General features: G+C 43.5%; 1 protein-coding gene across 1 annotated transcript; it reads right to left on the reverse strand.

Annotated features, from left to right (window-relative positions):
- Positions 1-9,603: 9,603 nt before the first annotated feature.
- On the reverse strand, positions 9,604-81,428 carry LOC126088436 (neural-cadherin-like). The gene is made up of 3 exons (XM_049906579.1): positions 80,069-81,428; positions 13,137-13,443; positions 9,604-9,745 (listed from the first exon to the last, which is right to left on the reverse strand). The coding sequence occupies exons 1-3, from the start codon at positions 81,426-81,428 to the stop codon at positions 9,604-9,606; spliced, it is 1,809 nt and encodes a 602-aa protein (XP_049762536.1).
- Positions 81,429-144,179: the final 62,751 nt, after the last annotated feature.

Genomic DNA, 144,179 nt, shown 5'->3' on the forward strand with positions numbered 1-144,179 from the left:
TACAAAAAACGTTCCCCGTGAATTAGTCCATCCGTTAGTGGAAACCGTATCACAATCCTAACAGTATTTCCTAAGATTAGATTCCGCATCCGACAGAAAAATGTGAGGGGAAACTTTAATTTATAATATGAATTGATACTCGTATTCAGTCGCCTTGAAATTCACTATAGCTGAATAGTGCGCTCAAACTTGTAAGCCGTGAACTGGAGTTTTATTATGATTCAAAATGTCAGCTTTAATTAGTTTTAAGCGCACCTGCAACTTAAGGTAAGCGTCGTTCTATTTGTGTCTTTCCAGTGAGAGACTAGCAAGGTTATGCTGACAATGAAGAAAATTACAAATTGTGCATATCGGAATGCGACAAGCTCTACTTCAACTCCAAACTAGCTACAGAAAACCTTCACAATTACTACGGTCACAGGTTCGAATCCTGCCTCGGGCATGGATGTGTGTGGAGTCCTTGGGTTAGTTAGGTTTAAGTAGTTCTAAGTTCTAGGGGACTGATGACCTCAGATGTTAAGTCCCATAGTGGACAGAGCCATTTTGAACCTTCACAATTCTGATGCAGTCTTTCTGTAGCGGCAATGTTTCCTTAAATTATCCGAAGTAGCAAAATAACACAGTCTTGAACCACTGGTGTTATATTTGGGAGGACGTAGGTGCAACATTCTAGAGTTGAGTTTTCACGGTTCTTCCTGCATTTCCTTACGGACACGACGAGGTGATCCCTTGTGTCAGGCCACATCGTGTATCACTGCACCAGGGCCAGTGTAGTACTGACGCGGTGGATGTGAGGCGGCTGTGGGCAGCTGCACGCCTTACATACACAGGTGGCTGCTGTACGCTGGCTCGGCTTAGCTCAGATTAGCCTACGCGGCGCGCCAGGATGCGCCATCAGCTGCCTGTTGGAGCTATGCGGGCCTGCATCTTTGCGAGACAAATGCGAAACGAAAAATCCGGCGAATGCCGGGACGGTTAAGAAGAACGCGTACAGCAGCAACCTCCACTGTTATCCGAACTACACTGATGACGAGTTTGCAGCAAACACTACTACACAGGCGTAACTGTAAATTAAATGCCAACCTTAGAATCGTAACGGAGGTGTATCTAGAGTCTCTTTTAACGCTATTAAATGTGCTTGTTGCGTTCTTACAACAAACTTGTTCTATTGCATCGCTCTTCCACCAGAATTTTACAAAAGCTGCGTTAGTGGTGTTCGAGATAATCATCTGTTTTAGAGTGTCAGCTCCAACACAGATTGCACAATTTCACTACCAAGATCGTTCAGAATCCAGCAAAAAATACAAGATACGTCTGTAGACGATCCTTCACTTTTGTTTGCTTTTTACTACTTACTAAACAGCATTCGCTTCATTCATTTATATTTCTGATCGTACCGCTTGCTCTAATGGCGAGTGATGGGATAATATCATTGCAAGTTAAAGCATCTACGGTGCTACGTACAAGGAAAAGCAATTTCTTAATGAGAGAAAATATGTTCAACTAACCAGTTATATGAAAAATTAAGCATTTTTAGAACAACTGAGGGACTTGCTGGACGAATTTTTAGAATAAAACATTGCTGAGTCAGCTAACTGGATTAGCTTCATGGTTAAATAAAGTAATTGCCGTAACAGCACAAGATAATGAGTACAGCCAAACCCTAACGGTGACACTTACATCGACAACCCCTCCAGTTAAAAAATCATCGAGACTGGGTCAATAAAAAATATCAGAATCGTTCAGTTGCTTGTTTTAATGCTTCAGATATTCTACATAAACTCTGCCCACTTTAGTACAATGCACAGAAAGTTTATACAACCTTGCGAAACCGTGAGAATAAGTACTTTGGGAAGTTGTTCAACTCTGCGTCACATTCCCACCTTCTACCGTCTTGGTGAACCATCCGAGACCTATTTTGGGCTTTGTCGCTTTATGGTAGATTCATGTCGATAACATCAAGTCTCGTCCGCAGTGACAACTTTTGCAGCAAAGAACAATGTCCGCGTTTTTTCATTGCAATCAAGTTGCGGCAGGCGTCTGTATGTCGTTATTTTTGTTCGGGAGTCAAGATGTGCGCGATACATTTTGCACACACTTTTCTATTCTTCAAAACATTCTGGAGAACATCTCGAACACTTCATTTAGAGACGCTGTTCCTCTGGGATTTGTGACACAGCAACGTTGGCACACTATGGCCGCACGTCCTCGACACTGGCTGCTCACAACTGACTGCTTGAATTCACGTCTACTGTCTACAGTTGTTAGTTCAAGTTGTCATAGTAGTTACCACACTGACATCGCTTGTTCACCAGGAATAAAATTAGTCTAGGACCTTTTTGGACAGACGGTATCCATACTCCGCAAGCGACTGTACAGGCGTGGTGGATGGTGCTTCTTACGAGTGTTACGGATTTTCTATCCTGATCAACTCGCCTACTGAACGAGCGAAAATTATCTGGCTAGATGCTTTTCCAGGCGTTATAGTCTTAACCTGTCCCCGTACTGTCTACGCGAAGTATGCAATGGTGGCAGCAGAATGCTTGCGTAACCTTTCCCGAGTAAAGGCTCTCGAGAATTAAGTCGCCTTTCTTCCAAGTAATCCCATTTAGCGAATGACACTTTGACTCTGCATCGAAGTGTGTGTTGTTTTAAAACTTGAGTTGGACAGGGATCGAACCCGCAACCTTATCTTACCGAGCTATTGTAGTGGGACGTGAAATTGAAGCGTCCCCAATCCACCAGTGTCAGCCTACTTTGCAGGTGAATATAAGTTTAATTTACTGTTTTGTTTATGTATTTTTTGTAATATTTGTAATATATGTGAATTATATAAAGTTTTGTATTTATTTTTTATGTTTCATGTACGGAGAGGGCGGCGCAACGAACGGAGACAGCATCTTCGCTGCCGGGACCAGAGAGAAAATTGCTGGCCACTATGCGTCGCGAGTCGACAGCCAAAGAGCAACAGAAGATCCTGAAACCGAGTTGTTGCGTCGTGCTTCTAAAAATTAAAAAAATTGAGAATTTGTAATGTTTGTACAACAATGACGTCATGGAAAGTTTAATCATGTTGTAAATGTTTAGTCCTGTCTTGTCTAGGCTCAGGTTCACGTCTATATGTAGCAAGATAATAAACTAGTGGATGCTACAAAAGTTTAAATACGTGTTCCGAGAATTTATTTATGAAGAATTATGTGAATGAATTAATTATATATTTGACAAGATTATTAATTTTTGACAACGTTCATCGCGAGTTTGAATCTCGAAAGTTTATTCAATGTGGTTCTAATATTTATTAAATCAGATAACGTGCATTAATATAATTTCTGAGGAGAAAAAACGACATCTAAATTGAAAAAGTATGCGCAAACCAATTGGACTGAGTGACGTAATTCTGCGCATGATGTTTTACAGTTTCGTTCAAGAACCATTCTGAGACAATTTAAAAAGAGTATAAATAATTTTGAAGTGTGTTGTAACTGACGTAGGTGACGAAGTCTACACATGGTCATATGTCAAAAGAAAATCATTTATAAAAAACTTAGGTCGTTACACTACACTATCCAGGCACGATACTGCTCCCTTACTCGCTTCCATGAGTGCTAATCCACCAAGCTACGTAGGAGAGCTTTTGTGACGTTTGGAAGGTAGGAGATGAGGCACTGGCGGAAGGAAGGTTATGTGGACGGGTCTCGAGTCGTGCTGGAGTAAAAAATGGTTCAAATGGCTCTGAGCACTAGGGGACTCAACTGCTGAGGTCATTAGTCCCCTAGAACTTAGAACTAGTTAAACCTAACTAACCTAAGGACATCACAAACATCCATGCCCGAGGCAGGATTCGAACCTGCGACCGTAGCGGTCTTGCGGTTCCAGACTGAAGCGCCTAGAACTGCTCGGCCACAGCGGCCAGCAGTTGATTTTGTTAACGTAAAAAAAAAAAAAGCGCACGATGATGAGGGAATTATCGGAATGGCACGGAAATGTACAACTTCAGAAAAAGTGGATGATTTATTCGAGAGAAAGGAGTAGAAACTCTCGCCGAGGGCGGTGGGGGGGGGGGGGGGGGGGCAGGCTGGCTTGCCATGAAAAGCAAAGACAGTTATTTGTTGGAGCTTAAACATTCACGAGTTTTCGATCGAGTAATTGACGAGACAGGAGGCACTATGAAATTTATGTATGCTAACGGAAGTATAAGTGTCGTTGAGACAACTTTTTTTTAATTTATTCGCTGGCCTTTGACGTAAATCGTTTAGTGAGAGAAGTAAGTAATGATGGTATATAATATGGCATGTACAGCACAGGCACTGGAAGTGACATTAATACGACTTACGCTTCACTGTACACTTCGTACATTCATACATGCAAACAGTGCATATACCACATCTTCCAAAGCTGGTTACTTTTCGTCTGACTTATTACTCGATATTCGCGTCTTGCAGAAACAAGGCGATACCGATATAGTTCTGGACAGTTGCAGAAACAGGTGCGTCACAGATGTAAGTTGCGGAATTCCTGCTTTGATCAAGACCTCGAGAGACCTGCAGCGTTGCCTGTCGGATAGACTTCGCAGTAGAGAGATGGCTGATCTTCCACCGTTCAGGTAACGCGTGCTGCCCTACAGTTGCATACCATAAGAGCATTCAAACTCTCCTTTTTAAATTCCATGAGATTAAGTTCGAAGTCAATATGGTCGAGTAATTCCAGTTTATGAAGAGAGATGTACCGAAACAATTAGGCATGTTAAGACTGATTTACTGAAACACATTCCGTCATTGACAAATGTGTCCTGCTACCGTGCACTTGTTACCTACGATGGAGAGCCGAAAATGTACGCAACGTGCAGCTCCAGTAAGCGTGTGCGTGCCGTGTGCCCGGAGCTGCCGACGAGGGCGGCGGTCGAGCGGGCGAGAGGCGCTGTCAACACGCCGCTGACGCGTGAGTCCGCGGCAGGCGGGGCAGCGCACCCGCAGCCGTGACGACAAACAGCTGTCCGCAGGCAGAGAGCGGCGGTGCCTCACAAACTGAGAACTTCCAAGGTGAGGCAGCGACGTTGGGACCGCGAATTTACTTCTAACTTTGTAGACCACTGAAACAACATAATGTGCGAGTAGTAAGGTGCACTACCCCGGCAATTCCGGGAAAATCACGAGAGAAGTTTTACGCGTCTGTTACGTAACTGATGTACGCATAGGGAGCAGACATTATACACTCCTGGAAATTGAAATAAGAACACCGTGAATTCATTGTCCCAGGAAGGGGAAACTTTATTGACACATTCCTGGGGTCAGATACATCACATGATCACACTGACAGAACCACAGGCACATAGACACAGGCAACAGAGCATGCACAATGTCGGCACTAGTACAGTATATATCCACCTTTCGCAGCAATGCAGGCTGCTATTCTCCCATGGAGACGATCGTAGAGATGCTGGATGTAGTCCTGTGGAACGGCTTGCCATGCCATTTCCACCTGGCGCCTCAGTTGGACCAGCGTTCGTGCTGGACGTGCAGACCGCGTGGGACGACGCTTCATCCAGTCCCAAACATGCTCAATGGGGGACAGATCCGGAGATCTTGCTGGCCAGGGTAGTTGACTTACACCTTCTAGAGCACGTTGGGTGGCACGGGATACATGCGGACGTGCATTGTCCTGTTGGAACAGCAAGTTCCCTTGCCGGTCTAGGAATGGTAGAACGATGGGTTCGATGACGGTTTGGATGTACCGTGCACTATTCAGTGTCCCCTCGACGATCACCAGTGGTGTACGGCCAGTGTAGGAGATCGCTCCTCACACCATGATGCCGGGTGTTGGCCCTGTGTGCCTCGGTCGTATGCAGTCCTGATTGTGGCGCTCACCTGCACGGCGCCAAACACGCACACGACCATCATTGGCACCAAGGCAGAAGCGACTCTTATCGCTGAAGACGACACGTCTCCATTCGTCCCTCCATTCACGCCTGTCGCGACACCACTGGAAGCGGGCTGCACGATGTTGGGGCGTGAGCGGAAGACGGCCTAACGGTGTGCGGGACCGTAGCCCAGCTTCATGGAGACGGTTGCGAATGGTCCTCGCCGATACCCCAGGAGCAACAGTGTCCCTAATTTGCTGGGAAGTGGCGGTGCGGTCCCCTACGGCACTGCGTAGGATCCTACGGTCTTGGCGTGCATCCGTGCGTCGCTGCGGTTCGGTCCCAGGTCGACGGGCACGTGCACCTTCCGCCGACCACTGGCGACAACATCGATGTACTGTGGAGACCTCACGCCCCACGTGTTGAGCAATTCGGCGGTACGTCCACCCGGCCTCCCGCATGCCCACCATACGCCCTCGCTCAAAGTCCGTCAACTGCACATACGGTTCACGTCCACGCTGTCGCGGCATGCTACCAGTGTTAAAGACTGCGATGGAGCTCCGTATGCCACGGCAAACTGTCTGACACTGACGGCGGCGGTGCACAAATGCTGCGCAGCTAGCGCCATTCGACGGCCAACACCGCGGTTCCTGGTGTGTCCGCTGTGCCGTGCGTGTGATCATTGCTTGTACAGCCCTCTCGCAGTGTCCGGAGCAAGTATGGTGGGTCTGACACACCGGTGTCAATGTGTTCTTTTTTCCATTTCCAGGAGTGTAGTTCACGGTGATTAAGTGGTTGCTGGCACGGTAGCTCAGCGTGTTCGGTCAGAGTGTTAACTGCCCTCTGTAATAAAAGACTGAGGTAATGGATCAACGACGAACTTGAACAAATGTCATCGGACGTCCGCCCCGACCGAATAGAACCAACAATAAGAAACAAAATGAGATCAACAACAACAACTACAATAACAAAATGGGGTTTTCTTTCGAGCTCTTTAAGACGAAAGTGTATGAGGCGACGCTTCGGCTCCCGCTCAAACCTTCAGTTTTGTAGTACAAATGTAAATTCTGTGATATTCAAAAAATTTGCACCTACGCTATTCGTTCTCGCTCATTAGCAACGTCTCACCGCAACGTAAGTTAACTGCCAAATGAGGCCTGTCTCTGTGTCTGCCGCTCGAAGTATCGAGGTGCAAAGTAGTTCCGAGTACTTTACCAGATTATATGTATAATGGGTTTCGCAAATCACTATAGGCATACATTTTCAGGTAAACTCCACGTGTTTCTTCATTTACTTGTCGATTGTTTTAAATGAGTTTGTTTTAATAATTGAATTTAATTGAAAAAGTAAGTGGTCAAGTAACATGACATTCACTAAAACTTCTAAACTTCTAAACTTCTTGCAAATACACGTAGTTTTTTAATTATATTACCTCTCAAATGTCACATAAATTAAATAATACGACCAGTGAGGAAACAAAAATAGATTAAAGCTTAAATGTCAGAAGGAGTCGAACTGTCACCTGCCACACGTTCTTCTTACCAAGCGCAAACGGTAACAACATTTTTTTAAATCATCTTCCAGTGTACTTCTAGCACTCGGAGCGCCCCAATGGATAGGAGGATCCTCGAATAATGCACCTAAATAAATCGATAGTCGTGTTCTGTGCAAAGCATGGCGACGGAACGCCTCATGAGTAGTCGTCAGGGGCGCGGCTTGCAAAATGTAATACAGCACCAAGCCCTTCAGCCAGTTGGTGGCTTTCGTTCTGGTAGTGGGAAAGTAAACAGTATCTGGGCGTAGGAGTTCGTCCGGCTTGATAAACTCTGGCTATCGTCGCAACTGGAGCGCCAGCAAACGTTGTATAAAATCGCAGCAGCTGCCCGTCACAGGACATGTCAAGCGGTGCGCGTTCGAATCGACGACTGCACAGTGCGGACACAAAGGGTCGTCAGTAAGATGGATGGAATGGAGGTGCTAGCGTGTGGCTAATTTGCCGTTCACCACCGCATACCAAATGGAACGAGCATACGTGGCCAGGTATGGAGTGTGGACGGCTCGCCACACCCTGGTCCAGCGGATGGACGGGTGCTGTTCGACGTTGTTACAGGGTTGTCGTGCATGATAGATGCGGTAGTAGTCTTTCGTGCTCGGCGCCCTCGTCGCCTTTAGGACCTCGGTCAAATATCTCAGTTCGACTAGGAAATCTCGGATGTGGGCAGGAGACGGAGCTATGTGGCCCACGGCAACCGGTGGTCGAAGATCTCGGGGCCCGACGATCTGAAGCAGCATTCCCATCAAGCTGTTGTTGTCTGCGATCCATGTTGAGCCACATCGTCCGTGAGTATAATGCCCGCGTCCGGTTGTGAACATGAGTCAACCCTAGGCCCCCCCTCCAGTGGAGGCCTCGTTAAAGTAGTGTAGTGGACTTTGAATGTGTGACGTCCATTCACAAATTGCCCGTACACCGCCTGGGAACTGAGGGCCATGGTGACCATTAGGGGAAGAACGTCTGCAAAATAATTAAGTTTGGACGCTAAGTAAGTGCTGACGTGACGCGTTCAGAGAATCGTATCCATATTGCGCAATCTGCTATCATGGGGCAGCGCACGTGTCCTTTGTAGTAGCTGGCGATATGTGGCTTTCGCAGTTCGGCGAACTGTACTGGAGAACAACACTCCTAATGCGTTCAGTGAGGCAACATTTTGGAAGGGGTTCGCTGTCGGGCGTAGGAGGCCTCTCCCGGCATCCACGTACGTCGTCTTGCTCATGTTGACGATGCTGCCTGATACTGCGCCGTAGCGACACATCCACCGAAGTCTCGTGTGGATTTCGCCGCCAGAGCGCACCAAGAACACCACGTCGCCAGCGAAGGCACCATATCGGAAGGTCATGTCTCGAATGCAGATGCCTTCCAGTCGTTGGCGAAGGCCGTGCAGTGCAGGTTCGAGGGCCACCGCGGGGAAGACTCCAGATAAAGGACATCCCTGTCGCAGCGGCCGTCCTAGACTGATGTGTTCAGTCTGGTGGCCGTTGACGATCATCCGGGAGCGTGCCCCACGGATTAAACGCAAGATCACCCTTCCTGAGCCTGCGAGAGGCCCATTCGTTCCAGCAAGGCGCGAAGGAAACCGTGGTCGATACGATCAAAGGCGTGCTCAAAATCGACGGCGACAAGGGCGCCTCGGAGGAAGCAGGCCGCTACCAGCGCCGTGACGTCGCGTTAGGCGTCAAGTGTCTTGTGGATGTTGTCACCGCCTAAACATGTCTGGTCAGGACGGCTCATGCGTCCGACGGTGGCCTGAAGTGTGCGAAGGATACAGGCGAAACTTTTATAATCCGGGTTCAGGAGCGAAAGAGGAGGATATCGTGACAACGGTGAGAACTGAACGGTTTGGGAACCGATATCATGATGCCTCTGAGGAAATCCATGGGGACGGTAAAATCGTCGTGGAGGAGGTCTTGAAACATTTGAACCCACTGAGCGCCCATCAGGGGATAGTAGGCGCGGTAGAATTGGCTCTGTAAGCCGTCTGCGCCTGGTGAGTTGTTCAGGGCTTTAAATGGTTCAAATGGCTCTGAGCACTATGGGAGTTAACATCTGAGGTCATCAGTCCCCTAGAACTTAGAACTACTTAAACCTAACTAACCTAAGGCCATCACACACAGTCATGCCCGAGGCAGGATTCGAACTTGCGACCGTAGCAGCAGCGCGGTTCCGGACTGAAGCGCCTAGAACCGCTCGGTCACAGCGACCGGCCGCTGTTGTCGTCAGTGGTTGTGGGGGCCAGCAGGGCGTCGTCCTGGTCCACTACTCTGATGTCAGGCAAATTGCACAGTATGCCTTCGTACTCGCGAACAGTCTGTGGGTTTTCAGCATAAAACGTCCTGCGAGTCCACGCGTCCACCAGCTGCTGTCTCTACTGGTGTTATAAGGTGGCGCTGGCGGTGGCGTCTCTCTCTGATGACGTGAGATATGGCTGCCATTTCGGTGGGGATGGTATTCTGCGCCCTCGCCCAGACTCGGGCTGTGTCAAGCTTTTCCACAATGAGATGGAGCAGGTGAGCTTTGAGACGATAAACTGATGCCTGCCGTTTTCGTGATGGCGGCTGTGTCATTAGTTCCCTCACCGCTTCTAATAAAATTCCGACGTTGCCCGACACCAGCACGCTCTGTCATGGTCATATCCCACGTGTGTCAGTCGGACGGGTGGCTTGGCACGGTGAGGCCACCAATGTAAGGTGGAAGGATGTGCATGTAAACTCCGGAAGCAGCGGTCCCACATAGCAGCGATCTCACGCCGACATGCGTCCTCGTACAGGTAGGAAACGTTAAGCGTCCATGGACCACGGCTGCGGTGTTTGAGTTGTCGGGGCAGTGTGACCGAGCAGATGTATGCCAAATGGTCGGTGAAGGCTGTCGGCCATAGCTCCGCGTCCCTTGTCGCGGCTCGGCGACCTCAGGTGATGTATATCCGATCGAGGCGACTGGCAGAGTGGTTGGTGAAGTATGTATAGCGCAGTGGTCTCAGTGAAGGAGACGCCACGTGTCTTGTAGCGCCAGATCTTGCACGAGAACCCGTGGTGCCGGGCATGTGGAGTAGCGCGGTGTCTGGTCCGCTGGATCCAAGACGCTATTAAAATCGCCGCCTGTGACGTAGTGTGCTGTATTCCCTTTCAGAAGTGGAGCAATTTCGTCGGAATAAAGGGTGACCCTTTCACCACAGCGAGATGTCCAGGAGGGCATGCATACTTTGACAATACCGACTGCTCCCACCATGATGGCAACGCCTCGTACAGATGGCAGATACGTGACCTCCGAGGCCTCTACGCAGTCGCGAAATAAGATGATGGTTCAAATGGTTCAAATGGCTCTGAGCACTATGGGACTTAACTTCTGAGGTCATCAGTCCCCTAGAATTTAGAACTACTCAAACCTAACTAACCTAAGGACATCACACACAACCATGCCCAAGGCAGGTTCCAGACTGAAGCGCCTAGAACCGCTCGGCCACTTCGGCCGGCCGATGGTGGTTCCACCTGCACCGTCGCTTGATGTGATGCTGTAGGCTGTGTATCCATAAATGTTCAACTGCAGCTCTGGATGCACTTCTTGAAGGAGGATGATATCCAGATCCGCCGCCCAGAGCATATCATGGAACATGCACGAGTGTATGCCGCTTAGGTTGACTGAACCGACACGATAGGATTGGAACATCTTAATGTGGAGTATGTAGATCCAAATGGTGGCCTCTCGGGGCTACCCATCCTTGTGGCAGGTATGTTTAACGCAGCCCTTCTGCGGGTGTTAGGCTCTCCCCAAGCGGGGCACGGATCCTGTGTGGCAAAGGAGTGTCAAGGGTGTCTGGTGCGTTTTCTGGCTCCATTTCAGCAGCCCAGTCACCGAGCGGTGATGTAGTCGGTGATGGCGCGTCGTCATGGGCGTTGTGCTCCACCACCTGGTCTTTGTCCTGAGGGGCTCCAGTCATGGTGAAAGGTCTCTGTTGGATTCCTTTCATGTTTAATTTCTTAAATCTGTTGCCATTTATGGAATAAATTCCTCTTCTAAATGTACTGTGGCGTTTTTGACTATCTGGGAGGAGACTGAGCAGTGGAACGTGTTACTTTTACACATAAACAAGAACGATCTGTCACACTACTACACTTTAAAGCACAGTTTATATGTAATTCTTATATGTAATTCATGTCACACAGTCTCATACGGAACCTACATCCGCTTTCTTTTATATACTGTATATGATAAGATACTGTCATCCCCCTTCCCTTTTGTGTGAGAGGATGAATGAGCATATGTATTTCTAGTTGCATGCTTGAGGGTAGCAGACAAGGCTGTCTGCTAGAGAACAGTAGGACCAACGTCGGAACAGGTAGCTACGCTTCCTAAAAGCAAAGAGGTTTCTATCCTTAGTATGGTCCTGTCCGTCCGTTGTCATGTTGGTATAGGAAGCTGCCCCTCTGGCCACTTCCGTTGGTCTTTGTGAGCCACCCTCAGGAAGCACGCTCGGCAGTAGGGCAGTTGCAGTGTGGCCGTGGCGAGCGTCTGAAGTGGTAAGATCTCCGGCTAAGCGCGTGTCTGTTAAGTCCGTAGGACAATGGATTTCTTAAGTTCAGCCTAACTGAAAATTTAATCACCTTTATTTCGGGTTTAGGTCTAAAATATCCGATGTTATCTTAAATTGCAGCGCAATATAATTCTCTTGTGAAGTTCAGATTATTTTCCGGTAGTTGCTTTGTTACTACTTTGTGAGTAAAGTGGAACTACGTGTTGATCAGTAACTCTAACTAAGATCAATCTTAAATGCGAATGCTTGTGTGATTATAACGTCTCGTCTTGACTATATTTTCAATATAGCAACTTTTCTTTATGTTCAGCCCACGTGGGGTGTACTTTGCGAGACCACTACCACGTGCTTATATAACTGTTTGACCCATCATGTTAATAGTAAGACGTTAGTAACCAGTTCAAGGTTTTTCTTTTGTCAATTGCTTTTCGATCTAATTTATTTTAATTATCAAAATTATTGTGGAGTTGTACGCTTTGTGTAAACCAATTTGACCACGTGAAGCATGTGGTGTAATCATCAAAGTAGCCCTCAGCTATTCTTTTTGCGAAGATTTCACAAAGAGTTAATATGAATTTAGTATACCAGTGTGTGGTAATTACAAGACGGACAGGATTGTGGTATGAACGTAATTTCTTTGGGTAAAAACTGAATCTGTTGGTTGTGGTTAATTTCTTCTTGCTTATGTTTCAATGTTCTTCGTATGTTATTTTATGAATGCAGTGTTGTATGCAGTCTCCCAATCTTGGCTCCATATTTTATGTGTTCCGTAAGATTATAATCTCACATTTTTTCAATCGTAAATAAGGCACCAGCTCAGTTATAACTCACGTGTAATATGCTGAAATTTCAATGAACAATCTTAAAATAAATTTCCAAATATAAACTGATTTCTTTCTATATATATATATATATATATATATATATATATATATATATATATATATTACCGGTTTTGTATGACTATTAAAAGATTATCATTAATGTTAGTCTGCTTGGTAAACCTAGACCAAATATCTGATGAAACAGTTGCCCAGTAATCCACGGTTAACGTCCCCAGACAGATCACGGCTTTTAACCCACTTTCATTTTCAATTAGCACCGATTTCAGCATACCAAATTAAAGTTACAACATTACAATGGGACCGTCTGGGCTGGGCGAGGCCACCATCCTGTCCGTGGTGTCGGATACCCGCCATGGCGTGGTACTGGTAGATTCCATTAGCAACGACGCGTCAGAGACGGCGTCGGCAGTGAGCTCCCTGTCTCCGCCCTGTTGGTCGTCTTCTGTCGAGAGGCGGCGTTTCTTATGACGCTTCGGGTACCGTTGTTTCCGCGCCCGTGAGTCCACTCTCGTCAATGGGCTGGGGTCTGCGGCCGAGGTGGTGGTGGTGGTTGCGGGCGTTGTGTCTTTCAAGGGCGTCTCGTCGTGTGGCACCTCAGTCGCGGCGTCGTCGGCGGTTGAGCTCGCGGTCACGTGCGACTGCAGCGTGGGCGCGGCATCTGTGCACACCGGCCGCAGCGCTTCCACTCACGTAAGCGGTAATGCGGTTGGCACAACTGTCTGCACTGGTTCCGCAACTGGCATCTGGACAAGGCGGCGCTGGAGGCACTTGGATCGGACGTGGCCCTCCTGTCCACAGCCGTCATAAATAATGATGGCTCGGCAACCTCCGATGAACACGTACGACGGCACGTGTTTGCGGAGTTCTGTGCGTACCTGTCGGACGCCATTGAGAACGTGATAGGTTTCAAAGGTATTCCATTCTCTTCCATGTAGCTTAGGACCGTGCCACATAGGACTCGTCGAACGTCAGTTTCACCGTCGCCTGGCGGTAAGAGAACGCCATATCTAGTGAGAGCTCTAAATCACAATAACGGACACAGTACCCCGCGCAGCAGTAAACGAACACCTGCCCGCATCTCGTGGTCGTGCGGTAGCGTTCTCGCTTCCCACGCCCGGGTTCCCGGGTTCGATTCCCGGCGGGGTCAGGGATTTTCTCTGCCTCGTGATGGCTGGGTGTTGTGTGCTGTCCTTAGGTTAGTTAGGTTTAAGTAGTTCTAAGTTCTAGGGGACTGATGACCATAGATGTTAAGTCCCATAGTGCTCAGAGCCATTTTCAGTAAACGAACACACGTGCGGCGCGTCCGAGCTGTGTCACAGCTAAATGTCATCTGCTTGACCACCATGAATTCTGACATCAGCCACCTACCACAGATACATCCGTTACATAATAAATGCATAAAACATCTCTTACGATTTTCTCGGAGTTGTCAGACTAGTGCACCTTACTTCCTGCACGTTATGTTGTTTTAATGGGCAACTAAATGTGTATAAAGTTGGAAGTAAATCTGCGATTCCAGCGTAGTGGTGTCCCCTAGTTATAAATGAAAAGCTATAACAAGGGGACACCACTACGTGCTCCCGGCCAACAATGCCATACGATCATTTCATTTCATTTCATTTCAATGAAAAGCTGAGTCAGGACATATTGACTACAGGTAATGGAAAACAGTTGTGATACCCCTTTTTATAAATTAATTAGACAAAGGACCGCTTCACAGATGGAAAGAGGCAAAAAACCTTATGTAAAAGCAGTCTGTGAAGCAAATGATTCTACCCTTTTTAGGAAGGGATCTTGTTTCGGAAACTTTTCTTTGTAGTGTCTCCAGTGTAGACGGATTCTTTGAGAGGAGGTGCGGTATTTTGTCATTTTTTTGTCTTTTGTTTCGGTTCTTTTTTAGAAAAAGTCAGTATACTATCTACCCAGCCCGCCTGGCTAGCGGGGCGGTCTAACGCACTGCTTCCCGAGCGGGAAGGCGTGCCGGTCCCCGGCACGAATCCGCCCGGAGTAGTAGTGTCGCGGTCCGGCGTGCCGGCCAGCCTGTGGATGGTTTTTAAGGCGCTTTTCTATCTATGTCGGCGAACGCAGACTGGTTCCCCTTATTCTGCCGCAGTTACAGTACGTCGGCGATTGCTGTGTAAACACTGTCTCCACGTATGCGTGCACCATAATTGCTCTACCACGCAAACATCTGGGGCAACATTCGTCTGGTATGAGACGTTCCCAAGGGGGGTCTACTAAGGGCCGAACTGCACAATGACCTTGGTTCAGTGTGAGGCAGCGGTGGGGTGGGTGGACTGCTGTGGGCTGTTGAGGGGTTGTGAACCACGAAGCCCTCCATCGGTTCTAGGTCTCCGGTTTAATACACAATACACACAATACTATCTACCTAGTCATGACCCGTTTTTCTCTGTTTGAGCGGTAATGAGACGAGGCAGCGCAGAAGTCCTGATAATCTGATGCAACTGATCAGCCGTCATTCTAGAAGCCTATATGCAAATTTGAATGATCAATCATAGATCCTGCCTTCATTATCTTTTCGTGTTTACGAAGCCCGACTACTATTTGTTGCACCCATTTTTATGCACGTAATCAGTAGCGATTCAAACCTTTACTACCGATACATGGTCTGGCATCACCCCAATAATGACTGATCACGAAGACCTCATTTTCTTTCACAGAAACGTCTCATCTTCCTTATAATATATTTCTGCTCTCATCAGTTCAATTACACATTTTTAATAATTAACATACTACCGGGAGCAAGTAAATTTATTAAACACTAACAACTATGCAGTTCTGCTACCACATTCCATACTGGATGGCAGAAATGACATGGAAAACGCCAGTAATTAATGTGAAGATCGTGTTGCAACACCCTGTGAGAATAAGAGAATAGCTCTTCCAGCAGCTGAAGCTGGGGTTCTCAAAACTAAAGACAAATCACGCCGAATCAAGCCGAAAAACAAAGAACACACTCCCATGCCAGAAAGGAAAGAGGCATCGCCGATAATTCCACCAATCAGGGCAACTAAGGAACTGGGACCAACCGCTGTATCAGCCCAAACAAAATAATAAATATCGTAGAGGGCTAGGAAACTAACGGTGTCACTCCAAGAAGATGAAGAAAATAGAAAGAAAGAAATGAAAATTAAACCCTAGACACACTGGATTGGACCACTGAAATAGAAACCTAGGGGGAAAATCAGAGGTCGACGACCAATGTATCACAACCAATGCTGCAAACAGTAGAAATCAATAGTTTCAATGTTTTACAGAATGAATGGATCCCAGTTCTCTAGATACCAGGTTTCAACGATGTTTTAAATGTGGCTAGGTAAATTTATAAACTGTGTGGTCAATAAAATAGAATCCGACTCGACTGAGGAATACAAATATGATACAGGATTTGTATTCTATGAAGATCGTAAGACAAATTTTGACCCGTGCCGTATGTTCCATGGGAATGAAAAGGTTAACATAGTAATAAATTAAAGCAGGAGATAAATTCTGCTTCTAGAAATGTTGAACAAAGGTTAACACAACGAACTAACTACTTCAGTATGTGTCAACTGTGTAAAGAATAAACTATGTCCGCGGCAAATTTCACTTTTGCTTTCAGTCCTGTTTAAACTACTTTATATAGGTGATCTGACATCAATTAAATTCACGTCAGTTCAGCTGCATACATTGTGTCAAAAGAAGAGGCAATTTCTATATAGATATGACCTCAACTTCACTGAAAAGAAAGTACAAGATATGATCGCCAGCCGCAACTTCACTGAAAAAAAAGTACAAACTTAATTATGTATATCGACAGTTCATCGATTCGGGGAATCGAGAATCTCTATCATTTTTGCCTGTTGTCTACATTGATACCGGCAAGATGTCAGTCCAAGGGATTCCAAGATTTTCGAGAATGTTTCTAATTTCAGTAACATAAATTTAACGTTAAGTTGTATAGGAGGTAGGCTATCATTATTATAATAATCAGTAAAGAGTCGCAATGGTAAAAGCAAAACATCAGCAAAGAATGACTTTTATTGCTCATAAGACGCTCGGAATTTATCCATCATCAGATATCTAGGAGCGATTACTGCACGTAGATATGGCGTTTCAAATAGTATTTTTATTTATTTTTTTATTTTGAAAATAATTTTTTTGTAATAATTTTCCATTATATTTCTAAGAGTAGACTGTAAATGGTGCCTAACATTATAAAGTAAATATTATGTGCTTTTGGAACATAATGTTTTACGGTTTCCTACTTTTTTGAAATCAAAAATAAAATGGTCGTCCGGTTTTGAGCACTTTCCTCTACTCATAAATAGTGTTTTTCTTCGCTGTGTAATAAGAGTCAGCTGCGGGGTTTAGTGTCTACAATAATGATGGAGATGTTTGTCAGCTAATTCTTCAAAATCGAAGCTATAACATTTGTTTGTGGTTACATTAGTGAAACGATACTGTGAACACATATTGCTGAATACTGGCCCGTAGTTAGTCAGTCCTTTGGCCACCGCGCGACCTTAATCATGACCCTGTAACTAGGAAACATATTATGTACTCCAAATTAAACGCTAATATGTGATTTACAGACAATAAAAATAGATGTAACGTACTGTGGGCCACGTAGGAACTACCTGTTCATATCCTTTACTTGACATTCAGCGACTGTTGTTCACTTATTCACTACAATCACGAAAAATCTTCTTCAAAATATTTACGCAGAGCTCTGACTAGCGAGTCCTCTAGAGGCAGCAGAGATTTTTTCCACAGAGAACTGTTCTGTTTCGCTTAGCTAAATGAAGGGACTGAACTCACAACTATTTAATGCAACAGTCAAAGCTTATGCATAAGCGTGGGACGTTAGCGGGCTCAACTACACTTCCCCACAGCAATGGAATTTTAACATTTTTTGTTCCTCCGACTGCTAATTTTTAATCAATAATCTGTGTAGGTGATGATTTCTGCTGCACCAGAGACTAACGTGAAACATACTAACTTTCCATTTTTCTTTTCCACCGCTGATTCATGTTCTAGGAAATAATAATCGAAGTTAGACCACTGCTTAGCAACGGAACTGGAGTCGCAGTTCCACATAGTTTTACGCTCCCCGTAACCAATGTGAACTTTTACGTGTAAACTACTGTATTTAAACGAAATTACGTTGTTATCCATCAGTTTATATCAATCTTAATAGGTAACGACTGCTGTAAAACGAACACAGATAATATTTAATGCAAATTAAAATCTTACAGGAAGACAGTTAACACTCATTCCAAATAATGTGTTACCTGCTCCTGGGCAATTCAAGCGATTGTTGGTGCATTCCAGATTTGATTCAATGCGACGAAAGAGTGTGACGAAAATGACAACGCGAACGTAACCTTTCTTTTGTCCGTGCCACAGAAGACTGGGACACAAATACCACAATGTAGCACACACCAGGCGCATATTGGCTTAAATCACGTTTAACGAAATTAATCTTCAACATCTCCGGAACGGTTTCATTGATGCCCACATCAATGAGACACTTGACTAAAAAAATCATTTGACAACGAAGGCTAGGTTTCGAAGGCAAGTGTTGTGTCCCTACCTACCTCTTTTTCACACGCAAGTTCTCTCAGATGTTGGAGATTTGGAATTATGTCTGCCATTGTTGTGTGTTTCCTTGCACCAGAGCTTTTCATGGGAATGAGTAAGTTTAGCGAGTACGGTTTCATTGGTTGTGATACTGGATAGCTAGCGTCGCGGACACTAGACAAGTGGAAACTTCACCAATAATTTATGTAACCTATGCCTGGTTTTCCAAGTTTTTGTTCACAAAATCGAATGCGAGAACAAAATGCAGAAAAAACACTCACGTGATCTTACTGAGTTCAAGCGTCATTATAGGGCACCACTTCTTTCGTGGCAATTCTGTGGTCGTGCACATTACTGCAGTGAGCTGTTCAAATGGTTCAAACGGCTCTGAGCACTATGGGACTTAACATCCGTGGTCATCAGTCCCATAGAACTTAGAACTACTTAAATCTAATCAACCTAAGGACATCACACACATCCATGCCCGAGGCAGGATTCGAACCTGCGACCGTAGACTGAAGCGGCGTTCCTCCGCCACACACCGTCAGGTGGCTTGCGGAGTATGGATGTAGATGTAGATGTAGAAGCGCCTAGAACCGCAAGGCCACACCGGCCGGAAGTGAGCTGTTCATGAAGCCGTACACTCATCGAATCCGAAAGGCCCACAGCTCTTGCTCTGGTTGCTTCTTTCGGAGAGTATGTCAAACTATAGTTCAAGCAACAATAATATTGATCATTATGTAAATCTGCAGACTTTCGTGGCTGTTGTCATTGAAGATTCAGCTAACCGTGAACTCCACAACATCCTTAAGAGGATACAAGCAGATGGGTCGAAACGGCGACCGTATAGAAAGAACTTGAGGCGGCCTAACAAGCTAGAACATTTTAGTTTCAGTATTGATCATTCATGCTTAACGAACCGTGACAGTAAAATCTCCAACAACGAAAACTAAGCCAGTATAAGCGTTCATATCTATTGCCTTTCATTACTAGTTGGCTTCACTATCAAACATGAACTGAGTTTAACCAAGTTCTTAATGCCATCCCGGTTAGCCGTGCGGTCTTATGCACTGCTTTCCGGGCGGGAAGGCGTGCCGACCCCTGCACGAATCCGCCCGGCGGATTAGTGTCGAGGTCCGGTGTGCCGGCCAGTCCGTGGATGGTTTTTAAGGCGGTTTTCCCTCGGCCTCGGCGAAAGCGGGCTGGTTCCCCTTATTCCGCCCCAGTTGCACTATGTCGGCGATTGCTGCGCAAACACTATCTCCACGTACACCATAATTACTCTACCACGCAGACATTGGGGCTACACTCGTCTGGTGTGAGACGTTCCCCGGTGAGGTGGTGGGGGGGGGGGGGAGGGGGGGCTGGACCACACAATAACCCTAGGGTCGGTGTGAGGCGGCGGTGGGGTATGTGGACTGCTGTAGCCTGTTGTGGGGTTGTGAACCACTGAGGGCTACGGCGGGGACGAAGCCCCTCCGTCCTTTTTAGGTTCCCGGTTCTATACAATTCCAAACAAGGTCTTAATACTATCTAATTTACATATATATTGGATGTTCAGTTCTGTGACGATATCATTCTTTAGCAGATTTGTTGCATGCAGAAGTGCATTTAGACTTTGATGAAGACATGAATGGAAAACGAAGTGTTTTCTTCTATGTAGTTTCAATTTGTTTCTAGGTCTGATTCATCATGCTCTGAAACCAATAGTGAATGATGAAATTATTCGATATTTCATTTTCCTGTCTGCGTACATCTCATACAAGCGTCTTTTAGGTAAGTGTATTAACGTTTTTATGGGCATCCAAAGATGTATTGGAAAATAAGGAGCAACGAAAGATTCTTTTTGTAAATTGGAGTCTTGTCGCCAGAACTATTCCAGAAATGGCATTTAATCTCGTGGGAAATATGTGATAGTTACATGAGCATCACAGAGACTCGGCCTGGTAGTTTCTCGTACTGGTCACAGTCGACTACTGTTCACTATGAAGTCAGATGGCTTACCAGCTTAAGCTCTGTGGCTCTCCTATAACGTCTCTCTCTCTCTCTGTTTCTACATAACAATTTTGCCCATTAAGTGAACAGACAGGACCGACAAGAGGTGACAGTAATGGTGACGTGATGTGACCAAACGTAATATTCGCCTCCTTTGAGAACAACGACAAAAAAAAAGCTAGGTCGCCCCGTGTAGCTTCTTCTATTAGGTACATAAAACAAAAAAACCCCTAAACATCTAAGCCAATCATGCAGAGATATATTGGAAGGTCAGTTTACATTTAATACGAATAATGGTATGAAGTCTGCGTGAAATTAGTTCACTGGTTCCATTATCTGCGACAGACCTACTTTTGTTTCACAAATTCAGCAACTGAGCACAGAAATTCCTTTTAATGATGGATAGCTGTCCTTTTCGATTACAGTGCCCAGTGATACGTTTTATTGGACTCGTATTCGCGAGGAGAAGAGTTCAAACCGCCATCCGGCCATCCAGATACAGGTTGTCGGTATTTTCCACATATCGTTGTAGGTGGATGGTGGAGTGCAGACGACCCGGTCCCTCCCTGCAATCATCATCCTTCCGTCTCGAATGGTCTCGACATCGACGAGACGTTGGGCTCAAGACGTCGTTGCCCCACCTTCTTCGAGACATTTTTCCTCTTTGAAATGAAATCTCGAGATCGTAAATGAAAATACGATACGACAGGTTAAATAGTTGTCATAAAAGTCTTAATTGTAACAGAGCATCGCATATTGTCTCTCATTTATATCGTTTTAAAGATGAATCATGGTTCACTCTTCATTAAAAAAAAAGTGGCGTTTTCTTTATTTATAAACCTTCCAGACATTCGTTTAATCTAGGTTCCTGCAGTTTACCGTTTTCCAGATATACAGATAATGTAGCACTAGCTGTTCAAGCTGCTAATTCTGTACGAGGCGCCAACGGGGTCTACCTTCCGAACATACGTTACATACTTCACAAAGTCAAAAATTAGATAGCTGAAACCTTGTGGAGATCCCGCAGTTTAACGTGAGGCGTCTTAATATGGCATAAATTCACCAAATTGATGGAAGATAGTACGACTTATATTCAGCTGTATTATTTTAATAACTATCACAAGCTTGTTGGTCATTTTTAGCTGTTATAGAACTCGTCACCCATTTTAAGAAACGCTATGGTGTACTTCGAACTATTAATAAAATTATATCGTTTGGCGATAAAGGATGGCTAAAAGAATGACCACCGACAGCTGACGTCAATGGAACCCCTTCGTGCCGCGAAAAGACACTCCGCTCTTGTAGAGAGCCATGGCTCTTCGGAACGCATCTTGATGTGAATTAGACAACATCTGAACTACTGATATCACGGCTAACTTAACACAATGTCACACAGACATTTACATTCGTCTTATGAATGCATTCGCACGTCTGGGGCACTCCCTACCTCCTTTACTGTGCCATGGTCTGAAAAAGAGGCAGTCTGTAATCTGGTTTCATATTCATCAGAAGTTAATAAACTCCATTAGAAAATATAATTCGTTGCCCAAAATTAAATCCTTATGTCATGGTTTTGATTGCTTCGCATATTCTTATAAACGATCACTGTATGATTATATGAAACAGATGTGATCGAGCATTGTCGTATCTACCGTGGATGTTTATAGCTTTAGCGCAGTATTTCCGGCTCATACTGGACTGATATTGAGGTGGACGATGGTCCAAACCCGCTTCCAGCCACCCTGATTTAGGTTTTTTCGTGATTTCCCTAAATCGCTTCGGGCAAATGCCGGGATGGGTCCTTTGAAGGAAAACTGCCGACTTGCTTTCCCATCCTTCCCTAATTCGATGGAACCGATGACCTAGCCGATAGGCTACACTGATGCTCCTCAGCAACTTCCTGAACAGTTAAGGGCGATTTCCGCGAATCACAGCACGAACGCTATTCACATGGCCCTCATCTGTTGATGTGGAAGGAGGTCCAGACTTGGAGTCGTCACCGGCCGCTGTGGCCGAGCGGTTCTAGGCGCTTCAGTCCGGAACCAAGTGGCTGCTACGGTCGCAGGTTCGAATCCTGCCTCGGGCATGGATGTGTGTGATGTCCTTAGGTTAGTTAGGTTTAAGTAGTTCTAATTCTAGGTGACTGATATGACCTCAGTCCCTTAGTGCTAAGCGCTACTTTTTTTTTGACTCGTCATAGACCGACATTCTACCCTGTAGAAACATTTAAACCACTCAATGCACTGCGTACGACTCATACTTGGCGAATCATCTGAAATACCTCTGTGGAAGTTTAGTCAAGTTTTTAGAATTTCGCACACACACACACACACACACACACACACACACACACACACGTTGTTCTCAAAGGTCCTTCATTATACTAATCCGACGAGCAGGCTTTATTCGTAGTTCAGCTCTACCAAAAAAAGCAATGACAACATTTCAACGTTTAGGTACGCCTCCCCTAAAAGTGATTAGTGTATGACTTGTCATTCCGCGAGTGGCACATTGACAGTGCGACTGCTGACAATGAAAGCCGCAAAAGTTTAAACAGATGCTTAAAACAGCTGCGACCGGCGGACTAATTAACGACTCTCGGGCAGTTAATAGCATTTGTAGTGCGGGCGACTCCGATGTCATTTGGGAACCTGCAACTGAGTACCGCTGGAAAAACGAAAAGTGAACTTTTAATCTGAAACAATAACGCAACATGTTTGATTTTATTGCAGTGAAAATGTATCCACCAATTCCTGGCAATTCATTTACACCAATGTGTGATCAGTTCCAGAGGATTGCCAATTTCTATCAAATGTGTAATTACCAGTGCATTCAATTTTCATCAGAATCACAATTTCGCCTTCGCCCGGCAGCGACACAGATATAAGCACTAGCATGCGCTCACACACACACACACACACACACACACACACACACACGCACAAACAGAGAGAGAGAGAGAAAGGGGGAGGGGGGGAGACGAACACGCAGGAATAACGAGAGACTTGATGGAATCTAAAATGGAACGGGAGGAGTCGCTGCGATGGTGTGTATTTACGAATCAGTTATTGTTGGCCTAAGCCAGTTTCAACATAGATTTTTTCCTACTGATAAGCTGTTCCATGAGAAATGATTCGTCTAATTTACTGATATATACGCAGCAGGTCATTTAATTCGTCGTAATCATTCTCCTTCTCCCGATATATTTGTGCGTGTGTTCTTGTGATACTGATAGAATTGTGCTGTGTTTTTAAATAGGTGTTTCGGCGCAGGTAGGGATGGAATGACAGAAACTTGTCGAATATAAACATGAAATAATTAAATGTTACAACCTCGACGACTACGAATATCGCTAGTGTGAAAAAAAGTTGGCAATATTTTTTTTTCCTTTTTCAAATAAAAACTTATCATTATATCTGAGCCATTTTTTTATGTACCAAATGATTCATTTTTCCAGCCTTTAACTTCCAATTTGAGTATTCCTCTGAGAGAAAGAAAGTGAAAGATCTCTGATTACATTCTGTGAATAACTTCTGAAAGGAACGCATTTCACCGAGGCATTGCGATTTATGTCTTTACAAACGAATCTTATTCCAGAGAGTTGTCTATTTCGTAATTACTCGTTCGCCTGGAGTACCGAACTTCTGCTTTTCATGAAGGAAAAAATTAGTGGAAACAGGGATTAAAGGTGCATCGCCGAGAGTCAGTCAGTAATTTCAAGTAAAGAGGTATAGCTTTGTAGTGCAGAGAGAACCTGCACAAAGCGATGTAGTTCTTTTCGTGATCTGACGTTCCTTCCTCGGGCTGAAAATGACTGGCCTGATTATCGACTGATTAGCGCGGTTCTGGTGATCTCGAATCGAGAATTATTTTCACTACAAATTCTTTTCTACTTACACATCTCGTTAGTGATATGCGACATTCATTTCTGAGTCGTCGTTATCGCTGCTGTAATCTAATACGAATTGGAAGATTTACCGCATTCTCGAAGGGAATCGGAAACAAAAAGATTTTCCTTTTTTTGGAAGCTGGCTGGCCGGAGTGGCCGAACGGTTCTAGGCGCTTCAGTCTGGAACCGAGTGACCGCTACGGTCGCAGGTTCGAATCCTGCCTCAGGCATGGATGTGTGTGATGTCCTTAGGTTAGTTAGGTTTAAGTAGTTCTACGTTCTGTGGGACTGATGACCTCAGAAGTTAAGTCCCATAGTGCTCAGACACATTTTAACCATTTGAACCATTTTTTAAGCTTGGCGCACGGTATTTAGGTATTGCTTTCCCAATGTTTGGCTTGTTTCACGAAGCTGAAACAATAGGACATCATGTAGAAGAGAGAATAGTTTGCAGGATAAAAGGCCCCAAGGACAAGACTCTCCTGAGTGCTTCGTTTCTAGGGTAGATGATAGTTTCCCAACAGCGTCAAAATGTCTGAATATCGCTTGTTGCGGAATTTGGAGCAAATAAACTCATCGAAAAGAAAGTCCTTTAAATTAATAATGAAGTCATACAGCCACATGAGGCATTTTTACATTTACAAAAGTTGGAGACAGTGCCTGCATGAACAGTAAAAGAAACAAACAGAAGATCAAAACTGCCATGGACTGCTTCTAGTACTCAAAATAGTGTTTTCAAAACTGAGCTTCTGATACTGCTTCAGATGGAAAACAGTAGGCAACAACATTTAGATAACGGAATAATTTTTGACTGGCTTAGACAACGATTCAATCATTGCCTTACTTCAGTGCAAAAATTAAGTTCGAAGGGTGGTGATATGTAAGGTGTCAGGCAAATCCAACACCTTCCATGAAAACCCTGACATGATAAGCAAATCCAGTAGTATGTCACATATCTCCGAATAAATCGTGACATTAAATTAACCAAAGTAATACGAGTAACGAGTGAGCAAATGGAATACCACAGACTAACACAAGAATGCCTAAATGCATGTCATGCCTTCCCACCGTGAGACAGACGCATTTCCGAGGGGAGAAACGAGAACAGAAGCCGAGAGCAGAACTGTGTTAAGCTAGAAGGCCCCACGATAAGGGACGGGCACCCACGTCGCCAGCTAACCAATAGGATCACCCCCCCCCCCCCAGCACATGTTAAAAGCTAGAGCCCTCCAGAAGAACAATATAGATCTTACGATAACACTAAAAGGACCACACCAGCTGCAAGTTTTAGCGTGAGACTTTTTCGCGTCTCTGTTACGTTGCAAACATTAAAAACATTGCCCCACCACGAAAAGTATAACGTTTCTCATTGGATAGATAGAATTTTTGTAGGCAGAGCTTAAGGTTAACATTGAGACCCTGATTGGTCAGATGAAAACACAGCCAGATAGTTTTTTTTAAACCAACTTCGGTAAATTGTAGTAAGGAGAAGTTAGGAGAGAGTTGCTGCCGAGACGGCGAGGTGAGTGGAGCTGTGCTGCCCGCCGCCCCTGACGAACACCGACAAGGTAATGAACGCACGCAATGATGCGTAACAGCGCATAAAGCTTCACTCAGAACTGCAGAAGTCTCATCTGTTACACCCCCTTTTTGCGTAATACTAGTGTCGATCGTCAATTAAAGCTCATGGTGTTCACATTTGCCACTTGAAGTAAAAATCTGAACCGCGATGATTTTTCTGTTATATAATTATTGAGAAGCCACATCAGCCACTGTAATTTACGGCAAATTAGATAAGTAATTAAAGATAATTGAGGGTCACTGTAGACCATTTTGATAGTTTTCTCTTTTGTGAAACTTAATTTAAACCTAGATTATAGATGTGATATGGCATAGGTCATCCTTTGATCTATTGTAGAACTTGGAAACCCATTCAGGGAATATTCGTTCACATTTTTGTTGAACGCAGATGGTTTTTACCATCCTGTATTAAAACATTTCCTTTTATCAATAGTGCAATTTATTTTTTCGTAATAAAAATTTTTTTTTGAAAGGCATAAATAGTTGAAAACAGTAGCTGCAGCGATAGATAATAATAAAGTATTCAGTAAAAAGTGCGACATTCTAGCAGAGAGAATAGCATAATTAAGTTATGAATTTTAAAAATTGTTAGAATTAAGTTTTCTCCTCAATGCAAGCGCACAGGTGGCGGATACATCGTTGACAAGTTGGTTCTGACCCAACAAGTAAGTGAATGGATTGTCAGTCTTGGGTATAATAAGTGTCAAGTCGTGTGAACAAAAAGTTTATGAAACGCGTGAGATCGTATGAGCGCATGTTGACTCGAAGCAGGGCGCGTGAATTGCTTTTGAAACAGAAAATAAGGGATTCGAAAAGATTATCAATGGCAGATCGAGACCTTGACCGAATTGAGGTAGAGACCCAGCATGAAGACAGACAGAGAATAGAGGACAGTACAACAGACGATGCAGTATCGCGAGAAATAGGACATATAACGCACCATAACGAGGATAATGTACATGAAGGCATAGAAAACATAAGTCAGCATACGACAGAGGAGCAGGAAAGTAGAGAGACAGTCGATGAGGATTCTAACTTGCGTCTTGAATACGTAGAACCCATAGTACATGTAATCAGAGCTCCCTCACCACAGAGTACAAGGAATTCGAGCAGAAACTTGTCACAGCACAGTTCAATGCAATCGTTTGCGAACCAACACTTGGGCGAAAACACAGAGCGTAGGACGTCGGAAAAAAACGCAATAGGACCCACCAATCTGGCAGAATTATTACAACAAATTACGAAAACCATGACAAGGCAAAATAAAGACATAGCGAACCAAATTCAAATTCAGAATGCAGAAATCACGAGACAAATGCGTGAGATTAAAGAACAAAACAAAAAAATTCAGTTACACCTAAGTCATACTGAAGACGAGGCAAAACAATCACGAGAAGTGATAGGTAACTTAATAACAGGTCACAATCAATTGAGAACAGACATTGACATGGTACAAGTGGACGTACAAGCATTGCGTAATGACATTCAGGACGAGATCAAAACATTACGTAACAACACCCAGGGAGAAGTCAAGAAACTAGAGAAACAGATAAACGAAATTACTAGACAAGCAGCAGGTACAGCGCGTGAAATTGTTGAAAAAAGTGTGTTACACAAACGTATCACAAAAGCAGCGCCGAAAAGATATGATAACCGCATAGTCAAAATAGAAGCGCAAACGAAGCGACAATTTCAGAAATTGCGAACAGAGTTGTTACAAATCATTGAAGAGCGTAGTGAACAGGATCGAACAAGCATAGAGTCTGCAACCACATCCGTATCTGTAACAGCACCGGAAAAACAAGCAATTAACGAAGATACTACGCAATTGCGATTCCAGTCACAGGCAGAAAGTAACATACGTGAAATCAGACAGCCTGCACAGCAACAAACACGTTTCGAAATTCTTGATGAACAAACGTCATCACGAACACATGCGGAACCAAAAATGTATGTTTTAAGACAGTTTGGATCGTTCAATGAAGCAGCAAGTTTAGCCAGACAAGATACCGAACCAATACCTGACAATGGAAAGCCAGGTCGCGAAGAGTACAGTGCAATGCATTCAGCTACACGTTCACAACCGATGGAAGAAAATTATTGCGTACCACTCCAACGATACTACGCAAGGGTAGGCGAAAGTTACAGTGGACAATATCCAATGGATCTACCACAGCCGGATTGAACGACGGGAGAAATGATCAGAAACAAAAGTGGCGAAGAATCGCGAATTTCATATGGAACTATGACGAAGTACGACAACGGTCATTTCCTCACAGTCAGAAAATTTCAGCACTTTCGAGAAGGAAACTCAGTACATCCACGAACTTTTATTGATCAATTCCGAGTAGGATTACCATAACACTGGACGCTAGCACACAAATTAGACTTTATATGTGCACACATGTCAGGAACATTCGCAGAAACCATGCAGAATGTTGCGGCGACATGCCGATCGTACGAACATTTCAGAGAGAAGTTTCTCTCACGATATTGGTCTAGCGAAGCACAGAACAGAGTGAAGTACGAATTATTACAGAACCCATATTTTGAAAATTCAGGAGAGAAGAGTCCCGTGAAATTTTTCGAAGTAGTGGCAAACAAAAATCAATGCTTAGATGTACCATACAGTGACGGAGAGTTGATTAAATTATGCGCGATGAAGCTACCATTGAAATACCAGCAATCATTAGTAGGTCGCGGAGGCAATGACGTCGAAGCATTTAAAGTTATTCTAAGGGAACTAGAGTTCATATTTTCGGAAGATGACGCAAGAAAAAGACGAAGCGCACGTGAAAACGAAAGCAAAAAGCAGTGGAATCCACAAGACACAGTACGAAGAAACAATAATTACGAACCATGTGATAACTTCGCACCAAGAAACGACAATAGATTTCAACAAAGAACCGGTTTTGGCTTTAGAAGAGAATATGGCAATAACTATAATTCACCCAGGAACGGCAACAACTATTACAGAGGGAATAACGACAACCGGAACTGGTACTGGAGAACCAATAGACCGACAAATTATCAACAAAGAAACCACTATCAACAAGCTGAACAAGAAAAGAGAATACAGATAGAAGAGGTGGAGGTAAGACCACCAAACCCCGATAAACATTCGAATTGACAGCTAAGCGCCCATGCCAAAGAGAATGACGCACCGACGCAGGACAATTGCAGCACCTTGAACAGAGAAGTAAAAATCTTATCACGAGAAGAGAAGAAGGAAGAAACAAATTAGCAGGGACCAGATGAAAACGAAGTCAAGAAAATAACAATATCGTGTTGGGACGAAATTAATTGGGAGAATACTGACGAGGAAGATGAATTACCAGAGGCATGCACAACGAATGTAGGAGGAAAGGACGAAGTAATGAGTATTGCAGAGCTATTTGAGATGGAAACCAGGGAAAGCGAATTCAATGAGGATAATGCGCAGTCGACAAAAGTTGAAAATAAGTTACGAGTGGGCACACAACCCAACGTATATAATGAAGGAAGTTATGAAGCGATAATTAGAGCATTTAGATGCTATTATGTGGAAGTAGCGACGCAGAAGGAGAAGATAGACGAGGATGAGGAAAAAGTAGAGGATGTTGAAGAAAGCGTAAATGAAGGAAGAAATAGAGAAGAGGAAATAAAAGAGAGAGAAGTAGCAGTCGAAGCTTATCCTACAGAAAGTTCGAATTCACAAGGGAAATTCCTGAAAAGACTCATGTATGATTCAGTGGAGGATTCGTTGATGCAAGAAGAAGAAGAACAGAACCAACCCTTTCAAATTCAACCAATTGTGAAGGCCATGGTAAAGCATATCCCAGTCAATATTGTAATTGATAGCGGAAGTGAACTGACTGCGATCTCAGAAAATTTATTCATGCAGTGTAATGCCAATGAGGATTTGCCAGTTCTGAAAACACGTAAGATTAAAGTAAGAGGTCCTATTATATACAATGCTGCGGAAGTTACGACACAAACAAGGTTAACTCTTTCGTGTCAAGGTCAAAATATCGAAGCCAACTTCGTGATTATACCTAAACTAACTGTAGATTTGATTATAGGTGCAGATATTTTAAATGAGAGACGAGCGATAATAGATATGGGGAAAGGTAGCGTAACATTCGGGAATTCACACTTCTCTTTGAGCAAAAGCTAAAATTAGAAGAAATACCAGTTATAAACAAACAATTAAGAATGACGCGAGATAAAGAGGATGAAGAATTAGAGTGGTATGCACAAAAGGGGGAATCGCCTCAACTCATTTTAGAAGTCCATAAAGAAATCGACGAAAAATTGCAAGAAGTTCAAGGTATTTCGGAACACAGTAAAAGAGAATTAGAGGGTATTTTACGAGATAAAGCAGAGGTATTTTTACCTAAGACTGGCAGTATTAAACACTTTCAGTACAAGTTTGAAGTAAAACAGCACAAACCATTTAGAGTGCCACCCTATACAATCCCATTAAGCTACAGGAATAAAGTATTCCAGGAGATATCTAAAATGTTAGATGACGATATCATTGAACCAGCTACCTCCACATATAACAGCCCGCTCTATATTGTACAAAAACGAGATGGGAGCATCAGGTTAGTGCTTGATTCCAGACAGATCAACACAACCATAATCACTGAGACAGATCGCCCATAAAAATTAGAGAAATTGATACAAAACTTCCACGGTGCTAAGATATTTTCATCAATTGATTTACGGAGTAGTTTCTGGCAAATAGAATTGGCCCCAGAATGTAGAAAATTTACAGCATTTATCGCATTCGGTAGATGTTACCAGTTTAAACGATTGCCATTTGGTTTAAACATATCATCAGCAGCGTTTATTAGGGGATTTAATACTATACTCAGTCCTGAAATTTTACAAAAAAGTACTTGTTATGTTGATGATGTGATTATAGCAGAACCCTCTTGGGAACATCACAACGACACATTAAATCAGTTTTTACAGATCATGGAGCATGGGGTCACAGTAAATATAACAAAATCCAAATTTGGAAGGCGAGAGGTCAAATTTCTAGGACACATAATTTCCGAGAAAGGGGTAATACCCGACCCAGAAAAACTAACGGCAATCAAAGAATTCTGTACTCCATATAATAACAAAACTCTCAGAGGATTTCTAGGTCTCACCGCATTCTATAAAAAATTTATTTGGATCGATTCTCTCGCAACACCACGCCTATGTGCATTGACTGGAAAAAACACGCCATGGGTATGGGATCAACAAGCCAATGAAGAATTTTTAAAAGTGAAAAACGCACTAACAACAGCACCGATTTTAGCACATCCTGATCTAACACAAAATTTTTGTATGGCCACTTATAGCGCGAAAACAGGTTTAGGAGTTGTTTTATTCCACGAATACGAATAGGCAGGGCTAAGATCATATAGAACAATTGCATTTGCCAGTCAGGTACTCACAAAAAGCGAGAAAAACTATTCAGTCACGGAACTGGAAGCATTGGCCATTGTATGGGGCTTCCAACGTTTTCGATGCTTCCTATTCGGAAGAAAAACAAAAGTATACACTGACCACAAAGCATTAGAATTTCTGTTATCCGCCAAACTAACTCATGGGAGGTTAGCCAGATGGATGTCAATACTACAAGAATTTGACTTCACTATTACACACATACCAGGACCAGCGAATGTATTAGCAGATGCTTTACCACGATGTCCACAGGGTGCATCCAATAACATAGGTTTGGAAGCAGCAGAAGACCAATTTACAATGTACTATATGAAACAAGTACCTTTCGAAAACTACATTACGACAGCATTGAAAAACATAGGCAAAGAACAGGACAAGGATCCCGAAATATTAGGAATCAAATACAAGTGGAGAAGTAAGGATTTTCCAGACATTCGACAGCACTATCTCGTAAAAAACAATTTTTTTTAGACGAATTGTTGCAACGAATGAATGGTTAATTTATATCCCAGATGAACTAATTAATAAGTACATATGGTATACACATTTAAGTAATGTCCACTTTGGACAAAAGAAATGCTTTTTAAAAATAAAACAAACAAGCCATTTTCCTAATATGGAAAGACGAATTAGAACAGTATTAGTCAAATGCAAAACATGTATGAGGGCTGAACACGTCACTTTCCAAACCAAACCACCTATGTTTCCAATAATCCCTAAAAGATTAAAACAAATAGCTGCAACAGATTTGTGAGGCCCCTCCCACGCACAAAAAATGGATATATTTTCATTTTTGTCGTTTTGGAACTTACTTCTAAATATGTTACCTTGTCACCATTAAAACGGGCAACAGGTCTTACTATAAGTAAAGCATTTAGACAATATTTTCTCAGACAAGTAGGTCGACTGGATGAAATAATTTCGGATAATGGCCCACAATACAAATCAGTGCAATGGCAGAACACGTTAAAACAACACAAAATAAAACCCATCTACATATCTAAGTTCAAACCTAGCGGAAATCCAGCAGCATGATCTATGAAGGACATAGGCACTTTATGCCGATTATATGCAGGCAAAAGACACAACATTTGCAATATATATACCTTAAAGATTTTCAAGAAGTAATAAATGAAATGCCACATAGCACTACACTACTACCTCCAGTTACTGTACTTAAAAATATTGAACCCCCAAACACAACAAGAGAAAATGTTAGATTCCCTATTGTACCACGTAGACAGCACAAACAAGTCATAGCAACAGCACTCTCCAACATCAGAAAGGCAGCCATTAAAAGAAAAGAAAGAGAAGATAGAACAGCAATTAAAAGAACATTCTCAGTAGGCCAGAAAGTATTTGTAAAAACACACCATCTCTCCAGAAAACAGAAACACAAAATACTTTTACGCTGCATACAAAGGACCTGTCATAATTAGCCGAATTGCTCATGATAATGCTGTGGAACTAATGAACCCAAAAACAGGCAAAACCTTAGGACTTCACCATATGAGCCATATCAAAAAGTTTGAAGATTAATTTTATTAGTGGTAAATAATCAGCACAATATTTCAAGATTATGTTGCAGATAAGATTGTCAGGAAAAAGAACAATGAATAGAGAGGAAATGGTTCAAATGGCTCTGAGCACTATGGGACTTAACATCTATGGTCATCAGTCCCCTAGAGCTTAGAACTACTTAAACCTAACTATCCTAAGGACAGCACACAACACCCAGCCATCACGAGGCAGAGAAAATCCCTGACCCCGCCGGGAATCGAATCCGGGAACCCGGGCGTGGGAAGCGAGAACACTACCACATGACTACGAGATGCGGGCGACGAGAGAGGAAGGTGGGAAAAAGACAGTAGTTTCAATAAAAACAATAACAAAAATAACACCAATAGTACCATTGATTAAGGTGAAGGGATAAAGCATAAATAGTCTAACAGCATGAAATACTAAAATGCTATACACCACGACACTACACAAAAATAAAAAAACGAATTTGAGGATTCTTGTAGACGTTAAGACTCAAATTTTCTTAGAATTGCAACATGGAAAGGGCGCCGAAAATTGTAAAGCTTTTAAGAAGGCGTAAAACAATGTAGGTACTAGACATATGTTAGATGATTATAAGTAAAACTTTCTGTAAGAACCATTGTAAAAACTCTAGCAAGGACCAGATGCAACGACCCACAAGTTGCAACACGAGAAGTATCAAGAAAGGAAAGGACGTGATTAGCAAGACACGGTTCCTACAAGGCAGAAGCGTCGAGAGAAGGGAGAGGACAGTGAGACCAACAGAAGGCCCTTGTACCCGAAGTGGGCAGTAAATAAAGCTGAACCACACAGTGGCAGAACCCTGCAGAGACACGACAGGACACCGAACGCCAGAAGGGTCTCCAAGCGCCCCAACTCATCGGAGTGAGCAAAAAACGACCTGACGAGAAGACCGCTTGGGACTGATGACCTCAGAAGTTAAGTCCCATAGTGCTCAGACACATTTTAACCATTTGCACCATTTTTAAACTTGGCGCACGGTATTTAGGTATTGCTTTCCCAATGTTTGGCTTGTTTCACGAAGCTGAAACAATAGGACATCATGTAGAAGAGAGAATAGTTTGCAGGATAAAAGGCCCCAAGGACAAGACTCTCCTGAGTGCTTCGTTTCTAGGGTAGATGATTGTTTCCCAACAGCGTCAAAATGCCTGAATATCGCTTGTTGCGGAATTTGGAGCAAATAAACGCATCGAAAAGAAAGTCCTTTAAATTAATAATGAAGTCATACAGCCACATGAGGCATTTTTACATTTACAACAGTTGGAGACAGTGCCTGCATGAACAGTAAAAGAAACAAACAGAAGATCAAAACTGCCATGGACTGCTTCTAGTACTCAAAATAGTGTTTTCAAAACTGAGCTTCTGATACTGCCTCAGATGGAAAACAGTAGGCAACAAAATTTAGATAACGGAATAATTTTTGACTGGCTTAGACAACGATTCAATCATTCAGTGCAAAAATTAAGTTCGAAGGGTGGTGATATGTAAGGTGTCAGGCAAATCCAACACCTTCCATGAAAACCCTGACATGATAAGCAAATCCAGTAGTATGTCACATATCTCTGAATAAATCGTGACATTAAATTAACCAAAGTAATACGAGTAACGAGTGAGCAAATGGAATACCACAGACTAACACAAGAATGCCTAAATGCATGTCATGCCTTCCCACCGTGAGACAGACGCAGTTCCGAGGGGAGAAACGAGAACAGAAGCCGAGAGCAGAACTGTGTTAAGCTAGAAGGCCCCACGATAAGGGACGGGGACCCACGTCTCCAGCTAACCAATAGGACCACCCCCCCAGCACATGTTAAAAGCTAGAGCCCTCCAGAAGAACAATATAGATCTTACAATAACACTAAAAGGGCCACCCCAGCCGCAAGTTTTAGCGTGAGACTTTTTCGCGTCTCTGTTATGTCAGGACTACCCCCCAGCCCATGTTAAACGATACAGCCCTCCAGAAGAACAGTATAGATCTTACGATAACACTAAAAGGACCACACCAGCTGCAAGTTTTAGCGTGAGACTTTTTCGCGTCTCTGTTACGTTGCAAACATTAAAAACATTCCCCCACCACGAAAAGTATAACGTTTCTCATTGGATAGATAGAATTTTTGTAGGCAGAGCTTAAGGTTAACATTGAGACCCTGATTGGTCAGATGAAAACACAGCCAGATAGTTTTTTTAAACCAACTTCGGTAAATTGTAATAAGCAGAAGTTAGAAGAGAGTTGCTGCCGAGACGGCGAGGTGAGCGGAGCTGTGCTGCCCGCCGCCCCTGACGAACACCGACAAGGTAATGAACACACGCGATGATGCGTAACAGCGCATAAAGCTTCACTCAGAACTGCAGAAGTCTCATCTGTTACACCCCCTTTTTGCGTAATACTAGTGTCGATCGTCAATTAAAGCTCATGGTGTTCACATTTGCCACTTGAAGTAAAAATCTGAACCGCGATGATTTTTCTGTTATATAGTTATTGAGAAGCCACATCAGCCACTGTAATTTACGGCAAATTAGATAAGTAATTAAAGATAATTGAGGGTCACTGTAGACCATTTTGATAGTTTTCTCTTTTGTGAAACTTAATTTAAACCTAGATTATAGATGTGATATGGCGTAGGTCATCCTTTGATCTATTGTAGAACTTGGAAACCCATTCAGGGAATATTCGTTCACATTTTTGTTGAACGTAGTTGGTTTTTACCATCCTGTATTAAAACATTTCGTTTTATCAATAGTGCAATTTATAAACAATGTTTTGTGAGTAGAATAAAATTTCCAATGGTAAACTTAACTGCTTTTTCGACGTTATTTTACCAGCTAACTAAAAATAGGAAAGCCTTGAACCCCTTCCACTAAATTTAGTTAGTATTAAGATTCTTTTACAGGGAGTGCAGTGGAGCTGACGCTGAAATCATTAAGTATTTGGTTATATCATCGCTAGTCTCACTGAACTCTTCTGAACTCTACATGTCATGTGTGGTCTGGCGTCTCCTTACCAGCAACAGGTCCCAGGTTCAAACTAGTCAATTCCCTAAAAAACACGCTCAGAGCGTCGTTGCGCGAAAGTGGTAGGGAGACATAATATAGAACAAACAGACACCACGCAGAATGTTAGATATTATGCTAGACTTCGAACCTCAAAGATACAGCAGTTAATGGCATCTTGAACAGCTGAATCCACAACATATTAATCGTTTTTAAATGAGTAAAATACGAATTAGTCTATGTATTACATAATTAAACAAATATGTGTAATGCTTATTTTAACTTCGGTGTACCCCCGTGATGTCTACACGTACCGCCGTCGATAGGACTACTCTTTGTGGCGTGTGTGAACCCCGGCTGTATAACACTACCTTAGTTGAACTAATGATAGTCGTACACACTGGTTTCACTCGGAAGAATCAATGGGTAGCTAAATCAACTAAAAGCGAGAGAGTTGTTTCGGGTGATAGTATGAATACACTGTTCAGCTGACAGAAAAACTGCGGACTAGTTTCACTTGAAAAGAAAGACAGAGTAATTCAGTCAGTGTGCAAAACTACAATGTAATGTATCGCGTTTTGTCATTAGGTTGCCCCACGGACTGGTTCCACTCGAAAGAATGAAGGCATAATTCAACCTACCTGTAAAACTACCCGCCCGGATAGACGTGTGAGTTAGCATGTATACTCCGAGATTCGCGGAAGCACGCAGGTGCATGATCGAATCCCCACGGTGGATTAACGACGACCGCCGATGTGCTGGCAGGTCCGGACATGATTTTTAGGCGGTTCCCCACATCCCACTAAGTGAATACCAGGCTATTAACAGCGTTCCACCTCACTTGCACGATTCGCGAACATTTTGAAAACGTCTCACACTTTCACATCGGATAACACTAGACACATACAGATTAGCTGCATAAATTCCATCTCGGAGGGGAATGGGATGGAGACAGGAAGGGATCTGGAAACACAAGCGCCTCGTAGTTAAATTGTGTGCTTATGGAATATAGTCTCAGTTATATGAGTGGATTTGTGATTTCCTGTCGGAGAGGTCACAGTTCGTAGTTATTGACGGAAAGTCATCGAGTAAAACAGAAGTGATTTCTGACGTTCCCCAAGGTAGTGTTGGTTCAAATGGCTCTGAGCACTATGCGACTTAACTTCTGAGGTCATCAGTCGCCTAGAACTTAGAACTAATTAAACCTAACTAACCTAAGGAATCACACACATCCATGCCCGAGGAGTGTTATAGGCCCTTTGCTGTTCCTTATCTATATAAATGATTTGGGAGACAATCTGAGCAGCCGTCTTCTGTCGTTTATCGACTAGTAAAGTCATCAGAAGATCAAAACAAACTGCAAAACGATTTAGAAAAAATATATGAATGGTGCGAAAAGTGGAAGTTGACCCTAAATAACGAAACGTGTGAGGTCATCCACATGAGTGCTAAAAGGTACTCGTTAAACTTCGGTTTCAAGATAAATCAGTCTAACCTAAAAGCCGTAAATTCAACTAAATACCTAAGTATTACAATTACAAACAACTTAAATTGGAAGGAACACATAGAAAATGTTGTGGGGATGGCTAACCAAAGACTGTGTTTTATTGGCAGGATCTTAGAAAATGTAACAGACCTACTAAGGAGACACTACGCTTGTCCGGCCTCTTTTAGAATTCTACTGTGCGGAGTGGGATTCTTACCTGATAGGACTGACGGAGTACATCGAAAAAGTTCAAAGAAGGGCAGCACGTTTAGTAGTATCGCGAAATAGGGGAGAGAGTGTCACAGAAATGATATAGGATTTGGGCTGGACATCATTAAAAGAAAGGCGTTTTTCGCTGCGACGGAAACTTCTCACGAAATTCCAATCACCAACTTTCTCCTCCGAATGCGAAAATATTTTGTTGACACCGACCTGCATAGGAACGTACGATCACCACGATGAAATAAGGGAAATCAGAGCTCGTACGGAAAGATATAGGTGTTCATTATTCCCGCGAGCTGTACGAGATTGGAATAATAGAGAATTGTGAAGGTGGTTCGATGAATCCTCTGCCAGACACTTATATGTGATTTGCAGAGTATCCATGTAGATGTAGATGTAGACTTTATACTACTAGCACTACCGAATCGATAGTACCATCAATAGGAGATGTCAGACTCTTTCTGTATTTATAGATTTCGAGGAGGCTTTTGACACCGTAACTCACAAGTGACTTCAAATAAAATTGCACGCCTGTGGACTGTAGTGTCAGTTATATCCATGGGTTGGTGATTTGCTGTCAGAAAGGTCACAGTTTATAGTAACTGTCAGAAACACATCGAGCAAAACAGAAGTAATATCTGGTGTTCCCGAAGGAAGTCATATAGGCCATCTGCTGCTCCTGATCTACATAAACGACTTACGAGACAATCTGAACAGCACTGTTAGATGGATTGGTGATTTGCTGTCAGAAAGGTCACAGTTTATAGTAACTGTCAGAAACACATCGAGCAAAACAGAAGTAATATCTGGTGTTCCCGAAGGAAGTCATATAGGCCATCTGCTGCTCCTGATATACATAAACGACTTACGAGACAATCTGAGCAGCACTGTTAGATGCTGTCATTTACCGTCTTATAAAGTCATCAGATGATCAAAACAAATTGTAAAAGGATTTAGACTAAATATTTTGGTGCGAAAAGTGGCAGTTGACTCTAAATAAATGAACACCAATAGGAATCCGCTAAATTTCTGTTACAAGACACATTACAAAAATCTAAGGGCTGTAAACTGAACTAAATGCTTAGGGATTGCAATTACGAATAACTTAAGTTGAAACAATCGCATAGATTATGTTGTGGGTAATGCAAACCAAAGACTACTATTTATTGGCAGAACGCTGAGAAAATGCAACAGGTCTACTGGAGAGACTTGCCTACACTACGCTTGCGCGTCCTCCTCTGTAGTATTTCTGTGCGGTGAGGGAACCACATCAGGTAGGATCGACCGGCGAAGTCGAAAATATTCAAAGATGGGTAGCTCGTTTTTTACTGCCGTGAAATAGGGGAGAGAGCGCCACGGATATGGTGCGTAAGCAAGGTTGGCAATCATTAAAACAAAGATATTTTTCGTTGCGGCAGGATCTTCTCACGAAAATTCAAACATCAGCTTTCTCCTCAGAGTGTGAAAATATTCTGTTGGTGCCCACCTATATAGGAATGAATGTTCATCATAATAAAATAAGATAAATTAGAGCTCGCACGGAAACATGTAGGTGTTCGTTTTTCCCGCGCGCTATTCGGGAGTGGAGTGTTAGATAAATAGCTTGAAGGTGGTTCGATGAACCCTCTACCGGGCACTTAATTGTGAATTGCAGAGTAATCATGTAGATGCAAATGCAGATGTGATATACCGACCCTATGAAAATACGGGATAAGGCGAGGAAAAAGAAGAACAGAAGAACAACCGACAAGCAGAACTACAACAACAACAATCTACTGTTTCTATTCAGTTGTTCCCGTCACTATAGATACTGTGCAGTTCCTGTGTTGTTTGGCGCATTGAAAACCTGGAGTTTAAAGTGCCGCTGTGAGCAATGGCATTTTGCGAGGTACGCAACTCCAAGTGTCAGCTGCATATAGTTGCCTTCGCAGTGTTCGCTTGGAAACTGGATAAGATGAGCTTGCGTTCACAGACAGCAGCAGTTACTGTCAGATTAGAAACCGATTGTCATTGACAAGGCGTGACGCTGGGCCCCAGTTACTGACGGTTAGGATGTTTTTATGACCTCTGTTCACAAGCAATGTTACACGGCTTCGAGTGGTACACCATACCTTGTAGACCGTGGACAGTTCGCGTTGATACTCAAACAGATCGGGCAACTTCATTCACGGTGTGGTCATGAACACGTAGGGACACGATACCTCCTTTCCATCATACTGTCACGTCCCAGCGTCGAACCATTTCACTGCGCTGATTCCGCACAGCTGACGGGCCCGTGACGAAATTGTGACATCACGCTACTCGCCCTGTCCGCTATACTTCGCGAACGCTCGGTTCTGTGCAGGGCACACGGGAAATCAGTATGTCAATGAAAAAAGACTCACTAAAGGTCTTAATTTTGTTGTGTGTTATCGAGAGATCGCATACATTTAACCACGCAGTTAAGAATTATTATACTCTACTGAAATAGTTACTCGCCCCTCGCAGGAGACGGCAGCTGGGCTTGTCGTGTCACGTGATGTGACTTACGCGCCGCGGCCTGCCTTCCTCGTGGGCCTCGTCCTGCTATGATACGTCAGCGGTGGAGGGTCACGTGACCACATGGTACCAGTTCAACACTTGCTACAGACCTCCAAAGCGGGCGACTAATAAATTTGTCCGCTAAGTTTATGCCACTGTTTGGCCTCTCTATAAAATAGGCAATTCCACAGACTTCGACAACTAGCGACCAGTTTCACCCTTTATATAATTTTCCGAAATTTCTGTGAAGGTAATGTACTTGTGGGTTGACAAATGAACATGTAATAATTGGATCACAGTTTGGATTTCGAAGAAGCTGCCCCAGTGAGGTAAGTATTTATGTACATTCATTGAAGAAATGGTAAAATTTTTCTGTGATAAAATATTACTAGTTGGGATACTGTACGGCTTACAGAAAGTCTCTGATTGTATCGATCCTAGTCTCTCTCCATAAATACACTTTCAAGGACTGCGTGGATCGTAACATGCCAGGTTTAATTTCTCTTTAAAAGCAATACGCATAAAATTACATTAGACATTTTGAGTAATGCAAATAGATACGCCAGATCAAGTGACAAGGAGAAGTAACAATTGCTTCTCTGCAGGGTTCCAGCATGGAACTGTTATTGTTGTTATTCTGTGGTAAGGCTCTACAATTTTACTTGAATCAGAAAGCACAAGTAATCCTTTTATGCAGACGACACAAGCATTATCGTCAAGCTAAGTGACGAAGCATCAACAGAGTAAAAGTTGTTAACTGGTTTTTCAAAAGCGGTCTTGCTTCATACACGGAATAAAATTACTGGTCATCTAGCTCTGTATTGTGAAAAATACTTCACCCTCTATCAGTGCAGTGTGCCAAAGAAAACATTTAACAGGATTGATACAGTAGTTTTAAGTTCTAAGATGTGCATAATTGTGAAAACTTAAACTGGAAAACCATTGTAGAGCTACTTTTTCCATAAGGAAAACTGCCAACGTTGCAGATGCATACATGAAATGTTAACACAGTTTTTATTCAGCAACGTCCTACAGGAAATTATGTGAGATAACACCTCAATAAGGAAAAAAGTGTACGCTGCACAAAAGAAAGTCTTTGATAAAGTCTTTGCTATACGTTGGGGCAGTTGTTTCCTTTGAGAACTTACCACGAGAGTAAGTTTGATTTGACTTTGAATGTTTTTATTTTATAATCTGTCATTTTATAAGTATTAATAGAGAAAGAATATACAAATAATAAAGTAAAATTTGAAAGAGAAGACCTCTACACTAGCGCCAACTGTCGACTAGAACTTACATCTTTGCACAATTTTTTTGAGCTAAACAGTTAGCTGACGCCCCGGTGAGGCATAAGTTCTAATAGACACAGAACGTAGTTGTGCAAGTTCTACGTGTTTTGGTGAGTGTACTTACAAAAATAGTTGAAATTTTTTTTACCTTTTTAATATTTCGTCTTTTGCAGCATGTATTTATATAATAAATACCGGTCGCTTTTTGTGTTCCTGCAATCTTGACGGCAGATATCTGATGATGGAAGTTGCCTAAACGACCTAATGAATAAAGAAATTGTAACATGCGCTCTAGAGGGTTTTATTCAGAAAATAAGTTTGATGTTGGTGCACGAAATGCTGTGGATTCTCAGTGATCTTTTTGTCCTGTATATACTTACAGTGCATTGCCGGTGGTTCTCCGATACTGTAATCATTCTGTCCGTCTTTGATACATATTTCGCTTCTGTTTATAAGATGCCCCTAATGTGGGTTGGTGAATGATTTGAATGCTGAACATACTGCGAAATCTTACATAGAAGTTGTGTCCTTTGTTAAATGGACAACACTGCCATTTTGTTGTTTTATAAATGTTACATGTTATATTATATTGTTTGGTATGTCTTTAGGTAGTTTGACATGACTAAAAAGTCGAAATAGCAAATAAATTTGATAGTAGCACAGCTCGTGAAGGAAAATGTTTTCTCTTGACAAGAGAAAGCATTTGAATTTATGCATAGGATTCACACACGTATATCCGGAAGGCATCTGTTTACGCAATAACAGCTCCTACCTGCCACAGAAGAATTAAAGATTAGAAATAGTCAGTTTCAACGTGTAAACTAGAATATATTTTCCTTCTCAATTCTCACTTATCAGAGCAGACGAAAACTAAATCCCATTAAACTCTCGAGTATTATTCGACTGCAGATTCTCTTAACCACTGAATTCTCGTATTAGAAAAAAATGATCTACTAACTGAATAAAGTGTCAGTTTTTCTTTGCCGACGACGGTCACAGTAGGCGAGGGCTGGAGGGCAAAGTCTACATGGAGATGTGCCATGTGGGTGTGTTTTCGTTCTCTCGACGAGAATAAGGGCGGTGTTTGTAAAGGCGTAGGAGAAACAAGACGGATCGTTTCAAAGGGGAGGAGCACTGGGACGCAGCTGAGGCGAGATTGCATTATTCCGGCTGTATTCTCAGTGCTGCAATATTCCGGCTGTATTTTCAGTGCGTCCGTCCCTGGACTATATTCAGCTGTCCGACGAGTGGAGAATCAGGGGGACTGTTACTGCGGCAAACACCTTTCTGCAGTTGTTCTCAAACTGTGTGTGCCTAATAGCAAATTATGTGATTGCCTTTACATAGCGTAATTTATTACTGAGCTTCTGTTATTTTGCCGATAGCATCAAATTTCAGATAGGTACAGAAAAATGATATAGATTCAAAATAACTGTATGAAGAAAGGAGTTAGAGGGTAAAAGAAAAACAAAACGGTAAACATATTTCATGTAGACTGAAAGAGATACTTATTGACAAGTAACTTCGACAGTTAAATCAATTAAAAATGATCTTTCTTAAAGTTCGAGAAGAGGCTAGCGTCCTGTTCCTGCGTGATAACATCTACATCCATGTCTACATATTAAACTATTTTCTGCATGACAGCGTTAGGGAGATAACAGATAACATACCTGCGATCATTGAATGTAATACCCCAAATTAAATAAGCGGGTTTTTTCTGGCCCATTCTCATTTCTGTACCTGCTCAGTTTCATCCCACAGCTATCAATATTGCGAGGCGGAATAATGCAGATTATCTATGAGACTAATGATACGCATACAAGGTGGTCCATTGACCGTGACCGGGCCAAATATCTCAGGAAATAAGCATCAAACGAATAAACTACAAAGAACGAAAGTTCTCTAGCTTGAAGGGGGAAACCACATGGCGCTATGGTTGGCCTGCTAGATGGCGCTGCCATAGGTCAAACGGATATCAACTGCGTTTTGTTAAAAATAGGAACCCCCATTTTTTATTACATATTCGTGTAGTACGTAAAAAATATGCAAGTCACAAACGTATGGCTCACAATTTTAGATGAACAGTTTGGTAACAGATAGGTTTTCTAAATTGAAATACAGAACGTAGGTACGTTTGAACATTTTATTTCGGTTGTTCCAATGTGATATATGTACCTTTGTGAACTTATCATTTCTGAGAACGCATGCTGTTATAGCGTGATTACCTGTAAATACCACATTAATGCAATAAATGCTCAAAATGATGTCCGTCAACCTCAATGCATTTGGCAATACGTGTAACGACATTCCTCTCAACAGCGAGTACTTCGCCTTCCGTAATGTTCGCACAAGCAATGACAATGCGCTGACGCATGTTGTCAGGCGTTGTCGGTGGATCACGGTAGCAAATATCCTTCAACTTTCCCCACAGAAAGAAATCCGCGGACGTCAGATCCGGTGAACGTGCGGGCCATGGTACGGTGCTTCGACGACCAATCCACCTGTCATGCAATATGCTTTTCAATACCGCTTCAACCGCACGCGAGCTATGTGCCGGGCATCCGTCATGTTGGAAGTACATCGCCTTCTGTTATGCAGTGAAACATCTTGTAGTAACATCGGTAGAACATTACGTAGGAAATCAGCATACATTGCACCATTTACATTGCCATCGATATAATGGGGGCCAATTATCCTTCCTCCCATAATGCCGCACCATACATTAACCCGCCAAGATCGCTTATGTTCCACTTGTCGCAGCCATCGTGGATTTTCCGTTGCCCAATAGTGCATATTATAACTGTTTACGTTACCGCTGTAGGTGAATGACGCTTCGTCGCTATATAGAACGCGTGCAAAAAATCTGTCATCTGTCAACTGTACACGACGTTCAAAGTCGTCGCCATGCAATTGCTGGTGCATAGAAATTTGTTACGGCTTCAATCTATCTTGATGTAGCATTCTCAACACCGACGTTTTTGAGATTCCCGATTCTCGCGCAATTTGTCTGCTACTGATGTGCGGATTAGCCGCGACAGCAGCTAAAACACCTACTTAGGCATCATCATTTGTTGCAGGTCGTGGTTGACGTTTCACATGTGGCTGAACACTTCCTGTTTCCTTAAATAACGTAACTATCAGGCGAACGGTCCGGACACTTGGATGATGTCGTCTAGGATAAAATGGTTCAAATGGCTCTGAGCACTATGGGACTTAACATCTGTGCTCATCAGTCCCCTAGAACTTAGAACTACTTAAACCTAACTAACCTAAGGAGATCACACATATCCATGCCCGAGGCAGGATTCGAACCTGCGACCGTAGCGGTCATGCGGTTCCAGACTGAAGCGCCTAGAACCGCTCGGCCACAACGGCCGGCGTCCAGGATACCGAGCAGCGTACATAGCACACGCCCGTTGGGCATTTTGATCACAATAGCCGTACATCAACACGATATCGACCTTTTCCACAATTGGCAAACGGTTCATTATAACACGGGTAATGTATCACGAAGCAAATACCGTCCGCACTGGCAGAATGTTACGTGATACCACGCACTTATATGTTTGTGACTATTACAGCGCCATCTATCACAAAGCGAAAAACGTAGTCCAACTAAAACATTGATATTTCTTTACGTACTACACGAGTATGTAATAAAAAATGGGGGTTCTTATTTTTAAAAAACGCAGTTGATATCCGTTTGACCTATGGCAGCGCCATCTAGCGGGCCAACCATAGCGCCATCAGGTTTCCCCCTTTCAAGCTAGACAAGTTTCGTTGTTTGTTTGTTTTACTTTTTTTATGCTTATTTCGTGAGATATTGGTGACGATAACAGCCCACCATACTCCCCTTCTCCTCCACACTCGATAATGCAGTGGTGCTTGTTAAACGGCCGTAATCTCGGATGGTAAGAGCTGTGAGCTAGTAGGACAATGAAAAATATTTAACACAAACACGCTTAACATCAAAAATCTGTTAACACGAATAATATCGTGATAACAATCTGTAATTTTAGTAAATTAAATCGAATAGCGACTTAAAATCAATAGAGGTGCTGTAATTTATTTTTTGATATGCAATTGCAGAGAAATCGCCAACATTTCTATACCATTAAATTATCCTATAATATCACTGGATGAATTTGTTGCTGTCAATACTGATCGGCGTACAGAGCCAATTATGACAGATGAAAGGTTTAAGAGATCATTAAGATCATCGACGCAGACCACAACGGCTAATTGTACAATGAAATTAACATTGTAGTTCCTAACTCCATGACTTAAAAACTGTTGAACCTAATTAAAAGTGTGTAGAGCTATTTAGAGGCACACTCGAATGAGGAATGGGCGTATAGAGCCAATTATCAGGTTCCCCTCCATTCAGAGGTTGTTGCACGCAGCGACCGTTATTTTGATTTGTAAGAATAGAACCCCCCCATGAACCATGGACCTTGCCGTTGGTGGGGAGGCTTGCGTGCCTCAGCGATACAGATAGCCGTACCGTAGGTGCAACCACAACGGAGGGGTATCTGTTGAGAGGCCAGACAAACGTGGGGTTCCTGAAGAGGGGCAGCAGCCTTTTCAGTAGTTGCAGGGGCAACAGTCTGGATGATTGACTGACCTGGCCTTGCAACATTGACCAAAACGGCCTTGCTGTGCTAGTACGGCGAACGACTGAAAGCAAGGGGAAACTACGGCCGTAATTTTTCCCGAGGGCATGCAGCTTTACTGTATGGTTAAATGATGATGGCGTCCTCTTGGGTAAAATATTCCGGAGGTAAAATAGTCCCCCATTCGGATCTCCGGGCGGGGACTACTCAAGAGGATGTCGTTATCAGGAGAAAGAAAACTGGAGTTCTATGGATCGGAGCGTGGAATGTCAGATCCCTTAATCTGGTAGGTAGGTTAGAAAATTTAAAAAGGGAAATGGATAGGTTAAAGTTAGATATAGTGGGAATTAGTGAGGTTCGGTGCCAGGAGGAACAAGACTTTTGGTCAGGCGAATTCAGGGTTATAAATGCAAAATCAAATAGAGGTAATGCAGGAGTAGGTTTAATAATGAATAAAAAATAGGAGTGCGGGTAAGCTACTACAAACAGCATAGTGAACGCATTATTGTGGCCAAGATAGACACGAAGTCCACGCCTACCACAGTAGTACAAGTTTATATGCCAACTAGCTCTGCAGATGACGAAGAAATTGAAGAAATGTATAATGAGATAAAACAAATTATTCAGGTAGTGAAGGGAGACGAAAATTTAATAGTCATGGGTGACTGGAATTCGGTAGTAGGAAAAGGGAGAGAAGGAAACGTAGTAGGTGAATATGGATTGGGGCTAAGAAATGAAAGAGGAAGCCGCCTGGTAGAATTTTGCACAGAGCACAACTTAATCATAGCTAACACTTGGTTCAAGAACAATAAAAGAAGGTTGTATACATGGAAGAAGCCTGGAGATACTGACAGGTTTAAGATAGATTATATAATGGTAAGACAGAGATTTAGGAACCAGGTTTTAAATTGTAAGACATTTCCAGGGGCAGATGTGGACTCTGACCACAATCTATTGGTTATGAACTGTAGATTAAAACTGAGGAAACTGCAAATAGGTCGGAATTTGAGGAGATGGGACCTGGATAAATTGAAAGAACCAGAGGTTGTAAAGAGTTTCAAGGGGAGCATAAGGGAACAATTGACAGGAATGGTGGAAAGAAGTACAGTAAAAGAAGAATGGGTAGTTTTGAGGGATGAAGTAGTGACGGCAGCAGAGGATCAAGTAGGTAAAAAGACGAGGGCTAGTAGAAATCCTTGGGTAACAGGAGAAATATTGAATTTAATTGATGAAAGGAGAAAATAAAAAAATGCAGTAAATGAAGCAGGCAAAAAGGAATACAAACGTCTCAAAAGTGAGATTGACAGGAAGTGCAAAATGGCTAAGCAGGGATGGCTAGAGGACAAATGTAAGGATGTAGAGGCTTGTCTCACCAGGGGTAAGATAGATACTGCCTACAGGAAAATTAAAGAGACGTTTGGAGAAAAGAGAACCACTTGTATGAATATCAAGAGCTCAGATGGAAATCCAGTTCTAAGCAAAGAAGGGAAAGCAGAAAGGAGGAAGGAGTATATAGAGGCTCTATACAAGGGCGATGTACTTGAAGACAATATTATGGAAATGGAAGAGGATGTAGATGAAGATGAAATGGGAGATGTGATACTGCGTGAAGAGTTTGACAGAGCACTGAAAGACCTGAGTCGAAACAAGGCCCCGGGAGTAGACAACATTCCATTAGAATTACTGACAGCCTTGGGAGAGCCAGTACTGACAAAACTCTACCATCTGGTGAGCAAGATATATGAGACAGGCGAAATACCCTCAGACTTCAAGAAGAATATAATAATTCCAATCCCAAAGAAAGCAGGTGTTGACAGATGTGAGAATTAACGAACCATCAGTTTAATAAGTCACGGCTGCAAAATACTAACTCGAATTCTTTACAGACGAATGGAAAAACTAGTAGAAGGTGACCTCGGGGAAGATCAGTTTGGATTCCGTAGAAATATTGGAACACGTGAGGCAAGACTGACCCTACGACTTATCTTAGAAGAAAGATTAAGGAAAGGCAAACCTACGTTTCTAGCATTTGTAGACTTAGAGAAAGCTTTTGACGATGTTGACTGGAATACTCTCTTTCAAATTCTGAAGATGGCAGGGGTAAAATACAGGGAGCGAATGGCTATTTACAATTTATACAGAAACCAGATGGCAGTTATAAGAGTCGAGGGACATGAAAGGGAAGCAGTGATTGGGAAGGGAGTGAGACAGGGTTGTAGCCTCTTCCCGATGTTATTCAATCTGTATATTGAGCAAGCAGTGAAGGAAACAAAAGAAAAATTCGGAGTAGTTATTAAAATCCACGGAGAAGAAATAAAAACTTTGAGGTTTGCCGATGACATTGTAATTCTGTTAGAGACAGCAAAGGACTTGGAAGAGCAGTTGAACGGAATGGATAGTGTCCTGAAAGGAATATATAAGATGAACATCAACAAAAGCAAAACGAGGATAATGGAATGTAGTCTAATTAAGTCGGGTGATGCTGAGGGAATTAGATTAGGAAATGAGACACTTAAAGTAGTAAAGGAGTTTTGCTATTTGGGGAGCAAAATAACTGACGATGGTCGAAGTAGAGAGGATATAAAATGTAGACTGACAATGGCAAGGAATGCGTTTCTGAAGAAGAGAAATTTTTTAACATCGAGTATAGATTTAAGTGTCAGGAAGTCGTTTGTGAAAGTATTTGTATGGAGTGTAGCCATGTATGGAAGTGAAACATGGACGATAAATAGTTTGGACAAGAAGAGAATAGAAGCTTTTGAAATGTGGTGCTACAGAAGAATGCTGAAGATTAGATGGGTAGATCACATAACTAATGAGGAGGTATTGAAGAGGATTGGAGAGAAGAGAAATTTGTGGCACAACTTGACTAGAAGAAGGGATCGGTAGGTAGGACATGTCTGAGGCATCAAGGGATCACCAATTTAGTATTTGAGGGCAGCGTGGAGGGTAAAAGGCGTAGAGAGAGACCAAGAGATGAATACACTAAGCAGATTCAGAAGGATGTAGGTTGCAGTAGTTACTGGGAGATGAAGAAGCTTGCACAGGATAGAGTAGCATGGAGAGCTGCATCAAACCAGTCTCAGGACTGAAGACCACAACAACAACAACAAGTAATAGACTTCAGCTATCAGTCTTCCTTTGGAAATTTTATTGGCAAATCTAGATTTCGGCTAGCAACTAGCCATTCTCAATGCACTATCCTTTTTTGATCAATGCATGTAATGCCTGTTGGTCTCACTTTGTACACAGTTCATAGAATATTCTATGAACTGTAGAGTATTCTATGAACCGTGTACAAAGCCAGACCAACAGGCATTACATGCATTGACCAAAAAAGGATAGTGCATTGAGAATGGCTAGTTGCTAGCCGAAATCTAGATTTGCCAATAAAAATTCCAAAGGACCACTGATAGCTGAAATCTATTATCTACAGAGCCAATTATGACAGATGAAAAGTTGTGGAGATCATTAAGATCATCGACGTTGACCACGACGACTAATTTTACAATGAAATTAACATTGCAGTGCCTAACTCCATTACTTAAAACTGTGGAACATAATTAAAAGTGTTACGAGCTATTTAGAGGCACATTCGAATGACGAAATAAATCAAATGATGAGCGATGTGGAACAGTTTTTAGAATATTTTATGCTGGAAAAGACATTTTAAGTACAACGACAGCTCCCGCCCCCCCCCCCCCCCCAAAAAAGAAAAACAATGATATTGGTATCTACCTACAAGAGAATTTTATGAGGAAATCGAATTACCGCACTGTAATACAATTTGATGAGATCTAAAATACAGTACTCGTTTTCACCTGGATCGTTATACAAGAAATTCTTTTAATACAAAAAAGTGCTTCGATCCCTGTAGTTCTTGTTAAAAAATTTTCACTCTATATAACAAAAATACTCCGCTCGATGATATAACATGGTCGTCGGAAAGAGCATTACGAAGCTGAAAAGAAGACAAAGTTGTGGGTAACCACACAAAGTCAATCACCGTACAAGTCCCTATCTCAATGCAATGGCTTGCGCTAATAACCTTTTTGTCGACGGAACTGTAGCCCCCCCAATCTCTCCAACTGCGTTGGTTTGGGAAAGGAAAAGAACGCAGAAGAAAAAACGAAAATAATCTAGATAAATCCTGATATGAAACATACTGGCAGATTAAAACTGTGTGCTGGGCCGAGACTCGAACTCGGGACCTTTGCCTTTCGCGGGCAAGTGGATTTTGCTAGTTTCTGCACTGCTTAACATAAACGATCTGTGTGCGAAAGGCAAAGGTCCTGAGTTCGAGTGTCGGTCCGGCACACAGTTTTAATCTGCCAGGAAGTTTCATATCAGCGCAGATTCCGCTGCAGAGTGAAAATCTCATTCCAGATAAATCCAAATGCGTGATGGAATGGTCAACATCTCACCATATATTCATTATCAAAATCCATGGTATTAGTAAACCTCCAGTAACGTTCAACATCATAATGAGCTTTTCCACAGTTCTATATATTCATTATCAAAATCCATGGTATTAGTAAACCTCCAGTAACGTTCAACATCATAATGAGCTTTTTCACAGTTCTATCGAAGCAACGAGGACTATTATCCTCTGAATCTGACATAGTAGACTAGTCTCAGAAACATGTGGAAACTTACGGGAATCTAATATGATATTTCGAAAGATTTGCCAGCTCTCAGGCGATACCGAGGGTAGCCATACATTCTACTTATTTCGGACACGATGTGAGATAACGGGCCTTGCTAGTTTCTGCACTGCTTAACATAAACGATCTGTGTGCCCGCTGAGATAAATTTGTTCAAGTGCCAAGATGGGAAGCTGAGAGGGGACAGGGCTGAATAAGTAAGCCCGGCTTTCCGACTCCTCTCGAATCAATGCGCCACACTCCGACATTTCGGCGAGCTGCGAGAGCCGCGGCGCCCCTGGCGGCCCGCGGGCGAACTGCGCGAGCAGCGAATGGCGGAAACGGCGCCGGTCGCCGGCGGCGGCTCGGCCGCGTGCCCTCGGCGTTATCCGCGCGCTGGCAGCGCTCCATTCCCGGACAAAAGCGGACCCACGGCCGGCGTACATCACTGCGGCCCGCAATCACCGGAAACGCGCCGCTGGCGGGGGCTGCGGCGCAGACTGCGCACAAATCCCTGGCGAGGGGTCGCTACAGAGACTAAATAAATAAGAAGAAACACACGTTTAACTAACGGTACTGCCCGCGTCCGTAATAATGCTTACCATAACTACTGCGAACTGGTTCGTGATATGAACGGTGCGCCAAAAGTTTTTCTCACTGTTACACAATATGACTACGAATCACTTCGCTAACTGGTTCTACTTCTACGAAGGCCGTTCGAAAAGAAATGCAACACTTTTTTTTCTGAAAACGGGTTGGTTTTATTCAGGGTTCCAATACACCGTATTATTCCCCACTCTTTTGGTTAAAAATCCTATTTCCCAACATAAGATATGTGTAATGCCACTACGAGGGCAGTTTGAAAAGTTCGTGCAAAGTCCGAGAGATGGCACCAACAGCGCGTATCAGGTCACGTTAGCAGTATCTTTGGAAAGAACGCACACCAAGTTTTAGCCACATTGGTCTATTTCTTTGTGTTCGGCATTCGTGTGAATCAAGGAAGTAGAGTAGAATGAGATTTTCACTCTGCAGCGGAGTGTGCGCTGATATGAAACCTCCTGGCAGATTAAAACTGTGTGTCGGACCGAGACTCGAACTCGGGAACTTTGCCTTTCGCGGGCAAGTGCTCTACCATCTGATCTACCCAAGCACGACTCACGCTCCGTCCTCACAGCTTTACTTCTGCCAGGAAGTTTCATATCAGCACACACTCCGCTGCAGAGTGAAAATCTCATTCTGGAAACATCCGCCAGGCTCTGGCTAAGCCATGTCTCCGCAATATCCTTTCTTTCAGGAGTGTTAATTCTATGAATCAAGGAAGTCGAGTAGGCATTGAGTCAAACAGAGCTTGGATGGCGTGTACAAGTACAGCTGCCCATGCAGCTCCAACACGATACCACAGTTCTTCAAGAGTAGTGACTGGCGTATTGTGACGAGCCAGTTGCTCGGCCACCATTGACCAGACGTTTTCAATTGGTAAGAGATCTGGAGAATGTGCTGGCCAGGGCAGCAGTTGAACATTTTCCGTATCCAGAAAGGCCCGTACAGGACCTGCAACATGCGGTCGTGCATTAACCTGCTGAAATGTAGGGTTTCACAGGAATCGAATGAAGGGTAGAGCCACGGGTCGTAACACATCTGTAATGTAACGTCCATTGTTCAATGTGCCGTCAATGCGAACAAAAGGTGACCGAGACGTGTAACCAATGGCACCCCCTACCAACACGCCGGGTGATACGCCAGTATGGCGATGACGAATACACGCTTCCAATGTGTGTTCACCGCGATGGCGCCAAACACGGATGCGACCACCATGATGCTGTTCAAAATGGTTCAAATGGCTCTGAGCACTATGGGACTTAACATCTGAGGTCATCAGTCCCCTAGAACGTAGAACTACTGAAATCTAACTAACCTACGGACATCACACACATCCATGCCCGAGGCAGGATTCGAACCTGCGACCGTAGCGGTCGCGCGGTTCCGGACTGAAGCGCCTAGAACCGCTTGGCCACAACGGCCGGCCATGATGCTGTAAACAGAACTTGGATTCATCCGAAAAAATGACGTTATGCTATTCGTGCACCCAGGTTCGTCGTTGAGTACACCATCGCAGGCGCTCCTGTCTGTGGTGCAGCGTCAATGGTAACCGCAGCCATGGTCTCCGAGCTGATAGTCCATGCTGCTTCAAACTTCGTCGAACTGTTCGTGGAGATGGTTGTTGTCTTGCAAACGTCCCTATCTGTTGACTCAGGGATCGAGACTTGGCTGCACGATCGGTTACAGCCATGCGGATAAGATGCCTGTCATCTCGACTGCTAGTGATATGAGGCCGTTCGGATCCAGCACGGCGTTCCGTATTACCCTCCTGAACCCACCGATTACATATTCTGCTACCAGACGTTGGATCTCGACCAACGCCTGCAGCAATGACGCGATACGATAAACCGCAATCGCGATAGGCTACAATCCGACCTTTATCAAAGTCGGAAACGTGATGGTACGCATTTCTCCTCCTTACACGAGGCATCACAACAACGTTTCACCAGGCAAGGCCGGTCAACTGCTGTTTGTGCATGAGAAATCGGTTGGTAACTTCCCTCATGTCAGCACGTTGTAGGTGTCGGCACCGGCGCCAACCTTGTGTGAATGCTCTGAAAAGCTAACCATTTGCATATCACAGCATATTTTTCCTGTCGGTTAAATTTCGCGTCTGTAGGACGTCATCTTCGTGGTGTAGCAATTTTAATGGCCAATAGTTTACTTAAACCTAACTACCCTAAGGACATCACACACATCCATGCCCGAGGCCAGATTCGAACCTGCGACCGTAGCAGCAGCGCGGTTCCTAACTGAAGCGCCTAGAAGCGCGCGGCCACAGCGACCGGCTTTTGACTCCCAGAAGACTGTCGCCATGACTTTACCGCATCACAGTGAGGCTTTGAACTTTTTCTTCCGTGGAGAGGTGGTGTGGTGCCACTCCAAGGGTTTCCGTTTTTTCCGATTCGAAGTGAGAAATTTATGTTTTATCACCTGTGACGATGTTCGACAAGAAGTTGTCACGATCAGCATCGTAGCGCGCAAGCGATTCCGCACAGATGCTCCCTCACTGCCCTTTATGGTCTTGTTAGGCGGCGAGCAACTCAGCGGGCAGACTCCTTTGAACACCTGAACTGCAGACACGTCCAGTTGAGCAGCAAGGTTTTTCATTGTGATCCGTCGATCACCTCGAATGAGAGTGTCCACACGTTCCAACATTGCTAGCTGTGTGCGACCGGCCGGTGCGCGAGAGATAGAATAGGTTTGCTCGTCCTTGTTGCGACATCTCGCCCACCGATCTACGATGCTGTGGTTTTCCGCCAAAAGAAATTCAGTGAGAGATTTGTGCTTGGAATCCATCTCTGTTACAGAGACCATTTCGGTTGTTAACTATAGCGCCGCCACCTATCGGAACTTTATGATTCTGGTACGGACTGAGGGAGGCATATTCCACTATGTCCCACAGCAAATTCTGCAATATTTCAACCGAAGCTGGCCACGAAATAAACGTGCTGCATTACTTATCAAACGTCACTCGGAGATCTGCATCTAAACTCCACAGACCATAACTTCGCTTGCAAGGGTACTTTCTACGTGTCACTCTTATCCCGTTCCAGTACCGAATGGTGCGTGGTAAGAATGATTGTCGGAAAGCCTCAGTGCGATTCCAATCTCCATAACGTTGTCTTTCCGCGAAATACACGTAGGGGAGAGCAATATGTTGGTTACCTTTTACCGGAGCCCACTACCTCGGAATTTTAACAGTAAACCACATAATGATACACATCGCATCTCTTGTAGTGTCTGTCAGTGGAAGTGTGTGAACGGTTCTGTTACGCTTTCACGCTTACTACATGGACCTGTGACGAAACGCGCTGTTCTTCAATGGATTTTCTCAACTCCATCTAACAGTCCTATCTGGTGAGAGTCCGAGGCAGACGAGCAGTGCTCAAGTATCGGTCTTGTAATCTACTGCCTTTGTGGGTGGACTATTGTTCCTGATCTTTAGGCTAAAAATAGGCGTAACACGACTTTAGTAGGAGCTGAGCTACATAACTTGTCTTAAAACACTTTTATTCACTCTCAATAATAGTTTCGTAAGTCACTATTGAGTAAACGTGAACAGCCTGAAAGCTTGTATCTAGAGGAATCGCAAAAGCTGCAGGATCTACTACTGTAAGTAGGCTGTTTATGTTTTCTTATTGGCAACGTTACGTAGCGCTCTGTACGAAAATCACTGGCTGTGCTGTGTGCAGTCTGTGGCTAGTTTGCATTGCAGCTGGATGTGAACAGCGCGTAGCGTTGCGCAGTTGGAGGTGAGACGCCAGCAGTGGTGGATGTGGGGAGAGAGATGGCGGAGTTTGGAAATTTGTAAGAATGGATCTTATGGACTGCTATATATATTATGACTATTAAGGTAAATACATTGTTTGTTCTCTATTAAAATCTTTCATTTGCTAACTATGCCTACTAGTAGTTAGTGCCTTCCGTAGTTTGAATCTTTTATTTAGCTGGCAGTAGTGGCGCTCGCTGTATTGCAGTAGTTCGAGTAACGAAGATTTTTGGTGAGGTAAGTGATTTGTGAAAGGTACAGGTTAATGTTAATCAGGGCCATTCCTTTGTACGGATTTCTGAAAGTCAGATTGCGTTGCGCTAAAAATATTGTGTGTCAGTTTAAGGACAGTCATGTATAATTTTTCAAAGGGGACGTTTCACTACAGCCAAGCAGAAAACTACTACTCCCACTCAACGCAGTCCCAATCCCTACCAAGAAACTAAGAGAGGCAGCAGCATATGACCCGAGAGACACTGAAGTCGATGATGTCCGTGACGTTGGTGTGGCGCACGCGTTATGAGACTTTGCGTCGGGATCCCCTAAGGCACATTCTACAGCATGGAAACAAAATATACAACTATCGGATCAAGCTGTCAAGGCCTCTCCCGTAAAAACACTGAGATATTTAACGTGAACAACTAAGAGGGCGGGTTGAAAAGTAATGCCTCCGAATTTTTATGCGAAATATCTTAAAGCGTTTTAAATAAAACCATGATTTTTTTTACTTTTAACATTTTGTTGATACAGGAGCAGCAAATTTTTTTTAATGTTTCAAGAAGCATTTATTAACAAATCTGCCACAGTCCCCGCACATTAGTTTGGCGCCTAGTTTCAAACCTGTTGGCTCATTCGTAAGCCTAAGCTACTGAGGCTGCTCTGATAGTGCTTAATCTTAACAACAAACACCGAAATGCCGGCCGGTGTGGCCGAGCGGTTCTAGGCGCTTCAGTCTGGAACCGCGCGACCGCTACGGTCGCAGGTTCGAATCCTGCCTCGGGCATGGATGTGTGTGATGTCCTTAGGTTAGCTAGGTTTAAGTGGTTCTAAGTTCTAGGGGACTGATGACCTCAGATGTGAAGTCCCATAGTCCTCAGAGCCATTTGAACCATCTGAAACACCGAAATTGGAGATGGCTGCCACAATCAACATGTGCCTACTTAGTAAGTCAGATTCTGACTTTTTGCAAGTGAGATCTTGCTGTTCATTGCGCATGTTGAGCACTACTGCTCGGGCATAATATGGTAAGGTGTTAATGGTTGGGTTCTGTGACCACATCGCTGATCTGCAGTTTTTGCACCTTTGTTTCCGCAAGTTTTCTCTTAATCATTAGTTTGATAGGAGTGGTATAGTATACGGGGTCGTTGACGCAAAAGACAGATACCCGGTTATTGAATGAACACCGTTCATTTATATTGAACTGATTAGATTTGTGTGGAACCTTGCCTCTGCTATTGTTTTAGTTCGGCGTCTTCGCCATAGTTGTTGGTAGTTACCTGTACACACGCTCTGATCGGCTAAATTGTGAGTGGGCTGCAGTTTACACTTTGCCTGGCGTTACTATTCCTACGAGTTCCTTGGCTTCCCTGTTTCTCGCTATTCTTCACTACTGGACAGAGAAAACATAGTCAAAAGAGGTGCTACTGCGTGTGGAGCAACCAAGACTGGATTTCTGTGGAAGCACCTGGACAGCAAACGCCACAAATTAACTACGGACTTGGTGTGGTGAGTCCGTGTGTACCATCAACAGAAGTCGAACAAGGTCAGTGCTGTGTGTGTCTGACGCAACGTGCTAGCACGAAAGTTGGGCTCACTTCAGTTGTTCCAGCGCTGACGCATATTATTGCTGTTATTCCGTTTGTCTGCCTTTAGCTTGATAGCGAGATGTGGGTCGTTAATTCTCTCCCTCTCTGTGACCACTGCTATCAGTGTCCCACAGCTACGTTTCACACTCCTGCGGCGGGAAGTAATTACAGATTTATGCATGTGTGTTGATCGCGCAAGATTGTGTTTGCGACTTTTGTTCATATTTGTTTTTACGGCGCCACAGGCGCGATAAAAGCGGAGGACTGCGGCACGGCCTCTTAAGCTGTTTCACGCCTTTCGTATCTTGGTGGAATATACCGGGAAGTGTATTGGCAGTTTTGCGACATTTTGCGTGAGCAAGGAGCTGTTCATTTGGTAATCAATGATAAGGCACAATAGACGTGAGCATTTGATACTGATTGGTAGTGTGTGTTCAGTTCAAAGCACGAGTGTAAGAAATTTGCTTGCGCCCAATATGGCTGCCCACTAATTCCAAGTTGGATGTGGTGTACTACAATTTCTTAGACTAATCTACTAATTAGTTACCTTTCATAAGAGGTAACCTTGCAAATCTAGCGCTGTTAAGCTCATATGTTACATAATATATCTTAAGGCACGCTAAGTTAATTAAATTCTACTGCACGAGAAACAACTAGTTGGGCCGATGCTTATGCATAGAGAAAGTACAGTGCATAGCGCTATACCGTTAAAGTGGTGCGTCGGATACTCTTACTTCACTGTTGTGTTGTCTTGTTGTGATTAGCAATTAAAGGTGGTGTAAATGGTTATGGTCTGTTAAATGTGTAATTTGTTGTTGTAAGGCGGTTCTCTTCGGCGAGAATAAATTAAATGTAATTGGAATTTGCATGCTTTTGAATATTTAAAAGTGTAAACGTGCTAAAACTGTTGATACTGTTCTTTTAAATGGTGTTTTTGTTACATAATTGAAGTTAACTTTTCATGTAACGGTAGAATTCCGAGTCAGATTTACATTTCTCATTAAATGCGAATCTGTCCATTATACAGTGTTCTATGTTTTAAAAGATTGACGAAAATTCGTAAATATTACATATATGGAATTTTAAAAGTAATTTTTTTTCAAAATACGAGGGTAATCCCAAAAGTAAGGTCTCCTATTTGTTTATAAGTACATTGACCTGTTTATTTCTTCAATGGTTTACATCAGTTTACAGCTTGAACATTTAGCTATTTTTCGACATAATCACCATTTCTGTCGATGCATTTTTGTAGACGCTGAGGCAGTTATTGTATGCCCATGTCATACCAGCTCGCCGCTATGCTGTTCAGAAAGTTATGAACCTCTTCCTTCACTTCGTCGTCGGAGCTGAATCGCTGGGACCACAATTAACGCTGACAGGTACTGTGAGACTCTGAAAAAACTCAAACGGGCAATTCAGAACCGGAGAAGGGGAATGTTGAGCAAGGGCGTACACATTCTCCATGACAACCCTCGCCCACACATCGCTCGGCAAACCGTTGCTCTGCTGCAACAGCTTCAGTGGAACATAATCACCCACCCACACTGTAGACCTGACTTGGCGCCCAGTGACTATCATCTGTTCCCTAGGTTAAAAAAACTTTTGGCCGGAAAGCGATTCAGCTCCGACGACGAGGTGAAAGAAGGGGTTCGTAACTTTCTCAACAGCATGGCGGCGAGCTGGTACGACATGGGCATACGAAAACTGCCACAGCGTCTACAGAAATGCATCGACAGAAATGGTGATTATGTCGAAAAATAGCTAAATTTCCAAGCTGCAAACTGATGTAAACCATTGTAGAAATAAACAGGTCTATGTACTTATAAAAAAATAGAAGACATTACTTTTGAGATTACCCTCGTATCTGTGATACAAAGGCTCTAGTTTCGTCGTGCTGTCTGTCGTATTTCAAAGGTATTAAAGTTGTAAGTGGACCGAGGTTCTGATACTGATCTCAGTTACAGGAGGGAGTCTGTAAATCATTAGTGGGATATGAATGGTGCCCGACGTCGCCTCCCAAGTTGGTGGCCCCGCAGCCACCATGTAATCTGCACTGTGTCCTCCGACATTACTGTCGCAATTGAATTTAGTAAATGACGTTCAGCTCAGCTTCATCAGCTGCTAAAATCCCAGCGTGTCATTCCCTACCACTCAAATCCTCGGTTCAAAACTACGTGTTGGACTCATATTATATGAAAACAGCTACGTAAGATGGTTTGTGGAGTATAGATTTAGATATATATGAACATCACAGATGCTGCGATGCAGATATGCGCTGAAGTGACAGAACTCATGGGATACAACCTGATACCGTTTCCGACCTGCTTTGACCCGGCGTAGTGCAGCAACGCGACGTAGCGTGGGCGCAATAAGTCGCTGGAAGGCCCCTGAAGAAATATGGGACCATGCCACCTCTACAGTTGTCCAAAATTGCGAAAGTGTTGCCGGTACAGGATTCTGTATGCGAACTGACCTCTCGAATATGTCCCATTATGTGAAGGGTTCTTCACAACTACCTCTGGAGTTTCAGAATGTGACTGCATGAAAGCTTTCGTAAAAACTACACGACATGCAGAAAATAGGCCCATATCAGTGTATAGAACATCTCTCGAGTTTTTAGCTCAAATTACATGAGCTTGTCACGCGGCGAATTTCAGTACGTGCGTGCAGTTCACCGAAATCGCTACTGCTGCTTCACCGAAAGGCTAGCTTTGGATATCTGTTCACTGGGTTGCCTACCTGCAAAGCGCGAACTAACTCGACGCGACAACACCGACGATAGACTGCAATGTTGGAGCGGATGATCTGTCTCCGTGTTCCGACTCGCCAGCCCCCTCGTGGTGCGCTTGCACCTACGCCATGGCGCGTGTGACGAACTGAAACTTGTAGGTACGCTCTCTCCAGTGCCTATAGGCTAGAGGGATATATGGACCACTTAGCATTTCTCGGGTGTGCCATTAGACAGCCAAGCATAATGGGTTTTAAGTAAAGTGCAGACATCACTCCGCCATTTACTGGAACTTGAGTAATGTAACTGTCGAGTTTGTGTCGCAAATAAATTTTGTTTTTGAGTGTCGATTATGGTGAGCGGTGTAACATTCAGCATCGGTTTATACTGTTGAAGATAGGAAATAATGTCATACTTGTTTTACTATTTAAGTAGTTTGGTGCAGATTTAAGTACGAGCGGCATTCAATAAGCAATGCAACACATTTTTTCTCCGCCAATTTCGGTTGAAAAAAAGTGGTATTTGTTGTGGAAGATGGTGGAATATTCCCAGTTGAGCACCTATGGTCTCAAGAAGTTGCGACAGATGGCGGCACCATACGTAGCCTACAAAATTGTGTCTGTAACAGAGGTGAGTGCCAAGCAGAGGACCGTCAATGAATTTCCTTTGTCGAAAAACTACAGCATCGCAGATATTCAGAGGTGCTTGCTAGGTCTACGGAGACGGGGTAGTGAACAACAAAAGCACGTTGAGTTGTTGGGCGAGGCGTCTGTCATCATCGCAACAACGCCGCGCAAACCTGTCCGACCTACCGCACGCAGCTGTGATTCCTGCTATGTTGGAACGTGCGGACACTCTCATTCGAGGTGGCTGACGGTTCACAATCAACTGTACAACTGGACATCTCTCTGATGGTACAACCGACAAATCGTTCACCAGTTGGGGGTACTCAGAGGTGTGCGCACTGGGCTCCTCGCCACCTAGCTGAAGACCGTAGAGTAGTGAGTTTGGCCCAATGCAGGATGCACTTCGCGAGAAAGAGTTCGTAGATAATGAGGAGGTCATGCAGCAAGACGTTGGCTCTGACATCGACCTGTAGGGTGGTACAATGCCTCTATATAGGCCCTCCCAGTAAGGCGGTCGCATTGAATGTAGATTAAGTTGAAAAATACGGTTTTGTAGTCAAAAGAGTATTGGAATCCTGAATAAAACTAACCTGTTTTCAGAAAAATGTGTTCCATTACATACTGAACGCCCCTCATCACAATGAAATCCCACTGACTCAATCCGGTTTCTGTTTATGCCAGTCCGGAACCGCACTGTTGCTACGGTCGCAGGTTCGAATACTGCCTCGGGCATGGATGTGTGTGATGTCCTTATGTTAGTTACGTTTACGTAGTTCTAAGACTAGCGGACTGATGACCTTTGATGTTAAGTCCCATAGTGCTTAGAGGCATTTTTTTGTTTCTGCCATGTTTTAATGTGGAATGGCAATCGGGCAGTATGGGCCATACCAAAGTCAGGTGGTATGGGCCACATTCTTCGTTATTAGTGCACGATTCCAAGTTTCAAGAAGCAATCTGCTAGTGAGATAAGAGAGGACTGTTCTGAGACTGCAATGAAACAGAGGTCTGAGTTGTTTTAGAAGTACAAATAACCGAAAAGACTGCTGTCAAACGTTTTAATTTTTTACACAGCTGTACGGAATCAGCAGACGTCTGTGGGACATGAGATGTAGTTTTTCAAACCGACGTAATTTATGAGAAATTTTTTTGAAGAAAACTGGATCCAGTATGAAAGATATGAGGGCTGGATGCATGACCTTTAAGCAAACATTGAGGATCCGTTGAATTAAATTAAAAACGGTTTCTTTTGATGTTATCTTTGAAAATTAGACAAGTATTGTTAGCTAATTTGAAACGTGTAAAAGAGCCAAAGTATTATTTTCCATAGTAAAATTAACGTTTCTTCACTAAGATTGTATTTCAGTATTTTTTATTATGTAGCACATTTGATATACAAATACACTTTTTATTTAAACCACCTTTCTTAATAAAAACGTATGTTTTGTTCTGCGGTCCAGACAACCAGACACTTCTGTTACCAAGTCGAGTTGTAAGTCGTAGAAAATCTTTTCTTACTGCGCGTCGTTTTGGTTAGAAATCTTTGTCTCGACATTTACACACAACCAAATGTTCAAATAAGGGATTTATGCAGTGTTATTTATTTCAAAACGGCAGTAAGCTTTTCATATCACTTTTGGTTTAAGTGGTCCATACTAGCCGCAGTACCATTACTTATAAATAAACCCGTACGGGTCAGAGATAACGCACATCAAGAAAATATGGCGTATGTTACTATTAAATTACATTAAGACTGGTGTTTTGAAATAAGCATAGGACTATTCATTGGAACGTGTGGTGCGTCTCGATAATTTGCATTGTGACGCGACGAACGTGAATAGTAATAAACACTACTGTGACTGACTATGAAAACACAGTAAATGTTATTCGTTCGAAAAGATGTTGAACATAAATGCTTCAAACGTTATTTCACGTAACTTGCACTCTAACACCTGTGTAGTAACGCAGCCATCACCGTCATATATTTGAGTCTCAAAAATATGTTTCAGATCACTACTTTATTTAGTACTACTGTCCATTTTCAGTCTACAGCTCATTTGAGAGTGTAAAAATAGGTGTCGATACATCTTTCTTACATGTATCAACATTTATTACTAGGCATGTGCAAAGAAGCACCTATTAAAGAAAACCAGCCTGGTGGAAATTATGTCTTCCTTTGAATTTGTCGAGGCTGTGGTGGGAATAATGAGGAGATCAACCGATATTTGAAATAGCTAATTTCTGTTCATTCTAAGAAGACTGATCCAGTACACTGAGGCGACGAAAGTGATGGGATACCTGCTAATATCAAGTCGGACCTCCTTATTCCAAGAGTAGTGCAGCAACTAGACATAACATGGGCTCATCAAGTAATTAGAAGTCCCCTGCAGAAATATTGAGCTATTCTGGGTCTATAGGCGCTCATAATTGCTAAAATGTTTCCGGTGCAGGATTTCGTGCACGAACTCACCTCCCGATTATGTCCTATAAACGTTCGATTGGATTTCCGACGGGCGATCCGGATGGCCAAATCATTCTCTTCAGTTGTTCGGAATGTTCTTCAAACCAATTGCGAACAATAAGGCCCATTGACAAGGCGCACTGTAATACCTAAAAACACCATCGTTGTTTGGGAATATTAAGTCCATCAATGGCTGCAAATGGTCTCCAAATAGCTGAATGTAACCATTTCCACTCAGTTACCCAGTTCATTCCACGTTAACACAGAGCATACAATTGTGGATCCCCACCAGCTTGTAGAGGACCTCTTTGACAACTTGGGTACATGGCTTGTGGGGTCTGCGCAACAGTCGAACCCTTCCATCTGCTCTTACCAACTGAATTCGGGACTCATGCGACGAGGCTAGGGTTTTCCACTCGTCTAGGGTCCAACTGATATGGCCAGGAGCCCAGGAGATACGCTGCAGGCGATGTCGTGCTGTTACCAAAAGCACAGGCGTCGATCGTCAGCTGCCATAGCCCGTTAACACCAAATTTCGCCGCCGTGTCCTAACGGACACGTTCGTCGTCCGTCCCACAGTTATTTTATGCACTGCTTCTTGTCTCTTTGCACAGCAACGCTAAGCAAAAATTGCTGCTCTTGGTCGTTAAGTGAAGGCCGTGCATCACTGCGTTTTTCGTGGTGAGAGGTAATGATTGAAACTTGGTATTCTCAGCACACTCTTGACACTGCGGATATCGGAATTTTGAATTCCACATCGATTCCGAACTTGAATGTCTCATGCGTCTAGCACCAACTACCATTGCGCGTCCAGAACAATTCTGGTCGCACGGCCATAATCACGTCGGAAAACTTTTCACATGAATCACCTGAGTACAATCGGCGTCTGCAAATTTGCATATCACCATACCATGATTTTTGTCACCTCAGTTTCTTATCAACGTTCTGAAAAAAATAAAACATGTAACCATCTAAAGTTGAATGTATAAAGTCAAAACCGGCGACGATTGTTTTCTGTTAATAAATCAGTGCAAATCAGTGCAACCCAAACTGTGGCTACTTGCCGCTGCACCCAAAGACAGTTTTCATGACATGACAGTCACTGTTCTACAACAATGTCATTGTTTTACAAAAGGAATCACGCTGTTTATATCACTGTGAGTTGTGTGGTGGGCAAGCAGAATATTTTCTGGTTCCACATCTTTTCTGCATTAGGGGTATTCCGCCGCGGAACTCGCTCCGTCTATCCTCCATTCATCACTTCTGGCCCTGCGAGCGTGGGCTCGTTTATTTTGCAGATAGCACGGGCCGGGGCGGCGGCGGCGCGGAGGCAGTGTGTTCGACAGCCGAGCTGCGCCGTTGCGCCTCCATTACCAGTACTAGGGGCAGGGCCCTGAAGGTACACCACCAACAGCGCCTCTTTCTTCCCATCTCCACTCCTCATCATCAGTTCCAGCAGCAGCATTTCTCGGTCCATTCCGTCCAAGAGTAGTCTTACACGAGCACCATCTAGTCCGTCTCGTCCACCCTTAGCCGTTGTTTGTTTATTTTACACCAGTCTCTGATTTCGGGGATTCTTGATCTTTACAGCCACCACGGTGTGTTTCTCCCCGTTGTCTGAGGGAACCTTTGGGATCTACACAGCCCAAATGAATTAGGCGAACATGTGTATCAATGTCCGGTATGTTAAATCTACTTTGACACAGGCGGTACCTGTAGTCTTATTGCACAGCTTGAGATCTTCGCTTTCAGTGCATGCAACAACTAAAGTCGTTTGCCATCTGTCGGCTGTGCTATGCCTTACCGGTGTTTCCTCAGAAAGAAGTGAGTACCGGTGTCTCGGTGTTCTCTAGTGAGCTACACGGACGACGACGACAATCGTCATTTGTGGACGTCGTATCCAACCAAGCACGTACAATGCGAAATTTTAATGCAGTGCAGGTGGCAAGCGCAGTCTCTTTGATCCAAGGGTGATGGACTTCCCGTCGTCTTGATGCAGATGTCATTGTCTCTACATGTCTTCCGTAGATTGTGGACACGGTACGGAGAGACGCGTCTGCATACAAGGCGAGTTGAGCAAGGTCATGGAGCTTTACAAGCACAGCCCCACGTGAAGTCCGATATCCGATCGTCTCTGCCTTGCAGCTACTACCAGAGCACTAAAAAACAATCTCACAATGGCCACTGAAGCTAGTGTGTCCGATCAGATTCTAAGAAACAGGTCACGAGAAAGAAACTTACGACCCAGATGTCCTATTCGAGTCCCCCGTTTAACACGGCAACATCTCACAGCTCGCATTCAATTCTGCCGCCACCACACCAACTGGCACCTTCGTCATGGATAACTGGCTCTGAGCACTATGGGACTTAGCGTCTGAGGTCATAAGTCCCCTAGACTTAGAACTACTTAAACCGAACTAACCTACGGACATCACACACATCCATGCCCGAGGGCCGGCCGGTGTGGCCGTGTGGTTCTAAGCGCGTCAGTTTGGAACTGCGTGACCGCTATGGTCGCAGGTTCCAATCCTGCCTCGGGCATGGATGTGTGTGATGTCCTTAGGTTAGTTAGGTTTAAGTAGTTCTAAGCTCTAGGGAACTGATGACCTCAGTAGTTAAGTCCCATAGTGCTCAGAGCCATTTGAATCATGCCCGAGGCAGGATTCGAACCTGTGACCGTAGCGGTCGCGCGGTTCCAGACTTAAGTGCCTACAACCGCTCGGCCATTCCGGCCGGCTTCGTCACGGATGAAACGTGTTATTCATGAGTCAAGATATCCTTGTTGGTGTGTGGTTAACAACACCTGTCAAATGTTGTCCAGGAAGTCGACAGATTCGGTTAAGGTTCTGTGATGATGTGGAGCGGGGGGGGGGGGGGGGGCATCAGTGTTGACGGCTGCAAGGATGTTTGCTGTTGTCCACGGTCAATACATCGAACAGATGCTGTAAAACCTTTTGGTGGCTGCCGAATACGGTGGTGGTCCTGAATTCGTTCTCAAACTCGATAATTCCAGGCGACATGTGGCAGGAATCGCCAGTGATGTCTTGCAAAGCCTGGACATTGAAGTAATGGAATGGTCAGCGGTGAGCCCCGATCTAAACCCCATCGAGCACGTATGGGACATGCTTGCCACCATAGACCAACAAGAAAGCACAAAGAGGGTCGAGAATAGGAATGGATATTACTGGGTGGCTTCCGTTGACTTACACAGCATGTCACGGAGGGCCGGCCGTTGTGGCCGAGCTGTTATAGGCGCTTCAGTCTGGAACCGCGCGAGTGCTACGGTCGCAGGTTCGAATCCTAAAAACAAATGGTTCAAATGGCTCTGAGCACTATGGGACTTAACTGCTGTGGTCATCAGTCCCATAGAACTTAGAGTTCTAACCTAAGGACATCACACATATCCATGCCCAAAGCAGGATTCGAACCTGCGACCGTAGTGGTCGCGCGGTTCCAGACTGTAGCGCCTAGAACCACTCGGCCACACCGGCCTGCTTCGAATCCTACCTCGGGCATGGATGTGTGTCATGTCCTTATGTTAGTTGTGTTAAAGTAGCTCTAAGTTCTAGGGGACTGATGACAGATGTTAAGTCCCACACTGCTCAGAGCCATTTGCACCATTTTTTGTTACGTAGGCCTCAGACGGTGATAAAAGCTCCCGGAGGGCTTAAAAATTATTGAAACTCTGGAATCCCAAGGAAAAGTATCCAAGACGACGTGACGAATGATTGTTTCAATTTTTTTTTCGACACCTGTAGTACACTTCAGTGTTATTTAAGTGAACGAGGATGTAATGATGTTTTGTTATGTATGTAATTTGTAAAAGTTAAAAGTAGAATTTGGTACACACACCGTCCTCAATTAATGCTTAGTGGAGTATGGTAGACGCTCAAAGTCATGTCTCCCAGTTCTTTTGAGTAGCGTCACCTCAATCGCTTTGCTTAAATAATTTATTCTATTCTAGAAGATCCTCTTTTCGGACTTTATCAGCTTTCTTCTGTGGTAACGACGGAAAGGAGGAATCTCGATTCTGTTATTTGGGAATTTCTGTCATTTGGTCCAGTAACTACGCTGCTTCCAGTCCATATGACGGTACAGACTGACCGAAACGTGTGTTAAGTTCGATCCTGAAGGACACGAAGGTTAAACATGGGCGTGTCTTCTGTAACCTCCCTGTGACGAGTGCTGACTGATACACACGTGAATGTCCGCTTTGTATTATCCTGCCGGTGGCTACTGCAAGCGCATACCGTGGTTGGTACGCGATCGCAGTCTTATTCCTACTAGTATAGAGCAAAAAATGTCGATCATCGGCTTCTGAATTGCGAAAATGTGTTTAGAAGTTGTCGCCATGCTCCATGAACAGCTGAAATATGGACATTTTACGGTCTTGGCATCGTTAATTACTATCCGTAATCAATTTCCAAACACACGGAGTGGTAAACACCCGACCATCTGGCCGATGTCGATAACACGCCTGTGCGGTGGCGCTCAACTCCTGGGTAGCCATGTCTACCAGTGCCGGTGTAATTTTCACCAACCGTATTATGGGGACGAAAGATGCTGCTGCAAAGTTCCTGATCACCAGGCTTTGCGCCAGTGTCCGGGATTAAATTCAAAACCTCTCTGTAGTGTCTCTTGGAATGAAGAGCTGTTATTCGAGAGTGGTTGGCTGTTTTGCCGACAAGAGGTTACAGCCTCGACCTTCTCTCATCATCAAACAACACAAATAAGTTACCACACTACACGCACATTTATTATAGTTACATAAATGTAATGCCAGACGACATCTTCTTTCTCCGGTCAACTACGCCTTGACGCCATTCGATCGAAACTCAGCTTTCTTCTCCCACTGTTCCATCATCGCCGGCCGGTGTGGCCGTGCGGTTCTAGGCGCTTCAGTCTGGAACCGCGAGACCGCTGCGGTCGCAGGTTCGAATCCTGCCTCGGGCATGGATGTGTGTGAAGTCCTTAGGTTAGTTAGGTTTAAGTAGTTCTAAGTTCTAGGGGACTGATAACCACAGATGTTAAGTCCCATAGTGCTCAGAGCCATTTGAACCATTTGTTCCATCATCAAATTCTCTCATATCATAAAATATACAGTTGCCTGATATGTACACATGACGGAAGTGGACTGACCGGCCGGGGTGGCCGAGCGGTTCTAGGCGCTACACTCTGGAACCGCGCGACCGCTACGGTCCCTGGTTCGAATCCTGCCTCGGGAATCGATGTGTGTGATGTGCTTAGGTTAGCTAGGTTTAAGTAGTTCTGAGTTCTAGGGGACTGATGACCTCAGAAGTTAAGTCCATAGTGCTCAGAGCCATTTGAAGCCATTTTGAAGTGGATTGCACTGCGCAAGCTCGTATGTGTTAAGTCTGTGTAGTAATTATACAGTAACAGCATTGTCGAATACCGTATCAACCGTCCATTGTTTCTTGAATTTTTCCGAAACTCATGGTGTAACAAAAGGGTCCGTAATACCTACCCACTTCAAGTTCAGAATTAACTCTTATTATTTTCAAGTGAAAATGATTCAAAATAGTGTTTACGCTTTTCATTTGCTTATTTTACAAGTACCACTTAAAAAGAAGGTTTGGTGCCAACGTTCTCTCTCTTTCCCTCGTTTATCTTTTCGCTATTCCCCACATTCTCGATTCTTCCACAGTAGTGGAATTATTAAACGAATATAATTTAAATTCCGAAGTAAATGATTCCAATCTCAAATATTTTTCATTTCAGTTAAGAAGTATAATTGCTACATGTTCTTGAGCGACTGTTGCTGCAGCCTGTGAACGCTATCTGACGCTTGAAAAAGTGCTACCTACAGGGTGTTTCACAATTCATGTTACACAGTTATGGAGGATGTAGAGGGGACTTAGTGGATCACGTTTTAGACAGTAACCCAAGTCCGAAAACGTCGTCCAACGACGCTACAGAGCGTCAAAGTTACAGGCGCCGGCGCTGTAAATTTGTGTATATATACTGCGATTCCGTGTCGGGAGGATCTGTGAGCACTTGTTCTTCTCTGATAGTGTGAAACACATCTCATATACTGAACTAGTCCACATTGCCCATAAGGTAGATTCCATGCTTACCTGACTTTTTTCTTGTTTTGGTCCATACCACCACCTCTTGAAAGTTGCCTACCCCACAATTTTAGCAACAACAACAGGCGTACACGTATCCCACTGTGAGACGTACGGTATCAGAATTGTTTTCGCTTGTAACTTTCGACTCGTTCGTTTTCCGTACAGAGACTCTTATTGCAAATTGATACGTTTATCCTTTTCCATCAGCCTTGAAAGTTAGTAACATCATCAACCAATCACTCTGATATACATACATTTAAGGTCGCCGGCGAATTTAACTTTGACACTCTGTAATTCGTTGGATGACGTTTCTGGACATGCATTTCTGTATGAAACTTGATCTACTAAGTACTCTGTACAGCCTATAGAAGTGTATGGTGAAACACCCTGTGTGGACACGGACTGCACATTACTAGCGTACAAACTTATTTTATGCATCTAAGACAAGGAAACTCAGACTCATGAAGCGTTCGGGAAGGAAGAAAGCCAGTTGCACGCGATATCGCAGGTAAACCTCACTTCAGTGGAGACAGTAATCTGAGAAGAAATTGACAACGGGGGTTATTGCAGCTTAGTGAACGCCAAAGTTCCACCGTTGATAAATCCAAGAGAAACTCTGCAGCGCATTTAAATAACTTTTTCTTCAAACTTCGAAATAAAGCGCATAAATTGTCGCAGAGACTTGGCGAGAACGCCTACTCAGGACCGGACGATAAAGCTCTCACATTTCGGAAGGCAGGGAAGAGACGCCCGGACGCCGCAGAAACTTACGACTTCCTGTAATACCCGCGGCGCGGCCCGCCAGGCACAATATTAACTCCATAAATCCCGTATCTCACTTTCCGTACGGATACGTCAGGACCGTTCCTCTAACTGTCGATTACGCTGGATACTTCTTTTAAATTTAAATATGCTGAGTCCCTCCATGACCGTCTCGCTATTGGAGAAACTTTAGCAATAAAACTTTTAACGACTCTCCAGGTGGAAAGTGCAGCATTCGGTTTCCACTCTGACATGCGTCACGAGAATCTGGCGGACCTGTGCTGATATCTGCTGTTCCGGAGAGTAGGGCATCCCGTGGAATCTCTGCTACAGTGAATGCTATTTTCCGGTGTCATTTTAATCGAGAGAATTCGAGGATAATTGTAACATTCATGTTTGGCTCATTATACTAAGGAATTTCTTTTTTTTTTTAATATATGCGGTATTTGTGTCAAGTTGTAACACTACTGCAGCAGACAGCGGAATGAATGTTCGAAATATCGTCTACCACAACATGTAATCGGGGCCACACAACGATGCTACGTGTGATTTACATATGAAAGTCCAGTTCGTCACCTCGACTGCTAGTGATACGAGGCCGTTCGGATCCAGCACGGCGTTCCGTATTACCCTCCTGAACCCACCGATTCCATATTCTGCTAACAGTCATTGGATATCGACCAACGCGAGCAGCAATGTCGCGATACGATAAACCGCAATCGAGATAGGCTACAATCCGACCTTTGTCAAAGTCGGAAACGTGATGGTACGCATTTCTCCTCCTTACACGAGGCATCACAACAACGTTTCACCAGGTAACTCCGGACAGCTGCTGTTTGTGTATGAGAAGTCTGTTGGAAACTTTCCTCGTGTCAGCACGTTGTACGTGTCGCCACCGGCGCCAACCTTGTATGAATGCTCTGAAAAGCTAATCATTTGCATATCACATTTGTTCCTGTCGGTTAAATTTCGCGTCTGTAGCACTTCATCTTCGTGGTGTATCAATTTTAATGGCCAGTAGTGTAATATTTTCAATAGAAGCCCATGCCCGGAAAACATACTGTATCCGTTATAAGACGGTTTCAGTTCACATGTGTATCGCATCCATTTCTTCTTGAGGACTGACGCAATACAATTATTAGGTATTAACTCGAAAGGAAACGTAATGAGACATCCATTTATCATCTAAGCATATTTGTTTGTATTAACAGTAACGCATTACATGTTTACATTATTTCAAAACAAAAAGGGACCCAGCATACTGTACGTACAGAACGTAATATTTATGTGTTAATACAAATAAATGTCATTAAATACTGAAATGTAAGCCCCGGAAGGCTTTCCATGAAGTACAACGAAACGGGGCGTAAAATATCGTCCACTTGCCGCTGCGCAGTAAGGGTCCCGCAAATGACAACCAAAAAGGGACCTGTTATGAAATGAAGTTGCACTCCAGACCATCACTGGCGGCGGGTCACAGTCAGACTGGTATCCTACCGCTATCTGGGGCGTCTCAAGATATCTTCCCTGATCATCGGTACTCACTTCGAAGAGCGACTCATCACTGAAGACAATTCTTTCTACGCAAATCAATGAGATTCTAGGCCGGACGTGCTCGATGCCATTGCAAACGGGCTTGTTGGTGTAAAGAGGTCATTAGTGAAGCTTCCTGACAGATTGAAACTATGTGGCGCACCGAGACTCGAACTAGGGACCTTTGCCTTTCTCGGGCAAGTACACTACCATCTGAACTACCCAAGCACGACTCACAACTCGCCCTCACAGCTTTAATTCCGCCGGTACCTCATCTTCTACCTTCCAAACTTCACAGAAGCTCTCCTGCAAACCTTGCAGAACTAACACTCCTGGAAGAAAAGGAATTGCAGAGACACGGCTTAGCCACAGCCCGTGTGAGTTTTCGAAATGAAATTTTCACTCTGCAGCGGAGTGTGCGCTGATATGGAACTACCGCGTGCGACTGCTACGGTCGCAGGTTCGAATCCTGCCTCGGGCATGGATGTGTGTGATGTCCTTCGGTTCGTTAGGTTTAAGTAGTTCCAAGTTCTAGGGGACTGATGACCACAGCTGTTAAGTCCCATAGTGCTCAGAGCCATTTGAACCATTTTTTTGGAACTACCGCTGGGGGTCAATAGTATTCGACGCAAGGACGCCGGCATCTAAGACCACTCTTCTGTGAGCCGCGTGTTTATGCTCATCGAAGCACCAGTTGCACGTCGGATCGCTGATGACGAATCTGGGGCGCTGTGTACCTCTCTGACGACTGCTTGGTCCCCTCGTTCTGTCGTCTCTAGACGTCGTTCGCTTCCTTCTTGACGCTGTGCTCGGCCATGGTTCCCCATGTCGGGGAATAAAGAGTCTTACGCCATCTGTTGGTGTTGTGTTGAGACTGTAGATTGTGCTGCCCTCTGCAGCGGATATATAACTTCTTCACTGTAAATGGACATTGTGAAAACTGAGCCGTGTTCCGGCTTCCGTTGGTACTGTTTTAGGTTTCCATCCTCTGTTGGAGGCCAGACTGTATCGTTTAGTTGACATGGTTGCGGTTGTTTCTCTTCTTCTTCTTCTTCTTCTGTCGACTGGCGCCACTTGGTTTCGCAAGAGTTGCCTGTACGCTAGTGGCAGCAGCGGCGTTATAGATATTTAGTAACTGTGGCCCTATCTTTGGGGTGACATCGTTTGTTTTCCGTGACGTGAGTGAGTGAGCAGTTCGGTTTGGGGCACAGGAAGAGTCAGGTCCGCACACGCCGTGACCGCTGGCGGCGCGCATGGACTGCCGGATCGAAGGGCTGTGGCCACGAGGGTGCACGACCTCGTCGAAACCGGACCCTGCAAGTTTTAAGTTGAGTGCATTTCAATTCGAGTAGACATACCTCCAGCATTGTGAAATCTCGCGATTCTCCAGTGACGTTGGTTAGTGTTGCTGCTCGTAGTGTCTACATCTACATCTACATTTATACTCCGCAAGCCACCCAACAGTGTGTGGCGGAGGGCACTTGACGTGCCACTGTCATTACCTCCTTTTCCTGTTCCAGTCGCGTATGGTTCGCGGGAAGAACGACTGTCTGAAAGCCTCCGTGCGCGCTCTAATCTCTCTAATTTTACATTCGTGATCTCCTCGGGAGGTATAAGTAGGGGGAAGTAATATATTCGATATCTCATCCAGAAACGCACCCTATCGAAACCTGGCGAGCAAGCTACACCGCGATGCAGAGCGCCTCTCTTGCAGAGTCTGCCACTTGAGTTTGTTAAACATCTCCGTAACGCTATCACGGTTACCAAATAACCCTGTGACGAAACGCGCCGCTCTTCTTTGGATCTTCTCTATCTCCACCGTCAACCCGATCTGGTACGGATCCCACACTGATGCGCAATACTCAAGTATAGGTCGAACGAGTGTTTTGTAAGCCACCTCCTTTGTTGATGGACTACATTTTCTAAGGACTCTCCCAATGAATCTCAACCTGGTACCCGCCTTACCAACAATTAATTTTATATCATCATTCCACTTCAAATCGTTCCGCACGCATACTCCCAGATATTTTACAGAAGTAACTGCTACCAGTGTTTGTTCTGCTATCATATAATCATACAATAAAGGATCCTTCTTTCTATGTATTCGCAATACATTACATTTGTCTATGTTAAGGGTCAAAAAAATGGTTCAAATGGCTCTGAGCACTATGGGACTCAACAGCTTAGGTCATAAGTCCCCTAGAACTTAGAACTACTTAAACTTAACTAACCTAAGGACATCACACACACCCATGCCCGAGGCAGGATTCGAACCTGCGACCGTAGCAGTCCCGCGGGTTAAGGGTCAGTTGCCACTCCCTGCACCAAGTGTCTATCCCCTGCAGATCTTCCTGCATTTCGCTACAATTTTCTAATGCTGCAACTTCTCTGTATATTACAGCATCATCCGCGAAAAGTCGCATGGAACTTCCGACACTATCTTCTAGGTCATTCCACTGTCGCTGAGGCAAAGAGCAGAGAGTGGAGTGCTTGGGGAAGGCGGATCTCATTAGCTTTCCTGGGCTTCTAATTACTATTTACTACCTGCATCTTGTTACAATTTTATGTTCAACCAGCGGTATTTTCCTGCCTGGTGGCCGCTTACGCCTCAGTTACCTGCCCTGGGGGTTAGTGTAACGGGAGTGTACGTTTCCTCGCCTTGCCGCCGCTATTCGGTGAGGCGTGTAAGTTTGACAGCTTTCTTGGTTGTAGGTTGGTTGGCGATTCTTCTACCTTGGTGGTAGTGATTCCTTTCTTGTTCCAGGCGTTCTTAGCACAGTACTCTGCGGGTGGAGTCCAGACCACTGGTTCCAGCTTTGGCTGCTCAAAATGGTTCAAATGGCTCTGAGCACAATGGAACTTAACTTCTGAGGTCATCAGTCCCCTAGAACTACTTAAACCCAACTAACCTAAGGACATCATACACATCCATGCCCAAGGCAGGATTCGAAAGAAGCGCTCGGCTGCACCGGCCGGCCTACATCTTTGCATTTGGTTTATTGGACGTCAGATAGCTTCAGCAAGATTATCATTAGTCACTCGTTAGACTGTCACTAGTCTGAGTTACCATCTTGTGGTGTGAATGCAATTCTTGTCTGCCTTTCTCATGGCTCGCTTTTGGCCTGACCTACTCAGAGGCAGATTCCTGGAGCACCGTCTGTGAATGGCCCTAGTGTTTTTTATTGTGTTGTTATTTTAATATTGTATTAGCAACTTACCATCATTTGTCTCACCTGTTTGGTGATCAGTTGCTTGTCCTTTTCAGTTAACCTTTGTTATTATATTTCCTGTTTTATTGTATGTTGTTAAACTTTTTTAATAATTGCCATTCTTGGCGTTAAAGGCCTTCAGCCGTGACTACGGTTACTTGCCTTAAAATTCTAATTGCGACCACATTGCTTTGTTTTCAAAACATTCTTTGCTGTGTCTATATGTTATGTATGTTGTTAATTTTTTTTAGTAATTGCCATTCTTGACGTTTAAGGCATTCACCCGTGAAACAATTATTAATTACTGCCATTATTTTAATTTGTAGTTGATTTTAAATAAATTATGTGTGATTAAAAGAAAAGCCAACCAATAATAACTGATTACGGAGCCGCCCACAATCGTAACCGAATCCTGCCTTCCTTGACTATCAGGTTTCAAAACTGAATGTGTATGAGCAGAGGTTTTACCGGGTCATTCCTTGATATCACTAGTGTGTAGCAACACCCCAATCTTGCAAATATCGTCGAAGAGTGGCATCGTTCCTCTTCAAATGTCGAGCGATTCGCCGATTGCTCAAACGAACTTCTTTGCGCACAACTTCACACCCTTTCTCAAATGCTGACATCTGCGTATATTGTAAGCGTAGGCTTCTGCAATCATTGTCAAAGTCTTCTGAATCTGTGACCGCACTCTGAACGAGTAAAACTTAAAGATGTTTCAGACGCTATTGGAAGTGGCCTTCATCATGGTGTATCTTTTTTTTTTTTTTTTTTTTTTGCAAAAAACATAAATTACACTATGAGGAACGTCACGTGCGATACTGGCCGAAACGTCGGAAGTCTTAAACATTGAGAATGCGGTCACAGACCGAGAAGAATTTTGTTAAATGTAAATGTCGTGTGACTGGGGCCTCCCGTCGGGTAGACCGTTCGCCTGGTGCAAGTCTTTCGATTTGACGCCACTTCGGCGACTTGCGCGTCGATAGGGATGAAATGATGATGATTAGGACAACACAACACCCAGTCCCTGAGCGGAGAAAATCTCCGACCCAGCCGGCAACTGAACCCTTAGGATTGACATTCTGTTGCGCTGACCACTCAGCTGCCGGGGGCGGACAAGAATTTTATTGACCTCCGTATATTGTTCACGTGCCTGTGGGATGCATAATTACAGTGCAGCCGAGTACACGGAATGAAATATACAAAGACTTTATGCCCAGGTATCGACAGGTCCCCTGTTTACTAACCTAGCCAGCTGCGCGGTGAAATCGCGCTGCAGCGTCACACGTTCATCCATCGGCCGCCATAATTTACAATTTTGCTTTTTCCGTCGATAATTGTTTGAATATCAATTTGTGACCAATGTCCATAACTCCTTCGTTGTGTGCCATTATCTTTTTTTTCCTAAAGTGTAACTTCATGGGCCTGTATTGGTTTATGGCCTACTATATTCGTAACGCATGGAAAAAAGCTACGTTAAAAATGTGGATGAAATAACGGACTACACCATTTTATCTAGATCTATTAGCATCAAGCTTTTTCTTGGGTAACAATAGCCATCTTTTCCCGTAGCTTCCTGAAGACCACCTTTGTTTAAATATTTATTTCGGTATCAGTTACCTTTAAAACTTAAGCTTTTTTTTTTCTCCTTTTCACCGTTCGATCGTCGTTGAATTGAATCTTGAAAGTCACTCTACAGATAAAGTTATTTAATAGAAACAATTTCGATTCGTTAGTAGTACTGTTAGAATTATCCACCATTTGTGGGAGTCGGGCCACTATTTTTGTTGGTAGTTTTCGCGGCGCGTGCTCCATGAGTAACTTATACGAGTGAGGTAGGTTTATCAGGCGTATTGCATACGTGTACAAAATTTCCAAGTACACCTTAAGGCCGAGATTATTTTTAGTTGCCTGTGAATCTTCTGTGTTGTACAGTCGTGGTCTATGAAATTTTTCGTTTGTGATGTTTCCTCGGACGGACCCGATTCCGCTGAGACACCAAGACTCAGCATAACCAGGAGCACTACTGAAGATGTCCAGCGTACATCATGACGACACGGCTGGAGGAATTAAGTTTGACGGACACGACCATATAAAGCGGAAGATTCACGAGCAACTAGGACAGCAACGGTGAAAACCTTCATCGTAGGATGAAATTATTTTTCCTGAAACAGTTTATCTGTGGATTGGTTCACTTTCAAGTCTCGGCAGGAAGTTGATCAAGCTGTGACATGGAGAAAAAAATGAGAGATGATAGGTAACTGAAGCCGAAAAAAAGGATTTCCAGGAAATAAATTTCAAATTTCTCTTTGTTTCGGTACAATTACCCAACACTGCCCCGATCCTGAAAATTACATATAGAAAGTAAAGTTATCAATTTGGTAGATTTCCTTTCACACAAAGATTCAACATCTTATTAAGGAAATGATAATGCGATGTATGTAGTTCGCTTTAACAGGGGACGTTCATGAAAAAGAACACTTTAATTGAAAGATGCACCAAATCCACAATTTAGAAATATACGGCAATGAAATTTTGTACCATGCTGATAAGTTTCTTGGATTATATGTATTTCACTTTCTTATGTAATTTAAAAATTTTATTTCAAAAAGTAATATATGTTCCTTTTACTGGGAAACTATTCAAGAGATTTGTAAAAAATTTTCTCTCTTTAACCTCTTTGCATTTTATAAACTTTTCTGATGAAGTTTTTTGAATATATCGAATAGGAGAATTTTAATAACTCTCTGGTTGTAATTCTGTAGGTATAATATAAAATTGATGCAAAATTCAGCCGCGGGGGATTAGCCGAGCGGTCTAAGGCGCTGCAGTCACGGACTGTGCGGCTGGTCCCGGCGGAGGTTCGAGTCCTCCCTCGGGCATGGGTGTGTGCGTTTGTGTTTGTCCTTAGCATAATTTGGGTTAACTAGTGTGTAAGCTTAGGGACTGATGACCTGAGCAGTTAAGTCCCATAAGATTTCACACACTTTTTTTTTCCAAGATTCAAAGCACTTTATTCCATCTTCCAGTTCACACTCAGAATTTCAAAATTTACTCTTGAGTCAAAATTTACTCTTGAGACAACATTTTTATTGGGTATATAGAAATAATTGCACAAAATTTCATAATTCTTGCTTTCATACATTCTGAGAAAAAGGTACATTAACTCTGAAAAACAAAATTTTCAGGAAATGCAATTTAAAGTTCAGTCTAACGTTTCTCATGTCATCCAGAGAGCCCCATATTTGTTCTCAGGGTCCACTACCCCTACAAGCTCCTCTTCTGGTTTCTTGTTTTCCGCCTTCTTTCGTTTACCAGGTCTTCAAATGACTTTTCAACTGCACAGAGGCACTGTATATCTATTTCTCATTGCTGGTTTCTTTCTGTTTCACGTGTCTTGCATTCACTAACGTCTGAAAACGAGTTTATCTAGTTTTCTATACATTGTTTGTGATCGAATACTTGCGTAATTCTCCGTCAGTAGCACAAAGAAAAACAAGAATTTCTTCTTCATGAACAATGCAGTAGGCTTGTTACTGTTCCTAAGATACGGAAGGGTAGCACTCGTTTCACACTAGTTACTGCAAATGTGACGTCATTTTGACATCACGCTCAATATCGCGATTACATGATCGGCTACCGACCTTCATTAGTGTTCGATACGGGCCTCTCACAAGACTTCATGCACACCTATAGGAGACTTCGGAAAACAGGTCACTTTTGGAATGATTTCTTATAATTATTACTGTAATTAAATGTCAGGTAATGATTTATCGACGGTTAATGGCATCATATAAGAGTGTTCTCTCAGGAGTGAGTTGTTATCGTCAATAATTTACAAATTAAGCATGAAACACGATCTAATTCTAATTTGCAATATGTCGTTTCAAGGTAACGGATCATTGAAAATTTATCACGAACACGTCACCATTATCGTTAAGTGTCAATTAATAACGCATCAACGACATCAGCCTTCGAGAGAGCCTATGTTGGCGAAGAAAGGAGGCAAATATCACAAGACTAAGTGCTAGTGTACATTAAAAGTTGATGACATTTTACACACACAGACCCCGATGAAAGAAACAGAAAGATCTAGTCCCACAATCATCGGTACTTACGACTCAAGTATGATACGTTGCAGTGCACAAAAATTCATCAAACGATCATTTTATTGTTCATATGTTACTGTCATGTGTTTGTGTAACGTTATTCTGTTAAATAAAGTTTTGGAAAAGAAAGTGTTTTGAATAACGTCGTGGTTTCTAGTGTTGTGAGCTGTGGGTTCGCATCTCGCTAAATGCAATTTTTTTGTGACGTCATAATAACGTAACCTCTGCATGAAGTGTTGTGAAGGCAGTGTTACTCGATACGGAACAGATTCACACATAATCTATAAAATAAAAAGAGTATATCACAGCCTTCTAGATGCATCCCATGCAGTATTACTTGAAAGCAATCCACGGAATCGTTGTTCACCGAGCTAACACTGAAGTATTGTTTCAAAAAGTGGTTTTGACTGGAAGCTCGCATCACAGATTTAATTATTTTTGAGGCACTTCGGATGCAATTTCATCATTGAAACTCTGAGAACTTTACTGTGTCGTCCGAACAAGACACAGTCAGGGCAAAAGCACCGCAGGCGAAAAGATGCGAGGTGGTGCCAGTGCCGTAGAGACTCACCACTTGCGCGAGTTCCACCAGTGCTGACGATGAAGATATCTAATTCGCCTCGACCAGTTGCCGGCCGTGTACAATCCGCCAATTACCGGACGACAACAGACAAAAAAGAGAAGCGCAGCTCTCGCCCACTTGGTTATATATCTACATCTACATCTACATCTACATTTATACTCCGGAAGCCACCCAACGGTGTGTGGCGGAGGACACTTTACGTGCCACTGTCATTACCTCCCTTTCCTGTTCCAGTCGCGTATGGTTCGCGGGAAGAACGACTGCCGGGAAGCCTCCGTGCTCGCTCGAATCTCTCTAATTTTACATTCGTGATCTCCTCGGGAGCTATAAGTAGGGGGAAGCAATATATTTGATACCTCATCCAGAAACGCACCCTCTCGAAATCTGGACAGCAAGCTACACCGCGATGCAGAGCGCCTCTCTTGCAGAGTCTGCCACGTGAGTTTGCTAACGATATCACGCGTACCAAATATCCCTGTGACGAAACGCGCCGCTCTTCTTTGGATCTTCTCTATCTCCTCTATCAATCCGACCTGGTACGTATCCCACACTGATGAACAATACTGAAGTATGGGTCGAACGAGTGTTTTGTAAGCCACCTACTTTGTTGATGGACTACATTTTCTAAGGACTCTCCCAATAAATCTCAACCTGGCACCCGCCTTACGAACAATTAGATAGGGAACGTTGTTTAGTGAACTTTTAGAAGTGAACAGAGAATTGTTGTAAATTGGATTTGCTATGTACTGTGAAGTTTCAAAAATGGTTCAAATGGCTCTGAGCACTATGAGACTTAACTACTGAGGTCATCAGTGCCCTAGAACTTAGAACTACTTAAACCTAACTAACCTAAGGACATCACACCCATCCATGCCCGAGGCAGGATTCGAACCTGAGACGACAGCGGTCGCGCGGCTCCAGACTGTAGCGCCTAGAACCGCTCGTCCACCCAGGCCGGCGCTGTGTTTAGGTGCGATTATTTGCACTTAGGCATTGAGGGCTTTTGTGCATTATATTACATGCAGTGTTACAGACTTCATTTTTCCACAAGTGACGAAGATAAGTGAACCTTTTTAGCTCATTTAAATTGAAAGCTAAAATTTTTGGTCAATTTCATGAACGTCCCCCGTTAAAGGCACGTAGGAGAGAATGTGTCTGCACGAAGAAATTAAAAATGAACGGAGGTACTTACGGGCTGCTGCGGCGTTGGTGATGGTGACCCAGAAGTCTATGGTCTTCTCCGGGCCGAGTTCCTCGTAGTCCCACTTCTTCTTGACGCGGACGGCGCCATTGGGCTCGACGGTGACCCAGGGGTTCTCGTCGCGGATCTTGAAGGTCTCGCGCTCCGTCTCCTTCTCCAGCTGGAAGACGACGCGGCCCTCGGTCTCGCCGTCTGCCTCTGTGAACTCTATCCTCTTGGTGGGCCGCACGGCGCGCGTCACGCGGCGCTTGGTGATGCGGTGCACGCTCGGCACGAGGTCAGCCACTTCTTCCGGGTCGGGGCCGGGTTCGAACTCTTTCTCGATGTCGTCGATGTGTTGTTCTTCCTCAGATATCGCCAGGAGCTCTCGATCCTGCTGGACCGGGGGCGGCACGTTGAACTGGAGGAAGACGCGCGCCGGCTCGACCGCACTGCGGCTGGGGGAGCGCAGGTCGTGCGCCTCGACGACGATCTCGTAGTCGGTGTCCTCCTGCGGCGGGTCGCCGGCCAGCAGCAGCTCGCCCGTCTGCGGCACGATCACGACCAGCCGGCTGGGCGCGCCCAGGGAGAAGACGACGCGGTCGCCGTCGGCGTCCGCGGCCGAGACCTTGCCCACGGTGCGGAAGCGGCCCGGCGGCGGCACCCAGCCCACGTCGACGGGGAAGCGGTACTCCGTGCTGGAGAAGACGGGGCCGTTGTCGTTCTCGTCGAGCACGCGCACGCGCAGCGTGGTGATGGCGCGCTCCAGCCCCAGGGCGTCCTCCGCCTCGACGGTGAGCTCGTAGTCGGCCTGCTGCTCGCGGTCCAGCGGCCAGGCGGTGACGAGCGCGGCGCTGGAGCCGTTGTCCGCCTCCAGGCGGAAGGCGCCGCCGGGGTCGCCGACGAGCAGCCGGTAGAGAAGCGGGCCGCCGCGCCAGCCGGCCGCCGGCTCCAGCGTCGCCACGTGCGTGCCCGCGGGCGCGTTCTCCGCCACCGTGGCCGGGTCGCGGCGCTCCTCGAAGCGCAGCATGTCGCGCCGGTCCAGCACGGCCACTTCCAGCGTCCGGTTCACGGCTCCGTCCTCCAGCACGGCGAGCGTGACGTTCCGGCCGAGCAGCGGGCGCAAGTCCGCCGTGGTCATGAGTATGCCGCCGGGCACCAGGGCGAAGAAGTCGGAGAAGCCGGTGTCGAGCAGCCGGTAGCTGTGGCCCTTCGGGAACTGGCGTAGGTCGAAGCCGGGGCGAGTGTCGTGCGCCAGCACGGCCACGTTGCGGCGCCGCGGCGGAGTCCTGGTCCGCGTGGAGGCGACGGCGGGCGCCGCGCACGCGCACCACAGCAGCACCGCCGCCACCACCAGCCGAGTCCCGGGCATCGCCACACGCCTGCAGGCACACGAGCACACCTTCACCTAGAATTCAGAAACAGTCTTAATCGCATTTCAGTATTTTAAACATAGCTGCGCAACAGCAACGGTTCCACGTAATGAGACTAAAAACAGCCGACCAGTTGCAGTGGATAAAGAAATCTTTACCTAGGTTTCGGCAGATTTAAATCTGTCTTCTTCAGAAGGCGGCAATTTTACATAAATATGGAATGATGTATCATCGTCGTTTTTACAAATATCTGCATAGATCCATTAGTCCAATTAAAATATAGCCCTGAAAATAGGGTTTGTCATGTAGATAAAAATTACTACATGGATGTAGCAGAGCTCACAAGCGACTACGACGATGATACATCATTCCATATTTATGTAAAATTGCCGCCTTCTGAAGAAGACAGATTTAAATCTGCCGAAACCTAGGTAAACATTTCTTTATCCATTGCAACTGGTCGGCTGTTTTTAGTCTTATTAATCGCATTTATTATTATTATACCGCCAACCGGTTTCAACCCGACGTAGAGGTCATCTTCTGGGCATTTACGTCATTCGTCGACTGCTGGTGGTGACACTCCTGTCTACATAACGGCAGGAAATGATAGTGAAGAAGAATTACATGATCTGCTGAACGGAATGGACAGTCTAATGACCACAGAGCATGGATTGAGAGTAAATCGACGAAACATGAAGGTAATGAGAAGTAGTAGAAATGAAAACAGCGAGAAATTTAATATCAGGATTGATGGTCACGAAATAGACAAAGTTAAGGAATTCTGCTACCTAAGCAGCAAAATAACCAATGACGGACGGAGTAAGGAGAACATCAAAAGCAGACTAGCAATGGCAAAAAGAGCATTCCTGGCCAAGAGAAGTCTACTAATATTAAACATCGGCCTCAATTTGAGGAAGAAATTTCTGAGAATGTACGTCTGGAGTACTGCATTGTATGGTAGTGAAACATGGACTGTGGGAAAACAGGAACAGAAGAGAATCGAAGCATTTGAAACGTGGTGCTAAGACGAATGTTGAAAATTAGGTGGACTGACAAGGTGAGGAATGAGGAGGTTCTGCGCAGAATCGGAGAGGAAAGGAAGATATGGAAAATACTGATCAGGAGAAGGGACACGATGATAGGACATCTGCTAAGACATGAGGGAATGACTTCCATGGTACTAGAGGGAGCTGTAGAGGGCAAAAACTGTAGAGGAAGACAGAGATTGGAATGCACCCAGCAAATAATCGTGGACGTAGATTGCAAGTGCTACTCTGAGATGAAGAGGTTGGCACGGGAGAGGAATTCGTGGCGGGCCGCATCAAACCAGTCAGAGGACTGATGAAAAAAAAAGGAAAGTATTAAATAGAATGAAAACTGCAGCGATAATTAAAGATATTTGGCCAGCCCTGTCCTAGGGGCAATCCCACTTGGGTCAGCTCGCTGGGCGTGCCCAACTCACAGCAGGTTTATAGGTTTATATCAAACTGGCACAGCCTGTAATGCTGCTGGTAGTGTAGTTGATTAGCATAGGATACCTTTAATACGGAGTCACAGCAGTTAAAACTAACAACATAACTTGCCCGTAGCAGATCAGTTACTAACACACTTCTTGTAGATTGAAGAACAGCTGAAACAATCAATTATTGGAACACTAATATGAACCAGTAATTATGTAAGGTAGTAGTTTATCATCTATAATAATACAGATCGAATGAAGAATTAAAAAAAAATGACTACAAAAAATGGTTCAAATGGCTCTGAGCACTATGGGACTTAACATCTATGGTCATCAGTCCCCTAGAACTTAGAACTACTTAAACCTAACTAACCTAAGGACATCACACAACACCCAGCCATCACGAGGCAGAGAAAATCCCTGACCGCGCCGGGAATCGAACCCGGGAACCCGGGCGTGGGAAGCGAGAACGCTACCGCACGACCACGAGATGCGGGCAAAAATGACTACATTAACACCCAAAGACGAAAATAAATGACTACAGGGTGGGGCACGAAAAACCGTCCCCGAGTACTAGAGGGTCCCTTCTCACCCGCCAATTACCATCTGTTATTTCGAATCAGTAGCGACTACCTTTTGTACTCTTAGTATGACAGCCGTCGAGAACTGATTAAAACGTGTCAAGTAAATACACTGGCGGAAAAAAAATAGCACACCATTTTAGAAATTTCGAATTCACTGAAGATTTATCGTTGCAACAGAGATTATGGAGTGCACGAAATGATTACATTTACAGATTTACAGATCAACAGCACAAGCGGTTCTGAGGTACTGGGTAGCGACTCATGCTGTAGCACTTACAGGGTGTTTCAAAAATGACCGGTATATTTGAAACGGCAATAAAAACTAAACGAGCAGCGATAGAAATACACCGTTTGTTGCCATATGCTTGGGACAACAGTACATTTTCAGGCAGACAAACTTACGAAATTACAGTAGTTACAATTTTCAACAACAGATGGCGCTGCGGTCTGGCAAACTCTATAGTACGATATTTTCCACATATCCACCATGCGTAGCAATAATATGGCGTAGTCTCTGAATGAAATTACCCGAAACCTTTGACAACGTGTCTGGCGGAATGGCTTCACCTGCAGATGAGATGTACTGCTCCAGCTGTTCAATTGTTTCTGGATTCTGGCGGTACACCTGGTCTTTCAAGTGTCCCCACAGAAAGAAGTCACAGGGGTTCATGTCTGGCGAATAGGGAGGCCAATCCACGCCGCCTCCTGTATGTTTCGGATAGCCCAAAGCAATCACACGATCATCGAAATATTCATTCAGGAAATTAAAGACGTCGGCCGTGCGATGTGGCCGAGCACCATCTTGCATAAACCACGAGGTGATCGCAGTGTCGTCTAAGGCAGTTTGTACCGCCACAAATTCACGAAGAATGTCCAGATAGCGTGATGCAGTAATCGTTTCGGATCTGAAAAATGGGCCAATGATTCCTTTGGAAGAAATGGCGGCCCAGACCAGTACTTTTTGAGGATGCAGGGACGATGGGACTGCAACATGGGGCTTTTCGGTTCCCCATATGCGCCAGTTCTGTTTATTGACGAAGCCGTCCAGGTAAAAATAAGCTTCGTCAGTAAACCAAATGCTGCCCACATGCATATCGCCGTCATCAATCCTGTGCACTATATCGTTAGCTAATGTCTCTCATGCAGCAATGGTAGCGGCGCTGAGGGGTTGCCGCGTTTGAATTTTGTATGGATAGAGGTGTAAACTCTAGCGCATGAGACGATACGTGGACGTTGGCGTCATTTGGACCGCAGCTGCAACACGGCGAACGGAAACCCAAGGCTGCTGTTGGATCACCTGCTGCACTAGCTGCGCGTTGCCCTCTGTGGTTGCCGTACGCGGTCGCCCTACCTTTCCAGCACGTTCATCCGTCACGTTCCCAGTCCGTTGAAATTTTTCAAACAGATCCTTTATTGTATCGCTTTTCGGTCCTTTGGTTACATTAAACCTACGTTGAAAACTTCGTCTTGTTGCAACAACACTGTGTTCTAGGCGGTGGAATTCCAACACCAGAAAAATCCTCTGTTCTAAGGAATAAACCATGTTGTCCACAGCACACTTGCACGTTGTGAACAGCACACGCTTACAGCAGAAAGACGACGTACAGAATGGCGCACCCACAGACTGCGTTGTCTTCTATATCTTTCACATCACTTGCAGCGCCATCTGTTGTTGAAAATTGTAACTACTGTAATTTCGAAAGTTTGTCCGCCTGAAAATGTACTGTTGTCCCAAGCATATTGCAACAAACGGTGTATTTCTATCGCTGCTCGTTTAGTTTTTATTGCCGTTTCAAATATACCGGTCATTTTTGAAACACCCTGTACATTAATACACCGTTAGCCTTCACGGGCGACAGTGCACGCACTGACTCCAGCATCCAATAAATCTTACAGATGGCGAATACTGTCCTGGGATATATCATTCCTCACCTGCTCGACCTGTTCACGTAGTTCTTAAGAGGTGTCAGTCGACGAATCGTACTACTCACTTCTCATCCCATCTTGTCCCACGCATGCTCGGCTGGAGACAAGTCCACAAACCGTGCCGACCAGGGAAGCTGCTGCACGTAGAGTTTCACGGGCACTGTGTGAGCGAGCATTAACCATTTTGATCGACACAACATCTTCCCGTTCCATGAACGGCCACGGCCATTTTATGCGGCTTTGTGACGACAGGGTTACATAACCAACTACTTTTACACAATATGATGTTGCCCCAAAAAGATGAAACGCTTTATTGATATTAAATAACTTCGCAACCGAGACTGTTTTTATTCCGAAATAATTCCAGACCGTTTTCTGTAGCACCCTGCCACGATGGAAAAGCGATTTTTTTTATAAAACTTGCGAATTACTGTAGGTGTTCATGTCGAACAATTGAGAGTGGAATGTTGTATCCGCTGCTGTATTTCGTGAGTGATGAAACGTGATACCTTCAATTGGAAATGTGGACTCCCAGAACACTAGATACTGGTCAACAAACAACCTCTCTACAATTAATGAGGAACCTCCTCACGGTGAAAAAATCGGAGTGTGGTGTGCCGTGTTCAACAAGTCGGATTGTGGGTCTCACATTTTTTTTGAAACAACGATAAACACTGCTGTGCATATGGAAGCTTTGAGGAAGTTTACGTACAGTTGATCTCCATGAAAATACGTATGCTGTCTTTCAATAGTATGTCACACCTAACGCAAGTCAATCTTACGAATCATGAAAGATTAACAGAAGAAAGCATTGTCAGGTAAATGGATTGTGGCCGCCGCGTTCGCCGGGCCTAACCACTTGTGACTTTCATCTTTGTGCCAGTCTGAAGGAAAAAAGGAAATTAGCGTTTGGCGTAATTGGCCGGGAGGTCCTTTGCGGGGCAGGTCCGGCCGCCTTGGTGCAGCTCTTATTACATTCGACGACACATTGGGCGACTTGCGCGCCGGATGAGTATGAAATGATGATGAAGACAACACAACACCCAGTCCCTGAGTGGAGAAAATTCCCGACCCAGCCGGGAATCGAACCCGGGCCCCTTAGGACGGTAGTCTGTCACGCTGACCATTTAAAGAAAAAATTAATCTGATTTTGTTAGTTTTCGTTCGTTGTATCTGCTCGGGGCGGACGTCGCAAGACACCCGTTTCAGTTGATCCATTAACTCAGTTTTTTATTGCAGAGGGCAGCTAACTCACTGACCGAACACGCTGAGTTAACGTGCCGGCTGACCATTCAGCTATCAGGGCGGACAGTCTGAAGGAGAAAGTGTACGGGAATAACCTGTTAACGCACGAAGACTTGACGGACAATATTCGCAATGAAATTTTGATAACTGATGCGGCAGAATTGCGCAGAGTGTACATTAACATATTACGGCGCGTGGAAAAGTGTGTTCAAGCGCAACGTCATTTTCAGCACCTAGCGCTATGTAACGTAAAAAATAAGCTTAATTCAGTAAATATTGAACTTTGCATTAGAATATTTGTTATTTCTTTACTATCTCATTATTACATGTTTATTTATTTGTTGTTGTATCTGCTTGTGACGGGCAGCAATTCGTGCATTAATGGCGAGCAGTCTGTACTTCAGGGCTGGTTTTTCGTGCGCCACATTCTACTTATCCCTTTCTTATTTCTGTATCCACCTAGGTCGCTAAAGTGTACACACACACACACAAAATGTAAAGAAGATGACTATATCTTCAAAACTGTTTTCAGCAGTCCTAGAAAAAGCAGTGTCTAAATTGAATTGGAAAACAAAGGAAATACAATATCTCCGAAAGATATTAAATAACCACAGATCTGCTGACGGTATTGTTCCCTATGAAAATAATACAACAGAAGTTCAAATACTGCTTAACGAACTTGTGTTAGTCTGCTCTGGCGCTGGTCGAAACTGAGCATGAAAAAACCAGTCACGATGAGTGAATGGACACTGGAGGGCTATACGAAGGGCCTTCAATAAGATATGAAACACAGCTTTTTTTTCCCTGCCAGATTCGGTTGAAAAAATGTGGGGCTGTTTGTGGGACTTGGTGTAATATTACCGCTTCAGCTCCTAAGTTTCACGAATTTACGACTGGTGGCAGTTCCATAGTACCGGCAGTGCGTTCCAGACAGAGAGCTGACATTGAGCGTGTTGTGGGGGAAAACCAGAGCATCGTAGATATTCAAGGGTGCTTCCAGAATGTGTATGGAGACCTGGCACTGAATAAAAGCAAGGTGATTCGTTGGGTGAGGCGTCTGTCATCATCAAACAAGATCGGATAAACCCGTCCCATTTCCTGCTTGCCGGCCACCCGCACACAGCTGTGACACCTCCAGTGTTGAAACGTGCGGACACACTTATTCGATGTGATCGACAGATCACAATCAAACCATCTCACTGCACAGGTGGGCGTCTCTGTTGGTAGTGCTGAAAATCTCATACATCATTTGTGTAACTCAGAGATTTGTGCCCTCTGCGTTTTTCGTCGTCTAGCAGAAGATCATAAAGAGCAACGAGTTTGGCCCATTCAAGGATGCACTCCGCAGGCAGGAAGCTGTACCTGGATGATGGGGATTTTATGATGCAGGCAGGAAGCTGTACCTGGTTGATGGGGATTTTATGATGCAGGCAGGAAGCTGTACCTGGATGATGGGGATTTTATGATGCAGGCAGGAAGCTGTACGTGGATGATGGGGATTTTATGATGCAGGCAGGAAGCTGTACCTGGATGATGGGGATTTTATGATGCATGCAGGAAGCTGTACCTGGATGACGGGGATTTTATGATGCAGGCAGAAAGCTGTACCTGGATGATGGGGATTTTATGATGCAGGCAGGAAACTATACCTGGATGATGGGGATTTTATGATGCAGGTAGGAAGCTGTACCTGGATGATGGGGATTTTATGATGCAGGCAGGAAGCTGTACCTGGATGATGGGGATTTTATGATGCAGCAAGATATTGGCTCCGACGTCGATCATTGGAGTGGTACGACACAGGACTATACTACCGTGGCGCAAGGCCGTAGTACTGAATGGAGATTATGTTGAAAAATAGTGTTTTGTAGCCAAAAGAGTGGGGAATAATATGGTACATTGGAATTATGAGTAAATTAATCTGCTTTCAGAAAAAATATGTTGGATTACTTATTGAACACCCTTTGTAAAGTGCAAAGGGTACAGAATACGTCTATCTGGGTCAGTTTGTGAATATGAAGGGAGAAACAAAACCACAAATATTTCATCGTATTAAATTGGGTTGGCAAGTTAAGTATTTGAAATCTAAAATGGCTAAGCTGAAGAAAACAATTTCTGAGCAATGTATATCGCCAGGAATAACTTATGACTGTGAGACATCGGCATTAAATGAGTTCATTGATAGAAAACTAATAGTAACCCAAAGAGAAATGGAACGATTAACGATGGACGAGATGGAGTAAGGGAAAATATTTAAATATTTATCAGTGGTTTCTAAGATACTGCTACACAAATGTAATCGTAATGGGTTTGCCGCAGGTGACATTAAATCTGTGTACTGTTTCATTGGCAGTTTATGTAGCAAATTGTAGTTAAAAAATGCTACCATTGACATCAATGCATTAAATAATTTTGTTTCTCCTTTATGTAGATGTTGCGTTGTTAGTATGACGTCACACATACATTCTTCTTTAATGTACCGGGTGATCAGAAAGTCAGTATAAATTTGAAAACTTAATAAACCACGGAATAATGTAGATAGAGAGATAAAAACTGACACATGCTTGGAATGACATAATGTTTTATTAGAACCAAAAAAAAAAAAAAACACCCCATATTGCTAGACGCGTGAAAGATCTCTTGCGTGCGTCGTTTGGTGATGATCGTGTGCTCAGCCGCCACTTTCGTCATGCTTGGCCTCCCAGGTCCCCAGACCTCAGTCTGTGCGATTATTGGCTTTGGGGTTACCTGAAGTCGCAAGTGTATCGTGATCGACCGACATCTCTAGGGATGCTGAAAGACAACATCCGACGCCAATGCCTCACCATAACTCCGGACATGCTTTACAGTGCTGTTCACAACATTATTCCTCGACTACAGCTATTGTTGAGGAATGATGGTGGACATATTGAGCATTTCCTGTAAAGAACATCATCTTTGCTTTGTCTTACTTTGTTATGCTAATTATTGCTATTCTGATCAGATGAAGCGCCATCTGTCGGACATTTTTTAAACGTTTGTATTTTTTGGTTATAATAAAGCCCCATGTCATTCCAAGCATGTGTGTCAATTTGTACCTCTCTATCTACATTATTCCGTGATTTATTCAGTTTCCAAATTTATACTGACTGTTTGATCACCCGGTATATTTGTCAATACTTGTAGTATAACTGTTCCCAAAGAGAGTAGAAGAACGGACTAAATATGAATGACAAAACAGCTTGCACAGTGCTCTTTGATTTGGGGAACGAACCTCTGAAGCATAGCCATTTTATAAGGTCTTCATCTGTAGACACATCCTGGCTAATTTTGCGAAAAGTGACACACCGGAGTAACACTACATGTAGCTTTTATGGGCTCTATAATGCCGTTGAAAAATTATAAAATTTCGGTTTAGTAATCAATTTCTCTCTACATAACACAGATACAAAAGTTGTCGATACGCACCAGTAACCGATTGTCGAAAATGCCCACATAGAAAACCCAGTTACGATACTTTGAGCGTTTCCAGAAACATTTTAGTTTAAAACTAGAGTGATAGATTGGTATTGCATTGTCTTTCACTAAACACTGCAGATTACTAAAGAAAGTTCCTATCTACAGATGGCATATGTGTCATGTCGAAAACTGTGGAGAACGGTGCGAATGATTTAAAGCAGCAGATAGTATCTACATGAGGTTTTCGGAAAACACTGTATCGTACCGCTTAACTGCCACAAAACTCACTGAATGCAGCTTGCGAAGGAGCTGTGCAAAATGACGTTTTGTTATCATACAAAGTACAAAAGTCATTGGTTTGAAAATTATAAAAGATACACCACAGTTGGGAAAGTATTTTACAGAAAACTGAATACTGTTGTCTTCGGCATCAAAATGGTCCCTTCTGTCATTGACAAACGTAAACTATTGCGTACTTAATCTTTCTTCACTCCATTGTGTTCCATGTTACACCGAACAACTAATTTGCTTATTTATAAAGGACATTCTTAGTTCAGAAATGGTTCAAATGGCTCTGAGCACTATGGGACTTAACAGCTATGGTCATCAGTCCCCTAGAACTTAGAACTACTTAAACCTAAGGACAGCACACAACACCCAGCCATCACGAGGCAGAGAAAATCCCTGACCCCGCCGGGAATCGAACCCGGGAACCCGGGCGTGGGAAGCGAGAACGCTACCGCACGACCACGAGATGCGGGCTCTTAGTTCAGATTAGGTCTTTTGGAACGATCTGTGGTTATAAGATAATCAAATTCCACTACACCGCTGTTTGAGAGCCTATGAATTCTAATTGTGGCTGTGGTGCACATATAGTCCTCCATAGTATTTAAATCGAATTCAACAAACTTTTCAAGAGCTTTCACTGGAATGAAGAAAATCGATAAACGAACAATAAATAATCGGCAACGTGATGTACAATCTCTTTTGCGGCCTATGTACCAATCTGAAATATCGAGGCTTAATAATACATTCACGTATCGATACACTTCTCTCTGAGTGCAACAACAGAATGAAAAAAAAAAAGAATAGTTAAGTTGAGAAATTTGCTCGACAAATTTCTAGGCAAACGATTTAGAACGTCATAGTTAATACTATTAAATCTTTGTGAAAACAGTCCACAAAAAGCGAATAATAACTATGGAAACAAATATCAGGAGGTAGTTTAGGACAGCCGACGCAACAGCTGAGGTTCGTATCAACTTAGTCCCGGCTACGGATTGTTAGCCTGCAAAGCAGAAATTAATGTGGATCACTGTACTATCTGGCCCAACACCACCTTCTTCTGCCAGCTTTTGAACTGTTTAATGATTACTCACACGTCGTTTTGACGGAAATGGTATTGAAATTGGAGAACGTGTCAGCAGAATGAGATTTTCACTCTGCAGCGGAGTGTGCGCTGATATGAAACTTCCTGGCAGATTAAAACTGTGTGCCCGACCGAGACTCGAACTCGGGACCTTTGCCTTTCGCGGGTAAGTGCTCTACCATATGAGCTACCCAAGCACGACTCACAGCTTTACTTCTTCCAGGTAGGAGACGAGATACTGGCAGAAGTAAAGATGTGAGGACCGGGCGTGAGTCGTGCTTCGGTAGCTCAGATGGTAGAGCACTTGCCCGCGAAAGGCAAAGGTCCCGAGTTCGAGTCTCGGTCGGGCACACAGTTTTAATCTGCCAGGAAGTCTTAACGTGTCAACAGCTTTAACACCAAAGAAGGAAGCTCAAAAGTGATTGGAAAACGCTAGTAATACGTCAGTTGTAAAAATTGATCATACGTTGGTAAATATCTATGAAGAAAGTTTCACCAATTGACAGGAAACATAAGACGGGTGGCTAAAGTTAGGGACGCGTCGACACAACTGGACCATATGTGACAACTAGTCGGGCGAGTACATGGTTCATTTTCAGCGAATCATACAGAACCATAAGGCGCCCCAGTAACGAGATTGTCTCCTGATCTGAGGCTGTTGGATCCCTGATGTTCAGCAATGTAGGCAGATGTTTCCCTTAACAACGTGAATTCTGGCTCCAATCTCAGACCACTGTGATAAATCAGATTGCAACGTGAACTAATTTCTTATCTACAAAACGTTCCTACTATGCTGAAAATAGAGTGTTACGTGGGACAAGACATTTATTGTGACAAATAAAGAGTAAAATATCGAAGATGACAATGCTTCTTTCATGATTAACATCGGGACAGTCCTTCATATTCTCTATGTGTGTATTTAACCTGCTATTTTTTGTGTACTGCTCTCAAACGTTTGAATTATGTGTTTGCTAGAGAATGGCTCTACACACCACTACAAAGTTAGGTATGAATGTCATAACAAAGAGTAAATTTAGTGCAATAGGAATAACACCTCTTCAAAATATTAACAAACACCAGTGAAAACAAACAGGAGTAAAGTAAATCTTTGTTGAGCAAAATTGTTTATTGCACCACGTGTCGTGCCAGATTTCCTACAGGCACGTAACCTACTGAATCTGGTTTCAGTTTCGATCCTAAAATAATTCGACAATGTTCTCTTGCCCTCTATCGCTACATTCATCTAGAAAAAGAAAGCAGCTGTTCGCTGATAAGAATAATCTAGTACCGAAGGAGGTGGCACAGTGAGGAGAATAGACTTTCAGATACTACACAGACCAACTATTTTTCGTGGTTTTCACAAACAGTTTAAGGCGAAAGTTGGGATCATTTCTACGAAAAGGATTCAGCCAATTCCCTTTCCCACACCGTGTCCTGCCCGAACTTATCCCCGTCTCGGTCGTCGAAAAGGTGGTACACTTTCATCTTCCTTTAATAACGATATTCTGTTTCAAAATAAAATTCAACAATTTATAAGGTTGGTAAAAAAATGTACATCAGTTTTTTTCCTCTTGAATTCCATGATTCTCAGATGTAACCGCACATGCGGTTCATTTCATGATTTGAATAGGTGTTCCTAGTGGTCATAGGAAAGCTGAATGAGATTTCTCTCATGTAAATAAATATTGTTAAACAAGTTTGTTGTAGATAACAGCATACGATTCATGTTTATTATGCAACATGTAGCAGCATTCGAAACAGTAAGCATATTTTCAGAAGGTTGGTCTTGTCGAAACACACGCTCTTTGCATGGTGTATTACGTATACAGTGCGTGATACTCTTTGTAACTAGAAAGCTAGAATGTCACTGTTTTCGCTTTTCTTTGTTTTTGCTTTGCTTCCCCGTTGCCATCCATCACCTAAATGTTGTACAAATTACATTGTACATTTAGTAGAGACGCGTTGTTCGGGTATGGAGGCAGAAATAGCGGTGCAGTTCCTCACAAAAGGCAGAACTCAGAAGTATGAGGCTGCTACGTTGCTTCCCCTTCTCACTACTTGAAAAGGGCACGCCAGTGTTCCACGCCCCTGCAAAGAGCCACTGCAAACAGCTACGCGAGCAGTGAATTATGTTTCTAGTAGCCATGAACAAGAAACCTGGAGTGTCCTCGTCCACAAGGATAGACCTGCAAGATAGAGCAGGCAACGTGTAAAGTACCGTAAAGCTCATAACGGTCTGTCTTCAGTAACATTGTCTTGAAATAACTCCCTGTAAAAACTTTACGAACCAATTAAGCCAAGCTTTCCATGTAGCAGACTGATCATTAGCAAAGCGTAAGTACAATGAAAGCTTAGGTAAACACAGATTCCGTGGGAGTATATTACAAAAGCTATACACGCTTACGGTCAGGAACGAAGAATTTGTTCGTAATCGTCAGCTGTTTAACAAGTGACTCCTACGGTCAGTAACCAGAAGGTAGTTGGTGCTGGCTGTTACGGCGTAACCACAAGCGCCCGCACGAAGGCGAAGAAAGCAAGAGCAGAGGAGGCGGTGGGACGACGTCAGCCAATCACCCGCTGACTAGGACCGCACGACGACAGGAGCCGCCTCTACAAGGAGCCAATATAAGCGCCGCTCCGCCAGCCTCGGTCGCACAGTACTAGACGGAGACTAGCAGAGCTGCCTAGTACAAGACCCGGCCTAGCAGAGAGCGCTATGATAGCAATAATTAGTGATCCACAAACTGTGTGAGAAACTTGAGTGTATATTGTAGATACCAAAGGACTGACTTACTTGCATATCGCCCATCGCTTGCGACACCGATGTAAATTCAAAGTTAAGTATTGTTAATCTTCCAGAATGAGATTTTCACTCTGCAGCGGAGTGTGCGCTGATATGAAACTTCCTGGCAGATTAAAACTGTGTGCCCGACCGAGACTCGAACTCGGGACCTTTGCCTTTCGCGGGCAAGTGCTCTGCCATCTGAGCTACCGAAGCACCACCCACGCCCGGTACTCACAGCTTTACTTCTGCCAGTACCTCGTCTCCTACCTTTCAAACTTTACAGAAGCTCTCCTGCGAACCTTGCAGAACTAGCACTCCTGAAAGAAAGGATATTGCGGAGACGTGGCTTAGCCACAGCCTAGGGGATGTTTCCAGAATGAGATTTTCACTCTGCAGCGGAGTGTGCGCTGATATGAAACTTCCTGCCAGATCAAAACTGTGTGCTTGACCGAGACTCGAACTCGGGACCTTTGCCTTTCACGGGCAAATGCTCTACCATCTGAGCAACCGAAGCACGACTCACGCCCGGTACTCACAGCCAGGAAGTTTCATATCAGCGCACACTCCGCTGCAGAGTGAAAATATCATTCTGGAAACATCCCCTAGGCTGTGGCTAAGCCACGTCTCCGCAATATCCTTTCTTTCAGGAGTGCTAGTTCTGCAAGGTTCGAAGGAGAGCTTCTGTAAAGTTTGGAAGGTAGGAGACGAGGTACTGGCAGAAGTAAAGCTGTGAGTACCGGGCGTGAGTCGTGCTTCGGTAGCTCAGATGGTAGAGCACTTGCAAAGGTCCCGAGTTCGAGTCTCAGTCGGGCACACAGTTTTAATCTGCCAGGAAGTTTCATTGTTAATCTTCTTTCTTGTAATATAAACCATTAATGTGATTTGCTTGAATTGTTGCATAGCATTCCGAGAATGCTGCATCCTTTAGGCACCCTGTACGAAACGAGTGGGCAGGACCCCAAACTGATAACAATTTAGGCCCCACAACTACCGCCATCCCGTGCTGTTGAACTAGAGTCCAAGGTAGCAGGCGTATACACTATCAACCTATCACATTCATTAGCCGCATAATCGCTTTCCTTCGCAAGGTTCAAAAATGGTTCAAATGGTTCTGAGCACTATGGGACTCAACTTCTAAGGTCATAAGTCCCCTAGAACTTAGAACTACTTAAACCTAACTAACCTAAGGACATCACACACATCCATGCCCGAGGCAGGATTCGAACCTGCGACCGTAGCGGTCACGCGGTTCCAGACTGTAGCGCCTAGAACCGCTTGGCCACACCGGCCGGCTCCTTCGCAAGGGATTTTTACCATTTTTATTAGTTTGACCACTTTTTCCAGGGAAACAGCATGTTGTCTCAGGCTGTTACATGTATCATTAATTCTTACATTACGATTAAATTTAAATCCAGCGGGATAACCGCGCTCATTAGCACGCCGCTTCTGGGATTCAGGTAGGCACGTCGGCCCCGGGCCTAATCCGCGGGCGGATTAACGACTTTGGTCGGTGTTTACCGGCTAGTCTGGACGTGGCTTTTAGGCGGTTTTTAACATCCGACTAGGGGAATAGCATGCTGGTACCCACGTCCAATCTCACTTATACGATCCGCAAACATTTCGAAAACTTTCTCACACTTTCATTATGGATAACACTGCATGCAGACAGTTGAGATAACAAGATTCCGTCCCAGAGGGTAAAGGGATGGCGTCAGGGTAGGCTCCTGGTCATCTTGTAACATTGAGAATGCCACAGAATAACAATGCCGACCCCTGAAAGTACCGGATAATGGCAAAAGAAAAAGAATAATAATTAAATTTAAATTTTTTCGACCACCGGCCTCAATAAGGCCGTGAGATGTTACGTATGTCATCGCCCAGTTGCAGAGGTGACCAGATCATTATGGAAAAGCTGTAGCATAACCATTTGCTTTGAAATTTTGTATTTAATATGCATTTTACACAATCAGGTCAAGTAAAATGATTCTGAGGTGAATGTGGAGTATTCAGAAGTAAGTTTGGGCATTTTTAGAGAATTCGGAATTGCATAGGTTGGCTACAATGACTGCAAGATAGTGACAGTTGAAAATCAGGTGTTTGTACGCAGTCCTAGATTCATTATGTAATGAGAATTTTTTTGGATGTTGTGCTGATTGCTGAGAATAATAGTGATTATCAGTTGTTTAAACAGTGAATAACGATTTAAGTAAACTATTTGGAATTAATTCCAAGTAATAGATCTGAGGCCAAGTTAGCAGTCTATTTCAGTTCTTTTGGAGTCACCCAATTTGAGGTTATGAGTAGGAAGAAAGACATTTCACCTACTACAGGTGCCATTGCTATGACACTTCTGGCAGAAGAGGGCTACACACAGCATCAGATTGCTTCCAGACTCAGGATCTCACAAAAGACAGTGAGTAACAGTAAAAATTTTAAATTCTAAAAATTTGTTGATCGACACCAACGCACAGGCAGACATGGAAGCAAACCAAATCTGTGGACCTAGAATTCAGCGAAAATTGAAAAATATGGTCATTTCCAATCGTAGAGCTACGAGTATGCAACTCTCTGCGCTGTTGGAGGATTGGTTTAAAACGGCTAAACTGGGGTAAATCCCTACAGCACTCGACTGGAAAGAGGTATTTGAAAAAAAGTTTTGCGTTAGTACAAATTTCATTACATGAACTCATTCCCAAATGTTTTTCTTGAAAAATTTTTGGATATGGTCGACATGGTTAGCAAAATTCGCCTGTGAATATCATTAAATTTTTCAGTAATGCAATCTATGGTAGTAATGAAAGGCTTAGTATTTACTTCCAGGTGTGTTTCAGTAATGAATCAATGTCCTGTGTCACAAAAGAAAGCCAGTATGTGAGGAGAAGTGAATCGGAGGATTTTCATCAAGACTGCGTACGCCATACTGAAGCATCCCGCAATAGTTGTGGTCTCGAGTGTTTTTTCATGGAAGGATACAGAAAATCTGTACACTGTTGAAGGTTCTATGAATCAAGGACAATATCTCAAAGTGTTAAAGGAGATCCTTCTGCCTCAGACTAGGCGATGGTTTAACTGCAAAGTTTATATTTTCCTGCATTATGGAGTACCATACTATACGGCTAAGAGTGTGGGAAGGTTTTTGGATGAAAATGGTGTTACTGTGCTTCCATGGCCTGGGTATAGCCCAGACATGAACGCACTCGAAAATCTGCGGGGAATTGTTAAGAAGAAAATAAGAACACAGAAGGTCACAACAAAAAATGGTTTGATAGAATTGCTGACAGAAACATGGCTCTATGACCCACATATTCAAAACAGTCGTAAAAATCTAGTAGAAGTATGCCTAAAAGAACAGAGATGTTAATAAAGCTAAAGGAATGCAAGCAAAGCAATCAAACATTTGTAAATTTACACTGTTATGTAGTTACCTAAATTTTCAATACAAATTGAGTTTAAAGCAGCTTTACCAAAATAATTTGGCCACTTCTGTAGTTGGTTTGAACATCGCACTGATTCAGCAAGCGTGGTGTTATGATTGTTAATATTTCCTCTCTTGACAATTGTCTTATCCAGGCAGTTACGACAGAACGGGTAGTTTAAAGAGCAATCAGAATTACAATTCGGCTTGCTGTTACACGTACACGTAAAACTGTCACAGGCGAAAGACACTTTAATTACCAAAGAAACGGTGTGGTTCGCTAAATCCTGAGCGACGCCTAGAAATTGACAGCAAAAAGTCTACTCTCGATGCCCAACTACGATTAACATGCACATACATTTCGGTATCGTCAGAACACATCTTTCATCGCTAACAAATGGTATCCTCAGACATAGTTATCCAAACAAATCTCTAGAGGAAACATCGCAGTTACTCCTTCCCTAGTTTATCAGATGCCGTGTGTAGTTAAATTTTGCTCCATTCTCTCTCTTGGGCAAGAGGTATTAAGAATCTGAATTGTTTCTCTCTCTACACAGTAGTCACATATTTAATTTTGTCTTTAAAATAAGGATATCTGTATTTTACAAGATGACCAAGCTTCTAAAATTGTGCTTAAAATTTGGCATGAGTGGTGAAAATTCTGTACCTTTGGAACTACACAAGAATGTTTGTGTAGACCAGCTGCGGCATCCACAAAAAAATTTAAAAAAATAAAGGAAAGGAAACAAAACAAACTACTCGTTAACATTTTCTCCTATTCAGAAACAAGTTACCATATATTTCCCGCACAATTCTGAGCCATGTTGCGTGTAAGGAAAAACTGGAGCACTTCCTTTTGTCCTTCCCACAATTTTTTTCTCAAAATTAACAGCTATGGCCAGCTACCATCTTGTTTCTTTTTTTGCTCCCCTCCGATCCCTTTCTTCCTGTCTACTACTGTCCACTTTCCCGTAATTTGTCTTTGTTGTTCGTTTTTTTATGAACGAATTTTCTTCTACGGCTGCTACAGTTTCCACTATTAAAGGTATAATTATCTTTAGTGTAAGATTTCATATTAACCATCAGACTTGCTGTATGTGTCGTAACGAATACAAAGTGAAATATGTAGTATTTCTGGTTAGATGTGAGAGAGGGCCTGATGATCCTACACTTCCGATGATAGATAAAATAATACTCTACTGGAGCAAATAACTGACAAGATGATCGCATAGATTAACATCGACGTGCAACGGATTAATAACCATGAATAATAAAAAAACGCGTTGTACACAATAGTACCTGTCCATTTTAGTTTTGGTTTATTTTTAGTTATTCATTTGATCATCACTGATCCTCTGATCATCAAACTGCAGGTACGGATTCATGACTGAAAGTAGAGGAAAAAAGATCCTGTGAACGAGTTTCCGGAAATGCATCGTTGACACGGTAGATGGCGCCGACGTATGACTTCCTCTGACCACGTGCCGTGTGTTCCTTGTTTCTTTCAGGCTGTGCCATTGACGCAGCGTACTGTTAGCAACAGAATGGTCCGGTATTCATGTCGGTAACAAGCTGAGATGGTGTTTGTGACAGCCAAACATATGGAAACGATCGAGAGACAGCACGGCTATACCAAAATAAGTACCTCACAGGAACCAATAACATTATACAACATTTCAAACCCTTTTTGGATGTTTTGTGATTGAGGATCCTTTCACCCCACCGAGCGAGGTGGCGCAGTGGTTAACAAATTGGACTCGCATTCAGGAGGACGACGGTTCAAACACGTGTCCGGCCATGCTGGTTTAGTTTCTCCACGATCTCCCTAAATCAGATAAATGCCGGGATGGTTGCTTTCAAAGGACACGGCCGGCTTCCTTCCCCATCCTTCCATAATCCCGTGAGACCGATGATCTCGCTGTTTGGTCCCCTCTCCACCAAATAATCAACCAACCAATCCTTTCAGACCGACGAACGTGGAGGGAGGCAGCGGACTGTGCGTACGCCAGATTTGGAAGACTGGGTGCTTCAGGATATTGAGACGAATCCTGGTACAATCTCCAGGCAAGTGGCCGGCCAACATGGTGTATGCTAAAGTACGATTATGTGCATCATGCATGGCAACCTCTTCCATTCCTATCACCTGCAGTCGCATGGAGGTCGCTGTAATCGTCTGCTGTGAAGTGTATGCGATGCAGCTCTGTACTGTGTTTGGGGGTAATCTGTTGTATATACTGGTTGAGGGGGGAAAGAGGGGGAAGGGGGAAAGGTTATTGTTGGGCCTTTAGGACGGAAATCAGTAAATTATATTTACATTTACGTGTACAACTTCAGAAAAAATAAATGATTGCCGGCCGGGGTGGCCGAGCGGTCCTAGGCGTTACAGTCTGGAACCGCGCGACCGCCACGGTCGCAGGTTCGAATCCTGCCTCGAGCATGGATGTGTGTTGGGTTTAAGTAGTTTAAGTAGTTCTAAGTAGTTTAAGTAGTTCTAAGTTCTAGGGGACTGATGACCTCAGAATTTAAGTCCCATAGTGCTCAGAGCCATTTTTTGCTAAACTGATCCTCCATTATTCCCACGGTTACGGAATCTTGATTAAAATTTCATCTTAATTAGAGCTTATTTTCTGTACATAAAGAAGTCAGTCCTAAATATAAATTATCAGAGCCTAGTTTCTGTAGAGAAGGAAGTCAATATAGAAACGGTGCATCTAACGTGGGAGATCGTAACACTGCGTGTCCAGAGAGTGTGCATGTGCAGCTTGTCACCATGTTTCGAACTCTGGGGAACGTCGAATCTTTGGCATGAGGGACACGGGAGCATCATATCGACACCAGCAAATTGCGCTGACAGTTGAACGTAGTGGAAACGGACTCAGGAGAACAGTGTTGCAAGTAGGGTTGGCACAGGTTCTTCCACAATACTACTTCAAGAGGAGACTAGCCATGAAATCAGCGAGGAGGTTAGTGGAAAAAGTGTTAGGTTGGCAACAGTTTACTGGAAGCTCGGCTTAGATCTCGAGTCACCATGCGTCGTTCACTGCTGGTACCGTGAGACTTGCATAGAGTGGAGCCAGGGTTGACAGGGCCTCTGAGTGTCATTCTGAAGTATTCAGCAATCCTCCGGTTTTTGTTTGTGTTGGTCAGATCATCGTCGACGTGTCTTTAGAAGGTCGCAGGCAGCAGCGTTTCTCGAGATCCGTACGTGCTCAACTTTGTGAGTAATGGCACAGGGAGCTATTGTGTACGTCAACACGACTGCTTTTTTTAAAATTATTGTTGAAGGGTTACTGATTGCTTCAGACCTTCATGGCCAGGGTACCAAATGGCATGTTCTAGCAGGATAACGCTAGACCACTGAGCCGTACACGTTCCATATTGGCGCCGCTCGCTTATATCGATAGTAGCCGTTCACGGTGAATGTATTTGACCAGTTTCTGGATAACATAAGGACACCTTCCCGTCAGGGGGCAGGGAGGTGGCGTCTAGCGGCAATATAAGGACGTGCGCGGCATAATCGGGTTGTCTTGTCCGCGGGTCTGTGTTAGTTCGGGTTCTGCTGTTGACATCGCCGTGAGCTCCACTCTTCTCTGCTCACTTCCCATAGCTCCTAGTAAGGCCACTGACTGTGTATTCATTAGACACATATGTAGGAGTTTTAATCAAAAGTAGGCTCATACACGTTTCCAGTCAAGGAAACTATCAAATATTTTTGCTTGGAAATATACCACAAAGTGACATGGAACCCACATGTTGGAAGAGTAACAAAACACTCTAGAAGAGGAATAAATATCTCACGAGCAGTTACGGGTGTCGCCTGGTTGGCAGACCCAATGTGACTAAGCATTTACAGGGCACTTATTCGTTCATACCTGGTCCATGCATGTATTTGCTATGGATCTGCAAGCAAGTCCATCCTACTTACACTGGGCAAAACACAAGCGTTCCGCATCTGTGTCGATGGGATGAAAATGGACGGCAACATATGCACTGTTATGGGAGACATTGGAACCACCACTACACCGTCGATGAAGTTATCTCGCATCGAAGTTCATGCTAAAACATAGCCAGTTTACAAGATCGTTGGTTATGCAGAATATCTGGACGATAGCTATCGACTATTTTACCCGACGCTGTTGAGTCAACAAACAAGAGCTAGACATATGTTCTAGATTATATCGAAATAGAAGAATTCCAGCACAAAGCGATGCGCGCTACAGCTCTACCGTGTTGCGACAAAGTGAACAATCTGAAAGATATCTATGATAACCCTTCAGGGCACGTGACGGCGGTACAAGTCTTACGACGCACAACGGATGCGTAAATACTATACACAGATGGGATAAAAAATACAAATGGCAATGGATATGCGTTCACAGACCAGACAACACAAGCTTATGGATGTTATAAAAAGCCAGCCGCTGTGACCGAGCGGCTCTAGGCTCTTCAGTCCGCAACCGCGCTGCTGCTACGGTCGCAGGTTCGAGTCCTGCCTCGGGCATGGTTGTGTGTGATTTCCTTAGGATAGTTAGGTTTAAGTAGTTCTAAGTCTAGGGGACTAATGACCTCAGATGTTAAGTCCCATAGTGCTTAGAGCCATTTGAACCATTTTGTTATAAAATACCTGAGAAAATATTTGTTACAATGACAGAGGTAGTGGCCGTTTTAGAATCACTCAAGTCCGCATGAAACTTCACTGAGGGCAAAATTATTATCTTAAACGTTTCCCGAGCAGCAGTCATGATCTTGGAAAATATTTTACACAGCAGCACAACAACCCAGTCGTTTACGAAATTATGTGACAAGTCGGAAGGCTCCAAAGTCAGTAGAAAGAACGAACATCAATTTGGGTCAAAGACCACAGCGGCATCCGTGCCAGCGAACAGGCCAAAACATGGCGCACTTTCAGTAACGCCATGTCATCCAAAGGTACCGCACACGTACTTCATGCAACTACACTCCTGGAAATGGAAAAAAGAACACATTGACACCGGTGTGTCAGACCCACCATACTTGCTCCGGACACTGCGAGAGGGCTGTACAAGCAATGATCACACGCACGGCACAGCGGACACACCAGGAACCGCGGTGTTGGCCGTCGAATGGCGCTAGCTGCGCAGCATTTGAGCACCGCCGCCGTCAGTGTCAGCCAGTTTGCCGTGGCATACGGAGCTCCATCGCAGTCTTTAACACTGGTAGCATGCCGCGACAGCGTGGACGTGAACCGTATGTGCAGTTGACGGACTTTGAGCGAGGGCGTATAGTGGGCATGCGGGAGGCCGGGTGGACGTACCGCCGAATTGCTCAACACGTGGGGCGTGAGGTCTCCACAGTACATCGATGTTGTCGCCAGTGGTCGGCGGAAGGTGCACGTGCCCGTCGACCTGGGACCGGACCGCAGCGACGCACGGATGCACGCCAAGACCGTAGGATCCTACGCAGTGCCGTAGGGGACCGCACCGCCACTTCCCAGCAAATTAGGGACACTGTTGCTCCTGAGGTATCGGCGAGGACCATTCGCAACCGTCTCCATGAAGCTGGGCTACGGTCCCGCACACCGTTAGGCCGTCTTCCGCTCACGCCCCAACATCATGCAGCCCGCCTCCAGTGGTGTCGCGACAGGCGTGAATGGAGGGACGAATGGAGACTTGTCGTCTTCAGCGATGAGAGTCGCTTCTGCCTTGGTGCCAATGATGGTCGTATGCGTGTTTGGCGCCGTGCAGGTGAGCGCCACAATCAGGACTGCATACGACCGAGGCACACAGGGCCAACACCCGGCATCATGGTGTGGGGAGCGATCTCCTACACTGGCCGTACACCACTGGTGATCGTCGAGGGGACACTGAATAGTGCACGGTACATCCAAACCGTCATCGAACCCATCGTTCTACCATTCCTAGACCGGCAAGGGAACTTGCTGTTCCAACAGGACAATGCACGTCCGCATGTATCCCGTGCCACCCAACGTGCTCTAGAAGGTGTAAGTCAACTACCCTGGCCAACAAGATCTCCGGATCTGTCCCTCATTGAGCATGTTTGGGACTGGATGAAGCGTCGTCTCACGCGGTCTGCACGTCCAGCACGAACGCTGGTCCAACTGAGGCCCCAGGTGGAAATGGCATGTGGAACACAGGACTACATCCAGCATCTCTACGATCGTCTCCATCGGAGAATAGCAGCCTGCATTGCTGCGAAAGGTGGATATACACTGTACTAGTGCCGACATTGTGCATGCTCTGTTGCCTGTGTTTATGTGCCTGTGGTTCTGTCAGTGTGATCATGTGATGTATCTGACCCCAGGAATGTGTCAATAAAGTTTCCCCTTCCTGGGACAATGAATTCACGGTGTTCTTATTTCAATTTCCAGGAGTGTACTTTAAAGGACGATGCGAATGACGTGGGGAATGAGGTGGGATTAGGAATGTAGCAGACGAACCTGCAACAAAAGGAAACATTATAGAGCAATACACCCCGTAATCTCATCAACGCATTGGTATATGAAGCACAGGATGATAGGAAGGTTTTATACGACCATTGACGAATGAAATTCAATCACGGTCGTTTTAAAAAGCATTTGAGACTGATCGATAACTTTTTTTCTACTTGTGGAGAAGAAGACGGCAGGAACCATATAATATTAGGATGTCCGGAAAGGACAAACAGGATAGACGGGATACTAAATCAGCTGAGTGCTACGGGGTACAAAGGCTCCCACTGCGTTGCAAATGGACACTATCTTGGAAAGAGGTAAGTTAACCATCAACAAAAGTAAAACAAGGCTTGTGGAGTGTAGTGGAATTAGATCTGGCGATGCTGAGGAAAGTGGACTAGAAAGGAACGAAAAGGAAGATTAGGGTTTAATGTTTTGTCGACATCTAGGTAATTACACACTGAGCTCGAGCTCGGAAAGTTTCAAGGATGGGGAAAGAAATCGACCGTGCCCGTTCAAATGGTAGACAAGAAAACGAGGCACAGAGTAGTGGACGAAGGTTGCCATTTGGGGAGCCAAAATTGGTAGGAGGAGTAAACAGGACATAAGATGCAGACTAGCAATAATAAGAAACCCTTTTGTTAAAACAACAGATATATACACTCCTGGAAATTGAAATAAGAACACCGTGAATTCATTGTCCCAGGAAGGGGAAACTTTATTGACACATTCCTGGGGTCAGATACATCACATGATCACACTGACAGAACCACAGGCACATTGACACAGGCAACAGAGCATGCACAATGTCGCCACTAGTACAGTATATATCCACCTTTCGCAGCAATGCAGGCTGCTATTCTCCCATGGAGACGATCGTAGAGATGCTCGATGTAGTCCTGTGGAACGGCTTGCCATGCTATTTCCACCTGGCGCCTCAGTTGGACCAGCGTTCGTGCTGGACGTGCAGACCGCGTGAGACGACGCTTCATCCAGTCCCAAACATGCTCAATGGGGGACAGATCCGGAGATCTTGCTGGCCAGGGTAGTTGACTTACACCTTCTAGAGCACGTTGGGTGGCACGGGATACATGCGGACGTGCATTGTCCTGTTGGAACAGCAAGTTCCCTTGCCGGTCTAGGAATGGTAGAACGATGGGTTCGATGACGGTTTGGATGTACCGTGCACTATTCAGTGTCCCCTAGACGATCACCAGTGGTGTACGGCCAGTGTAGGAGATCGCTCCCCACACCATAATGCCGGGTGTTGGCCCTGTGTGCCTCAGTCGTATGCAGTCCTGATTGTGGCGCTCACCTGCACGGCGCCAAACACGCATACGACCATCAATGGCACCAAGGCAGAAGCGACTCTCATCGCTGAAGACGACACGTCTCCATTCGTCCCTCCATTCACGCCTGTCGCGACACCACTGGAGGCGGGCTGCACGATGTTGGGGCGTAAGCGGAAGACGGCCTAACGGTGTGCGGGACCGTAGCCCAGCTTCATGGAGACGGTTGCGAATGGTCCTCGCCGATACCCCAGGAGCAACAGTGTCCCTAATTTGCTGGGAAGTGGCGGTGCGGTCCCCTACGGCACTGCGTAGGATCCTACGGTCTTGGCGTGCATCCGTGCGTCGCTGCGGTCCGGTCCCAGGTCGACGGGCACGTGCACCTTCCGCCGACCACTGGCGACAACATCGATGTACTGTGGAGACCTCACGCCCCACGTGTTGAGCAATTTGGCGGTACGCCCACCCGGCCTCCCGCATGCCCACTATACGCCCTCGCTCAAAGTCCGTCAACTGCACATACGGTTCACGTCCACGCTGTCGCGGCATGCTACCAGTGTTAAAGACTGCGATGGAGCTCCGTATGCCACGGCAAACTGGCTGACACTGACGGCGGCGGTGCACAAATGCTGCGCAGCTAGCGCCATTCGACGGCCAACACCGCGGTTCCTGGTGTGTCCGCTGTGCCGTGCGTGTGATCATTGCTTGTACAGCCCTCTCGCAGTGTCCGGAGCAAGTATGGTGGATCTGACACACCGGTGTCAATGTGTTCTTTTTTCCATTTCCAGGAGTGTATTAACATCGAATACGAATTTAAATTAGGAAATCTTTTGAAATGTTGTGCTACAGAAGAATGGCGAAGATTAGATACTTAGATCGAATAACTAATGCAGAGATACTAAACAGAGTCGGGCAGAAAAAAGCTTGGCTAAAAGAAGGGCCAGGTTGACAGGTCATATCCCGAGGCAACAGGAAACAGTGAGTTTGGCGAGGGAATGAAATGAGGGTGGCAAAAATTGTCGGGGCTCATCGTCAATTGATCACAGTAAGCGGGTTTATACAGAGATTGAGAAACTTGTTAAGGGCAGATTAGCGGAAACTGCGGTCGTCGGACAGAAGATCGCATCAATACGTAGTGAAACGTATTACTGAGAAGGAAAGAATATACTGCGTTAAAATATTTTATTGTTGTTAAGAGGGGTGGGTTAGGAAAGATAGGTTCGATGGAGGACAGGGACGGAACAATTTGTTTCTGGTGGACTCAGGTGGGAGTAATTATTAGTAAAAGAAGAGTTTCACTAGGCAGAACAATAAGTGAACTGGAAGAGGCCACACAACCTAGTGGCCTTGCTATTAATGAAATGAAGACTAAGTGCATGAATCTGATGAGGAATTAATATAACAACTTGGATAAACTGTCAACAGCAGTCCTCAAATTTGAATATGATCGGAGCTTTGACTATGTAGGATCCGATTCTAACAGGACAAATTCCAAGTCAGCTGAAATGAAACTTCTCATACTAAGCGGTAATAGATGCTTCTACACGTTTAAGAAATTAACTCGCAGGTTATTAAATAGGCAGCTGAAATTGCAGATATATAAGGTCGCGATCAGGCCACCTGTAACGTACGGATGTGGAATAAAGGAGGTTAATGAAAAATAGAGTAGCTTGGCTTGGATGTGGCCTTAGGATCGATAAATAGAGAACGACTAAAAAGGTTTTTGAGTAAAGGCCACCTGGATGAAGATAGGAAGGCCACGAAAGTGGTAGATAGGCGATGTGGAAGAAGATATAAAATGTCTAAGAGGATGGGGAAGAAGTGTTCTGGGGAGGGCAGAATGGAGGAAACTTGTTTAAGAGGTTAAGACCCATGTAGGGTTGTTATGTCCGTGAGCAGAACAAGATACGCATGTAGAAAATCGCGGCGTGCATTTCGACGGGCTCCCGTTTCGACACTAGGCCAAAAGGTCAGTAAAGGAGACGTGTCCCCCAGATAGCGGGCACAGGTGCTTCTGGCGCACAGCTGGCAGTTCCTGCATCCTGCACAGTGAGAAAGTCATAGTTCACGTTCACGGCTTGTCTCCAAGTGGCTGATGGAGTACAACAGCTCTAAATCTAGAGAAACTTTATGAAAAATTCTAGTAAACGCAGCTTCAGCAACAACTATAGGCGATACGCTGTTTAAGGTCGCTGTGTCGTATCCGTCTTTAACATTAAGAAAAAAAAGAGAAAAATTTCTTTTTGGCATTTTCCTAGCATTTCCCGATCTATTTTTACAATAAAGTTACCAAATACGAATTCGTATTGATGTTCCTCATTCTGTAAAACTATCCTGTTATTTGTATATCTCCCCGTTCTTCTACTGAAAGTTTGTTCTGAGGAAGAAAAACACCATCATAATTGAAAAAAAAATGGTTCAAATGGCTCGGAGCACTATGGGACTTAACTTCTGAGGTCATCAGTCCTCTAGAACTTAGAACTACTTAAAGGTAACTAACCTAAGGACACCACACACATCCATGCCCGAGGCAGGATTCGAACCTGCGACCGTAGCGGTCGCGCGGTTTCAGACTGTAGCGCCTAGAACCGCTCAACCACTCCGGCCGGTTCATAATTGAAACATTATTTTGTAAGATCACAATAAGACTTTTGTATTTATTTGAATTCGGAATGAAGAGTGGTTTCTCAGCGACGAAGTGAAGAGTGTCGATCGCTGTCTGCTTTAGAACATGGGATGACCAGTCTGAAACATGCAATCATTCCTTTCGCGAATCATGTAATACGACGAACCGAGGGTTTTAGCACGTAAATTAGGTGCATATTTAATCCACTTAACTGTTCCAGGAAGAACGTTATTGCTGCAAGTGGTTTCTTACGGAAAGATGTGCTTTTTTAACGGCCTTCAAAAACTACAGAAAAGAAGAGTAGAGTACACAATGTTTGTTAATTCTAATGTTGAAACTTCTAAAAAGTATCCAAGAAATAATCCTAACTTCAAATGCAAGGCCACCGGAATCCACTATAGAGCTGTAAATAGGGCCACATACATGCCTCATGTATGTAATACGAGTAATAAGACAAGCCTACCCTACTAATATTAAAATTCTCCTTTGCTTACTTTATACGAGAAAGATACAAGGTCCCCTACGACAGTTGCAGCTAACAAATTGCTTGTAGCATCTCAGAAAGGGCTTACTACAACCAATTTTATTTATTTATTTATTTATTTATTTTCTTTTTTTGCGCTCATGTCTAGTGAACAGCTTTTGAGCATGAAATGAACAGTCAACAGACACATTTGGCAGCATTTACACAACAACAGCTGATTTTAGCCGCCTTGCCTTTAATTTTAGCTCATTCCCGGATGTTCTGGCGAAAAATCAACGCCAACGTTAACAAACTTTACACCAGTCTACGCGTTTGTTTAGGAGCTTTGTAACGTCTGTTGACTGACAGACAGCCGACAGTTGAAGAGGGTCGTAATGTGTAATAGGCAGACGTCTAGCGAGACCATCACACTCGAATTCCAAACTGCATCAGGAGCCACTGCAAGTACTACGACAGTTAGGCGGCAGGTGAGAAAACTTGGATTCCATCGTCGAACGGCTGCTCATAAGCCACGCCGGTAAATGCCAGACGACGCCTCGCTTGGCGTAAGGAGCGTAAACATTGGACGATTGAACAGTGGGAAAACGTTGTGTGGAGTGACGAATCACGGTTCACAATGTCGCATTCCGATTGCAGGCTGTGGGTATGGGGATGCCCGGTGAACGTCATCTGCCAGTGCATGTAGCGCCAACAATAAAATTCGGAGGCGGCGGTGTTATGGTATGCTCGTGTTCTTCATGGAGGAGGATTGCAGCCCTTGTTGTTTTGCGTGGCACTATCACAGCACACACCTACATTGATGTTTTAACACCTTATTGCTTCCCACTGTCAAAGAGCAATTCGGGATGGCGATTGCATCGTTCAACACAATAGAGCAGCTGTTCATAATGCACGGCGTGTGGCGGAGTGGTTACATGACGATAACATCCCTGTACTGGACTAGCCTGCGCAGAATCCTGACCTGAATCCTATAGAAGACCTTTGGGATGTTTTGAAATGCTGTCTTCTTGCCAGGCCTCATCGACCGACATCGATACCTCTCTTCAGTGCAGCACTCCGTGAAGAATGGGCTGCCATTCCCCAAGAAACCTTCCAGCACCTGATTGAACATACGCCTGCGAGAGTGTGAGCTGCCATCAAAGTCTATGGTTGGGCCAACGCCATATTGAATTCCAGCATTACCGACGGAGGATGCCACGAACTTGTAAGTCATTTTCAGCCAGGTTTCCGGATACTTTTGATCACATAGTGTATTATAGCCTAGCGCATCTCTCCAAACATGCGCCGTGGTTTATTTGCCGAGTGCACCGCTAGGGGGCAGGTATGAAAAATTAAGGTATATAGTGGTGCGAGTGTGTCTTTTATGTCCTTGAATTCGTTAAATGTGAGTCAGTTGTGTGGGTTCAACGACGATTTCTTATCAGTTATCAGGTAAAAATCTCCAAAAAACAAAACACTCCATGGGTGGTACTACGCATTCCATGAGACTCGGTGCTTTAGTGTGTTTTTTTTGTTTTTTTTTAAAGAAAAGAAAGACTTTCTGCAGTATTCTACGCAGACGTATGGGTGTAAAACCATATCTGCTGCAGTTGTTACATGCGTTCCTATGGACAAAGCACATCGTTCTGGCTCTTGTGATGACATGCAGCGGCTACCGGTGGAAGACAGTTTTTCACAGAAATTGGTTTAATTGGTGAAGCCACGTTTCGTGTGCTTGGAAAGGTGAATCGTCATAGCGTGCGTGTTTGGCACACATATCACCGACACAAAATTGTGGGACCACATTCGTGGTTCGCCCAAAGTGAACGTCGTTTGTGCCACGTCCTGTACAAAAGTTTGTGGACTGTTTTTCCTTACGGAGACAACTGTGACTGGTTTCGGGTACAGGGTGCAGCAGTAACGCGTGCCACAATTACAGAAACACACTACAGACTTCAGCTTTCAACAAGACAGTGCACCATCACACTTTTTTTCAGATGTTCTTGATGGTACCTGAATGGTGAACTGTCTTAGTATTGATATTTACTATTAAAAACAGTCTTGATCACGATTTATATTTATTAAGGTGACCGGTTTCGACCACTGCTGTGGTCATCTTCAAACCTACAAGTAGCATACAAAACATTAATTAGAGGGCTACATACATTTTCTAACACGTTTTAAAGGACATACTACTGGTACCGCACGTACCAAATCAATATTTGGTCAACACCTTCATGGATACAATCATTCTGAAGGTTGCATTTCTAACAATTTGAAAATATTACATACTGTGCCTAAAGGACTACTGCTAAATACTTTAGAAGAAATTGAAATCTTTTCACTCCACAAAAGTAATCCATTATCTGTTTTAAACGAACAACTTCAATTCAAAGACAAACATTTCTTTGGGCTTTTCGATGATCTGCTTTAGAATGTTCACTCTTCTGTCTTTTGTTTTTTTTTAAATATTAAGACTTTTATTAAATATTTTATCTTTACATTGTAATTTTATTTCACCAAACATTATTTTATGACTGATTATCTGTTTTAGAATGTTTGCTTGTATGCTTTTAGACTGCATATTGCTAATTCACATCCTTTTATTTTTGACACTATGGCTCATAGTATTATAATTTTAAATTTCTTCCATTTTCATTATTTTTATTTGTTTATAAGACTGGCATACAACTTAAGGAATAGCAATGCCTTTTAAAAATTGTCACATGTAATTTACATACGAACTTCATAAACTACTTCGTATCGTACTTGTGCAGCACGTAGTATACATGTCAGCTAAAGATTATTGCAGCCTACTCATTGAAAATCGTTTCAATAAAGACATGTTGCTGCTCAATAATACATCATCTGACGTGACAGTTTTCGCCATTCCACTTTTGCAACAACTTCGTTCGAAAGAAGCCTGCTGCCAAATCTTTGCAGCGGCGTTTGTCCTCACCATGGCAACCACTAGTTCGCCTATCGACTTTAGAACAACTTCACTGGAAAGAAGCTTACTGCCTCATCTTTGGAACGGCGTCCAACTTCACGATGGCAACCAGTGGTTCCAAATGGTTCACTAACAGGCCTTGAGAGGGCAACCCATGTACTGCCAAATCGAAATTCATTTATCCGACATATTTAAATATTTTTAACGCTTCTTAATTGACAATAGCTGTTTAATAAGCTAAATTTAGTGTGTGTTTAGTTTTATTTGTTGACAATGTTCTTTTAACTAAGAAATTTTACATTGTTATTCGACTTATAACACATTGGTTAGTAATGACATCATGCCGTCATTAGTGGGCGGAGCCTCCATTATACATAGCAAGACGTGCACTAGTTTCTCCAGTAGTGATTCTCCAGCTGAAAGAGGTTCGTACTCAATGGTAATTCATCGTTTTATAGCTTTATCACTTTATGTATTTTCTTTAATGTATGTAGCCCTCTAATTAAACCTTTGTATACTACTTGTAGGTCTGAAGATGACCACAGCAGTGGTCGAAACCGGTCACATTAATAAATATAAATCGTGATCAAGACTTTTTTAATAGTAAATATTTGTAAGACATTGATCACTGCCACTCGCATAATGTATTCAAAACTAATGTGCTTTCTCCTCATGAGGTTATGTCAAAGATCGTGTGTTCATGCATCCGCTGCCACTTAATTTGAAAGAGTTGCAAGGAAGGATAAATAATGCCGTCGTTAATGTCGACCGCAGAATCGACGAAGAAAGAAACATATGGAAAACACTGACAAGAAGAAGGGACATGAGGAATTTAGAAGTAGATATCCTCGGGGTAGCAACTTAAATAACGTAATAAAAACAAGTCTTCCGGTCCAGACTATATACCAATTAGGTTTCTTTATGCTGATGCAATAGCTTCATTCTTGCACATACAGCCTCTAGCTCGTCGAGAGAAGATCGGTAGCCAAAGACTGGAAAGTTGCACAAAAATGGTTCAAATGTCTCTGAGCACTATGGGACTCAACTGCTGTGGTCATCAGTCCTCTAGAACTTAGAACTACTTAAACCTAACTAACCTAAGGACATCACACACACCCATGCCCGAAGCAGGATTCGAACCTGCGACCGCAGCAGCAGCGCGGCTCCGGACTGGAGCGCCTAGAACCGCACAGCCACCGCGGCCGGCGAAAGTTGCACAGTTGACACCAATATTCAAGAAAGGCAATGGAAGTAATACACTAAATTAGATGTTCATACCATTTACGTCGATTTGAAGCAGGATTCTGGAACATATATTCCATTCAAACATTATGAATTACCTCAAAGAGAACTGTCTATTGACAGCAGTCAACATGGATTTAGAAAACTTCGTTCTTGTGAAATACAACTAGCTCTTTACTCACAGGAAGTGCTGAGTGCTATTGACAAGGTATTTCAAATTGATTCTGTATGTCTAGATTTCCAAATGGCCTTTGACACTGTACCTCACAAGCGGCTTGTAGTCAACTTGCGTGCTCATCGAATATCGTCTCAGTTATGTCAGTGGATTCGTGATTTCCTGTCAGAGAGGTTACAGTTCATAGTAATTGACGGAAAGTCATAGAGTAAAACAGATTTCTGGCACTCTCCAACGTAGTGTTATAGGCCCTATGCTGTCCCATCTTTATATATATAATTCTACTGTACGTGTGTATGTCACTGAACACCTCCTAAACTGCTGGACCGATTTGAATGAATTTTTTTGTATGCGTTTGGGTGGCACGCTGGGTGGTTTAGATTCACAAATGATCCCGGCAGATGGCGCTGCAGTCGGTATCTAGGTTATTTATCCATACTGCAACTAAACGGCTGGATCGACTTGAATGAATTTTTGTGTATACATTCAAGTGGGGGCCTGGAAAATTTACATTTTTAAATCAGCACGGTAGGTGGCGTTGCATTTTTGTGTGCAATTATGAGCGTATTATATTCAGATATAAGTTACGTGCATAGGGTTTCGTTTATTTTTCGACTTTTTAATTTGAGTGTATTACATTATGTGTGTTTCGTTATTTTGACATTTTCATTTTTTTTACGGTGTCTTTTGATATTTCAGGTGTCGCATTTCAGTGAATATTAAGTGTATTATATCCATATATGAGTTACGTACATAAAACAAATGCCATGTCTTCGTGGACGAGGAGGAAATATTGGTCGACGGACTCGGAATTCACAATTAGTCCAGAGCCGTCGGTTAAATAGATCGGCAGAAGATCAACTGACGGACAATGAAAATTTAAGAAACCAGGCTGCAATCAGACTTGCTAATGAAAGTCAAGAGCAACGCAACGAACGCCTTCGAGCTAATGCATTGAGACAAAGACTGGCCCGTCAACGAGTCACAGACACATTCAGAACACGTGAACAACAGCGTTTGCAAATGTATCGCGCATTGACAAGTGCATCGCTTCTTCGCCTTGCGTTTGAATATGAGTCGGACATCGACTATTCGTCACATTCACAAATTGTAATCGGTGCTATGAACAAACAATGCCAACACTGTCATGCACTCAAATACAAAGGTGAATCGGCCGGTTTCTGCTGTGCGTCTGGAAAAGTTGTATTGCCACCATTGAATTCGCCGCCGGAACCATTCAATTCATGCTTTCAAGTGACATCATTTGGAGCAACAAAAATCGTTCAGAATGAGGATGGTCGCAATTTTCACTCAACGTTTAAGATTCGGGGCCAAGTGTATCATCAAACTGGTTCTTTAATGCCGATGCCTGATACCGATTCAAAATTTCTGCAAATCGACTTCATGGGTGATGAGGAGCAGCAAATAAACGCACGCTGCCAGTACAACCATATCGAGCAGATGGAGGAGCGAGAAATTGTGGGTATTTTAGAACCGTTTTTACAGAATCACAACCAGTTGGTCCAGTTGTTCAATACTGTTTCAAACAGACTGCAAAACGACAACTATACAGCAGACACAGTACCATCTGGGCAGCAGGCGGGCTGATATAATGAACCGACCATTAATGAAGTTGCAGTTGTTATGGTTGGCGACGCATTTGAACGTCGAAAGATGCGAATCCAGTGCAGAGATATCATTTAAATATCCAACAAAAAAATGCAGGAGAACGTCTGTCGGGTCCGCTAGTAACTATATAAACGTTTTAGGAGACAATATGAGCAACAGTCTTAGGTTGTTTGCAGATGATGTTGTCGTTTATCGTCTAGTAAAGTCATCAGAAGATCAAAACAAACTGCAACATGGTTGAGAAAAAATCTCTGAATGGTGCGAAAATCGGCAATTGACCCTAAATAATGAAAAGTGTGAGGTCATCCATATGAGTGTTAAAAGGAATCCGTTAAACTTGGGTTAAGTCAAATCTAAACGCCGTAAATTCAAATAAATACCTAGAAATTACAATTACGTACTACTTAAATTGGAAAGAGCACATAGAAAATTTTGTGGGCAAGGCAAACCAAAGACTGCATCTTATTAGTAGAGCACTTAGAAAATGTAACAGCCCTACCAAAGAAACTACCTACGTAACGATTGTCCGTTCTCTTTTGAGTACAGTTGCGCGGTCTGGGATCCTTACCATATAGGGTTAACGGAGTACGTCGAGAAAGTTCATAGCAGAGCAGCACGCTTGTATTATCACGAAATAGTGGAGGGAGTGTCACTGACTTGATACAGGATTTGGATTGGACATCATTAAAGGAAAGGCGTTTGTCGTTGAGGTGAAATCTTCTCGCGAAATTTCAGTCACCAAATTTCCTCCTCCGAATGCGAAAATATTTTGTTGCCGACCTGCACAGGGAGAAACGATCATCATAATAAAATAAGAGAAATCAGAGCTCGTACCGAAAGATATAGGTGCTCGTTTCTCCCACGCGCTGTTCGAGATTGGAATAATAGAGAAATATTGTGCAGGTGTTTCGCTGATCTCTGTTCCACGCACTTAGTTGTGATTTGCAGAGTATCCATTTAGATGTAGACCCATGTAGGTGAAAAAAGCATAGAGTAGCTTCCAAGGTACTAGAGAGAGCCGTAGAGGGTGAATGAATGAATGTCGTGTGACTAGGGCCTCCCGTCGGGTACACTAGTCGCCGGGTGCAAGTCTTTCGATTTGACGCCACTTCGGCGACTTGCACGTCGATGTGGATTTATTTATTTATTTATTGTTCCGTGGGACCACATTAAGGAGAAGTCTCCATGGTCATGGAACAAGTCAATACATGAAATTATAACACGATTGTAGAAACAGATAAAATGAAATATAAGAAACATATTCAGGCGACACGTCATTAGTTTAAATAAAGAAATCAAGAATGTAACACTGGAATTTGCTTAATTTTTTAGCTCTTCCAGGAGCTCCTCGACAGAATAGAAGGAGTGAGCCATGAGGAAACTCTTCAGTTTAGACTTAAAAGAGTTTGGGCTACTGCTAAGATTTTTCAGTTCTTGTGGTAGCTTACTGAAAATGGATGCAGCAGAATACTGCACTCCTTTCTGCACAAGAGTCAAGGAAGTGCATTCCACATGCAGATTTGATTTCTGCCTAGTATTAACTGAGTGAAAGCTGCCAACTCTTGGGAATAAGCTAATATTGCTAACAGCAAACGACATTAAAGAAAATATATACTGTGAGGGCAATGTCAGAATTCCCAGACTATTGAATAGGGGTCGACAAGAGGTTCTCGAACTTACACCACACATAGCTCGAACAGCCCATTTTTGAGCCAAAAATACCCTTTTTGAATCAGAAGAATTACCCCAAAAATAATACCATACGACATAAGCGTATGAAAATATGCGAAGTAGACTACTTTTCGTGTTGAAATGTCACTTATTTCAGATACTGTTCTAATGGTAAATAAAGCGGCATTTAGTTTCTGAACAAGATCCTGAACATGGGCTTTCCACAACAGCTTACTATCTATCCGTACGCCTAGGAACTTGAACTGTTCCGTCTCGCTTATAACATGCCCATTCTTTCTGATTAAAATATTAGTTCTTGTTGAATTGTGAGTTAGAAATTGTAAAAACTGAGTCTTACTGTGATTTAGCATCAAATTATTTTCCACAAGCCACGAACTTATTTCATGAACTACATTATTTGATAATGTTTCAATATTACACACAAGATCCTTCACTACCAAGCTGGTGTCATCAGCAAACAGAAATATTTTTGAATCACCTGTAATTCTAGAAGGCATATCATTTATATAAATAAGAAACAGCAGGGGCCCCAGCACCGATCCTTGGGGAACACCCCATTTAACAGTGCCCCATTGGGACTGAACATCATTAGCACTCTCAATATTGCGGAGAATTACCTTCTGCTTTCTGTTCTTAAAGTAAGATGCGAACCAATTGTAAGCTACTCCCCTTACTCCATAATCGTCCAACTTCTGCAGTAATATTTTGTGGTCAACACAGTCAAAAGCCTTCGTTAAATCAAAGAAAACACCTAGTGTTCGCAACCTTTTATTTAATCCATCCAAAACCTCACAGAGAAAAGAGAATATAGCATTTTCAGTTGTTAAACCATTTCTAAAACCAAACTGAACATTTGACAGCAAATTACGTGAATTTAAATGCTCCAGTAACCTAGTATATACAACCTTCTCGATAACTTTAGCAAACACCGATGGCATAGAAATAGGTCTATAATTGTCAACATTATCCCTGTCTCCCTTTTTATAAAGTGGCTTCACTACAGAGTACTTTAATCGGTCAGGAAACCGACCACTCCTAAAGGAAAAGTTACAGATATGGCCAAGTACTGGGCTAACATACATAGAACAATACTTCAGTATTCTGCTAGATGCCCCGTCATATCCATGAGAGTTCTTGGTCTTTAGTGATTTAATTATTAACTCAATCTCCCTCTTGTCAGTATCATGGAGGAGCGTTTCAGGTAACAGTCTCGGAACACTTTTTTCTACGAGCGCTATATGTTTCCCTGTTGGGACTAGGTTTCTATTTAGTTCACCTGCTATATTCAGAAAGTGATTATTAAATACTGTACATATATGCGACTTATCAGTAACACGGACTTTCCTACTACGCACTGATTCTATATCCTCGACCTGTCCCTGCAGACCAGCCACTTCCTTTACGACTGACCATATGGTTTTAATTTTATCCTGAGACTTAGCTATTCTATCTGCATACCACATACTTTTTGCCTTCCTAATAACTTTTTTAAGCACCTTACAATACTGTTTGTAATGGGCTGCTGCATTTAGATTGTGACTGTTTCTAACGTTTTGATATAATTGCCACTTTGTTCTACAAGATATTCTTATACCTTTAGTCAGCCACCCAGGCTGCCTGTTTGTGCAAGTACCCTGTTTTGAAAGTTCTAACGGAAAGCAACTTTCAAAGAGCACGAGAAAAGTCTTGAGGAAAGCATTATATTTATCGTCTACTGTATCAGCACTATAAACATCTTGCCACTCTTGTTCCTTGATAAGGTTTACAAAAGTCTCTACAGCAACTGGATCAGCTTTCCTAAAAAGTTGGTAACTGTATTTAACCTGTGTTGCAGCGCAAAAATCTTTTAGACTTAAAATTTGTGCATCATGATCTGAAAGGCCATTCACCATTTTGCTAACAGAATGCCCTTCTAGTAATGACGAATGAACAAAAATATTGTCTATGGTTGTTCTACTGTTCCCTTGCACTCTCGTTGGAAAGAATAAAATTTGCATAAGATTATATGAATTAAGGAGGTCTACCAGCATCCTTTTCCTTGCACAATCACTTATACAATTTATATTGAAGTCACCACATATAACTAACTTTTTGTATTTCCTATAAAGTGAACCAAGAACCTCCTCTAGCTTTAGCAAAAATGTTGTGAAATCGGAGTCTGGGGATCTATAAATAACAACAGTAAGAAGTTTAGCTCCACTAAATTTAACCACACCTGCACAACATTCAAACACCTTTTCAGTGCAGTACTTTGAAACATCAATTGACTCAAATGGGATACCGTTTTTCACATACATGGTTACTCCCCAACACCGCAAAGAGCTCCTAGAAAAGCTGCCAGCCAACCTGTATCCTGGTAAAGGAAGCCTCTGAATTATCTCCTTATTTAAGAAGTGTTCAGATATACCAATAATTTCAGAGTCAACATCTATAAGTAGTTCACTAACTTTATCTCTAATGCCTTGTATGTTTTGATGAAATATACTAATTCCCTCATTTATCGGATACCTAAGCTTTGTCGAAAGTGGTCTCTTTGTTAGAGAGACTTCCCTTAAGCAGGAATACCTGTCAGCTGACTTCAATCTAAAAAAGGTACAGCTCTAACACCCACATCTACCGGAATTTTCCCATGAGTGATCCCACCACCCCCACCTATGCTGTCACCTATAAGCTTTGCCAACCTCCCCTTTCCATACCTGTTGAGGTGCAGGCCATGTCTAGTGAAACCCGTCCTACTGATAGACTCCACCGACACCACTGAAATGTGACTCATGCCTTCTGTCATTAGCGCACCCCCAAGTCTCATGTTATTACGCCTGACGGCTGTATCAAGATGAGGCCGATCGTGACGCTGAAACAGTTCCACGAAATGCACATTCGTGTTGCCAGTTTGAGTGGCTATCTTTTCCAGGTCACCATCTATGTCATACTCCCCATCCCTATCAATACTATTACCAGCCCCACCCACAATCACTACCTGATCCTCTTTTGTAAAATCCCTACATAACCCCCCTATGTTAAAAGTCACCTGAGCCAATCCTGCATTAGGCTTCACAATGCTGGTGACCTGGTACTCACTCCCCAAAACTTCCTGCAACTGCTGGCCTACACCTCTACCATGAGAACTACCTAACAGCAGAACCTTCTTCTTTCTCTTAGACTTTGCAACTGTCCTAGCCACCGTAAATGCTGAGGTCTGCTGCATACTTCCTACGTCTACAGCTACTAGAGATTCCTCTCCACTAGACTCTGACAGTTGGTCAAATCTATTACAAACACCAATAGTAAACTATCTGAAAATCTCCTTCTCCTAGCAGATCTCTTGCCAACAGCCATGAAATGATGATTAGGACAACACCCAGTCCCTGAGCGGAGAAAATATCCGTCACAGCCCGGAATGGAACCCGGGCCCTTACGATTGACATTCTGTTGCGCTGACCACTCAACTACCGGGTGCGGACGCCGTAGAGGGTAAAAACTGTTGAAGCCAGAGACTGGGACGCATCCAGCAAATAATTGTGGACGTAGGTTGCAAGTGCTACTCTGAGATGAAAAGGGTGGCACAGGACAGCAATTCGTGGCGGGACTCATCAAACCAATCATAAGACTGATGACTCAAAAAAGGAAAAAAGTCGACCATGGTCTGGAACCGCGCTACCGCTACGGTCGCCGGTTCGAACCCTGCCTCGGGCATAGATGTGTGTGATGTCCTTAGGTTAGTTACGTTTAAGTAGTTCTAAGTTCTAGGGGACTGATGACCTCAGAAGTTAAGTCCTATAGTGCTCAGAGCCATTTGAACAATATTTTTTTGTGATGTGAGCTAAAAGCTTGGAGAGATTCTTTATCCATTGAAGTGTGTCTGTTTCCTTAGTTTCTTATAGTCATCGCACAGTCGTATTCTGGAACCCCAGAGGTACTTATGAGATACCCAATATCGTCTCACTAAGGTAGAAATAGAGAGACACTACAAAAGCGGCACTCTCGTGACGTGAAACTAAGAAACATCCAAAAGTGCCATTCATTACACAAATACTGCATGAACTGTAGTTGAAACTAAGCAGAAAGAAGTAAAAGAAAAAAATGGGTATACTGAACTACGGTACATGCTTGTTGAACAGCGGGCAACAATTTATAACGGAACACAATCGAGTAGGAACGCGGAGGTTTCAATGAAAGGCAGTGTAAAGGAAAAGTCGGCTGAATAGGGCCCGAACCCTTCAAATCGATGTTGGTTTACTCAGAATGCAAAGAATAAACTTTGATGAGAATACGGACCTGACATAAATCAAAATCGAACTTCAATTCAAAGTAAGCTCGAGGGGCCTATTTTTCTTTAGAAAACGTAATAAAGTGGATGTGAAAGATTTGAAACAAGGACTCACATTGCATGGGGAAATCAAAGCAGTGTTATGGCCGCTATTAGATTTTTTAAGAAAGTGGAGAGACTTAGAATAATGTTAATGCGAGGCAAATACAGAAGCCTGGTTAAAAAGGAACAAGAGAAAATAAGAGATATTGATAAGCTGAAATGAATTCATGACCTTTTAGAAACAGCAATAAAGCATAGCTTTTTACCAGAACACTGGAAACAGCAAATATTTATTTACACAAGAAATTCACATAATCAATAAAATCTAATATGTAAAATTCTTATGAATGAAAATAGATGAAAAGATCTTTGGCAAGTATGACACTAGGGACTTCGTAGAAACTGAGTGCTGACTGCCATCTTCACTTTAAGAATAAATTCCACTGAACCTTATAAGCTAGCTTACTTTGCATATAGTTAGTCTATTATGTCCTAAGATACAAAACTTTGGATCAAATCTGAGCAATCAGAAAGAATTTTGTTGAAATTATACCTTTGTCATTCATGTACTCACACTCTTCTATGAGATTAGTGGTCAATACTGTGAATTCATTCTAAAGGAAGCTACATAAATGATTCTATGAATACTTGGCATAAAAACAATCTGTGACTGAAAGCAACTTCGTTATCACAGTACTAGTCTGCAAGTCCTAGTTAAAACATGATTCCAGCATAAATAAAAACTTGAGTGCCAACCTCCAAATTTCCAAATTTGCATATAAAATCTTGCCTTGACACACTTCATTTATTATGTACAGTAATTCCTCACAATAGTTCCTAGCTATATTGCGTTAATTATTAGTAACATTCCTTATTTTTGTTTAATATTTCTTAACATTGTGTGACTTACATTCCGCGTAACTCGTTAGATGATCGGGTTGATTTTTATCCCCAGACGGAAACACACAGCAAAAAATAAAGAAATCTGAAAGAACTGTTGCGGAATAAATGAGAAAACTCCGATAAAGAACTGCAGAGGAAGGAAAAGAGTTTTGCTATAGTGAAAGTGAAGTTTTGTAAGACAAAAGAAAGGACCAAATGGTGTGAGTGCATTAACTGATTTAAAACTTGAGGATGGAGTTACAGAATAAATTTCTGTCTTTGGAGCTTTGAAACATGTATAAGGCAAACTAAAGGTTAGAAAGCGAGAAAGTAGAAAATGCAACGAATTTAAAATGACGCAACTTTAAAATGTGTAACGAAATAATAAGCAACCGGTTGCATAAAAGGAATTTAATTACTTTGCCGTTTTCGGGCTCTTACTGTCCTTCTTCGGAACGTTATACCTATAGCAAGGTATAATCTTCTGAAGAAGGGCAGCAAGTGTCCGAAACGGATAAAGAAATTAAATTTATTTTGTGCTACTGGTTGCTTATTATTTCATCATACGCGACCACAGTTGCTGAGGATGGACACATATTACATTAAAATGCAATAAGTTAGAGGAACAGGTAATATAACAAGTAAAAATAAATCGGAAAGAGTGGGCTAAGAAACAGGCCTGTGTGAAACATTTAGTGGAAAAATTGTCATTGTCGGTGGACGTGCGTTATGTAATAGGGGACCAGATAATGAGCCACTGATAATATGGGCAAAGAGTAATGCAGATACTGTAAGACGAAGAAAACGTTATTTGGGATATTTGTGGGAGCTATTGAGCGGTGGTTAACTGGATGGCACAGGCCTCGATCACGCAGAGCCACTGGAATGACGTAACAATATTAGAATGCCAATGAATACACGGTTACCACTGGCCCACAATCATTATGCAAATATGATAAAGAATATAGGAGAAACATTAGAGAAATAATAGAGATGATAACATGTATAGAAGTAGCAGGAAAGCAGTGAGTATGATATATTTGTGTTTAATAAGTTGTAATAACAGAAACATGTTAATGTGGGAATCGAACGGAGTATCAGGCAGCTTGTCGTAAGAAACGGACCACTGCACGCCAGTCCCGGGAAGGCACGGGCTACAATACTGCTAAATGGAGCAGAAATTTCATTATCTACTTAGCCAGGCATTAGCCGTAAATTATGCGATAGGGATTTAATCGAAGTGGCAAGCAACTTCTTGCCTTCCGTGCATCTGCTCCCTAATTGGGTCGGCGGTGCACACACAAATTGGGCCGCCGCAGCTGTAAAACCAGTGCATCGCCTGCACGCGAGGGACGGCTACGCTCCTCCGGGGAACGCGAATTGTGACGCCGACAGTAGTTATTTTGATAAGATTGGTTTCTTCTGTACCCTTCATTGTCGCTCCTTCGCAGCCTGTGGCGTCGGAGGCGCAGGAATACCCGTAGCAGCGCCTGTATCTTACCGCACACTACTTGAATGTCACTTCGTCTTTCAAAGGCGACTGTCATTCAGTTTCAAGAAATCGTGTTAGTCTTCGTGTTTCGAAAATAGTTTTCGCTCGTTCGTTGTGCTTAGGACGCGACTCTAAGGAATAAAAATAGGGAATGAATTTTCTCAACAACTTTTCCACGTAGTTTCCATGAACAGACATTTATCATAGAACTAAAAGATATTTTGATGGAACCATATAAACTGTGCTCCAAAGAGACAGTGAAAGGATTGTTGCATTTGAAGGTACATCGTATACAGGGTGTTACAAAAAGGTACGGCCAAACTTTCAGGAAACATTCCTCACACACAAATAAAGAAAAAAATGTTATGTGGGCATGTGTCCGGAAACGCTTAATTTCCATGTTAGAGCTCATTTTAGGTTTTTCAGTATGTACTGTACTTCCTCGATTCACCGCCAGTTGGCCCAATTGAAGGAAGGTCATGTTGACTTCGGTGCTTGTGTTGACATGCGACTCATTGCTCTACAGTACTAGCATCAAGCACATCAGTACGTAGCATCAACAGGTTAGTGTTCATCACGAACGTGGTTTTGCAGTCAGTGCAATGTTTACAAATGCGGAGTTGGCAGGTGCCCATTTTATGTATGGATTAGCACGGGGCAATAGCCGTGGCGCGGTACGTTTGTATCGAGACAGATTTCCAGAACGAAGGTGTCACGACAGGAAGACGTTCGAAGTAATTGATCGGCGTCTTAGGGAGCACGGAACATTCCAGCCTATGACTCGCGACTGGGGAAGACCTAGAACGACGAGGACACCTGCAATGGACGAGGCAATTCTTCGTGCAGTTGACGATAACCCTAATGTCAGCGTCACAGAAGTTGCTGTGTGTTTCCATTCCATGATTAATGTGATTTGAAGAGAAGTAATAAAATGAGCTCTAACACGGAAAGTAAGCGTTTCCGGACACATGTCCACATAACATATTTTCTTTCTTTGTGTGTGAGGAATGTTTCCTGAAAGTTTGGTCGTACCTTTTTGTAACACCCTGTATAGCACGCGGATGTTGCAGATAGATGCCGAGAGCGGCACACGTAGACACGATGTCCGAGCAGTCTCGCACAAACAGGTGTGTAGTGGTTCAAAAAAATGGTTCAAATGGCTCTGAGCACTATGGGACTTAACTACTGAGGTCATCAGTCCCCTAGAACTTAGAACTACTTAAACCTAACTAACCTAAGGACATCACACACATCCATGCCCGAGGCAGGATTCGAACCTGCGACCGTAGCGGTCACGCGGTTCCAAACTGACGCGCTTAGAACCGCACGGCCACACCGACCGGCTAGGTGTGTAGTGATATTGGCAGCACTTTGCTAGTGGAACATGAGATGGTAATTGAGCAGAGACTTTCGGGTCATAGCATATCGGGGATTACACAAGAATCCGAATTTCTGAGGTCAAGGGATGGATCTTCAAAACTGCACACGAGAATGGCTGCACTGTACGACCACAAATGTGTGACGTCACGACACTTCTGCAGAGCTATAGAGCTATAAAAGATGTACAGTGAGTTAGGCTGCCGTCAATTTGAATGTGTGTGTCAGGACACCATTCCTCCAAGGACTGTGTGAAGATAAATGTTCCGCACAGGCTTCAGCAGCCGACGTCTGACTCTCGGTCGCATTTCCTACTGACAACTTCCGGCCAACAAGTGTACAAACAGACATGAGTTTGATGTCATCTATGCTACTGAAATGGTGGCTTCCTCTTCAAAGCTAGGAGCAAATGAAAGTTATGTTGCTGCAGAAAGATATTCTGTGTTAATGCAAAATTCTTGAAGTCTCTCCATGGCCAAAACCAGGCCAATCCGAGGCAGGCTCATGCAGAATATCTGCATTGGAATGTCAAGCAGGCAAGAGAGCTGGATATTGCAAATAGCATGACACACACCCGAAGTCATTGCTACACAATGCTGAAGCAAGATGTCTGAACTGCCAGCGCACCAGCATGACCTCGCTGTAAAGAGAGTATAACAGCATTCCGCCAACCACACACGGTGGCGTAACAGAACAGAAATCGCACACAAGCACAACTTTCAACACAGTGACACTGCAGGAAGTGACGGCCTGAAACGAAAGGTTGGGACACTGTGGCGGTGTGGAAAACACTGACAGGGCTAGAAAATCATGCTGCCTTTGGTCGTCTTCATCGAGTTAACGTAATCGTCGCTGACGGACAGCTACAGATACTTGGCCTTCCGAACCGTTCTATTCAGTTGCTGTGAGCCAGTTCCGAGGCAGGACCTGTGATGCATTCACCTGTTGAGTACTATTGCTCACGGGGAGCCAAACTGAGAATGTTTGGAGCATGGCGGAATTGTTGCTGTTCTGCAGAGGTGCACTAGCTGTTGCTGTCCCCTGGCTTGCATCTGTGATCAGACACCAGAGTCTACAGCCTTCTTCTGGTGGAGATAACTTTGCTCTACCACCGCCATCTGATGGACGGCTGCTGCGAGCTTACTGGGGCGCTATATGCAGTGTCCACGAGTGCGCCCTAGTAACCTGTGTTGTCATGCAGTTGGGTATCACTACCCCCTGAGCAACACCTGCCACCAACTGCCTGGCGGCACTTCTGCTGTGCTGTCAGTCTTGACTATTATGATTCCCTCGAGAGTGCTGAGGTGGACGCATCAGTATCTTCCAAGTCTGTTTGCTGCTTCTTGTGCCATGACCACTTCTGCAGAAAAGATGATTCAGTTTCAAAACCAATGCTGTCTCATTAGCATCCCTGGGCAGCTGACAGACCTTCACCACCGCATTCCATGTTTCATCATCTTGCATCCTTAGGAGCTACATCCCACTGACCCCTACAGTTAGTTAGCTGGTGGGAGACTGGGACTTGAGGACGCAAAATGCATGCTGTTCAAACAGAACCCCTTCACTCCACCACCGTGCCCTCATTCTCTTTCATCTAGTAAAGAGTTTGATTGAGCAATTCGTTTAATTGGTAGACGTTTCGGCCTCTTCATGATGGAATGCAAACAGTATAACTACTTTTGTAATGAATGGGGTAATTTTGAACTACTACTTGACCGGAAAATTTTGAACTACTACTTGACCGGAAGTTTCAGTTCTACTGTTCATAATGAATAGTGACACCTATTTCCTACGACTTGCCACAGGGTGTCAACTGTGGAGAGGACAACTAGGTTACCACTTTGTCGTGTTTCAACCAAATTATGTAATCATGTCAGTGATACAGCGTTCAGCAACATGACCACAGTTGACTTGCTGATCAGTGGAACCACAGTATTCACATCTACAGGCGAGATCGCGTGACACCAAGAACGCTATACATCTGTAATGTCTGAAATCATCGCAAAACCTTTCGTTTCGATGTTCCTCAAGAAAACATGACAGGACCATCACAGTTCCTAAATTTTCAGCCAAGTTACAGATGAACAAATAAATTCGTTTGTGGGTGATATCACATGTAATCACAGATAAAACATCAGAATTCCTCGTGGAGATACAAATGAAACGGTTGGGAACGTTTACAGTTGATCAATAAGCAATTAACTTATCCAACATAAAAAAATTTACCAATTTTACAATTGATCAGTAAGCAACTTACTCACCAAACATAGAGAACACATTATCAGTTCAGTTTGAAGAGAAAGAAAGGCTATTCTCACATTCATTGCAGATAATTTCGTAGGCTGAAGTGGAATGAATATATACAAAGTTGCTACCAAAGAGAATGTCATTAGCATGTTATGGCCTTGCAGCCCTCTCATCATTTGGTAATAACAAGTGCCCCACAATTACTTTCTATTGTTATGAACACTTAATGCCCATAGTATTCAAAATATAGAGAATGCCTATAAGAACTATGATTAAAACAGTAATCAGGCTCATTATAAAAATTTGTTTAACGAGTTGGGAGCTAACTGCACCATTTCCACACTTCTATCAAACCATTATACGCATGAAAATATTAAGTAATTGTTACACTAACAGTTCTGTTCCTGATGCTGAAATAAGAGCAGTATTTAATTTACACCTATCGAGAGAAATAAAAACTAAAACTCAAAGCAAAACTTCCTGCTAGGGAATAAAACTGTATAATTAACTGTCCATGGAAATGAGAGAGAGATCTAAAACCAGATAAGGTAAATTACGTTACGTTTTCGGAGGGGGATGCATATTATCAACATTAATGACACGGAGTAGCATTCGTCATGGCAGGTTGGAGGAAGAAAATGTTGATATAATATTAGTTAACTGCAGGAACGTTCGTGAAAAGGTCCCATAACTAATCTCGCTTATAAACCATAATAACGTCCTTGTAGTGCTAGATTCAATGAAACCAGAGTTAATTGTTGCTAAACAGAAGATTCTTCATACACCATATGTTCCAAATAACGTACTGCTGAAAGACGTATATATATAAAAAAAATACGTCCAAATAACGTACAGCTGAAGGACGTATTTTATATATCTTTCAGCAGTACGTTATTTGTAACATATGGTGTATGAAGCATCTTCTGCTTAGTGATGACATTGTATTGTTTACCTCTGGCGCTAATAAACTTCAATACAGGAAGTTACAAACTACATTATAAGATCAATTACAATAAAAAATAATGTGTAAGCAACACGAGAAAGGAAAATGATACACATTAACACTGTAGTCACAGAGCCAGTGAATGAGTTCTTTTACTTGCCGTAGGTCAAAGCAACGACTCAGTGGACAAGAAAAGGAATAAACAGAAAAGTCAAAACAGCCCACAGTTGTTTTGGACAACCAAGCTTCCGGTGCGTCAGAAAGACAAGGCTTACATCCGGTGTATTTACAGTTTCTGACTTGTGGCTCTGTGATGAGGATATTTAATGTGAAATCTGTTCAAACACTACAGGTTATCCAAGGAGGAATAGAGAGATGCACGTTGGGAATTAGTAATACAGACAGGCAAACAAACAAAAAGACTGGAAGATGCAATTAAGACTTAAATGAAAATGGAGGTATTGGATGTATACACTGTCTAGTCAAAATTATCCGGACACCTCTACATGATGCGGATATAACCACTGGATGTCACAAGAGGCGTACCCGCCAGTATAAAAGGAGGCGGGGAGTGTTGTGTTGTCAGTAGAGAAGCAGAAACAGCAGAATGGGTCGATCTGCTGGACTCAAAAAGATGAGGAGAAACTGACACGGCGACGTAATAGAAAGTGAGTGCATTGTATTAGAATACAGGCAGGAGCAGCATTAATCCGTAACGCTGATGATCGTAGCGCATGAAGATATTTGAGGACGCCTTTATGGAGTACTGGTTGTCAATGACTGACAGTGATGATGTTATAAACAAAGATGCTGGACACAAAACAGTTAAGTGTCGTAAATACCCAATTAAGAAAATGTTTTTGATGAAAACTACGAGAGGAACAAGAAAGCTGTAAACTGGTGTTGCGGTGACAAAGAACGGGTTATCTCTCTGTGGATGTTTCGGCGGCACTCAGATGGTTATTGGCGTTTCGGAATTAGACTGTTGCCGTGCTGCGTCGATTGTTGCTAAAGTATTTACGTGAGTGGTTGTCCTTTTAAAATTTGAATGTCTCTGGGGTGGCGCTTGCTCGTATTGTTTATTTTTTTATAGAAGACAAGTCAATATTGCCTCGTTAAAGACACAAATCACCCAAAAATTGCACAGTATTCACTACTGAGAATAAATTCTTTGTGAAACATTCCGAATACCTCTTTTGACAGTCATGGAGCGATTTGGTGTGTAGCTCGCTTGCCACTGTAACTGTTGTTTACTGCGGAACAATACGTGGCCACCGATTCGTGTTTAACAGCTTGATAGATTACCGACTAGGCACGCGCATTCTGTTAATACCCCAGTGCCGGAACAATGGTCACAATGCGGCGATAATATTGTTGCACTAACGCGGCCGCCTCGCTGATAGCCGCAGGCCGCAATTACGAGTCCGCAGACGGCTCTGCTTGGCGTGCGCTCAGAAATACGGTGGCCCGCATTTTGCGAATAAATTTTACAAGCGGAAAAGGGAAGGGCGAAACTCCGCTCTCGTTGTTCGTTTTCTTGCGAGGATTGTTAGCTTAGTGGGTAGCGAGAATGTCAGGGCACAGCAACAGAAAACTGGTGAGGAAGAATTTCTGTGGGTGAGAGGGGGGATAGGAGGAGTTGGCTTCTGGTGAGGCCGAGCGGAAGAGGGGAGGTGGTTGGTCCTGGGTGTCGTGCTACGGCCCTTGGGCCTCCTTATCGCTTGCTGAATAGGCAACAGGGCAGCACACGCACGGCCCGTCACGCGAAACACGAATGCATCAGCAGCGCTGCGACCAGTAGCTGCCTGCCCACTTCGGCCTCTCTCGCCGTTCAGCGCGTCCATATTTACAAGGAGTTCCCACTTTTGTTCTGACTTTTAAATAGACACAACACGCACTTGTTCCTTGGTAGCTACTCTAATTACCAGACACGCTCCTTTCGTAGGAAAGGGTAAAGATACACTGATGGTGAGAGAATACCTTAATCTAACACTACGAAATTGGTACGAGGCACGTTCAAAAAGTAAATGTAGTAGATTTTTGCATTTTCTTGTAGAGAAAGTGTATTTGAAAAAAAATACAGGATACTGTTGACACAGTTGTTCACTGTTTTCTCACAAAATCGCCATGCCGTTCAAAGTGTGTGATAAAGCTAGCCACAAGATTCTTTATGCCCTGCTAGAAGAACTTTCCCGACAACACTTTCCTTTACTTTAGAAACTCTTACTGCACCTTGTAAGGGATCCGTGACCCCACGAACATAGATATTACACTACTGGTCATTAAAATTGCTACACCAAGAAGAAAAGCGGTTGATAAACGGGTATTCGTTGGACAAATATATTATACAAGCACTGACATGTGATTACATTTTCACGCATTTTGGTTGCAAAGATCCTGAGAAATCAGTACCCAGAACAACCACCTCTGGCCGTAATAACGGCCTCGATACGCCTGGGCATTAATGAAACAGAGCTTGGATGGCGTGCCCATGCAGCTTCAACACGATACCATAGCTCATCAAGAGTAGTGACTGGCGTATTGTGACGAGCCAGTTGCTCGGCCACCATTGACCAGACGTTTTCAATTGGTAGGAGATCTGGAGAATGTGCAGGCCAGGACAGCAGTCGAACATTTTCTGTATCCGGAAAGGCCCTGCAACATGCGGTCGTGCATCATCCTGCTGAAATGTAGGATTTCGCAGGGATCGAATGAGGGGTAGAGCCATGGGTCGTAACACATCTGAGATGTAACGTCCACTGTTCAAAGTGCCGTCGATGCGAACAAGAGGAGGCCGGGACGTGTAACCAATGGCACCCCATACCATCACGCCGGGTGATACGCCAGTATGGCGATGACGAATACAAGCTTCCAATGTGCGTTCACCGCGATGTCGCCAAACACGAATGCGACCATGATGATGCTGTAAATAGAAGCTGGATTCATCAGAAAAAATGTTTTGCCATTCGAGCACCCAAGTTCGTCGTTGCGTACATCATCGCAGGCGCTGTCTGTGATGCAGCGTCAAGGGTAACCGCAGCCATGGTCTTCGAGCTCCGAGGTGGTAGTCCATGGTGCTGCAAACGTTCGTGCAGACGACTGTTGTCTTGCAAACGTCCCCATCTGTTGACTCAGGGATCGAGACGTGGCTGCACGATCCGTTACAGCCATGCGGATAAGATGACTGCCATTTCGACTCTTGGTACGGACCCGTTGGGATCCAGCACGACGTTCCGTATTACCCTCCTGAACCCCCCGATTCCATATTCTGCTAAGAGTCATTGGATCTCGATCAACGGGAGCAGCAATGTCCGATACGATAAACTGCAATCGCGATAGGCTACTATCCTACCTTTATCAAAGTCGGAAACGTGATGGTACGCATTTCTCTTCCTTGCACGAGGCATCACAACAAAGTTTCACCAGGCAACGCCGGTCAACTGCTGTTCGTGTATGAGAAATCGGTTGGAAACTTTCCTCATGTCAGCACGTTGTAGATGTCGCCATCGGCGAATGCTCTGAAAACCTAATCATTTGCATATCACAGCATCTTCATCCTGTCGGTTAAATTTCGCGTCTGTAGCACGTCATCTTCGTGGTGCAGCAATTTTAGTGGCCAGTAGTGTAGTATCCGACACCCAGGTTGATAGCAGACAGGAGTCGATTGTCGAGCGCTGCAGGAGGCAGTGATATTAGTGTCGGATGAAAGCAGTTCTGGAAAGAGAGGCAAAAATTAAATAATGGCGGTCGAGCTGAGTACGGTGTCAATGGCGGATGTGCTGAGTGAGGAGTAAATTGTAAAAAGTGTGACAAGTGAGCGCGTCCCCATATCGTCGTGGTGTTGACCCTCATCAGTACCGATTCGCGAGTGATATAAAACCAAAAGTGGTAAGTGGCGAGTTACGTGTTTAGCGTCAAGCGTGTCGGCCAGCAACAACCATGGATTGCAGTGAGGATTGTTGCGAATGTTAACCATCATCATTGCGTGTGATGAAGTACTTAAAATCAACAACCAATAAAAGATATAACCGTAATTAAACGTGTAAGGCAAAGGTAGCAACTGCCTCAGAATTTGTGTGTTAATAGATAATACATACCAGTTTGTATACCGCAAACTTTGTGGTCTTTAATAATAGAAAAACTTTCAATCATTGACTGTTCCGTCTCAGAACAGCCGCACTCTGTTGAAATACCCCCGAAACCACAGCAGAAAAACCGGCGGCCTTTCATCCATTAAGTACACGGTCATATATTCATATTAATTAACTGTTTGGCGGCTTCGGTAAATCACACAAAACCTAATAAAGGATATAACGGGGGTGTTTCAACCTTCTCGTCGGTTGAAAATTTAATACCGCTCTTGTATCCTTACAGGGGCGTGAAAAAATGATAATCTGAAGGCGCCATGTCCCAACCAAAAGAGATCAAGAGCGTCTTGTGAAGACGGCTGTTGTTGTCCAACAAGCACATTCCTCTCGTCACCATTACCCTCCGTTTTTTTATAGTCAATTTTGAGATTTTTAGTGTCTCATAATATCGCTATACATTAATTGTCTCGCCCTGAGGTAGAAATTCGACCAAAATTATGCCTTTTCGGTGTCAAACACTGAGGCCATGATTGTTTTTGCTCGGAACTGTGGTTTTGAATTTTTGGCAGATAGGGAATTGGTGTGACACCACTGGGACTACTGTCTATTTGTTTCAGGAGTATAATGAGCCACCCGCGTTTCATACCCAGTCACATACTCCTCACCTTCCAATTCAAGCCGCTGAAAGAAGTAGTGAGCGTTACTGGCCCGACTTTTCTTATGGTGCTCTGTCAGCTGTTTTGGGACCCATCTTGCGCAGTTTCCGGTATCTCAACGTTTCTGTGAGTGTCTCCTATAAGAGAGTTCTGGAAATATCGCAGAAATTTCATCTACTGTCTATCCGTGGTCTTCACGAACAGTTACCTGAATTTTTTGCAGCAATTCGTCAGTCAAATTTGAAAGTCTTCCATTCCTCTCCTTCCTCTATTTGTCTTGAACATTTGTTCTGCCTCCGCTACTCTCCCTACACCACTTGAAAAGACTCCTCCTGTTTATAACACCTTCGCCATAAACCGACTACCTTACAAATTTCTGTAGGTGTTATTCCTTCAACGAACGGAAAGCGGATCACATTACGTGGCTCGCTCTTGGCGGGATCTCTTAACGACACTTTTCGCGCAAGTGGACACTACAACGTGAGTTTACGTACTACCGTATCCTAACGGTTCTCGATCTCGTCAGGGATCCTCCCTCCACCACTCACTATTGTCAATCCTCAAAAACATAAAACCACAGCCTGTTTTGATCACAGCTCAGCATGCGACTTTGTCCAGTATTTTCTTATCTGTGGGAGTTTATGAATTAAATGTCATCCATGTGCGAATTTGGCTTTACTACAGAAAAAAGACATGTCTACAGACTTCAAAAATGATTCCGGTATTCGAGGTGTTTGCTGTGCCTAACAGTACTGGAACTTTTCAGGTGGAGACCGATATACACCATGCCCAGAGGATGTGCACTGCAGCTTGCCGCCATCTTCTGAATTTGCTCAAAGCTGGAAACATTTGTTTGAGAGACACTGGGTGAAAATACCGACAGATCATATAGACGACTGGCTGTAGTAAAATGACTACAGAACGACTGATGAAGTAATGGACTCCGCAGACAGTGCGTCGAAAAGAGCAGGTACAGTTCTTCTCCAAGAAATATACCACGAGAAGGTCGTAGGTCTGATCAATAGACAGACGACGAAGAAGTATGGGCAGAGATTTTTGCCGTTTAAGGCATTCTGATCAAGTCCGCCGAAAGCCGAACTAGGTTGATGAGACTTCCTTGTCCTGGTGTAGCGGTACCTGTCTGCTTCAGATTGGTTTATCCAGACGAACAACTGAGCTCTGGGTAGAAGAAAGTTGGTGGCAGAGTACGTGACAATTTGGCCGACGGACTCTGGAGAACGGAAAGCTGGTTGTTGTGACCAGGGCGCAAGTTTGGAGCGCCACTGTTCGTTTGCTGGAGGCTACGCAGAACAGAGTGGTTAGCATCTCGCACGGTGTGTATGGGAGATACGGTGGCTTGCAGCAGGCGGCCTGCACATAATGTGTCTTTGGAGGACAGATGTGTGAACTGAAATGCAGCTGTTGTGTTGATAGAATATTTGCTACGGGTACCGTCGCTCGAAAATGTTCTATAAATGATGAAAAATAAAAGAAAGGCTTCTGAAGTACCAGTAAAGATGGAAACAGAGGATGGTACTGTGATTGAAGATCCAAGGAATATAAAATATCTCTGGAGAGAACATTTTAAGAAACTGTTAAACGCTGAGGAGCAGATACACGAGGAAGCAACAGTTAATGGAGAAATTGAGAGAAGTTAGAAAAGAGAATTAGGACAAATTATACGGGAAGAAATGGAAATAGCTGTGAAGAAGATGAATGGGGGAAAGCCCCAGGACCTGATGAAGTATTAGTGGACATGAAAAGAGCAGCAGTTCCATTGGGAATGCAGTGGCTGTATAGAGTACTAACAAGTGTGTGGAGAAATAGTACAACACCTGACATTGGAGAACAGGAGACATTGTTCCCATCTTCAAAAAAAGGCAATAAAAGTTTGTAAAACCTGCAGAGGAATAACCCTTATGAGTCATACAGCCAAGATTTTTGAAAGAATTTTACTAAATCGAATAAGTGAAAAGATAGAAAAGGAGCTGCGTGAAGAATAGCATGGTTTTAGGGAAGGAAGAAGCACGATCGACCTGATATTTTCTATCCGTCAACTGATGGAAAAAGTTGGGAGTATAGCAAAAGGGTGACAATGGCTTTTATACACACAGAAAAGGAATATGACTCAGTTAACAGAGTAAGACTCTAGGAAGAAATGAAGGAGACAGGTATAGAGGATGGATGCATCAGTGTAATAAAGACAGTGTACAGAGGGCACAACTGTACAATTAGAACACCATTTGGGAACTCTGAATACTTCTAAATAAGGACTTAAACAAGGAAGTATTTTATCTCCTGCACTTTTTAATGTTGCGATGGAGGGAATGAAAAGCGCAGTTAAAGATATAATAACAGAAAACGACAAAAAGATGATTGTTGCAGATGATACGGTAATATGCGGCGATAAAGAGGTAAATGTACAGTTACAAATTGATGAGTGGAAGGAAATAATGAAAAGGTATGGATGAAAATTAAATAAAGATGAGAGTGAAGTAATGGTATTTGGAAGAGACAAGGGGATCAACGGGAATATTACTTTGACTTTGAATGGAGAATCCCTCAAAGTGGTACACAATTTCACTTATTTAGGGAGTGAAATATCTAGTGATGGAAGAATAACGAAATTAATAGGAGGTTACAGAAGGGAGGCAATTTCTACCAAGCCGGCCGCGGTGGTCTAGCGGTTCTAGGCGTGCAGTCCGGAACCGCGCGGCTGCTACGGTCGCAGGTTCGAATCCTGCATGGGCATGGATGTGTGTGATGTCCTTAGGTTAATTAGGTTTAAGTAGTTCTAAGTTCTAGGGGACTGATGACCACAGATGTTAAGTCCCATAGTGCTCAGAGCCAATTTCTACCAAACAATAAAACACCAGATTTGGAATAAAGAAGTTTCAGAAAAATCAAAACTCCTTATGTATAAGAGTTATTAATTTCCTACTGTCACCTATGGAGGAGAAACATGGACAATGACAGAAAGGGATTGGAGCAGACTGCAAGCAGAGAAAACGAAATTTCTCAGAGTAGTTAAGGAAAAACAAGAATGGACAGAGTAAGGAATATAGATATTAGAAAGGACCTTAAACAAGAAAGTATGAGAGAAGAAATCGAAAAAAAAGAGATTAAGATAGTACGGGCATCTTAAGAGGATGCATGGGCAGAGATTCCCAAAATTACGGAAGAACTAAAGATGTATGGGAAAAGGCCTAGACGGCGCCCAAGAACATGGTGGAAAACGGGAGTGAGAATATCTGTGGAAAGGATAGGTGTGACCTGGCAGCAAGCGGAGGAAGAAAAGTGGTGGGCGGACCGAGCCAAATGGAGAGGACTCGTGAGCACCCAGACCTGGCAGTAGCTGGAGCGAAATCCGGATACAGCAACAACTGTCGCTCGGCAGTATTACTGACGCCACTTTTTTTTGCACTACAACATTGGATGCTACATTCATTTCTTGCTACTGATCTTAGTGATTAAAACTGAGTTCTATAATTGCGCCGCTTTATTTTAGACACTAGATAACTGCTTAGAATGTATCTCCTAAACGTTATTGTGTAATGATGATAGTTCCACGTAAGCAACTAGTCCAGGTCCAATTGCAACAGTTATTAATACGCTGCTCTTAGGCGACGGCAGGGGCTAAAATTATTGAATTTGAAACAATAACTGTGCTAGTGGGTTCAAGAAGACTGTTTATGCAAGTGACTATTACTGAGCTGTTTCAGGCTTAAGAGCTGATATAGTATTTTATTTCTAGGAACTGGATTTTAATGGACCTGTCAATAAGGAAGCAATGGCCGGGACACAACCAGACGTCTACAAAAAAGGGAAGTCATTTCCAGCTCAGATTTTGTACTATTCAATAAACATTAACGTCTAGTGCTATAGATTCTTTTCTTAAGTGTGAAACCGTTAATGGATCATTGACTTGTACTGGTATCAGTTACTATGTTTATGTGTGTTTCGTAAGTCAGTGTGAGAGACAGGCAGTTCTTTAATATTAGCATAAAGCAAACACATTTGAGATTTATTGTAAGATAAAGCTAATGCTTGATTCAAGAATCATAAAAGAGGGTTGTATACATGGAAGAAGCCTGGAGATACTGGAAGGTCTCAGATAGATTATATAATGTTAAGACAGAGATTCAAGAACCAGAAAATTAAATTGTAAGACATTTCCAGGGGCAGATGTGGACTCTGACCACAATTCATTGCTTATGAAATGTAGATTAAAACTGAAGAAACTGCAAAAAGACGGGAATTTGAGGAGATGGGACCTGGATAAACTGAAAGAACCAGAGGTTCTACAGAGTTTCAGGGAGAGCATAAGGGGACAATTGACAGGAATGGGCGAAAGAAATACAGTAGAAGAAGAATGGATAGCTTTGAGGAATGAAATAGTGAAGGCAGCAGAGGATCAAGTAGGTAAAAAGACGAGGGCTAGTAGAAATCCTTGGGTAATAGAAGATACACTGACTTTAATTGACGAAAGGTGAAAATACAAAAATACAGTAAATGAAGCAGGCAAAACGAAATACAAACGTCTCAAAAATGAGATCGACAGGAAGTGCAAAATGGCTAAGCAGGGATAGCTTGAGGACAAATGTAAGGATGTAGAGGCGAATATCACTAGGGGTAAGATAGATACTGCCTACAGGAAAATTAAAGATACCTTTAGAGAAAAGAGAACCAGTTGTATGAATATCAAGAGCTCAGATGGTAACCCAGTTCTAAGCAAAGAAGGGAAAGCAGAAAGGTGGAAGGAGTATATAGAGAGACTACACAAGAGCGATGTTCTTGAGGACAATATTATAGAACTGGAAGAGAATGTAGATGAAGATGAAAAAGGAGATTTGATACTGCGTGAAGAGTTTGACAGAGCACTGAAAGACCTAAGTCGAAACAAGGCCCCGGGAGTAGATAACATTCCATTAGAACTACTAACAGCCTTGGGAGAGCCAGGCCTAACAAAACTCTACCATCTAGTAAGCAAGATGTATGAGACAGGCGAAATACCCTCATACTTCAAGAAGAATATAATAATTCCAATCCCAAAGAAGGTAGGTGTTGACCAGATGTGAAAATAACCGAACTATCAGTTTAATAAGCCACGGCTGCAAAATGCTAACACGAATTCTTTACAGACGAATGGAAAAACTGGTAGAAGCCGACCTCGGGGAAGATCAGTTTGGATTCCGTAGAAATGTTGGAACACGTGAGGCAATACTGACCCTACGACTTACTTCAGAAAATAGATTAAGGAAAGGCAAACCTACGTTTCTAGCATTTGTAGACTTAGAGAAAGCTTTTGACAATGTTAACTGGAATACTTTCTTTCAAATTTTGAAGGTTGCTGGGGTAAAATACAGGGAGCGAAAGGCTATTTACAATTTGTACAAAAACCAGATGGCAGTTATAAGAGTCGAGGGGCATGAAAGGGAAGCAGTGGTTGGGAAGGGAGTGAAACAAGGTTGTGGCCTATCCCCGATGTTATTCAATCTGTATATTGAGCAAGCAGTAAAGGAAACAAAAGAAAAATTCGGAGTAGAAATTAAAATCCATGGAGAAAAAATAAAAGCTTTGAGGTTTGCCGATGACATTGTAATTCTGTCAGAGACAGCAAAGGACTTGGAAGAGCAGTTGAACGGAATGGACAGTGTCTTGAAAGAAGGATATAAGATGAACATCAACAGAAGCAAAACGAGGATAATGGAATGTAGTCGAATTAAATCGGATGATGCTGCGGGAATTAGTTTAGGAAATGAGAGGCTTAAAGTAGTATATGAGTTTTGCTTTTTGGGGAGCAAGATAACTGGTGATGGTCGAAGTAGAGAGGATATAAAATGTAAATGGCAATGGCAAGGAAAGCGTTTGTGAAGAGGAGAAATTTGTTAACATTGAGTACAGATTTAAGTGTCAGGAAATCATTTCTGAAAGTATTTGTATGGAGTGTAGCCATGTATGGACGTGAAACGTGGACGATAAATAGTTTACACAAGAAGAGGATAGAAGGTTTCGAAATGTGGTGCTACAGAAGAATGCTGAACATTAGATGGGTAGATCACATAACTAATGAGAAGGTATTGAATAGAATTGGAGAGAAGAGAAATTTCTGGCACAACTTGACTAGAAGAAGGGATCGGTTGGTAGGGCATATTCTGAGGCATCAGGTGGAGGGCAGCATGGAGGGTAAAAATCGTAGAGGGAGACCAAGAGATGATTACACTAAACAGATTCAGAAGGATGTAGGTTGCAGCAGGTACTGGGAGATGATGAAGCTTGCATAGGATAGAGTAGCAAGGAGAGCTGCATCAAACCGGTCTCTGGACTGAAGACCACAGAGCAACAAAGCTTTGGATGGTTTACTACATTGTGAATTTTATTGATTTAATTGAGAGGTTGTTGGTACCTTCCTAAGATTTGTTTCAGGACTAAAGTATTGTTTTGAAGTATTTTCTTCTGAAAGTAATTGTTGTCTCAATTTTCAATACTGTTCAGTTAACTGTGGGGCAATCTAAAAAAAATAATTAGTGAGATCATAAGCTACCGAAGTTTCATTCAGATTTTGACTTCAATAAATGTTTTAAAGAAATACAAATGTAATCCAGACTCAATCAGTCACGCCATCCTTTCGCGCTGTGGTCCAGCTATCCGTAACAGATTACAGGCAGTGTTACCACGAATTGTCAGGAACACGTAACGGGAAGGAAGGTTGAGCTCTCGAGCTGCCATGCATTGTTCACCACTGACAATATACCGTAGGCAACAGGACGTGCAAGGCGTAGAGCCAGAATTAACTAGGACAGAGAAGAATTCTGCGGTGTTCAACGATGAATCTTATTACTGCTCTGTTTGTGGTGATCCGATCGACGCCATTTATCCGTAGACGGCTTGGAGGAAGGTCCCAGGAAACAGCAATTCTCGAGAGCCATATCTCTGCAACTCCTAGAATCTTGCTGGGGGCAGTTACTGGATATGGTACCATGCCTGATCTGGTAACTGTCGAAGTGACTCTTTATGCTCGCCAGTATGTTAGAGACGGGAAAGCTAGTTCATCTTTGGAACTATTTCACTGGTGATTGTTCCTCTTTGGGAACCGTTCATTATTACTTGTTCACTGTTCCTTTTCGTCTAGTTGTGATTGCTACATGGTTTTTACATAAATGTCCAAAAAAAATTATCAAGGCCGCGCCAGTATTACGCTACTGGCCATGAAAATTGCTACACCAAGAAGAAATGCAGATGATAAACGGGTATTCATTGGACAAATATATTATACCAGAACTGACACACGATTACATTTTCACACAACTTGGGTGCATAGATCCTGAGATAGCAGTACCCAGAACAACCATCTCTGGCCGTAATAACGGCCTTGATACGCCTGGGCATTGAGACAAATAGAGCTTGGATGGCGTGGCCATGCAGCTTCAACACGATACCACAGTACATCAAGAGTAGTGACTGGCGTATTGTGACGAGCCAGTTGCTCGGCCACCATTGACTAGACGTTTTCAATTGGTGAGAAATCTGGAGAATGTGCTGGCCAGGGCAGCAGTCGAACATTTTCTGTATCCAGAAAGGCCCGTATAGGACTTGCAACATGCGGTCCTGCATTATCCTGCTGAAATGTAGGGTTTCGCAAGGATCGAATGAAGGGTAGAGCCACGGGTCGTAACACATCTGAAATGTAACGTCCACTGTTCAAAGTGCCGTCAATGTGAACAAGAGGTGACCGAAAAGCGTAACCAATGGCACCCCATACCATCACTCCGGGTGATACGCCAGTATGGCGATGACGAATACACGCTTCCAATGTGCGTTCACCGCGATGTCGCCAAACACGGATGCGAGCACCATGTAGCTGTAAACAGAACCTGGATTCATCCGAAAAAATGACGTTTTCCATTCGTGCATCCTGGTTCGTCGTTGAGTACACCATCGCATGCGCTCCTGTTTGTGATGCAGCGTCAAGGGTAAACGAAGCCATGGTCTCCGAGCTGGTAGTCCATGCTGCTGCAAACGTCGTCGAACTGTTCATGTAGATGGTTGTTGTCTTGCAATCGTCCACATCTGTTGACTCAGGGATCGAGACGTGGCTGCACGATCCGTTACATCCATGCGGATAAGATGCCTGTCATCTCGACTGCTAGTGATACGAGGCCGTTGGGATCCAGCACGGCGTTCCGTATTACCCTCCTGAACCCACCGATTCCATATTCTGCTAACAGTCATTGGATCTCGACCAACGCGAGCAGCAATGTCGCGATACGATAAACCGCAATCGCGATAGGCTACAATCCGACCTTTATCAAAGTCGGAAAAGTGATGGTACGCATTTCCCCTTCTTACACGAGGCATCACAAGAACGCTTCACCAGGCAACGCCGATCAACTACTGTTTGTGTAAGAGAATGCGGTTGCAAACTTTCCTCATGTCAGCACGTTGTAGGTGTCGCCAACGGCGCCAACCTTGTGTGAATGCTCTGAAAAGCTAATCATTTCCATATCACAGCATCGTCTTCCTGTCGGTTACATTTCCCGTCTGTAGCACGTCATCTTCGTGGCTTAGCAATTTTAATGACCAATAGTGTATTTCTGCATGATAAATTCGTTGATGCCTTATGTAGACAGGCTGTTTACGTCGATATCGTTAGGTGATTGCGTTCACTGAAAGCATCACATTTGTCGGGTGACTGACGGACCGGTGACTGCAAATCAGCTAATGGGAGGCCAAAGCAGGCTTGACAGAAGTACGGAGTACAGAACCTGTCTACCACCCAGCGCAGACTACCACAGTCGACATTCACTTCAGAGAAAAGCTCGTAATCGTATCAAGTACAATGTCTTCGTACTTATATGTCGTTTACAAACATAATATACGTGGTTGGCAAAAAGAGTCTGAAAATCTGGTATAGGTTTTCAAGAGTAGGTTATGCTGAGTAATAACTGTTATGAAAAAAGTTCGATATGTTGCGCCATTTCAGACTCAATTCGCATTGAAGTTAGCCAATCAGGCCGTTGTGTGCGCAAATTCAATAATGTCCCCCACAGGCGGCGACGCCAAAATGGTTATTAGTTTGGTCCCCTAGAACCGGACAAGAGAGCGATACAGAAATTGGGACTGAGCGAGGTGGCGCAGTGGTTATTACACTGGACTTGCATTCGGGAGGACGACGGTTCACGCCCTCGTCCTGCCATCCTGATTTAGGTTTCCTGTAGTCTCCCTAAATCGCTGCAGGGCACGGCAGACTTCCTACCCCATCCTTCCCTCATCCGATGGGACCGTCGACCTCGTTGTTTGGTCCCCTCCCCCAAAACTCCCTTCCCACAAAACCAACCAATCAACCAGTCAACAGAAATTGGAATGGGACGGTAGTACGAATCGAACCGAACCAAACGCTGAGCTGTCTCTTTCACTGTCCTCTACGCTACGCCAACTTCTGACACTAAATTTTATCCGGGAGCGCCGCTCAAAGTTGTGCGCGCAACGGCCTGATTGGCTAAGTTCAGTGCTAATGAACTCGGAAGCGGAGAAACGTATCGAATTATTTCTTAACAATTATCGCTCAGCGCAACCTACCCTGCAGCACCCTTACAAGGTTTTCAGACTGTCTATGACCAAACTGTGCACTTGTGTGGGTATTACTAGCATGAAATACTGGATGTAAACTGTCATGTGTCAAACCAACATTAATAGCTTTCTTTTGCAATGTTCTGATGTGTATAGTAACTACGCATAAAAGTGCCGTACTATCTGTGTTTTAAGTGAAAATTTATTTGGAAAAATCACCACTTAAGACAAAGGAGCTTAAGAAGTGCATACTAAAATTAGAACCTCTATATCAGCAACTGGGGCAACTTCATAAATATACTGGGAGATCGTACGAAGTTAATAAATGAAAAGAAACCCGATTTCTTTTTTTTTTCTTTTTTTTTTTTTCAAATCCTTGACGACGTACCACACATCATTGCTTTGAAGACCTTTACGACAGGAAAAGATAACCAGTTTTTATCGGTCACAGCTTAAAGAGGCCCCAAGATTCATGCATGGAATCAGCCATCAGTTACTTGAGAAAGAGAACCTCTGTGCGAGCACATGCAGTCATCAGGAGGCGGGAGTGAAAAAGAATATGAAATTCAACAATTCAGTCCATACGTATTAATGTACTTAAAATATAAATTTTACGCACAAGCGTATATGAAAATAAAAGTTAAGTAAAGTTCACTACCACCTGAATGCTGATAATCTTACGGGTAATTCGGTAATTTAACTTACAACGAAAAAGCGCTGTTAAATTTGTCCGTGAAACTCACGCTGAATGGCTTTTTGGTTAAATCATTAGTTTGTGTCACAATAGCATAAAACACGAGCATTTTTAGAGGTGCGTGTGTTTTGTCTGAAAACATTTTGAATAAAGGTCTCTTCTACTTATCTTCCAGGCGTAAGATATATGAGATTATACAGGTAGTTTTTTAATTAACTGCGAACTCTCTTCTTGAAGAAAGATCTCATGGAATATCTTTCCATGGTCCAAGGGGGTCTATACTCAAGCGGGATGGCTTAGGTCATTTACGTACTGAAAAACTATGTTCCGTGTGCTGAAGATGAATTATGACCACAAAAAAAGCCTGAACTTTTTTCCTATTTGTGTTTTCCTTACCAGCAATTTAATACAAGTATGATGCTATGGTGCGTCTAACGCCAAAACACCGTGTTTGGTTTTAAGAATTATTTCAAAATTTTACATATGTATATCAGGTGGTAAATAGTAATACCCCATTCAAAATATGAAAAATCGTTTTATTTCCTTTCCCTTGTTCTGTCGCCTTCATCTTCTGGCTCGAAAAGAAAAAAAGTCGCTACACGGAATCGTGAAGCAGAACCGATAGCCGAAATTATATAAGGATTCAAGTAGGAATCGATCAAATCCCAAAAATTATGAATGGTGATAATGAACAGTTCGTTTCCAATAAAACGAGAGTATCTGTAAACCGCTTTTATTTGAGTGACAAGTTCCTTAAAACAGATTCTTCACAGTAGCATGAAAATGGAGAGGCTAGCGCTCTACAGTAGTTGCTACACAACAGGTTGTAAATTATCCGGCAGAGAGGGGAGACAAGGCCGTGGAATACTGTAATAAACAATTTACAGAAAACTAGGAACAATAGATGTACATATTTCAAGTTGTGTCTCAGTAATCCCATAAGATTCCAAAGCAGCAAAAGGAGACTTTATCCAAGAGAAAGTACGCTTAAAATAAAATGTGACTTCTCGTCATATTTGCTTCACGGTCTTCGTAAACAGCGGGTTTATAGGTTGTATTATGAAAATTAACGCTGCAATACGCTATTATTATTAACTAAGTTGAGAATAAAAAAGTATTTCGTTAAGAAGTTATTTTTGAACTATATTTTTTGAGATTAACATGTAAATACTACTTTATGCAATTCTAGATTTTTCAAATGGAGAGGCACCACTTCCGCTTTTGCTGCTGACCCGAATTCATGGACAACTAATTATTTTTTTGCAGAAAAACCAAGCTGGGAGGGGGTGCGTCACAAAAAGACAACCAAACTTGAAGAATTACAGTCACCGTAAGAGTCGTGTTGTATTTTTGGGAGAAATGCGAAAATTGCAGATTTAATGTAAACTTTCATACACAACTGTTAAAAGTTATCTTAAAAACTAGTCGTTAAATCAGGCAGATGAAACACAAAAAATTTACGAATAAAAAACAATGACTACTCATTTTACTTGCTTAAACAAAACTTGCCGTGCGATAAGTATGTGGTCTACAGCTGATCAAACTAACGAAGACATAAGCAGATTTCTCTTTTTGTAATCTGAAAAATATTATGTATTACATACAACTTAATTTTTATACAAATTGTATAATTACAATACAATTGAACTGGAACGAGAAACCAGTGACTACATAAAAAAAAGATACCGTGGTGATAACGAAGAGTGAAGGAACTCGACCAAAGAGCGAGACCAACTAAACGATGCTGAGGCATCGGCCAGAGAGACTGATGAACG

This window comes from Schistocerca cancellata, chromosome 6, assembly GCF_023864275.1.
Source record: "Schistocerca cancellata isolate TAMUIC-IGC-003103 chromosome 6, iqSchCanc2.1, whole genome shotgun sequence".
Taxonomy (NCBI): Eukaryota; Metazoa; Arthropoda; class Insecta; order Orthoptera; family Acrididae; genus Schistocerca; species Schistocerca cancellata.

What these genes read in the sequence shown, in the direction of transcription:
- LOC126088436 (XM_049906579.1), bottom strand. Translation starts at nt 81,428, where the DNA reads ATGCCCGGGACTCGGCTGGTGGTGGCGGCGGTGCTGCTGTGGTGCGCG. An exon ending in CACCAACGCCGCAGCAGCCC is followed by an intron (nt 13,444 to 80,068) that starts GTAAGTACCTCC and finishes CGGTGTGCACAG; the next exon opens with ATGCCGCGCCCACGCTGCAG. An exon ending in TCTACCAGTACCACGCCATG is followed by an intron (nt 9,746 to 13,136) that starts GCGGGTATCCGA and finishes GTGGACTCGCAG; the next exon opens with GACGTTTTATGCTGAAAACC.